At 54.7% G+C, this 103,804-nt stretch overlaps 26 protein-coding genes across 26 annotated transcripts; 11 read left to right on the top strand and 15 right to left on the bottom strand.

Annotated features, from left to right (window-relative positions):
• Nucleotides 1–707: 707 nt before the first annotated feature.
• UV8b_01279 (uncharacterized protein) lies at nt 708–2,714 on the top strand (the record flags this gene model as incomplete). Its single annotated transcript, XM_043138777.1, has 3 exons — nt 708–843; nt 1,055–2,247; nt 2,322–2,714. The coding sequence occupies 3 exons, from the start codon at nt 708–710 to the stop codon at nt 2,712–2,714; spliced, it is 1,722 nt and encodes a 573-aa protein (XP_042994711.1).
• Nucleotides 2,715–3,169: 455 nt separating this feature from the next.
• UV8b_01278 (uncharacterized protein) lies at nt 3,170–4,160 on the bottom strand (the record flags this gene model as incomplete). The annotated part of the gene is made up of 3 exons (XM_043138776.1): nt 3,170–3,249; nt 3,345–3,523; nt 3,586–4,160. 3 exons carry the CDS (start codon nt 4,158–4,160, stop codon nt 3,170–3,172), a joined length of 834 nt encoding a protein of 277 aa, XP_042994710.1.
• Nucleotides 4,161–10,378: 6,218 nt separating this feature from the next.
• Nucleotides 10,379–14,739, top strand: UV8b_01277 (uncharacterized protein; the record flags this gene model as incomplete). The annotated part of the gene is made up of 3 exons (XM_043138775.1): nt 10,379–11,020; nt 11,125–14,508; nt 14,581–14,739. The coding sequence occupies 3 exons, from the start codon at nt 10,379–10,381 to the stop codon at nt 14,737–14,739; spliced, it is 4,185 nt and encodes a 1,394-aa protein (XP_042994709.1).
• Nucleotides 14,740–16,051: 1,312 nt separating this feature from the next.
• Nucleotides 16,052–17,392, bottom strand: UV8b_01276 (uncharacterized protein; the record flags this gene model as incomplete). The annotated part of the gene is made up of 1 exon (XM_043138774.1): nt 16,052–17,392. The coding sequence occupies one exon, from the start codon at nt 17,390–17,392 to the stop codon at nt 16,052–16,054; it is 1,341 nt and encodes a 446-aa protein (XP_042994708.1).
• Nucleotides 17,393–17,816: 424 nt separating this feature from the next.
• UV8b_01275 (uncharacterized protein) lies at nt 17,817–19,105 on the top strand (the record flags this gene model as incomplete). The annotated part of the gene is made up of 3 exons (XM_043138773.1): nt 17,817–17,888; nt 18,003–18,571; nt 18,706–19,105. 3 exons carry the CDS (start codon nt 17,817–17,819, stop codon nt 19,103–19,105), a joined length of 1,041 nt encoding a protein of 346 aa, XP_042994707.1.
• Nucleotides 19,106–19,627: 522 nt separating this feature from the next.
• On the bottom strand, nt 19,628–20,931 carry UV8b_01274 (uncharacterized protein; the record flags this gene model as incomplete). The annotated part of the gene is made up of 3 exons (XM_043138772.1): nt 19,628–19,712; nt 19,834–20,534; nt 20,728–20,931. The coding sequence occupies 3 exons, from the start codon at nt 20,929–20,931 to the stop codon at nt 19,628–19,630; spliced, it is 990 nt and encodes a 329-aa protein (XP_042994706.1).
• Nucleotides 20,932–21,843: 912 nt separating this feature from the next.
• Nucleotides 21,844–23,436, top strand: UV8b_01273 (uncharacterized protein; the record flags this gene model as incomplete). Its single annotated transcript, XM_043138771.1, has 2 exons — nt 21,844–21,943; nt 22,076–23,436. The coding sequence occupies 2 exons, from the start codon at nt 21,844–21,846 to the stop codon at nt 23,434–23,436; spliced, it is 1,461 nt and encodes a 486-aa protein (XP_042994705.1).
• Nucleotides 23,437–26,446: 3,010 nt separating this feature from the next.
• On the top strand, nt 26,447–28,469 carry UV8b_01272 (uncharacterized protein; the record flags this gene model as incomplete). The annotated part of the gene is made up of 4 exons (XM_043138770.1): nt 26,447–26,486; nt 26,591–26,772; nt 26,856–27,269; nt 27,420–28,469. 4 exons carry the CDS (start codon nt 26,447–26,449, stop codon nt 28,467–28,469), a joined length of 1,686 nt encoding a protein of 561 aa, XP_042994704.1.
• An 830-nt stretch (nt 28,470–29,299) lies between these two features.
• UV8b_01271 (uncharacterized protein) lies at nt 29,300–32,795 on the bottom strand (the record flags this gene model as incomplete). The annotated part of the gene is made up of 5 exons (XM_043138769.1): nt 29,300–30,861; nt 30,946–31,440; nt 31,552–32,122; nt 32,198–32,592; nt 32,735–32,795. The coding sequence occupies 5 exons, from the start codon at nt 32,793–32,795 to the stop codon at nt 29,300–29,302; spliced, it is 3,084 nt and encodes a 1,027-aa protein (XP_042994703.1).
• Nucleotides 32,796–34,041: 1,246 nt separating this feature from the next.
• On the bottom strand, nt 34,042–35,491 carry UV8b_01270 (uncharacterized protein; the record flags this gene model as incomplete). Its single annotated transcript, XM_043138768.1, has 3 exons — nt 34,042–35,028; nt 35,101–35,312; nt 35,368–35,491. 3 exons carry the CDS (start codon nt 35,489–35,491, stop codon nt 34,042–34,044), a joined length of 1,323 nt encoding a protein of 440 aa, XP_042994702.1.
• A 2,971-nt stretch (nt 35,492–38,462) lies between these two features.
• UV8b_01269 (uncharacterized protein) lies at nt 38,463–41,160 on the top strand (the record flags this gene model as incomplete). Its single annotated transcript, XM_043138767.1, has 4 exons — nt 38,463–38,561; nt 38,633–39,019; nt 39,154–40,743; nt 40,849–41,160. The coding sequence occupies 4 exons, from the start codon at nt 38,463–38,465 to the stop codon at nt 41,158–41,160; spliced, it is 2,388 nt and encodes a 795-aa protein (XP_042994701.1).
• Nucleotides 41,161–42,135: 975 nt separating this feature from the next.
• On the bottom strand, nt 42,136–45,556 carry UV8b_01268 (uncharacterized protein; the record flags this gene model as incomplete). Its single annotated transcript, XM_043138766.1, has 2 exons — nt 42,136–44,784; nt 44,843–45,556. The coding sequence occupies 2 exons, from the start codon at nt 45,554–45,556 to the stop codon at nt 42,136–42,138; spliced, it is 3,363 nt and encodes a 1,120-aa protein (XP_042994700.1).
• Nucleotides 45,557–46,343: 787 nt separating this feature from the next.
• On the bottom strand, nt 46,344–48,835 carry UV8b_01267 (uncharacterized protein; the record flags this gene model as incomplete). Its single annotated transcript, XM_043138765.1, has 3 exons — nt 46,344–46,457; nt 46,525–47,688; nt 47,762–48,835. 3 exons carry the CDS (start codon nt 48,833–48,835, stop codon nt 46,344–46,346), a joined length of 2,352 nt encoding a protein of 783 aa, XP_042994699.1.
• A 603-nt stretch (nt 48,836–49,438) lies between these two features.
• On the bottom strand, nt 49,439–50,433 carry UV8b_01266 (uncharacterized protein; the record flags this gene model as incomplete). Its single annotated transcript, XM_043138764.1, has 2 exons — nt 49,439–49,757; nt 50,411–50,433. 2 exons carry the CDS (start codon nt 50,431–50,433, stop codon nt 49,439–49,441), a joined length of 342 nt encoding a protein of 113 aa, XP_042994698.1.
• An 872-nt stretch (nt 50,434–51,305) lies between these two features.
• Nucleotides 51,306–52,158, bottom strand: UV8b_01265 (uncharacterized protein; the record flags this gene model as incomplete). The annotated part of the gene is made up of 2 exons (XM_043138763.1): nt 51,306–51,383; nt 51,463–52,158. 2 exons carry the CDS (start codon nt 52,156–52,158, stop codon nt 51,306–51,308), a joined length of 774 nt encoding a protein of 257 aa, XP_042994697.1.
• Nucleotides 52,159–53,567: 1,409 nt separating this feature from the next.
• Nucleotides 53,568–56,126, top strand: UV8b_01264 (uncharacterized protein; the record flags this gene model as incomplete). The annotated part of the gene is made up of 3 exons (XM_043138762.1): nt 53,568–53,763; nt 53,835–55,913; nt 56,002–56,126. The coding sequence occupies 3 exons, from the start codon at nt 53,568–53,570 to the stop codon at nt 56,124–56,126; spliced, it is 2,400 nt and encodes a 799-aa protein (XP_042994696.1).
• Nucleotides 56,127–56,715: 589 nt separating this feature from the next.
• Nucleotides 56,716–58,536, bottom strand: UV8b_01263 (uncharacterized protein; the record flags this gene model as incomplete). Its single annotated transcript, XM_043138761.1, has 5 exons — nt 56,716–56,951; nt 57,005–57,068; nt 57,326–57,528; nt 57,734–58,004; nt 58,513–58,536. 5 exons carry the CDS (start codon nt 58,534–58,536, stop codon nt 56,716–56,718), a joined length of 798 nt encoding a protein of 265 aa, XP_042994695.1.
• Nucleotides 58,537–64,074: 5,538 nt separating this feature from the next.
• On the bottom strand, nt 64,075–66,072 carry UV8b_01262 (uncharacterized protein; the record flags this gene model as incomplete). The annotated part of the gene is made up of 3 exons (XM_043138760.1): nt 64,075–64,369; nt 64,531–65,752; nt 65,865–66,072. The coding sequence occupies 3 exons, from the start codon at nt 66,070–66,072 to the stop codon at nt 64,075–64,077; spliced, it is 1,725 nt and encodes a 574-aa protein (XP_042994694.1).
• A 1,233-nt stretch (nt 66,073–67,305) lies between these two features.
• On the top strand, nt 67,306–68,371 carry UV8b_01261 (uncharacterized protein; the record flags this gene model as incomplete). Its single annotated transcript, XM_043138759.1, has 2 exons — nt 67,306–67,801; nt 67,950–68,371. The coding sequence occupies 2 exons, from the start codon at nt 67,306–67,308 to the stop codon at nt 68,369–68,371; spliced, it is 918 nt and encodes a 305-aa protein (XP_042994693.1).
• Nucleotides 68,372–69,419: 1,048 nt separating this feature from the next.
• On the bottom strand, nt 69,420–69,632 carry UV8b_01260 (uncharacterized protein; the record flags this gene model as incomplete). The annotated part of the gene is made up of 1 exon (XM_043138758.1): nt 69,420–69,632. The coding sequence occupies one exon, from the start codon at nt 69,630–69,632 to the stop codon at nt 69,420–69,422; it is 213 nt and encodes a 70-aa protein (XP_042994692.1).
• A 309-nt stretch (nt 69,633–69,941) lies between these two features.
• UV8b_01259 (uncharacterized protein) lies at nt 69,942–75,688 on the top strand (the record flags this gene model as incomplete). Its single annotated transcript, XM_043138757.1, has 2 exons — nt 69,942–70,361; nt 70,433–75,688. The coding sequence occupies 2 exons, from the start codon at nt 69,942–69,944 to the stop codon at nt 75,686–75,688; spliced, it is 5,676 nt and encodes a 1,891-aa protein (XP_042994691.1).
• A 3,988-nt stretch (nt 75,689–79,676) lies between these two features.
• On the top strand, nt 79,677–81,777 carry UV8b_01258 (uncharacterized protein; the record flags this gene model as incomplete). Its single annotated transcript, XM_043138756.1, has 2 exons — nt 79,677–80,213; nt 80,296–81,777. 2 exons carry the CDS (start codon nt 79,677–79,679, stop codon nt 81,775–81,777), a joined length of 2,019 nt encoding a protein of 672 aa, XP_042994690.1.
• Nucleotides 81,778–82,806: 1,029 nt separating this feature from the next.
• On the bottom strand, nt 82,807–87,430 carry UV8b_01257 (uncharacterized protein; the record flags this gene model as incomplete). The annotated part of the gene is made up of 6 exons (XM_043138755.1): nt 82,807–85,178; nt 85,241–85,364; nt 85,459–86,102; nt 86,174–86,269; nt 86,636–86,848; nt 87,232–87,430. 6 exons carry the CDS (start codon nt 87,428–87,430, stop codon nt 82,807–82,809), a joined length of 3,648 nt encoding a protein of 1,215 aa, XP_042994689.1.
• Nucleotides 87,431–90,553: 3,123 nt separating this feature from the next.
• Nucleotides 90,554–91,851, bottom strand: UV8b_01256 (uncharacterized protein; the record flags this gene model as incomplete). Its single annotated transcript, XM_043138754.1, has 2 exons — nt 90,554–91,051; nt 91,138–91,851. The coding sequence occupies 2 exons, from the start codon at nt 91,849–91,851 to the stop codon at nt 90,554–90,556; spliced, it is 1,212 nt and encodes a 403-aa protein (XP_042994688.1).
• A 1,802-nt stretch (nt 91,852–93,653) lies between these two features.
• On the top strand, nt 93,654–96,220 carry UV8b_01255 (uncharacterized protein; the record flags this gene model as incomplete). The annotated part of the gene is made up of 3 exons (XM_043138753.1): nt 93,654–94,440; nt 94,511–94,907; nt 95,092–96,220. 3 exons carry the CDS (start codon nt 93,654–93,656, stop codon nt 96,218–96,220), a joined length of 2,313 nt encoding a protein of 770 aa, XP_042994687.1.
• Nucleotides 96,221–97,344: 1,124 nt separating this feature from the next.
• UV8b_01254 (uncharacterized protein) lies at nt 97,345–98,952 on the bottom strand (the record flags this gene model as incomplete). The annotated part of the gene is made up of 1 exon (XM_043138752.1): nt 97,345–98,952. One exon carries the CDS (start codon nt 98,950–98,952, stop codon nt 97,345–97,347), a length of 1,608 nt encoding a protein of 535 aa, XP_042994686.1.
• Between the last annotated feature and the right edge of the window lie 4,852 nt (nt 98,953–103,804).

Genomic DNA, 103,804 nt, shown 5'->3' with positions numbered 1-103,804 from the left:
TTCATCGTTGGCGGTTTGGGAAGAGCTGCGTTTAGGGGCGGCAAGTCGGATTTGGTGGGACTCGATTCGATGGAACTCCACTCAACGGGGGGGGGGGCTCGATCTGATGAAACTGCATTCGATGGAGCTGGAACTGCATTCAATCATCGTCCATCATCTGTAAAAAGCTGGACATGTCCAGGTCAATGCCGAAGCAAGGAAAGCTGAGCCTCTGCAAGTTGCGATGCACCCCACTGCAGCGATGCAACCAATCATTGGTGGCATCGCTATGTTGACGTTGATTGCTTGCATTATCATCGGTCGCCCCGCCCGCCCCGCCCGACCCGCCTGACCCACCCTGGACCGCCAAACCATCAACCATTGGCTGTCGCTTATCGTCTCTTGCCCCTCCCTGAAACCCAAACCGCTGCAAGGCTGTCGATAAAATCAATCGGGCTTGTCTGGAGTCTGCAACTCGGCATCCATCTCGTCTGCATTGTCTACCGGCAGTCCATAGCGGCAGAGCAATCCAATCGACATCGCCAACCCCTTTCTTCTCCTCCTAGAAAAACCCCAAAAGGAAACCTCGCCCTGGAATTGGATCCGTCCTGCCACTCCATGGCCGCCCTCGTCCGCAGCATGAGCTCTACCTCTCCTCAGCCTCAACTTGCCCACTTTACCGTCATTGCCGCCCTCGCTCCCGGCTGCTAACATCTGCTTTTGCCGGAATGGCTGATACCATCTGGGCTGTGCCTCTGGCCGTCACCGACTTCAACGTGGCCGTGGCGTTCCTGGGAGGCTTCATTTCGCTCTTTGGGCTGGTGTCGTATCTCTTGAAGGAAAATTACTACATGTCTGAAGCCCGTGAGTCCAAAGTTCCCCGGCAGTCTTGGCATGTTATCCTCGAGGATCCCGATCCCTTGGGTCGGGGTGCAGGGTCCAGGGTGCAGGGTCCAGGTTGCGAAGAAATGCAGGGGTCGAGATCAATCCCCGGGGGTCTCGCCCCTTCAACACCAATCTGTTTTGGGGCTGGCTTTAAGAAACGGCCTCCCACTGACCTGGAAACTTTTCCCAGTTATATCACTCTTGGTTGGTGCGGCTTTTGGGCCCCATGCGGCCGATTGGATCCGGCCTTTGTCGTACGCCGCTTGCTCCCGGGACGGCCTGACCGACGCCCAGTGCGACGATAGGCTCATGTCCATTACGCTCAACTTCTCCAGGCTCGTGCTTGGCGTTCAGCTGGTTCTGGCCGGCGTGCAACTGCCCAGCAAGTACCTCTGGACGCAGTTGAAGCCCCTGCTGCTCCTGGTCGGCCCCGGAATGGCCTGCATGTGGATGGCCACGAGCCTCCTCGTCTGGGGCCTCGCCGGGACGCCTACCTTTTTGCATGCTCTGGCTGTTGGAGCCTGCGTCACACCAACCGACCCTGTCCTGTCTGCCGTCATCGTAAAGGGCAAGTTCGCGGATCACAACATTCCCAAAGATCTGCAGGATCTCATCGTTGCCGAGTCGGGAATTAACGATGGTTTGGGGTATCCGTTCTTGTTTTTCGCCCTCTACCTCATCAAGTACATCGGCTCCGGGTCGACTGATGGAGGCGTAAAGGATGCGATGGGGCTGTGGTTCGCCCTTACGTGGGGGTACACCATTCTGATGAGCGTCGCCTACGGCGCCTTGGCAGGGTGGATTGCCAAGGAGTTGCTGCGTTTCGCCAAGGAGCGCAACTTTGTCGATCGCGAGAGCTTTCTCGTCTTTGCCATCGCCTTGGCCTTGTTCGTCTTGGGAACGTGCGGCATGCTCGGCACTGACGACGTTTTGGCCTGTTTCATAGCCGGCAACACGTTTACTTGGGACGATTGGTTCCGCATCCAGACCAAGGACGACTCCCTGCAGCCCACGGTCGACATGCTTCTCAACGTCAGCATATTCCTCTGGTACGGCGCATATCTTCCCTGGGAGGAATTTGCAGACAATGCCATTGTTCCGCTCCGCCGGCTGATACCCCTCGGCGTGTTGGTCCTCGTCCTGCGACGCCTGCCTTGGGTGTTTGGCATGCACAAAATGATACGCCAGATCGGCCAGGTCCGCCAGGCTATATTCGTGGGCTTCTTTGGCCCAATCGGCGTGTCTGCCATCTTCTACCTCCTTGTCAGCATCGACTTCATCAAAGCCCATTTGAGCGACCAAGACGGCGTTCCCAGAGCAGACGTCAAGGACTTGGCCCAGACCATCAAGGTCGTTGTCTGGTTCCTGACCGTTTGTAGTGTCGTGAGTCGTCGGCGAAACGCCTTGCCACAAAAAGAAACATGTTTTCGTCTCACGTGCTGATATATGCTCTTTAGGTGGTCCACGGACTGAGCATTCCACTCGGCAAGCTGGGATATCTCGCGCCGAGAATCCATCGCATTCTGAGCGAGAGTCTCAGCGACACTCTGAGCAATCCAAACTCTATCCACCGCCGTCGCAGGATTCCCGGGCTCGGCCGATTCTTATCAGCTTCCCCCGGAGATGCCGAGAACCTTGCGGCTCGTGTCCGCCGCGGCTCGGTGCCAATCACCCGCACGGGGGGTGGACTGGCGCCGTCAAAAATCAAATACGATGGTTCTGGCACGGCGCAGGCCCGGCGTGCAGGTTCTGATGACGCCAGGGCCGGAGGGCCCGGGACGTGGACGCCTGGTACAAGCGCGAGAAGAGAGATTGTGTTTATTGACCAAGTGGGAAGCGAAGTCGGCTGACACTGCCAACGGACAAGGCGGTGCTCCGTAGCATAGCTCGAATTCAGCTTTCGGCTTGCTGTCATTTCCGGTCGCCGCGATGGGGGCTTCAAGCGACGTCAGAGGGATGGAGAACGCGGGGATGGAGAACGCGACGATGGCCTGTAGGGTGCAAGTGGAGTGTGCCTGTGCGTTGCCTTGTCTTGCTTATTTATTCATACGGACAATTCGTCGCTGGAACTTGCTTGTGGAGATTGCGGCGTCATCTATTCGCTCAAACGCTGACCAATTTACCACTAAGAATTCCTCTTCATGCCTGATTTTGTCCGTCGTCAATACACTCGCTAAATCGTTACATGAGGCCAGGAAGGAGATACGGCCTGGATTTTCGCCAACGATTGCTGGTTGCACACGCCTGTACCGTCTCTCCTATAGATGACCCGATAACGCGTGAGGCCAGTTCTTCAGCTTCACCATCACAGCCATCTCTGCAGGCTCCACTCTTGAAGCGTGTATTCCACGGCCGGCTGCGTGGTGGTCAAACCTCGGATGTTTACTATCCGAAGCGTCGGGCGCGCCTGTCTGTGAACTCCTCGGGAGGTAGCGTTCACTTTTTGCCAAGTACCTAAGGTTCCTACCTACCTACCTAACCTTCAAAGGGATGCTGAATGGCTTCGATCTGTGCCTCCAGCCCGCGGTTGCGTATTTCCATCTTTGGCGCTGGCGCTGGCTGCGTTGCCAGATTCGTCTGCCGCGCTATGTGCTGTACAAATATTGGGGGTGCAGATGAGGGAGCCGAATCGATGGATAGTCGTCTTGGTGGACGACCCCTGGGCTCGCAATCACCGTCAGACTCGAATATGTCTCCATCGCCCCATGGAGGCATCATCACGGCGGCGCGTGCCACAGCTTGAAGTTCATCTGACTCGGGAAGTAGACGGGCTGCCTCCGTGCCCAAAGTACTGTCGGTAACTCGACAAGACGATGCCAGCCCAAGTCGTTTGCCGAGGTAGACCAGTAGCTCTGGAGATCTTGACGTTGTCGCATAACCATGCTGGGGGCAAATTTCCCATGAGGAAAGACGCTACGATTGAAGTCGGCGACAAGGTCGTATTGTGCTACTCCGGGCACGTGAAAGTAATAGTTTGGTTCTGTCAATGTTTCATCTGGCTCACAGTCGATCGAGGTGCCGGCAGATGACAAGGATAGGTAACCGTCATATCGGGAATCTGCCAGGACAGCGCAGGCCGTGTATGCCGTGGCCGTAGTGAATACCGCCCTCGTCCAGTGCTGCCTTGGAGATGAGGATATTATCACCGTCCGCATACGCCGGATGGCGAAAGCATATTTTGGGTACGTTGTCGGCTTGGCTGCCTGGTAAAGTTTCCGGATGAGCCGGTTCGCCGTAGCGGCTACGGATTGCGACTCGTCTCTTGAGTTGAGCCCATGTTCAAGTGATCGTGTCATCGCAGGCCGCTGTTTTAAAGGTCCTGAGAGGCGTAGGGAGAGCATGTAAACACGCAGTAGTGACGATACCCTTCGCACGCTTTCTTCTACACATAAGTGACCTCTTGACTTGGTTTAAGCTGGGAGTAATAATGCAAGGCGTTAGAGTCGCTTCCAAGGCTATCGCAGGAGTCAAAGTCGTAATATTGTGTGTATGTGTGGCGACGGTAGTGTAGATGTGAGAAGAAGTCAGAAAATAGAAAAACACATGCACCTTGCACGAAGAGTACAGCTACTAGTGCGTGTCTGGTTCGTTAATCCGCTACTGGGTGTTTATTTGTTCGTGTAGGGAGGGAGGTTCACCAGTGTTGATTTGATGATTTGAAAGTGCGAAGGTGCAGGCTTTACATCGGACCAGGGTTTTAGCCGATACAAAAACTCGTATTGAAGATATGTACCAGACATGAACAGAATATGAACAACCTAAGGTACCTACCTACCTACCTACCTACCTACCTACCTACCTACCTACCTACCTACCTACCTACCTAACTTGGGTAGTATAATGATACAAGTACCAGCACGTTCTGGATTTACAACGCTGCGAGGCGCTGTGAGGCCGCAGATTTGGCCACGGGCTTGTAAATAGGCCTCGTTGTGCCCTCGTCAATAGGTGGTTCAATTGAGCAGCGTTCAAGACGGAAGAATAACGCGTCATCTACAGCATTAACGCTCAAGATATCACTCATCGGCTCTATTATAGATGCTGAACTCACTAGAGTGATGGTCGAGCACCACTGCTCGGCCAAGCTAGCCATTTCCCAGCTCTAGCATCTTTCATTGATCTAATTGCTATAAGACCGGGATCGCGACTTGGTTTCCGCTTATAGACGCCCAAGATCTTCGAGGTCCAGGGGAAAAAATAAAAAAAAAAAGGAGTATCCATCAACTTATATCAGAGTTTCGGGTGCAGTGGCCGTATCGAGTCGCTGTGGACTAAATGGTTCTAGAATAACCGTGCGTATGCGTACTTTAATCACGTTTTGGAGCCTTTCGGCAGCGCCAAGTCATCATTTCTTCCGCAAAGCCGAGAGCTGCTCCTAATTGCTGCAAAGACTCTCCAGCTGGCCGATCGCGGCAAGGATCCGATTCGAGGATCCTCGCGCCTGCTGCATAGGCTGAAGGAAGTAAGACGAGCTCATAGTAAACAACTTCCGATGGCCAATACCCACGTTGTATCCAGCGCCGGACACGCAGGGGAAAAGAGCAAAGACCTTGGTTCGACGGACGACTCGACGCACGGAATTGCGGCCAAGGGGTGATGGGCAGGCGGACCGGGAGTTGCAGTTGATCAACAACTAAATGCCTTTGGAGAGGCGAATGACGGCTGGCAAGCGGCATTGCCTACTACGGTGCAATACAAGGGCCCGCGGCATAATATGGTAGAGTTTTATCAGTTTCGTGGCGTCAAGCTGCCGCTGGTAGAGATGGCATAAAGGCAATATTGTCGGTGCGCGTCTCGGTTGATCTGTCGGTGACGGGGTTTCGAGAACGGGGCTGCCATCGCCGGGAGATGACTGCCACTGTGCTTATCCAGGATGCCTGCATCCTTTCTGAGGATTGGCGGTGACCCTTGCCCTGCGGCCGGAGGCGGAGGCGGAGGCGGAGGCGGAGGCGGAAACTGAGAACGCGTCGTCGTCGGTGTCTGGCGTTTGCACGCGATGCTTCTTGGTGGTGGTTGGCCGGGCGGGAGCAGATGAGCAGATGGGCAGATGAGCAGAAGCAGCCGGTTGCATAGCCTCGGTCTCGCCTCTTGCTAAGCTGCTGGCTGGGCGTTCTCCGGTGTACGGTGATGGAGTATGCTCAGCTGTTAATGCGTAATTTGGCTACGGATTACAGGATCTGGGCTCAGTTGTCTCCCGCGTCTTGGAAGTTTGTTGCCAGGTTCTCCGCCCCCGCAACGTGCGCGAAGAAGGAGAACATTGAGGTGGCGGTGCGGCGGGGGTGCGCCACAAGCCCCGCCGGACGCCACTAGAAGGCAGGAATTAGCCATGAACGGCAACTGGCAACCCAGAAGAGGAGGTTGATTTTTCCTCTCATAATAGTAAGTATATAATTGCTGCACAGCACGGGCGGGCTGGGAGCTGGGAGCTGGGAGCTGCCAACTGTTCATGCATAGGAAGGTGATGGTTGTAAGCTGCTGCGGTTGGCGATGCTACGTCCCCGCCGTCCGCCGTCCGAGCTGCTTTCCGAGCCCGCTGCAGGGTCATCCGAATCAATCCAGCAAGCTGCAAGTCCGGATGCAAAGCTACCTCCTATGAAGAAGTCGAATAAAATCCGGAAATTAATGTTGGGGGACTTCCGATGCCGGCGCTTCCGTTTGTTACCCATCATGCTTGCCCTTTGGCAGTGGGCTCCATCACTCACTGCATTGCCACCCTTTTTTTTTTTTCTCCCTCCTTTTTATTTATTTATTTATTTATTTTATTTTCTTGTTCTCGTTGTGGGTTTGGGTTTGGGCTTGGGCTTGGGCTTGGGTTTGGGTGTGGGAATTGGCCGTCGTCAGCAGACGGACAATGTTTGCATGGATGATGGCGGCTTGCTTGGACTTGAGGCATCAGGAATCCAGGAGTCGGGAAAAAGCACGTCGCGCCCTGGCGCTGTTGTAGATGGCAGGTGGTAGCGACCACGACCACGGCAAGGAGCCCAGGCCGTGCGTGATAACGAGCCGCTCGACAAGGCTCCGGGGTTTCATCACAGACCACGACGCCAACCCTGTGGGCTCCGTACAAAAAGGCGAATATGGGTGCCTACGGCAGGCCATGGGCATGGCATGGAGCAAAGGTGGTGGGAGTGGGTACTTGGGGGTATTTAAGCTCTGTCGGTCCGAAAATGATTGACATTTTCTGTCGCAGGACTCGGGCAGAGGTTTATTGGTTTATTGGCAGACTGGCAGATTGGCGGCGGGCGGGTTGCATCCCGGGCCAAGGCTCCTGGGAAGGCATTAGCGGCTATTTTCAGATTCGATAGCGCTTGCGATTGCGTCCATCTGGTCAATTGCGTCAATTGGCTCAATTGGCCCACGCAGGGGTGCTGTGCGGTACGTAAGGTATGTACCGTACCACCAGGTACCGCGCAACTCCGTCGTGGTGGTCGATGATAACTCCGTACTGGCAGAGGGACGAGGGAGGGACGGCCTTATCTCTGATCAGCCCATTTCTCGAATCCGGCCTGCGTCTATTACGTGCCGGGGAGGAGACTCTGCAGGCATGGGGATTGGAATTATGCAGAGACGAGGCGGCATTCACCCTGTTTGAGCCGGCCCGTGCCGTTTGCTTTTGGCTCCGGAGGACGATGGTTCTTTCTGGGCACCAGACTTTGACCAGGTTTCTTCCACGATGCCATGCCGGTGCTCCGTAGTGGGTAGGTACATAGGTAGGTACTGGGTACTGGGTACTGGGTACCTCTCGGTGCGTGGAATTAGAAATGGCTTCGCTTCTGGTCGGGCACGTCAGGTGCCATGTCCAACCATGAGCAGAAAAGCCCTGCCTGGATTTGAATCCAGTTGCGCAGTGTGCTGCAAATGTCGCTGCTAGCCGTCATCAGCCCCAAGTGTCGTGCAGAGCATGATCTAATCTCGCACCGCAGACTTTTTTCCCCTTTTCCCTTGCGTTGTGCGGCTGCGGCTGCGGCAGCGTAGCGGCAGTGTAGGGGCAGTGTTCAAAGTTGTCAATAGCGGCAGCGTGGCCCGTCTGTTTCACCCCCCACAGGCTACATGGGCCCGCAGCCGGCCGTGGGTTATGTCTGGTAACGCACCTGATAAAATCAGGGTCTTGCTCGAGGCGCTGCTCCGCAGGTACTCCAGAGCCCGGACTCCGTCAATACCCTCCTTTGCAGCGAATGGCGCTAGCAAAGGGGCACCGAGGAGCAAGCAGCTACCTACCTACCCGGGAGGTACTCCGCACTTTGGCTGGAGAACGGAGGCACCAGACAGCTTCCACGTATTGATACGCGCTGCGCACGGACACCCGCTCAGCGGGCCACGAGTTGGAGTTGCGGGCTTCCATGTCCTAAGTCCTGCAGGACCTGCATTTGGCGTACGGTAAGTCACGGGAGAATGACGACGGGAAATGCAAAAGAAGCAGGGAAAATGATGTTTGCTGCCGCACATTCCGACCGGGTGGCTGGGGAGGGCAAGACAAGCGGCGGGCAAGACGGGCAAGACGTGCGACAGCCAGCTGCTCAACCAACAAGTAGTCGGCGGTTGTCGTGTTGTTGGCGGGGGAGGAGAAGGGGGAGGAGGAGGAGGAAGGAGGAGGGGGGAGTGGTGGTGTGGCGCGGTTGTTGGCGGCGGGCAAGTCCTGGGCTTCCTGGTGCGTCAGTTGTCTCCAGATCTGCAGGATAACGATCGTCACTGGTTCATAGGTGGGCCGGCTTCCGTTGTGCATAACACCCCCGCCGCTCCCATGCAGAACACAAATGAAAATCCGTGACCGGTCGTCCGAGGCCGTCCTGCCTTTCACGCACGGCTGGCACCTCTGCGCACCCGGCAACGAGACGAGACATCCAAGGGGAAGGCGGGAGGGGGGAGGGGGGAGGGGGCGGGTTTCCCAGCCATTGACTGCTTACCTACCTGCTGAAGTAATGGCAAGAGAATTTGCCCGAGGCAGTCTGTGGGGCTTCCCGGCACGGTGTGCTGGCGCCGCGACGAGCTGGCTATCCTATTTATGTCTAGTTGCACAGTGCCAGCCTAGGTCCACCACGCACGATGGCGCACTAGCCAACATGAGTAACGCCCCTGTCGCTGTCGCTCGTTTCAATATACCCTTCCGTTACTGGGTTTGGGTGGGTTTGCACTCTGGACTTCCTGTCTGGACAGAAGAATTGAAGGCCACAAGCGTAATAATCCCTTTACGTTGGGTCACCTGGGAAAAAAAGAGAGAGAGAGAAAAAAAAAAAGGGCCTCAGAACACTACATGTATGTTTCGTTTAGTCCTGTCCCCTTACCCTCTTACCCACCCTTTTCCCCAGCGCCGCCAAGCCAGTCTAGGCCTATAATGGGGCATCAGCACGCTGGAGTCAGAGCAGCCATCAGAGCGGGCCAGGTGCCGCCAACTGCCAATTCAATTCATAGAATCAAGCGGGTGGTGGTCTGGTGGTTCTCAGTGCTGTTTGGCAGCCTGGCTGGCCCGCTGGTGCTTTTTATCGCAAGTTGACGCTGGGGCCCTGTTTATGCGCGGCGCCTCTCTCTCTCTCTCTCTCTCTCTCTCCTTACTCGCTCACTCGCTCACTCGCTCTCTCGCTACCTCAGGCATCTACACCTACAACAAAGTACCTGGGTACATCTTCCAAACACTAACAGCGGACAGTGGCAAAGGCTTGACCTATCCAACCCACCTTTTTCCACCTTGTCCACCGCCTACCACCAAATCCGAACCCGCGGGAGGAGATTCGCTCAAGTTGGTCTCGTCCACCCATCCCTTCCCTTCCGTGGCCATTCAAGCAGGCCAACTTCACACCATCACTGCCTGGCTCGTTCCATCCCCCCCCCCTCCCCCCCCATTTTAGGTCCAGTCTTTGAACATTTTCCACGCCCTCTCCTGCTTCGTTGTCTGCCTCCTATGCAGCCCAGGGAGCCATAACCCGGTTTCTCACCTCCGCCTTGCGAAGCAGGTTTCCAACACCGTCGGTCCCTGAGAAAGAACACGTCAAGTCGCTTGTGGCGTTTTTCGACCGACTTTTTTGGCTTGCTTGAACCGACAACATTCAGACCGCGCCCGCTAAACTCCCCACGGAAATTGCTCGACTCTTACAATTCTTCGCTTCTCTTCGAATGACGACTACAATACCTGGTAAATATACAGTTTGGCCTCTTGTTGGTCTCGCCTCATGTTCATACATTCAACTGTTGTGTGATAACCTCCTCGGCGACGGAATTATTTGACCGCCTTGACACTCAATCGCCCGACCACCGCACTGATATATTCACACGAAGTTTGCCCAGTGCCGACATCTCTCTCAAACCGCTTGAACATTGTAACCCCCCCCCCCCCCCCCTTTTTTTTTTTTTTTTTTTCAAAAAGAAAAAAAAAGGAGACGTTTGAGGCGATTGCCTTTGGCTGGGCTTCGATTTATCGCTGGTGAACGACAGTCAGGCGAAACGCGCACGGCTTGGTCTGCTGGTCATGACATCTGGGGGAGGCACCGCCACTGGAGGCCCTTTAATAGCGGGAGCAGGAATGTCCAGCGGCGAGTTTCACGAATACTCCGGCGATGAGTTCGGCGCCTCCGGCCTCTTCGACTTGTCAAACAGCCCAGATACACTGCAGAGCTTGGAAGCCATTGGCACCACCGACCAGAAATCCTTTTTGAACCCCCAAGAGCTCACCACCACTGGCCCTTTCCCTGACTCACCCGACGGTTCATACCACGATTCGTCTTCTGACTCAGCCTCATCGTCCAAGAGAACACGCAGCTCGCACTCGTCCGAGACCCCAGCCACAACTCGTGACACCACCACTGACAACAGCGCCTCCATAAAGATGGATTGGGAAGACGCTGGCTTCACTGGCTTCCACGAAGATGACGGCACCTTTCCGTTCGGTCGCGAGGCTGATGCGTCCGCCATGGAACGGCTGTATGGCTTCGGCGAGCAAGACGATAGCTTTATGGACCGTTCCTTCGACTTTGAAAGCGCATCCGCAAGTCCTGATGCTCAACCCCCAGCCCAAACCAACACGACGTTGCCTGCCAAGCCAAGTCTTGAGGCAGATAAGTCGCAGAAGAAGACCACCCAGGCCAAAAAGTCTGGTCAAGGCAAGAAGCCCAGCCAAGCCAAGAAGACTAAACCGAAGCCAACGGGTCACAAAAAGCAGGGCTCGGTAAGATGAATCCTGTTCTCTCTCTCTCTCTCTGTCCTTTTTTTTCTTTTTCTTGATTCTTTTCTTCTATCTTGAGTAAAAGCGCTCATCAGTACAAACAACAGCAATTTTCCACACCTTCGAATGGAGTGGTGGCTCCTGCCTCACGAGAGGTCTCCCCCATGTCCGTCATAGTGGCGAGCCACACCTCTTCACCCGCTGGCGCCTTCTTCAGCTCTCCCTCTCCTCTTGGAAGTCAGATGAACGGAAACACCATCTGGTCGAGTCGAGTCGACGTCGCGGCCGCCACAGCACCTGAAGCCTTGCCCGCTCAGTCGCTTTTCGGCAATCAATTAGGGCAACATATATCTATGCCGCAACCGATCCCCCTTTACAACGACTGCAACAAGAACAACGCAGCCTACAACTTTACAGGGGGTTACGAATTGCAGATATTACCGACTCCCCTCAAGAGCCGTGTCGAGACGCAGATTCCCATCAAGATGACGCTGTCGCCTCTGCCTCCCGGTGTGACCAAGCTGCATTTGCCCGCTCATACCATTTCCAAACCGAAGCTTCTTGCCCGACCAAGCCCTGAGCGCGCCTCCGACACCCTTGAGCTTTACGTCAGCTTGGTTTGCACCAGCGCAATGGAGTCTGGAGATTTGAAGAGGAAGGCACTGGAAAGAGCCGCGAGCGTTCCGCAGGGTTACTTGCCGAATCTCGATGACGAGGCAAACGCGCCGCAAAACGGAGGAGACGTCCGCATCTGCAATGGCTGCATCACGAGAGAAAGAAAGCGAGCTGCGCGGAAGAAGATAAAGAAACCTGATGAGGAGAAGGTCTGGAGTCAGGATGAGGAACGGCGCATAATTGTCTTCAACACCCAGGAAGTCAAGGAATGGCAATCCCCCAGCGCTGTCAAGGGTGTCATTGGTCGCCATGACCCATTGGCCCCTTCACGCGCCATGCAGATTGACGCGCCCATGCGCATTGCGTGTTACTGCAGACATCACGGCGAGAAGATGGGATTCAACGTCATTTTCACAATCAAGGACTTCCAAGACCGCGTCATCGCGCAGGCCATGTCGAACCCAATCATGATCACAGACGACCACAAAACCCACCCGATGGCTCAAGTCACGACCCCTCAGGTATCAGAGGCTGTCACCTCAACCACCATACCGATTCACGTCCCACAAGCCATGGACATTGGCCACATGATGCCTGGCGCTCAAAACGGAGCATTTCAGGCTCCGCCAGCAAGCAGTGACAGCTCCACCACGCGCAGCGGACAGTCACCGTTCCAAAGCTCGGCTTCCGGAAAAACAACGCCGACGATGAGCAATGCCGCAGTGACGGGTCGGACCCTTTCCCGGCCTTCTTCGCCGAACCAAGGCGGTCCCGCCAAGAAGAGGAAGTCGAGCAGTTCGAGAGTACCCAACGGACTGACAATGACGAGGCTGGACACTTCACCACCTCCCGCTTCTCAGTCGGCATCATCGCGGATGTCTGCCGCAACGTCTCCCTTCTCCCCCAACCCAAGTCCGTTCCAGCAGCCAGACCAAGTCTTCGGAGCTGCCAACGGTCAACAAGTGTTTGCCAACGGGCCCCCAACCCCGGGCAGCACGGAACAGCAGCTTCCATTCTTCTCCACCCGCTCGGCAAGCATGGATAACCTTCCCTTGGCGCAGCTGTACTCTGCGCCGGCTTCAAGTCACCCGAGCCGTGCACCCAGTCCCAACGGGCTAAGAAACAACATTGCCAATGGGCTACAGAATCAGTTCACCCAGAGCCTGGCTGCAAACCTGTACTCTCTGCCTCTTGGCGTCAACCAGGCTCGAGCGCCGCCGGTCATGCACAAAATCATTCCCAACGAAGGGCCCAAAATCGGAGGCATAGAGGTCACCGTCTTGGGCGCGGCTTTCTTCCAGGGTCTGGAGGTATGGTTTGGCGAGCAAAAAGCCACCACTACGACGTACTGGGGAGACTCTTCGCTGGTTTGCTTGCTGCCGCCTTCGCCAGTCGCAGGCACTGTTGCAGTGACGTTCAAACACCACGGCGTCCCTGGTCCCCAGAACTTTTCCATGGGCAAGCAACCACCCACGTTCAAGTACATTGACGACAACGAAGATAAGCTCATTCGCACTGCGCTTTCCGTCCTCGGGCACAAAATGTCGGGACAGTTGGTGGACGTCAGCGATTTGGCACGCAGGATTCTGAATGATGGCAGTTCTACCTGGGCTGGCGGTGGTGGTCCTGGAGGACCTTCGCCCGGAGGTCCCATGTTCAACCATGCAACTGCTTCCCACGAGCATCTCGAGTCGCAACTCCTCAAGTGCCTGGATCTGATTGATCTCGATGATAGCACGCACAAGACACGTCTTGATCTCAAGAGGCCTACAGGACACACCATGCTTCATCTGGCTTGCTCACTTGGCTATCATCGATTCGTCGCTGCTCTGCTCGCTCGGGGTGCCAACCCAAATGTTCGCGATAAGGGAGGATTCACGGCTCTGCACATGGCTGCTATCCACAATCATCCGGAAATCGTGAGACGTCTGATGCTTGTTGGGGCTGACCCTACCATTCGCAGCCTATCTAGCCTTACAGCAGCCGACGTCGCGCAGTCGCGGGCAGTCTTGCGCGCCATCCGTCACTCAGAAAGGCATGTGCGGTCTCGAAGCGGCGGTTCTCTTCACAGTCGCACAACCAGCGCGACCTCTCTGCGATCATTATGGGAGCCAATCACCAGAACCCACACGCACGAGGAACCAATATATACCGATGCCAGCGAGGAAAGCCCCGAGTACACATCGGACGATTTGGAAGACGAAGATCCAGACGAGGACATGTATCTGACAATGCGACGAGCCAGTGTCATGAGAAGCGAGGAGGGCTCCATCGAGCTAGACAATGATGAGCCAAGCCAGGCCGGTGGCGGAATGGCATCGCCTACAACGGCATTAGCAGCAGCTCTTAAGGATCAGGTGCAGCAACAGCTCCATCAGTTTCAACAGTCAATGACTCTGCACCTGCAAAACTTTGCTCACTTCCCCCAGATGCCAGCCTTGCCCGGAATGGCAATGCTTCCCGACTATCAAGCCTATCTGCAGCGTGTACAACAGCTGATGCCAGGCATGTCTGGCCCTCGACCTGGATCTGGGGGTGCCTCCGGCGAGAATCAAGATATTTCATCGTATAAGAACAATGGTGGGGCGGCGCCTCCCCCTGCGTACGAAGACATCTTTCCGGAAAAGGATCTGGACAGGAAGGAAGAATCTGCCGTCCGGGCCGTGGCTGAGGCCGAGGCTGATATGAAGTGTGCCGCTTTGTACGACGAGGCCACGTCCAAGACGATGTCGCAAGAGGTCAAGGAAGACGCTCCTGAAGTGCTGAAGATTGGAGGCAAAAGTGCCATGACCCAGGAGCAAATGCAGCAGTTCCTGCGAGCGCGGGAAATCAAGCTGAAGAGTCTTGGTAGTGATTGGAACCTTTTCTTCATTTGGGTAAGTAGCGCTTGCGCTTGCGAGAGCCTCCATTCTTCCAGAAATGGCCTGCAGCTGGCTAACACGGTTTAGATTCCCCTTCTTCTGGTCATGATTTGCGCGATGCTGTACAGTTACTTTCCATCATTGTTTCCTTTCCTTTTGACGTCCATCCGCGCCGTAGTGCAGGCTGGTCAGAGCCGAGTGTCTCGGCTGATGCATAGCGCGGCAGACCTCGTCGTGCAAGCATAGCACGCATTGCAATGCCATGACGAATTGTGCTGCGTGTTTTCTCCAGACCCTGGAGAAGGTGCTTCCGAACAACAGGATGACGGCGAGATTTCAGTTTCAGCTTCCCAACACGGTTCGCTGTCTTGTGGCTTCCTTTTTCCTTGTCTTTTTTCTATTTTTACTTTTTCCTGTATTCTCCTTGATAACTTTTTTTCGGCTTGTCAAGCGGCCTCGTCGGTCAGCAGTGGAACATTCATTTTGCTCCTTTTTATGTTTGACAAGTGGTTATGCATGCTTTTGATTCAATGCAGGGGAGTGGGGGATGTAAATGGCGCTGCCTGGGGCCACGGACGACAACAACTGCGCGGATGCTTTTTTGGTTTGTTTTTTTCCGCTTATCCTTCTTTGCTCATGGAGGAGAAGAAGTCTCGACTCGAACAAGAAATAGATTTCACCGGCCATGAGCCAGCGAAGTATTGGCAAGGGTTAAGCCGGCGGAAAGTTCAACGTGCGCTCAGGTGTCTGTCGGGGGTTTTTCTGTCTTGACTTTTTTTTCCTCGATTTTTTTCCCTGCAAAAAAAAAAAAAAAAAGAAAAGAAAAAAAATTAGGAAGAACGAGATTCTTTTTCTCCGGGGGTTTATTTCTTGTCGAAGCGATGAGGATCTAACCTTTTTCTGTCTTGGGGGAAGCGGATTACTACTATAGGGCTTGATGGTTCCAAGAGCGGTATTTGGTAGATAGAACGGATGTCATGTCAGATCCTGGTTTGTGAGTCATCTTCTTGACCCAGGCAAGCAGGTGGTTAGTCAGGAGTTGATTGTTTACAGCAACTAAACTATTCATGGTTTCATTCACATGTGCAGGTCAGGCTTGTTGGAAGATGCATTCATTCATGTCGTGGGATTGAGGTTTCCACCTCATGACAGGTAGCCAAGGTAGCTATGCGCGCACCACCCCTTGATTCGGTGGTGGTATTTTGCTCGTGATTAACCGTAAGACAGACAGACAGACAGACCAAGGTAAACACCGAGAGGTCCATAAGTTGTCGCCAGGAGCCAGCTTGGCCTGGCCCGCCATGGGTGCCCCAGCTCAAGCATTACTGTTACGTTCTTTCATGGATCGCGTCCGATGGAACCGAACCGACTGCAGGTAAGGTTAGGTAGGCAAATGTGCCTAGCATTGTTGTGTCCCCAAAATAACGCCACGCCATGCCTTTGACCGAAATGCGTATATATATAGCAAGACAATGACATTCACCCGCCCTGCATGCAAGACGAGGAGAGGGGTAAAAGATCCGAGAGCGTACTGTTCGCATGATAAAGAGCAAAGAGACTACTTCTCCTTGGCCAGAACCATTTTCTCTCTCTCGCTCCTTCTCTTCTCAAACTGTTTCTTGGTATGTCTCCGCTCGTTCTCCTCTTTCCTCTTGATCGATTTGAGCTCCTGGGTCTTGATCTCCCCGGCTTTCTTGAGGACCTTGGGGATATGCCTGTGTCGCTTGATGCGCCGAATCTCGGGCATGTGACCGTACCGTTTTATCAAGGCCTCGTTATATTCGAGGGCCTGTCGCTGCCGGGAAGACTTGATGCCTTCGCTCTTGGCGGCGTTTGCTCTCCAGACGCGAATGTTGCCGTCGTCTGAGCCCGAGAGGATGTACCTGGCGTCGGGGGTCCACCTGGCCGCCATGACGCGCTGCATCCTCTTGGTGTGGTAGATGTCCCTCGAGTGCCCTCTGTCGCGGCTCCACAGGCGGACGGTGCGGTCCCACGAGGCAGAGACGAGCTCCTCGCCGGTGGGGGAAAACTCCACGTCCATGACGGCGGCCACGTGGTCTTTGAGAACGTTGAGGGCGCGATCCATCTTGCGCATGTCGAAGAGGTAGACGTTGTGGTCTTCGGAAGCGGCGGCGAAGTTGAAGGCTTCCATGGGCGACCACGCGATGCGGTTGCAGGCGAAGTGGAGGACGGTCTTGGTCACGGGGGTGGAGGTGCGCAAGTCGTAGACAACGATGGACCGGTCGTTGGAGCAGGACGCCAGGACAGAGGTCTCGACGTAGTTGAAAGCGACGTTGGTGATGGTGTCGACCGAGGTGGGCCATTTCAGGACCTCGGGGGCTGCTGTGTGCCGCTCGAGGTCGTAGATGGAGATGACGCTCGAGGCCGCGGCAAAGGCGTTTCTCGACCTGTGATGCGACAAGCTAGTGAATGCGCCGGCTCCGAGCCACGAGGAAATGGGCGCCGCTTCGGGCTGGGTGTTGTACGGGTCGAACAGCTTGACGGTTCGGTCCGCCGCGCAGGTCAGCAGCTTCTGGTCTCTGGTCCATTCCATGCCCTTGACGATGTTCTCGTGGGCGGTCGTGTTCCAGATGGAGTCGTCGCGGTCCGTCAGGTCCCAGACTTTGACGACGCCGTCGCCGCTCCCGCTGGCGAATCGCTCGAGGGAGTTGGGGTCCTTGGCGAGGGAGTAGACCCCGTCGACGTGGCCCCTGCCCAGCTGGCCGATGAAGGGTTTGGCGTGCATCCGTTCCAGCTTGACGGCATTGAGGGCCCGCTGATACTCTCGAGCCCGCTCGAACGGGTGCAGGGCAGAGTCGAGGTTGCGGGGGACCTTGGCGGCGTCGGAGCCGGCAGGTTGGTGGCTGGCCAGCGAGCGACTGAGGGCTTTGATCTTCATTTTGTTTTCCGGCGGCAACTCGCGAACCCGCGAAGCCGATTCGGAGGGAGGACGGGGGTTGCAAAGGCGGGCGATGCCAAATTTCCGGTGATGGGTTGAAGTTCTCTAAAGTTTGAGGGTGTGTAGTTATTTTTCTTGCTTATCGGTGCGACGTTATGCAGACCGATAAGGGCGCGGAACATCAGATTATCCGGGCGCAGGTGGGCGAGCCAACAATCGGCGCTTCGAGCATCTCTGTCTCAGGTCGCATTCACTCACACCTTTCGCATTCCAACTCACCCAAGAGCCAACTGCGGACTTGCTCTCGAACCCGAATTCACCAGTTTTACAGTCGCTTGTACTAGATTTCCGACTACCGCAGACGATTGAGCTTTCCATAAAAGCCCCGGCCCGCAGCTGCGGCCACGGAATCCCTCTTGCCAAGATGGACGGCATGAGCTATGACCCCATGGTGATGGATGGCGAACCCGAGCAGCCCCAGGTTACCATTTCAGCTGTACGGCGCCTGCCTCATGCGCGGCGAGCATTGTTTGAAGATTTCTTTTATTTCTTTCCTTCTTTTTTCAGCGACTGCGCTGACAAGGCCTCCCTGCTTCGGGGCTGCGTGTAGGCCGATACAACGCGCGTCGACTTTGCCCTCTCCAAGACAAACCTGTCGTTTGCCAACTCGATACGAAGAATAATCCAGGCCGAGGTGCCCACCATTGCCATCGACCTTGTGGAAGTAGAGGTCAACTCGTCTGTGCTCGCCGACGAGTTCATCGCCCACAGGCTCGGTCTCATCCCTCTCAATGCCAAGGGCGTCAACGAGCTCAACTACTCGCGAGACTGCGACTGCGAGCAGTACTGCGAGCAGTGCAGCGTGACCCTGACCCTGCACGCGAGGTGCACCAGCGACGAGATCATGAAGGTGTACGCCCGGGACCTGGTGGTCGACGGTCGCCACGCCAGCCCGGTTGGGTCGCCGGTCATCAACGACCCCGAGGGACTGGGGTGCCTCATCGCCAAGCTGCGCAAGGACCAGGAGCTGAAGCTGACCTGCATTGCGAAGAAGGGCATCGCAAAGGAGCACGCCAAGTGGATGCCCACGTCGGCCGTGGGATTCGAATACGACCCCCACAACAAGTTGCACCACTTGGATCTGTGGTTCGAGAACAACACCGACCCGAATAAGGAATGGTAAGTTTGTTTGGGCGCCCGGTGTTTTTTTTTTTTTTTTGTTTTTTTTGTTTTTCCTTTTCTTTTCTCTTGTTATAAAGAAACGACCTCAGTCTTTCTAACGTCTTCTTTTTCAACTTTCACGGGAACACAAGGCCCAAGAGCAAATACGCAGAGTGGGAAGAACCCCCGCAAGAAGGCGAGCCCTTCAACTACGACGCGGTTCCCGACCGGTTCTACTTTGAGGTGGAAACGTCGGGCAGCATGGAGCCGGACCAGATTGTCCAGGGGGGTATTCGCACCCTCCAGCAAAAGATTGGCGCGCTCTTGAAGGGCTTGGACCCCAAAAAGTACGGCGGCGAGGAAGCGGCGGAGTTTGACGGGCCCCGAAGTCCGGATATGAACTTGGATGGCGGCACCACGCCTTGGCAGGACGGAGGCTACACCACGCCCTACGGAGGAAACATGACTTCCTACGGAGGCAACAACACTGCGTACGGAGGCGGGTCGGGCACGTACGGCACGACACCCTACGGCCAGTCATCCTGGCAGTGAGGGGGGGGGCGGAGGGGGGGGAACGGCGTTTGCATAAATGGCATCATGACTTTGACTGGGAATGTGGAAAGATTTACACGCGGAACCATCTACGTAGTATCGCTTTGGGTCTGTACAGTATTACTGTTTCCCCCCTGTCACAGAAACAGGGAGAGGGCGGGGGGGGGGGGGCAATGTTGAGATGAACAAGTCGCTGGGTTCTTGTTCTTTTTTTGTGGTGCTGTGCACACATATTCTTTATACAAGCAAGTCCAGCCAGGGATAAAAGTTTCAAGTAAAAAAAGTCCATGCCCATGTCCATCCAATCGTCTATATCCGTTCGCGGTAACGGCAGAGGTACATGGCTCACAGCAGTAGCATTTCCCAGAACGCTCACTGCTGTTGAGTCTTTTTTTTCTGTTTTTTTTTTTTTTTTCCTCCTTTTTTTTCCGACGTCAAGTCGTCCACTTTGCATCCACCCAGATCTATAAAACGACGCCTTTATACAAAAAAGGTTTCCTCCCCCTCCTTTCAGTCTCCGGCTCACAGCTTCTTTTCATCGAGACCCTTGACATTTCTATATGCTTTGCGGTGCATCTCCAGAAAAACAAATGTGCAGATGGTGTGCCTGGGGGAAACAGGAGAGGGAGAATGTCAGTGGATTGTGCCAAAAAAAAAAAAGAAAAAAAAGAAAAAAAGAAAAAAAAAAGAAAAAACTTCCGCAACGGGCAAGAGATGGGTCGACTTACGGTCCTAGTCGCAGGAAGCTGGGTACCCAGCCTTTGAACATCCACCTCAGACCATCCGTCTTGTAAATGTCGCCTACGAGACGAATTATACCCTGCTTCTGCGTCGACGACATGACCCTCGTCTTGATCACGTCAATGGGGCTGGTGGCCGTCGCGGCAGCCAGCCCGGCCAGGAAGGATGCCGAGAAATGCGTCGTCAAGGTGTCTCCCAGCGGCGTGTAGTCAACCAGCAGCCGCTTGAAGGTGTCGTACGTGGCCAGTTGGCCGGCCGTCATTACCGCCGCGCGGCTGCTGTTGGGGAGCCAGCCTCGGAACCAGCTCAGGGGGCCTTCTTCCCGCGCCATGCGAACCATGCCGTCCACGGCGTTCTTGTAGTTCCGCCTCTCGCTTGCGGGGAGCGCAGCGTCGTGCTGCATGCGGACGTTGAGAACGTCGGCAAAGTTGCCGGCGATGCCGCCGAGGAAGCCGGACGTGACGGCCATGGCGGTCAGCACTGGGAAGCTGGGTTCGCGGCCGGATTTCGTGTAGCGCGACTTGATTTCTTCGTAGACGCCGAACCGCACGGTCGAGTAGGTGAGTTGGCGGAGAAGAGAGGCCGATATGCCGTTGTACAGCGCGAGCGGTCCGTCCGATTTGATGATGCGGACAAACGTGCCGCTCATGGACCTGGGCGCATCGCCTTTGCGCATCTGCAGTCGCACCTAGATGCCCACGCATGAGCAATCGTGCGATTTTTTTTTTTTTGATTTTTTTTTGATTTTTATTTATTTTTATTTTTTTTTGCCCCATGCTGCAATCCGGTGAGGGGGGGATGGAGCCGTACCTTGACTGAGGAGCGCGGACGGGGGAACCGGTCAGCAGGGGATGAAAGAGAATGAGGGCATATCTCGTCACGGCGGCGGAAAGGTTGGAAGGCATACCCAGATCCAGGGGATGCGTTACACAGGCAGCCATGCTGCTGGCGCTACCTCCAAACCAAAACGGGTACCGAACCGAAGGGCCCATCTTCTTCTTGCGCTGCTCGACCCTTTCCTCCCTGGTGAGTTTGCGAGCCGGCGCGGGCTTGGCCGGCTCTTGTTCACCCGCGGGGGCAACCATTGTCGGTTCGGGGGGGTGTATCTGAGCAGGACGAGGCAGGGGAGGCTATTGCTGCATTGCACGCAGGACGGCACGGTCTCGTCTTCCGGGGGGGTGGACTGACCCGTTGGACGCAGACGAGTTGGACGCAGACGAGAAAATCAATCGCAGGTCGTCGGGGGGGGGGGGATTGAGGATTTGCATTCGACATTGAGAACCAACCGGCTGCGGTTGAGAAAAAAAGCGGCGGCTCAACCGGTTTCTCGGCGTTGACATCGGCCGGCAGAAAAACTGGACCCAACGGCAGGCGGTGACGTAAGGTGGTCAGGAACGAGACAAGTTTGGTTGGCTGACTCGACGCGTGGATTTTGAATCCCCCGAGCCATCATCATCCATGGAAGGAAGTGGGTAAGCAGATGGGGTGCAGGACAGGACATGATCGGGCGTTGTCGTATCGGACGTGGCACCGGCTTCGCATCTACGGATTTCAGGCTAAAACCAGGACGTCCGTCACGTCGGAGTGCGTGAAAGCGGTTGTCGACTTCTCTACCAAGTTAGTAAAGATGGCCCATCGCAACCGCCAACGGCTGGGCTGACCTGACCCGGTGGCTTCTGGCCTGAAGTTTGTAACTTTGTAGCTTTTTGCGACACGCGTGGTCCAGGGTAGGGCAAGGGCTCCTGCCGGGGGGCCCCACCAGCTTTATTTATTGTCGGACCTCAGCTTCCTTCCCAAAAAAAAAAAAAAAAAAAAAAAAAAAAAAAGAGAAAAAAGAGAGACAGAGACAACCCCCCAAGCGCCCAGCAACTTGAACCTTTTGACGCTCGAGCTCGATACGGACCGACGAACTGTGGCAAACGGTGCCCTCCAATATTCTCGCGCGCAGGCAAGTTGTCATGCACACGCGGCGCTTTTAGCTCACAGGGTCGGTCACCATGTCGGGCAGCCTGTCCAGGTGCAGACGCCCAGCCTGCCGTCTCCAGATTCTCCTTTGGCGCCAGCCTCGCGCTGCTGCTCGATGCTTGTCCACCTCAGGTTTGTCGAGCCGTCGCCCCCATTACTGCCTTGTTTGCATGCCCGTACCCTAACGGCACTTTGACACTTTGTCGTTCCCCCCCCTTCTTTTTTTTGTTTTTTTTTTTTTTGTTTTTCCCCCCCCAATCACAGGCACTTGCTTCGCTGCCGGGGACTCAAAGGGCTCCCAGAGCTCCGTGTCGATTCGAGGCGGCAGCTACACCAAAGATGCCGCGTGGTTCAACATACCGGCCAACGTGCTGCATGCGACTTCGCGAAGCCTGCACCTGCAAAAGGACCATCCCGTGCACATTACTCGGCAAATCATCGAATCGCACTTCCCCCAACCTACCTACCGGTACTACAACGAGTACAGCCCCGTCGTGTCGACTCGCCAGAACTTTGACTCGCTGGGCTTTCCTGCCAACCATCCTGGCCGAGCCTTGTCTGACACGTACTACATCAATGCCACCACGCTCCTGCGGACGCACACGAGCGCCCATCAGGCAGACACGTTCCGGGCGAACCAGAGCGATGGCTACCTGATATCTGCCGACGTCTACCGGAGGGACGCCGTCGACCGCAGCCATTACCCCGTCTTCCACCAGATGGAGGGAAGCCGATCTTGGGACAGGACAAAGGTGCCCGACGGCGACGTAGCCGCCGCGGTGAGAGCCGACATGGAGAAGCTGCCCAAGCACGACGTCGAGGTGGAGGACCCCAACCCTCCGCATGACGAGGACCGCAACCCCCTGCAGGGCTGCCACTCTGCCGCGGAGGCGCAGGCCATTGGCGAGCATCTCAAGCGATCGCTGGAAGCCATGGTGGTCGACATCTTCTCCAGAGCCAAGGCGGCCGCCGCCAAGGATGACGCCGGTTTCGCCGACGAACCGCTGCGAATGCGCTGGGTGGAGGCGTACTTTCCCTTTACCAGCCCGTCGTGGGAGCTCGAGGTCTACTATGCCGGGGACTGGCTGGAGGTGCTGGGCTCGGGCGTGGTCAAGCAGACCATATGCAACAACGCGGGCGTGCCGAGCCGGCTGGGGTGGGCCTTTGGCCTTGGCCTCGACCGCATCGCCATGCTGCTGTTCAGGATCCCCGACATCCGGCTCTTCTGGTCACAGGACCGGCGGTTTCTGGCGCAGTTCCAAGGCGTGTCGGACCGACTGGAGACGCTGAAGCGGTTCGCGCCCTTTTCCAAGTATCCCCCGTGCCCCAAGGACGCGTCCTTTTGGCTCGCGCCGGCGTCGGCGTCGGCTGCCGGGGACAGCAGCACAAGGGGCAGCTTTCACGAAAACGACGTGATGGAAATCGTGCGCAGCGTGGCCGGGGACTGCGTGGAACACGTGGAGCTGATTGACGAATTCACGCACCCCGAGACGGGCAGGAGGAGCATGACGTACCGGATCGTGTATCGAAGTTTGGAGCGCACCTTGACCAACGAAGAGGCCAACGGGTTCCACGCGGCCGTGAGACGGGCTTTGGTGAAGAAGCTTGGAGTTGAACTGCGCTAGGGAGGCTGGGAGCAGGCTGTTTTCTTCTTGCTGTTCTTGTTCTTGTTCTTTTTGATCATCTCTTCTTCTTCTTCTTCTTCTTCTTCTTCTTCTTCCCCTTTTCCATCGTGGCGTTTCCGTTTCAGCAAAACCTGAAATAATCCCATCGACCATGGGGCCGAAATGAGACTACATATCAACCGACCTATGCCCCCCCCTAGTCATTCGACCCCCCCATAATAACTTAACAGACCTGACCAATGCTCTTTCCTAATATAGAGATACGCTAATAAATAGTAGTAGATCCTTTAATCTATAGTAGCCACTAGACTATAAAGTATCTTTATATATATTTTTCTATAGTGAGTGACTTCCCTTATATTTTTACTAGGCATCCCTACCTAAGAACCTAATATTAAAAGTAGATAAAGTACCTTTATATAGACTTTTGTATCGAAAGTGACTTCCTTTCTTTTATTAGGTAGGTAGGTACCTAGGTCCTTAGGTACTATACGTAGAAAAAGTACCTTTATATATATTTTTCTATATAAAGTGACTTCTTATATTTCTACTAAGTACCTAGGTACCTAGTATCTAGGTACTAGGGATAGAAAGAGAGGTTCCTTTATATATATATTTCTAAAGAAAGTGACTTCTTTAATATTCTTACTAGGTACCCCTTACGTAAGAACCTTATAAAACAGTGGAGAAAGTACTTCTCCCTATATATTTCTAAAGAAAGTGACTTCTTTAATTTCTTTTACTAGGTACCCCTACCTAAGAACCTAGTAAAATATCAGAGAAAGTACTTCTCCATATAGTTTTCTATACAAAGTGACCTGACCCACTATTCCCTAATAAACCAATTATATTAAGAGTATAGCCCACAGCAATGGTCAGGTCAGTTAAGTTATTATGGGGGAGTCGGATGACAAGGGGGGGACACAGGTCGGTTGACCTGTACCCTCGGCCGAAATAGTGGGTTTGTAGGAGGTTGATTTCTTCTAGCTTGTTGAACTAAAATTCTCCACTTTTCATACCCCTTCCATAACCCTTCCCAACAAACCCAGTGTAGCCATGGTCCAGTCCAGTCGCCAGTCCAGTCCAGTCCAGTCGCCAGTCCAGTCCAGTCCAGTCGCCAGTCCAGTCCAGTCCAGTCGCCAGTCCAGTCCAGTCCAGTCGCCAGTCCAGTCCAGTCCAGTCGCCAGTCCAGTCCAGTCCAGTCGCCAGTCCAGTCCAGTCCAGTCGCCAGTTCAGTCCAGTCGCCAGTCCAGTCCAGTCGCCAGTCCAGTCCAGTCGCCAGTCCAGCCCTGTCACCAGCCGTCAGTTATCCCGGCCCAACTCCCGCAGCCTATGCCGTAGCCTAGCCGCCTTTAGCCTAAAGCATTACCATAACCACCTGTTCCCGCAGAGGGGGCTGCGTCTTTGGGGCCAATTGGACACCGAGGCGGACAGGCCCGCAGCGCGCCGCTGATTGGCCATCTTTGCCTCCACCTGGACGATCCCCCCCCATTCCCCCCACGGCCCCCCCCACCAACCCCTCTCCTCCCCAACCGACAGTGGATCGCGTGGATTTCCCAGGCCTGGGGGAGCAGCGACGCGATGCGCGATAAACTCGCAGTACCTGCAGCTCCGCGGGGCATGTGCGTGCGCATGTGCGTGCGCATGTGCGTGTGCATGTGCGTGGTGCATATATACATGTGCATGTGCAAGATGCCATGAGCCCTGTCACCAACCTGTCATGGCCGCTGGCGACGCAGCGAATTCGCTTGCCACCTCCCCGCCGTGTTACCTCTCCTAAGCTGCCGAGTACAAGGCATTTGGGCCTGGCATCCTTTGGAATCGCGCCCAGACTTGCCGCCTTATTTTCTTTCCCCTTTTTATTTTTATTTCTATTTTTATCTTCTCTCCCCAATGCCGGGTCAGGGCCCAGAGTCAAGTGCCTCCCCACGATAACCAGACAATGACTAGCGCCCAAGCTCGCGCGCGCGCAGCCACCCTCCCCCCCCCCCCCTTTCCCACGCACTAATCGCATATAAGCCCCCCCAGGTTGTTTTCTTCTTGGCGACGGCGAGCCCTCCTCACCGAAGCCTCCAGCCCGGGTTTTCCAAGCACGGGAGAGGAGAGGGATCTTGCCGCTTTTTCTTGTGGGGCAGGCGGGGGGCTGTTGAAGGACGGCCTTGGCGTCGGCGGGTCCAGCGGCCGGGCCGGGGTTGGGGCCCGCTACATATCCGTAGTGGAGATTCCAGACAGTCAGTAGGTATGTTGTGTTGGCAGCTGTGCACAGCTGACTGCGGCTGCTGACTGGCACTGGCACTGGCACTGGCACTGGCACTGGCACTGGCACTGCTGCACTTGACTCTGCAACCCAGACTGCTGCGTAGAGTCAATGGGTGCGGCCCAATGAGGCAACCAGACGGGCATCTCGTTCCATCTCGCTCCATCTCGCTCCATCTCGATCCATCCAGTCTCGATCCAATCCCATGCCGTCCCTCGCTATGCCGCGCCGGCAGCCCAGCGCTCGGGGCTTCCCCTTTCGTCTCTGCCGCTGCCTGCATGCCTGCCAGCAAGTCTGGATGCCTGTCAAGAAGCCGTCTGGATGCCTGTCAAGAACCCGTTTGGATGCCTGTCAAGAACCCGTTTGGATGCCTGTCGGCACGGCTCTCGCCGTGGCTCTCGTCCAGGTTCCGCGATGCGAATCCCGCCCGGCCTCACGAGCTTGGCCTCGCCTATGAGGCGTTTTCCCCCGGTGCCACGAGCAAGCACATCCAAGATATGTTCCTCGACGGCCAGCACCAACGCACTCTGCAGTCCCCTCTCCCCGCGGCTTCTTCCCCTTCCTCTTCCTCTTCCTCTTCCTCCTCCTCCTCCTCCTCCTTCTTCTTCTTCTTCTTCTTCTTCTTCTTCTTCTTCTTCTTCTTCTTCTTCTTCTTTTCTTCTCCTTCTCTTCTTCTTCTTCTCTTCTTCTACTTCTTCCCGTTTCATCTTCGTTTCCCGCTTCATCTTGCTTTGCGTCATGGTCCTATAAAACATGGCTTGTCACGATTTGCCCCAGACAAACCATCGTAGCCGTGAGCACCTCTCCATTCTTCCTTCACTTGACACCCGCTTGGACTGCTTCACGGCTCGGGTCTTGGGCTTTCGGCTAACACGCCACGCGCCCTGCTTGCTGTAGCAGAGAAACGAGAGCCCGGCCCGGCAGACGCCCGCAAGCTCCGCGCTCCCCAAGCCGTCAACCACGGCCACGGCCTCGTCCCTGAAACCGCTGAAACCTCCTCCAGCACCTGCAGCCATGACGACCAAGCCCTCATCTCCTGGGGACCTGACGACCCCCAAAACCCGCACAACTGGTCCACCGTAAGCCGAAGCATCCCCCCCCCCCCCCCTGGTCATCGCAACCCCCAACAAGGCTGCTGAATCTTGAAATCTTGGCCAAACAGCCCAGAAAGGCCTTCGTGGTCGTCATAATCGTCCTCATGGTCTTCAACTCCAGCATGTCGTCTGCCCTTCCCAGCATGGCCATTCCCAGCATCACGGCCGAGCTGGGCGCCTCGTCCGCAGCCGCCGGTGTCCTGCCCATCAGCATGTTCCTCGTGGGCTACATTTTCGGCCCGCTCATCTGGGCGCCCCTTACAGAACACTACGGAAGGAGATGCTTGACCGTCCTCACCTTTGCCGCCTTTTCGCTCTTCACCATGGCGTGTGCCGTTGCCCCCAGCTGGCCGTCCTTCTTGGCCTTTAGGGTGCTCACCGGTCTTTTTGCCGGAGCGCCCATCGCCACCTCGGCGGGCATCATGGCCGACCTGTTCCCGGACCACACGACTAGAGGGCGCGTGTTGGCCATTTACATGAGTGTGAGTGTTTTGCGCCCAAAGTCCTCTGCCAAGTCTTCTCCCCCCCCCCTCTCCCTCTCGTTCTCTCTCCCCACGCTGCGCGACCTTCTTTTCTCCATTTCCCCGCTGACGAGGCCCAAACTCACGCAAATGAGTTGCATGTTCCGCTAGTCCATTCTATGGGGCCCTTTAATCGCCCCCGTCATATCAGGCTTCTCCGCCATCTCCATCGGCTGGCGCTGGACTTTCTGGATCGGCTTCATATTCGCCGCCGCATCCTTCTGCCTCGTGGCCTGGCTCCCCGAAACCTTTGCTCCAACTCTTCTTGCCCGGAGAGCCCAGAGGTTGCGCCGGCCAGCCCCCCCCTCTTGTCGCTTGCTTGCCCCCGGGGAGCTTCAGGAGAGGACCTTGGCACAGCTTCTCGCCAACGTCATCACCCGGCCCGTGCGCATGCTCGCCTCCGAGCTCATCGTCATAGCCACGTCCTTGTACGTGGCTCTCGTGTACGCCGTCTTCTACATGTCGTTCCAGGCCTTCCCCATCATCTTCCGCGGCCTGTACGGGCTCAGCCCCGCCGAAACGGGCCTGACCTACCTTCTCATCGGGGCCGGCGGCACGCTCAGCCTCCCCGTCGCCTGGTCCTGGGACATGGCCTTGGCGAAGGCCCAGAAGCGAGGATCCTGGTGGTCCGGACGCGAGGAATTCCGGCGACTCCCGCTGGCTTGCATGGGCGGCCCGCTCTTTGTCGTCTCCCTCCTTTGGCTGGGCTTCGGCGCCAAGACATCCGTGTCCTTTGTCGTGCCCATGCTGGCCGGCGTGCCCTTTGGCCTGGGCTTCATGCTGATATTCACGTCCATGCTCAACTACCTCACGGACGCCTACGAGACCTTTGCCGCCTCCGCCAACGCGGCTGCCTCGTGCTGTCGGTCCATCTTGGCAATGGTGCTGCCCCTGGCCACGACGCCCATGTTTCGGCAGCTTCGTGTTGCCGGCGCGTGCGCGCTCATTGCCGGGCTGAGCGCGCTGATGTGCGTCATTCCCTTCCTCTTCATCTGGAAGGGGCCCGGCATCAGGGAGAGATCCAGCTTTTGCATCGCCTTGAAGGAGCAGAAGGAAAAGACGCAGCAGACAAGACAGGACGCTCGACGGGCAAGCGCGGAAAGCGCGCGGGCTCGAGGACCGGGCAAGGGAACGGATGTGGTAATCATTGAAGTCGTTTAGCGGTTTTAGCTGCGGAAAAGAAGCCGCGAAATCTCTCGATGAACCATGTTGCTTTGGGAGATCCTCCGAGTATTGCATTGCACAAGCTCACCGCCCCCTGAGCCTGATCCTCCGGGGCAAAGATGGCAACAAGATAAAATAAGTAAATGAGTAAGTAAATAAATAAAGAGGAAAATGCCTTTGCACATTGTCAATTTCAGTAATGGATCAGACCAGAAGAACAGAAACACAGAAATCATCTCCAGTTTAACTACACTGCCAGAGTTGATTAGTCTCCTCAGCCGGGAGAATTTTTTTTTCGCCAAAACTCCTTCCTAAACAGTTGGCCTGTCATTTGCCTGTCATTTGCCTGCCATATTCCTTCCACTCGTCCATTTGGTATCATTGCTTCTAATGAGAAGAGAGAAATAAAAAAGAAAAACCGAAGAAGTAAAACGGAAAAGACAAGACAAGAAAAGAAAAGAAAAGAAAAGAAAAAGAAAAGAACAGAAATTACACCATGTCCGCTTCTGAAGCTTTGTATTCTATCCATGTCAAGAGCAAACCAGGCAACGGCCGGACAAAGCATGCACGACGTAGATTTTCCATCGTTTGCGCCGCGCGGGTAAAATGCTAATCCAAAATGTGGCAAAGCGCATCGTCATCATCTCGCAGCTAGTCAGTCATAATTCGTGCAGATAAGAAGACGCAGACCTTTTGACTGCTCCCCCCCCTTTTTTTCTTTCATTTTTTTTTAGTTTATTTCCCTTTTCGTGTCGGTAGAGGGACATGGGGAGGTGGGATGCCCCATGATCGAGTACGTATTGCAGTATTTGATTGCTGCGCCCTGTCTATGAGAGGCTCTGTGCTACGACGGCTTGAAGTCCCTCGAGGAGTCTTGCCTCGGTTGCATTGTCATTCTGCTCCTGTTGAGGGGGAGGGTCGTGCGGGGGCGTTTCTTGGGCAGGAGCTATTTGGGGCTGTTCTGAGGCCTGTTGCTGTTGCTGCTGCTGTTGCTGTTGTTGCTGCTGCTGCTGCTGCTGCTGCTGCTGTGTTTGTTGTGCAAGAGCGAGTAGGGGTATCGACTGGGAACATGAGGCGGGCTGGGCGGTTTGCACAGTTTGAGGTGCTGGAGGTGATTGAGCAGGAGAGGCCGACGCAGGGGCTTGTTGCGGGAGACTTGGTGCCGGCGATGCTGTCGGAGACGGAGGAGGAGGAGCCGCAGCAGGTGCCGCGCTCTTGTTGACGGATGCCGTCGTCGGTTGCTGTGGCTGTTGCGGTGGTGCCGGGAGATGAAGCTTTTGAGCCGGAGCCGGAGCCGTAGCTTGCCCATTTCCAGGTCCATCCCCATTTGTGGCTGCCGCTGCCGCTGCCGTTGCCGTTGCCGTTGTCGTGGTCGTTGTCGTGGTCGTGGTCGTGGTCGTGGTCGCTGGCTGTGACGCGGCCGGAGTCCGCAGTTGCTGTGGCTGCTGTTGACCCTGTGGCCGAGGAACTTGCGGCGGGAGTTGCACATGTGGCCTTTGATGCGCTTGAGCAACGGCATGGAGCAGATGCGCCGTGTTGGCTTGAACACCAGGCCGCATCTGCGACGCCGGAGTGGCGACTGGTCTCGAAAGGGAAGCCTGGGCGTTCTGGCCAACAACCCCCCCCTCGGCTTTCTGGGCGGAGCCGTGGTTGCGCGCGGAAGAAGCGGTTTGACCTGCTGCTGCTGCACCCGATGCACTCGCTGCACTCGCTGCACTCGCTGCACCCGCTGATTGCGCTGGAGTCGCAGCTCCAGTCCCGACGGCGCTCGCCGTGCTGGCCGATTGCCGGCCGTGGGGTGCGTGTTGCAGGCCGCCAGCCAAGGCCATGATGCCCTGCAGTTTGGCTTGGTCCTCTTCGGAATTGAGCCTCGCTCTCTCCTCGGCCTCCTTCCTTGCCGCCTGCGTTGGCGCTCTGGTCTTTAGCTCTCCAGTGACTGCCTGCAGGTAGTACGGCATTTCCGAGTTGGTCTTTAGGAAGAAGAGCTTCAGGTTCCTGGCCTTGTCCTTGAGCTGAACCTGCGTCCTGTCTCTGAGTATGTCGGAAATGGTGCCGTTTTGCCCAAAAAGCGTCAGGATCTGGCTCCAATGTGGCCCCTTGACCATGTCGAGACCAGCCATGAGCGCCTTCTCCTCTTCCTGTGTCCATGGCCGGCGCGTCGAATGCAGACCTTCTCGCCGGGTATGCGCTGATGATTTCGAAAGGGCGGCTTGCCGGGCCTTGTCGTACAGTATCGCGCTCGGGAAAGTCTGGTTGGGGGGCAAGTTCTCGCCGGGCGCTGGGGGCGGCACCGGTTCCGAAGGAGGCTGGCTATACGCGTAGTAAGGGTGCTGCGCTTGATGGTGCTGTAGTTGAGTTAGGTACGGCAATTGAGCTGCCATGCTCTCAGCTATTCAGGGGGCTGTTAGAATAGGCTTCATCAAGTACGGCAAAAACGCGTTTGTTTCACGTCAATGTTGGCAGCTGGGCTTACTGGTGCTGGTGGCGGCGGCGACTGTTGGTTGGTAAGGGACCGGTGACAGTCCGTGGAGAGTTGTTTTGACATAATTGGACGTGCTTTCGGCAACAAGAGCCTCCAGTTCTTTGTAGTCTGTCATGAGGTCTATTTTGCCGTTTGTCTGAGGCGCGGAGTTTTCTGCCGCCTCGTGTTCGGCGTCGCCATTCTGCGTTGACGCTTCTCCCCCTTCAACCGATCCTGTCGCTGCTGCTTCGTCCGTCAAGCCCGCTAGGGCGTTTTGAACCAGCCCGGAAGCCGTTCTTTCAAAGAACGAGGACAGGTCGTCCAGGTCGAGGTCCACGTTGCCCGGAGCTTCTGCTGCGTCAGACTCAGGTGCCACCTGGTCGTCATCAAGCTCTATTGAGACACCGAGTTTGTTGCCTAGGTCTGGCAGTGCTTTTAGCCTGCCCCTTGCGTGTTTCAAGAAAGTTCGAAGAAGGTCTTCTACAGGGCTTTTTTCTCTCAAGGCACCTACGGCGGAGAGAAGATGTCCGAGACGGAAAAAAAAAAATCAGTCACCTCATTTAGTCCCCCACGGCCCCCAACCACTTGACTTGCAAATGGAGTCTTGAAATCACGCACCTGGTTCGGATTGCTTTTCAATCTCCCCCTGTAGCGTCTCCTTCATCGTTTTTACAGAGGAAACAAAGCTCTGATCAGCCGAAGTGAGCACCCCTTCACCATGTTGTTCCTTGAGGGTGTTCTCCAGTCCTCGGGTCAAGACGTCCCCAAGCACATCCCTCGACGGCTCCCCCGGCTCATCCGGCTCCCCTTCGACTAGAAATTCAATGGCCCTCTGGGTTTTGATACCTAGATACAACTCGGTCATCCCGTGGGGTAGGTCCGATAACTGGCACTGAAATACCTCGAGGAAATTGTCGTCGGCGTCAGAGAGTGCTTGCGGCGATCCGTCGACCAGCCAAGAACCTAGCTGCGCCAGATTCGCGACCTCCACCAAGGCTCGGCGATGCGGATCTCTGAATTCAAGCTGGTCGGATGATAATATCGGTTCAGATGAGTATAGCTCACGGACATTGTGGAAAGAACTCTGCAGTTTACAGAATGCGTGCTTCTTGTCCGACTCTGAGCCCCGAACCAGTTTGATTGTATCGTCGAACGGCGGTTGCAACAGGATCAATAGGATGGATAACGCCTGAGAAACGGCGAAAACTGCTTAGCATCGTCGGGCCTGGGCACATTCTTTTCCCGGGGACATGTTGCTGCTTACAAGATTTCCGAGCGCATGTATGTTGACGTTTCGGATAAACTTTTGGGGCTCTAGAGAAAAGGCGGGTTGAGCCACTGGCGAATCTGGAAGCGGTGGAATCGCATCGACCTCCATCGGATCGGACGGCGTTTCTACGTCTGGGTTGACGTTGTCGCTGTTGCTCGAGAACTGGTCGATCAAGTCTTCGACGTTTGACAGCGCATTTTGCACGAGCAGGGCCAGACCATCCTCAAGAGATGCTTCTTCGGTTTCCGTCTCGGTTTTTGCTCGCTTGGCCTCTGAGGTTTCGCTCGTTGCGCTGATGTCATCAAACGGCCGTTTTGACGTAGGCTCTGGAGGAGGCGCAGAATAACGCCCTTCTAGCCCATCGGTTGGCTCGCTCTCTTGCTTGATGTCTGCCAAAACAGAAGGGTTAGAAACGCAAATGCATCTGCAGAATGCTCACTCAATTGAAAGGCCTGCTTCATCAATTGGGCGTGCGCAACAAGCTCCATGTCCGTAGAAGCGCGACGGGGAACGAGGGAAGGGAACAAGTACAAGGCCTACCAGGTGCCGACGTGGCGGCGCTGCCGGTAGCTGACGCCGGCTCAGCAGCCATGGTGGCAATGGTGTCGGAGGTCACAGTGAGGAATGCATGCGTCAGGGCGTCTGGAAGGGAGTGATTTCGAACGATTCACTTGATTCACTTGATTCACTTGTTCAGCTCGTCGTCCCTCTCGAACACTTGCAGAGAGATAGGTACTTGGATGCGGGCGGTGGAAGAAAATTTGCTGAGTCAGTCGTCTCGGGTGCCCTTATATCTTGCCCCAGAATTCTGCCGGTCCAGATACACAACAACCGTCAATTTTTGATTTTTCTTTTGATTTTTTTATCCACCTGCCAGGCGATGCTTTAAGGATGAGCAGAGCCCTTACAACAAAAATATTAGCAAGAGCACTAGACATCAATCGGGATAATCAAAATGTCGCCCCAACACCCCAATACGGACGTACTCGGTCCCGATCCCCTTTGCAACCAAGATATTGTGATTTCTTTCTTGTCAGTGCGACCTTGTCAGTCAAACCTTCTTGCTCAATGCCCAGGCCATGCATGTACGGTTACCTTAGGTACCTAGGTACTTTTGGAAAGGGTGCTTTCCTTCCTGCCAACCTTGATTCGTTGATGACGTAACGGACAAGCATTCCGTGCGCGGTCCTCATTCAGCCGAGGCGGAGCCATCACGTTCATTCTCCTTATCCCGGGCAGGCAGTCAAGACGAGCAGTTACCGAGACCGTGAAACAATGGACTGGCCATTTGTCTTGAGAGGTAAGTGGTGCCAGACTACTGCAGGATATCCAGGGGGTAGTGCTGGCCAAGAATGGCCTTGGCTGAAATAGCCAGCGTATCAAGGGCCGAAAATCTTGGGATGCACCGAGTCAGGCTAGGCTCTCTTCCTCCAGAACATGCATACAACATAGAGGTCGGTAGCTGGCACGGCCTATCTATACACACTACTGTTACCCTCACCTCACGGCGACAAACAGCAAATCAGTCCCACCATTTAGCTAAGCCGTCGTTCACATATAGTGTCAACTGGTTCCTACATTAGGTACCTAAGGTAGTTGTTGTTCATTCGGTACATGTATTAAGCCAAGATTCCATCACGTATAATAAGACCACATGGCCATTACAAAACAAACAAGACAAAACAACACATGCATGGGTAGGGCGGGCAACTCCTTCTAAGAGAACCGGGGTTGGTTATATTGATGAAAACCTGCCAAGTTGCAAAAAAAAACGCAGGTGCGGGAATACATATGGGTATCTGCATTATCTGTACATTGATGGCGGAAAGTCGTTCCTTTCATAGAAGAAGTGCAAAGCCGGCGACAATTGCGGCAGCGCTGACGCCTAGAACGGTAATGCTCTTGTCAACAGAAGCACCACTGTCACCATCTTTGCCAGTCTTGGTCCCGCTACCGGTTTCTGACGCTTTTGCTGTCGTGCGCGAAGCATCGCCTGTGGCACTAGCTTGAGTTGTAAAGGTCCCTGTCAGTGTTTCTCCAAGCGTAGGCAATACGACATTGCCATTAACCTGCCACCATCCACCTGCGGTAGAGGTAGGACACGGACGGGTAGAGATTTTCTTTACGTCGTAATCCTTCTTCGAGACACCCGTCGGGTGGATGCCGGCCCACTTCATCTTGAGGTTGTCAAAGTCAGGAATAACCGGTGTTGGTGTGCCTTTGCGGGCGAAACCATCAAAGACGTTCTCGCCCTGCTGTGACGCGTCGACCGGGGGACCATAGGAAATGAGTCCGTAATGGTTCTGTTCCTGGATCCATTCGTATATTATAGCGCCGCTCCAGTCACTGACCATGGGGCTGCTAAAGATTGCATCTTGGTCATCCCACAACCTCGGGCCTGGGACGTTGCAACCAGTCTCGCTAAAAAAGATTGGAACGGGAAAGTCCTTGGCATACTCTTCGAGTTTGTCGTAGCTAGACGTTTTGTAGCTACTTGGGTCGCACCACGAGTACGAGTTGAGGGCAAAAAAGTCGACAATTTCCGAGGAATTCCCACCACAGGTGAGATAGTCCTGCAGCATGGGGCGGAGCTGCACAATGTCGGCGGCAGAGTAACCGACGGGAATTTTGCGGTAACCCTTTCCATCACGGTAGGCCTTCAAATCGCGAGCGGCAGCCTTGAGGAAGGGTGCTGCGGGAGAGTCGTCCTTTTTGGCAATGTTCTCATTTCCGATGAAGAAACCAAGAACGTTGTCATAGGATTGGAAGGCATCCATAACTTTGCTGTACCTTTCATACTGAGTAGAGTTCCAGTAAAGTCCAGTCTACTAGTCGATTAGCGGGATGCGGTGGGTGGGTTGCTTGTTGGAACATGGCATTTTCCAGCAGCGACTCACAGCCTCAATATACGTGTCGAAGGTGTCCAGGTCCACCAGCAAGTAGATGCCGGCATCGTCCATTGCTTTCATGCAGCCGTCATGCTTGCCATCGTCGTCAACATGGTATACACGGATGGTGTTGACGCCAAGCTCCCTCATGAGAGAAAAGTCTCGCTTGCACTGCTCCGTGTCGACGAGGGGATCCTGGGGAACCAGTTGGTATGCAACGCCTGCCTAGCATTAGCAACACTCGATCGAGACGGGAATACCTGGTCATCGTCTCACCTTTGATGAAGAATTGCGACCCATCCTTGTTGAAAAATTTGTTTCCGTAAGCTTCCACTGGACTGAGGGCAGCACCAGAGGAAGCCAAGCCAAACATGGCCGCCCAAAAGCTTGGCGCATGCATGGTGTTGGCCCTTTAGAAGGAGGATTGATTCTCAATCTCAACCCGAGGCAAAAGAAGAGACAAGGAAGAATTGTATCTTGCACAGACTAAAATAGAAGCAATGGATCTCGGCCCAGAAATGTCGGAAGATGCACGTAAAGCAAAACGGGGAACTCAAACAGCCCGGCAACGGACCAGAGGTGGACCTTGAGCGAGAGCAATTGCAACCGGGGTCTAAATTCATTGAAATTCACGAGCGTCGTTGCAATGGTTTTCTCGTCGACCCTGGTATATTAAAAAAAAAAAAAGATGAAAGACCTAATTACCCGCATGAGACAGCGAGATCCGCAGCGCTGGCAGGGTTAGATCTGGAGCAAAATCTGAAAACCGAGAGAAAGAAAAGAGAGGATACGGTCGATAATCAGACCGCTACAGGAGCCATCCCTGGTTTATGGAAGGAAGAAAGGCGAAGGCGAGCAGAGCAGAATCTCACAAACAGAGCAGAAGCGGCACAGCACGCTCGATTCATGGTTCTCCATGCCCATGCTGCCTGCCCAAGGCGTGCCGTGCCATTGACTGACTGCCTGGGTAGGGAGTACCTTCTCCCTGGAGGTGGGCAGAGAGTAACGCGTTGAACGGGAAAGTCCACAATGCCCGTGTCATCTCTTATGGACAAGCCGGGAGGGGAGGGAGGCCCGGCCACAACCGGGCTGAACTGCCCGCAGCCGGACGAGTCGATGTGTGAGGGAATCACCAACCCTGCCTAGTGTTTAGCGCCTGGCACTTTGGGAAAGCCAGACAGGTACGTGGTGTGTGGTGGGTGGTGGGTGGTGGGTGGTGGGTGATGGGTGGTGGGTGATGGGTGAAAGGCACACAGTGCCATTCATGCAATATGCGATGCATGCAAGTGGTCAAATGCAGGAGATCTGACTGTACCAACCGGGGCAGTTGGCAGCCAAGGTGGTTTGCAACCAACGGCCCGGCCCCACAGGACTGTACCTAATGTACATACCTACGGGTGCTCTGTCTACGAGTACCTACCAGGTACCTACCTACCTTAGGTAGATACATAGGAACAAAGTGCCTTGCAGTTGGAAATCTGCGTCATTGTCGTCATGTCGTCATGTCGTCGATTATCCTATGGAGGAGTGCTTGTGCCTGGTGTTCATGCAACGCCACACGTATCGTATCGGATAGATGTTGTACTAACCCTGTACGGAGGGAGCATGGAGCCTACGAACATGGGAGCTTGCTTCACACGTTTCTTTCACACAATTCTGCCGTCTCCCTCCCATCTCGCTGTCTCACGCGCCAGAAACAGAGACGGCGATGAAGAGACTAGGAGGCAGGAAGCACCCCTACCTCGTAATCTTGAATTAATCCTTGGCCGCCGAATCAAGCCTCGGTTCCTCGCACAAGTGTTTCAGGATGGCATGAGTCTGCAAGACACCAGACAAGAGGCAGCAGCAGATAAAGCAAGTTTTTCGGAGGAACTTTACACACGAGTAGCGGCAGATGCGGCCCATGGCAGCAACTAGGCCCGAAACAGAAGGAGCCTGGTACTTACTCCCTCTCCTATCCGTACCTTTTGCAATCTTTCTCCTGGGCATGTAAAGGCGGAAAAGGGTAGGGTAGGGTTAGGGTTAGGGAAAAGAAATAAGACAGAAACCAGACACTTGCCAATTGCCAGGCGTTTCACATGCCGTCGTCAACGTACCGTACCGTCCTCTCGCTGCCGGCCAAACGAAAGATTTACCCCCGTTGGATCGAAAACATTGATACCGTGCTGATTCCGTGCTGATCCCGTGCCTCTCCGGAAATAGAGGGCGGAAAGCGACGAACCTCGATGCACCCGCCCGGTTCAACCAAGTTTGACGCATCACGAACAGAACTCTGCCGAGTACCCATGCATGAAGAGCGGCATCGCGCAGCTTGGTGCAACTTGCCCTACCTGCGTTCTCACCGAGCCCCCCAGACGCCATGCCATGTTTCATCTGGTCTCGCCAACAGCAGAGCCTTGTCCTCGAGCTGCCATCGCCCGAGCACAACTAGGACCGTTTCTTTGCCACTTGCTTGACCCTCTCAAACAGTCGCTGATGGCATCCTTGCCAAACATCAATTGTCGTCTGCATGTCCCCTGATGCCAAGGTTAGTAGTACTGTAGATGCCCAAGGCAGGTCAGGTCTCCTGTGGTTAGCCTTACAATCAAGCATAAAGGGTCAATCGAATCTACTCATCTGCACATGGCAAACCTTGCATGGAAGCAAGGATAGCAATCTAGTCCGTGTTTTTTTTTCCTTTTTTTTTTTTTCCCTCTCCGTACACTCACCAACAGCATAACATAACATTATCATGCAAGGTGCAGCGGCTTCACCGTGGTTGCCATGGGGCCGGTTACCAGATGTCGGATCAGGCTACCTACCTCCTAATGGTGTACGGAGTACTCGGTACTCGGTTCGGAGAGTCAGATTCACCTACTGGTTCCCGCAAGTAGAACTCGGGATAACGTTTTGAGTGACTAGACTCGTAGACCTGTTTCTTTCTTGTGGTCCGCCGTCCGCCGTCCGCCGTCTGCCGTCTGCCGTCCCCCACGCACGGCTAGAGTTGCCTGTAGTGGTGCTGTATGTAGTGCTGTGGACCGCCCGCTGGGCTGCTGGCGAGGGCGCTGACGAGGGCGCTGGGGAGGGCACCAGACACCAGTCCCCAGCCGACACCAGTCCATTGACACAACATGAACATACATAGCAGCAGCCCAGGCATTCCCGACCAGGCTGAAAGCATCAGACATTTCATGTTGACGCGCAGCGCAAATTCCCACCTCGCGCCCTGCCCTGCCCTGCCCTGCCCTGCCCTTCTCAAGTGCTGGCTTGTGATCATCTGATACAGCCACTCCCCCGGCCTTTGAGCCTGCCCTGGGTTTTCCTTCCTCTCCCCTCTCCGGTCTTTGCCCTCGCCCTCGCCCCTCGTCGTCTCCCAACTGCTTCCCGTTGCCATGGCTGCCCTGGGCGAGGACTTGCTCACCACCGTCAACAAGCTGCAGGATCTGGTCTTCAACACCATCGGCAGCGACTCTCTAGATCTGCCGCAGATTGTACGTAGCGGGCGGGCTGCCCGGCCGACCTCCGAACCCCGTCCACGGCTAATTTCCTCGACTCTCTCTAGGTCGTGGTCGGCTCGCAGTCGGCTGGCAAGTCGTCCGTCCTCGAAAACATCGTCGGCCGAGACTTCCTGCCCAGAGGAAGCGGAATTGTCACGCGACGACCCCTGATCCTCCAGCTCATCAACGTCCCCGAGGACGATTCCACCCCGGATCCGTCCCTCGATCCCTACAGGTCCCCCGCTGCTGCCCGAAGGTCCGAATGGGCCGAGTTCCATCACATCCCGAACCGACGCTTTACAGATTTTTCCGATGTCAAGCGCGAGATCGAAAACGAGACGGCCCGAGTTGCTGGTAGCAACAAGGGCATCAACAGGCAGCCCATCAACCTCAAGATTTACTCGCCCCACGTCTTGAACCTGACCTTGGTTGATTTGCCTGGGCTGACCAAGGTTGGTGTGGTTTTTTTTTTTTTTTTTTTTTTTTTTTTTTTTTTTTTTTTCCCTTTTCCAACTCTGAACGCGCATCTGTCGGTAGGCCCTAGGGCTTCAACTGGCCCAAACACTGACGGCAATTGAGTTGCTAGGTCCCAATCGGCGATCAGCCCACCGACATCGAAAAGCAGACAAGGAATTTGATCTCGGAATACATTGCGAAGCCCAACAGCCTCATTCTTGCCGTATCGCCCGCCAACGTAGACATTGTCAATTCAGAGGCATTGAAGCTTGCCCGGCATGTGGACGCTCTGGGAAGAAGAACCATCGGTGTCCTCACCAAGCTCGACCTCATGGATCACGGCACGAATGCGCTCGATATACTGTCGGGCCGTGTTTATCCATTGAAGCTTGGGTTCATTGGCGTCGTCAACCGGTCGCAACAGGACATCCAGGGCAACAAACCCATGGAGGAGGCTCTGCAGGCCGAGATGGACTTCTTCAAGCACCACCCGGCCTATCGCAACATATCCACCCGATGCGGCACCCATTTCCTCGCCAAGACGCTCAACTCTACTCTCATGTCGCACATCCGAGAACGGTTGCCCGATATCAAGGCTCGCCTGAACACGCTCATGGGCCAGACCCAGCAGGAGCTCGCTAGCTACGGCGACATGCACTTCAGTGGCAAGGAGCATCGTGGATCTCTCATCTTGCAGCAAATGACGCGTTTCGCCACCTCCTTCATCTCCTCCATCGATGGCACGTCGACAGAAATCTCTACCAAGGAGCTGTGTGGCGGTGCGCGCATCTATTACATTTTCAACTCGGTCTTTGGGAGCTCGCTGGAATCCATCGATCCCACATCAAACCTCTCGGCCCTGGATATCCGCACGGCGATTCGAAACTCGACTGGTCCTCGACCAAGCTTGTTCGTCCCCGAAATGGCCTTTGATCTGCTGGTCAAGCCGCAGATCAAGCTCTTGGAGATTCCTAGCCAGCGCTGCGTGGAGCTCGTTTACGAGGAGCTCATCAAGATTTGCCACACCTGCGGGTCTACCGAGCTCTCGCGCTACCCCAGGCTTCAGGCGAAGCTTATCGAGACGGTCTCGGACCTGCTGCGCGAGAGGCTGGGTCCTGCGTCAAGCTATGTCGAGTCGCTCATTTCGATCCAACGGGCCTATATAAACACCAACCATCCCAATTTCCTCGGCGCAGCTGCCGCCATGAGTAATGTCGTCAGCGCAAAGCAGGAACGCGAGCGGAAACGGCTGATACACGAGGAGCGCGAGCGTCGAGAGAAGCGTCGCCTCAAGGAGCTCAATGCCGACGGTGCGGAGCAAACCAAAGACGGCGAAGCGGCCGCCGACAAGGAAAACAGCCGCAAGCAAACTTCCAAGCCTGGTCGCAGCTTGTCACCCGCCATCCAGGAGACACCCCACGGCAGCCTGGCCCTCGCTGTCAACGGCATCCGTTCAAATTCTCCCTCACGCCTCAACGGCCAAGGCCTCGGAGGTGCCAGGGACACGTTCCTGAACTACTTCTTCGGTAAGGATGGCATCGCGCAGAATGCCGCTTCGCCCGGGAGCCCGGCAATGGCTGGTCGACACATCAGCCAACCCTCTGAACTCAGCATATCGCAATCCATCCGTCGAGAGGACAAGATGGCGCTACGGCCTGCCGCAACCTCGTCAGACGACTACGACCCCACGACGCGCAGTTACGGTTTGGCATCTCATCTTGTGAGTAGCTTCGCCACCCCTTTTCCCCCCTTTTCTCCCCCCCCCCCTTCCCCCCTTTTCGTCTGCACCGCCCACACCACAGCTTCCTCTAACCCGCATCGTCAGGGCGAGTCTAACGAACCCGCCATGACCGACCGCGAAGCCATGGAGACGGAGCTCATCAGAGCTCTCATCTCCTCGTACTTCAACATTGTTCGGGAGTCCATTGCCGACCAGGTACCCAAAGCCATTATGCATCTTCTCGTGAACCATTCCAAGGACGTCGTGCAGAACCGGCTAGTCAGTGAACTGTACAAAGAGAGCTTATTTGAGGAATTGCTGTACGAAGACGACGGCGTCAAGAAAGAGCGCCAGAAGTGCGAGAACCTCCTTCAGACGTACAGAGAAGCCGCCAAGATCATTGGCGAGGTTTTATAGACGGAAAGCAAAGTCCCATCAGCTGGGGAGCCCGAGCCCGATCATGGACTGTGCGGTTCTCTGTTTCCAAGTCATAATACTACCGCATACTGATTGGGGGGGGGGCGAACATGCTGGTTATTCGTGACGCGTGCTCGATACAGCTTAGAGCATAGAGAGAAGACGCACAAGGGGGATGAACGATTTGTACGCTATTGACGCTCGGACCGGTGTGACCAGGCCACCGGTCATAGATTTTTCCCTCACCTTTCTTCATCTTTCTTCGCTTTTTTTTTTTTTTTTTTTTTTTTTTTTTTTCGTAAGCTCTTGTCTCTTGTACACCATTGGGGGAGGGGAGGGGAGGAAAAAAAAAGTCAAGGAAGAGCGCGAGTCCCGCCGAGAATCATGGGAAACTGGCGTGGGACCAGCGGGGAATCCCTCATACATGCTGCAATGTGCCGTTGGAAAAGGAGGTCGGGCTTGTGACCAGCATTTGGTCCGCGGGGGGGAGAGGGGGATGTTTTACCTCTGCCATGTTGTTTCTTCTTTTCTCGCGTGCTCGTTTCCGACGCGGTGCTCGACTCACTTTGCAATATTTACTCCACATGAATAGGAAACTACGCACCGTTACAATGTAGGAAGATGGGTGTGTTTGCTATTATTCCATCTATCGTTTTTGCGCTATTGGTCCATCATTGTCCAGGTAAAGATGCCATCCTTGTCGAGTCAGACTTGAGCCTTGTTTCATCCAAGGGGTAGATAGGGTAGCGCATGCCACGGACGCGAGTACAATGACTGGATGAAGCTGGGTACCGGGGAGCAAAGAGCAAAGAAAGCCCAGAACTGAGAAAAAGGCAATGAATGGGAAACAAACAATGAGGATCCAAACACACGAAAAAGGGGAAAATACGGCTTCGCAAGATAGATGTGTCAACGAGGAAGCCTTGTTTACGTGAGCTCTCCTTGCCCTCGCCCAGCGGCTTTGCCGTGAGGAATTCAGCACCACCAGGGATGAGGGGCTGGGGTTCGAGGATCGTATTCCTCGTAGTCAGAGGCCAAGCGAGAGGAGGCCCTTGCGGGGGGTGGAAAGACGTCACTGGCCTGGTGGTTGTGCGCGGGGAACTGTTCATAATGTCTGTAGGCTTCTCGACGGCGGGGGTCGTAGTGGCCATGGAGAGCGACGCCGCCAACAGGTCTTCGTACGAGGTAATGACCGCGAGGGTCGGAAACTTGCCTCGTTTCAAAACCCTCTGCGGGCGGGAATGATTGGGCTTGATGGTTGGGATAGGCCGGATGGTCCCATGGCTGCGGTGGTTGGTATACAGGTTGGGGCCATGGACGGTCATGGTGACTGTACATGTCGCCGGGGCCCAGAGGGTACTGTCTCCCGACAAAAGTGTTCCTTTGATTTCCCGACGGATCAATGACGCCAGAGTTGGGAGGAATGTCGTGGCCACTGTTGCCGTGGTGCAGTTCTGGAATCCGTACCTTGCTTGGGAGAGATGCAGGTCGCGCACTGGTTTCGAACCCCTCTGCGTTGAGGCTCGGGGCAGTTGAACAGCCGATATATGAAGGTTCGGAGACTTCATTTGCCGGTGCAGAGCTGGGATGTCGTTGTCCTTCATGAGCTACTTGTCGAGAAATAGGAGCAACGTCCAGAGAGCAGGGTTCCTGCGCGCGAGCTTCGTTCCCAAATATCCATGGAAGAGCGGCGTGGATCAGGCCAGACAGTACTTTATCGTGGCGTATCAAGGCAGGCAGCTGCTTCATGGCCGGGTATTTCGGAAGCCAAATCATGTCTACACGCCAATCAAGCTGTTTTCCTGTTGGCTGCTTGGCTTGTCCGCCATGGTGTTTGTTGATGAAATGTTGAGAGAGCTTCAGAATGCCCATCTTCCTGTGTCGGGCAGCAGGGTTGCTTTCCCTGCAAGTCTTGCAGGATAAGCCGCCGACCGAGCGGAGCGGTATCAAGAGGTCTTGCCGTCTTAATCCCATCATGAAAACTTTCAACTGCCTGGCCTCGTCGCATTGCTGCTCGAGGCTCTTGGAAACATGATGGATAACGACACACAATTTGATGTCTTCATAGCCGCGTTGGAGAGAAACAAGAGAACCCATTTTGTCCCATACATCTCGGGCAACTCTGCTGACAAGGTCTTCCTGCGTTGCCAGCGGCCCAGACAGAACCGGCGGGTGTGAATAAAGCCCCTCTTGTTCGTGTGGGTGTGGTGATGAACAGGACGACTTGATAGGTGTAGCAGGCGGCCCAAAGCTTGCACTGTGGGAAATCGAGGCGGTTTGATTGCTGGGTTGACTGTACGTTCCAGCCTCGCGAAAGTGATGCGTACTGACTGAACGAGGGTCAGCGGGTGCTGAAGTCAGCGAGACCCTAGGCGCAGATTTGGGCTTGGTGTTGGTCGACTTCGGTGCTTTAGGCTTCGACCAAGATGAGGCGTGATCTCCTGGACGCGGATCAAATATTGAAAGCTGCGGCCACGCAGCTCTCCAGTTTACGACCACATTTCCGGCGCTCAACGTAGTTGTGTGTTTAGCAGCGTAGTGTTGCACCACGGATTTAAAGCCATACAACTTCGTTCCCTGACACTTGCTGCAGAGGAAGAGATCTTTTCGAAGGCACGCTACACGTGGCTCAATCTTGGCATCGAAGATCCACCTCATGTGTTCCAGGGTTAGTTTTTGCGCCCGAAGACCTCCTGGAGGTTTCCCGGCTGGTGCTTTTCCCAACGCCTTTCCCGAATTGACCTTTGGCGACGTCGCTGCGTAGAATCTCTTCCGTACGTAGAGCAAGACATCGGCGGCAAATTGTGGTGCCGTTTTCCCGGTCACTGCATCGCCATTCTTCCATTCGTCTCTGATAATTTCATCAGCGTAGGCAGATATCTCTGCTTTGAGCGGTCCTTGAGTCTCGCCCCTTTCGGCACCCGCCAGCTTACCGCTACCGGTTTCACAGCTTTGGGCATTTGACACCACCGCAGCTTCCACACGTGGTTGAAGGCCCACGAAATCTGCCTCTTTTTCTACCCTCTTGGGCTCCATGTTGGTATGCTGCCCATCTTTCGATTGACATGTAGACTGTAGCCGTTTGCTGCAACGCCGTGACTCAACAGTTTGCTGGGGGCTCGAATTGCGTGGTGTGGCCCTGTACAAGCTGCCTGTTGGTCCGTCAACATCTGCGAGGACGAGTTTGGACTTTTCCGAACCATTGCCGCCTTTCGGCAAGTTTCGAGGTTTCGCTACAAGTATCGGTTGGCCCCCATGCTGAGCCGAAACTGGCCTGTGCGATGAGGCTCCATGCCGAGCTTTTCGCATCCGGTTCACACCACCGGCGAAGTACCACTTCTCCCATCTAGAAGCATCACTGAGAAGACTTTTCCCGTCAGCCCCCAGCCCCTTGACCCACTCTTCTGCTACAGGAGACCCGAGGCCCTTGACCACTTCAAAGGCACTCTTCATTTTCTCCAAATGTTCATTCCAGAACACCTTGACAGGTTGGGTTTGAAATGGGTCCGATGCTGAAGACAGTAGATGCGGGGGAATGATACAGTTCTCTTGGGTAAGGAAAACCATTGGAAGTCCTGAAAGGAGGATAATTGGCATCGAAGATGCAAGGAAAATATCAAGCTCCTGCAACAATGTTTAGACAGGGTCGTACATTAAACACAACAAACGTGGAGAAACTTACCTGTACACTTCTTTCGAGCAGACATTGACCACACGAAACAATGAAGAAAGGAAAGACGACAGCAACGCCTTTGGGGCCTGGTCCTCGATTCGAACCAGCCCGCACATCATGCATGTCGGGTTGTTCGCTCAGGTTGCAGAATTGGCAAACCCGCGAACAGCAAATGCGCCACATTTCCAGCTCTGATCTGCCCTTGAGAGGTGCTGGCATCTCCGGCCAGTACCGACGCCGTGACGCTTGCCAGATAGCGTCGGGCCTCAAAGGAGGTAGAGCACAAGGGTCACCGGCAAGAGATTGAGACCCTGATCCGAACTTTGACGAGGGATCCAAGCAGCTGTTGAAGAGTTTGTTGACCGACAACAAGCAACCAAGGGTGAGAGGAGGAATGAAGGAGAAGATGTGATGCCAAATCTCCACTGGGAGACGTGACAACGCGCTTCCATCAGAGGCTCGAGAGGCAGCTACGGCGCCTTGGTTCTGCTCGTGCTGTTTGAATCGAACCCGCTTGGAGCGAGGAGGAGCATTTGCCAGAGCAGAGCCTGCGGGCTTCCTCTTCCGGTCAATCGCGTTCCGGGAGTGCTTTTGACCCTCGATCGTCGGTGCATCACACCGTGATGACTTCTTTTGATCGAGAGGGGGATTGCCCGTGGTCAGGGTATCCAACGAGCGTCCTTGCATCTGGAATGCTTGCACGTTGCTGGCATTTATCGCCATGTTCAGTTGCCACAAGGAAACGATCCTGGTGGGTAAGGTCGACGCTATGCAATGGCGAGTTTTTCTAAAGAGGAATCCAACATATGCGTTGGAGAAGACTGGTTAAGGTTTTTTTCTGCAGCTCGCGGAAGGCTTGCAGCAACGCAGCCAACGAGGACGGACGAATCAGTGAATTGCGTCAGTTGTTTACTCCGTATTAACATGGCAGTCGCGGCTCATTAGGCCCCGGTGTCACGTGACAAGGCCTAGAACCTATCCCAGGTAGCTACGGAGTACCTCAGACGAGATTGATTACTCCGGGCAGGGCCTGTGAGGATCGTCCCCTGTAATTTCCTACAAGAGCTCTCAAGAGCTTTCGTGGCTGCTTTGTGCCAACTTCGTAGGAATCAACAAATCAACAATTAACCTCCCCATTGAAACGGCTGAGCTGGGTGCTGCCCTGATCGGTCCCTCGGGGGGCAACGATGTGAGCCCTGCCCGTGAGAGAACCAGAACCAGGCTATTGTTTCATAAAAAGTAGATATCCAGCTGCACACTGATGGTCGCTGGCTGCCTTCATATCACCTTCAACCGAGACAGGGATGCTCATTCACCGAAAGCCGGTACAAACTTTTATTGGGCTTTGCTCCCATGGTAAGGCGCAAAAAGGGCTCGAACCTATGGGTGCAGGATAAGGAAAAACTATGGTTCGAAATTCGGAATGGAGTTGGTATGATTACAGATACAGCCGTATACGTCAGCATTATACGTTGAGAGTTCCAATTTTCCTTTCGTGCTTGCGCACCCATCACTGCGTATTCATCATATTCGCCTCTTGGTCTTTTACGTCACCATCCCCGTATATTTGAAAGCTTTGATCGGCACCCCAGTTGGCCAGTTGTGTGTAGTTTTCAAGCGCGCCCTGCCAGAACTGTCGTGTTAGCAGCCTTGCGACCAAAGGCCGAGGTTATGCAGGTCCAGCAGCTTACCCAGTCAAAGCTATTATTAAGATTCGGCTCGGTGTCGGTAAAGATGGATAAGGGCAACTGGGGGTTCATCCCCTCAGCAGTGCCCTCGCCAAAATTTGGGGCTGGGAGGCTGAACTCCATGCCCATGAAAGCGCTGCTGTTACTATTCATGAACGGGCTCAACTCTGTTTTGAAGTCGCCCAGTCCGCCAGTCGGGGCATGTGCTGGTTTCGGTGACAGCGTGGTCGGGTCGAGTGCTGCTGCACTTGATGCGAGTGTGACCATGGAATCGGCGACGAAATTGATGGATTCGGTGGACTTGCTGCTGTGAATTGGTTCCTTGAGCTTTTGAAGCATGATTTCCACCGTTTTCCACCCCTTGAAGGCCTCCATCGACCCATCTGCAAGGCTTTTCCAAATCATGGCTGCATCTTCCAGCGAGCTCATCATTTTGGCTCGCTGCTCAGGCGACCAACGGAATGCTCCCTCTGCATCGTCAGGCGGCCCAGATTGCTCGGCCAGGTTGTCATAGTGAAGGTCCAGAACGATAAGCATAGCTGGCAGAATAAATTCCCTGGTTGCGATAGAATTGACGTACCAAGCGACGGTCCGCAGTCGGCCATTGGCTTGGGATTCGCGGTGCAGGGTTTGCATATGTTCCATGGCTTGCAGGGACGCCTCGATTGCACTTCTTCTAGAGTGCGAATAACGAGGATTCTGCCGAGCTCTTGCCATGTACTTTCGGTGTAGGAGACACATGATCTTCTGATACAGAATGTCAAGGCTGAACTTTGCTACTATTGTCGGTACAGTGTCCCGCGAGCTGGCCAACGAGCCCAGTTTCAGATGCGGGGGCAATTCCTGCATAATCCGTCTCAACTTGGCGTCAAAGAGGATGATTTCATCATACGGAACACCTTTATACACTCTGCTGGTCGCCTGAAGAACATTCCCCAATTCATGACATAATCTTGCCTTTGCAATCATGTGTGAGACGGGGGTTGCGTCAGTACTTGGACGAGAAGGAGGTAATTCCTTGGTTTCAAGATTGAATTCGTCGTCGTAGATGTTGGTTGGGAGTTGAGTATCGCAGTCGTGATCGTAAATCATGCTAGGTAGCGATACTTGGTGAGAAAATGCAACATCTATCATGCGGACCACAGCCCAGGTTCGCCGTCTCATTTCCTAGTTACCGAGTCAGAGAAACGACTGCAGCTAAAGGCTTTGACATTTGTGTCTCCTTGTTTGGACAACGTACCGCTTGATATGGGGTGAGAGATGGAAACCATTTAGCATCTCTGTGATAGCCCATGCGAAAGGCTGTTCGAATAATCAATGACACTATCATCCACAGGCCGATATCAGCATCCCACCTGGTGGTATACTCGCCAAAAACGTAGAGCAACATCGTCTCTACAGTATATTCCACTGGCTTGGTATAGTCGCCTATCATCAGACACTGCACGGTCCGTAACCGATATTCGGCAGCAAGCTCCAGTGTATGGCCTTGCCACTCTGCAGGTTCGTCGCCAACTTTGTGATAGCTTAACATGGCAAGACAAAGTATCGAGTACAGCAGGCCTAGCCACATGATGGGTGTTTTCGACGGATCCTGCCAGTGATTTCGAAGCTGTTGCAAGAAGGTAGGGCTGTGGATGATGCCGACGGCGCTTTCCATGGAGTTGAAGTATCTGCTGCATAATGCAAGTACACTTGACTGGGGTGGGAGCTCTGCTCTAAGTTCTTCCTCGGAAGCAGGATGTGCGCCTAGCAGCAAGGTTGGCCCCCCCTTGGCCAAGGCGGGTTTTGATGACTTCACCTTTTCGTAGCTTGTCTCTAGCTCCTTCCTGTGACTGGTGAAATAGTTTTTGACCTCTGCAATATCGGAGAGGATCAAATGCCAGTGTTCCTGGCCAATATACATCGACTTGCCTTTCTCAGCATCGACCTTGAGAAAACCGATGGATTTGGCGAGATGATCATCCACATCGCTGTCGTCATCGGCCATGCTAGCTTCCCCATCACGAACTTGTTGCTGAGCTGAGGAGCCACTGCCTGCAACGGAGTGAGAAGTTGAAATACTGTTGCGGGCACCGTCCGTGTTCGCACTCGTGACGTTGTGCACTAATTGCAATACCAGGCCTTCGAGCCGGTCTATCCGGCTTTGCATGTCACCAGGGCTGGAATCGACTTGATTTTGGCTCTTCTTGCGTGACGAAGGTGCTGCATATGAGCAAGCCGTCGTGTCCGTGCCCTCGCGTTTGGTGCAGTTGCTACAGGGATGCTTCCGATCGCATTTTCTGTTTCTCCTAGTTAATAAAAAGCCGACCATTTGCTCACGATGGGCATGGGGTCTTACAGCCTAGCAGCATATTTGATTAGCCCGTGGACTCGGCAACGTAGTTGGATCAGACTGGCGACTCTACTCACTTCCTGGTTCTACATGGATAGCAGCTCAACGGGATCCGGTTCCGTTTCCGTGCAACCCGGAATTGCTCATCTGGAGACCGTCCTCCTGTGGAAGAATTCGCGGAAGGTGGTGTTGGTGTCATGGCAGCAAACTTGTGTCAACTGGATCTGGCATCAAGTCCGTCGCTGGGTAAGGTGGTACAGCTGCCGGATTCGAATACACCCGACTCCCGCCCGCGGTGCTTCGTTCCAAGATATTTAACGTCCTCTTTCCAACAATGAAGCGATTGCCAGGAATCGGGATGTAGCATTCGTTAGGAAATCAGATCCTCGCCGAAAGGATACCGGAACCAGAGTAGAGGAAATTAATGCGTAGTCTATTCAGTACTCAATCGCTAGCAACAGCAAACATTATCCCTCACTTGGATAGTTGGATATATTCCACATGCCAGGTTTCACGCCGAGCCTAATGGCGGATGTGCCGACCCTGTACTGTACGTTGATAAGTCTCCAATTCGTCCACAGACTAGGCGTTTCTGTCAAGCGGACATAGGAGATACAACGTCGCGCCGTGCCAGAAGGTTTGCCGAGCAAGATACAGAGTCCGAAGGCTTGGTGGTAGACACTTTTGCGAGGGTCCGCGTCTCAACCTCAAGTCCTTGACCCCCTCTACAGACAGCAATGTGCAGCGCCGGTGACTGAAAGGTGGAGAGATGGTCGAGATGACTTGTTTTACGTAGAGGGGTCGAAACTGACAAGGAGTCGATTGATGTGCTTCCACACAAAAGTAGCGGACAAGGTATAGGAGCTGGGGCAGAAGTAAAGTGAAGCCGTGGGGGGAATCCCTCGAAGACGAGTTCCCACGAAAGGCTCGCACACGAATAAAAGTGCACAGTTAACAGTTAACTATAGGATCAGCCTCGTGAAATTGCACAGCGGTCGAATTTCGATAGTGACCAAAATAATCCAGCAGCCAAAGGACTGTGCTGAAAGGGAAGTGGAAGATAAGATGACGGGTGGCATTGAAACCGACCAAGGCTTGAAAAGGTTTGGATTAGACGAGGTCAACGTCAGCTTTTAGTAAGTAAGGAGGTATCTAAGGTAGGGTATGTACGTACCTGTATGTACCTGTAGGTACCTAGCCTACCTAGGGGTACCTTAGGTACCTTAGGTAGGTACCTAACTTACCTCCTAAGACCTACCCTCGGAGGTATCCAGCACAGAGAGAGTAGAGTATCCGTACTTGCCAGGCTAAAGCGAGTATAGGGCCGAAAGCAGCCAGACCGTTCAGTGGCACCACCTCTGTAGACCCCCGCAAGGAAACAGAAGACTTGCATGTGTCCCTTGCAGGTCTACGATTGTGAGCACAAGAGTAAAGCCGTTACACCTGTCCCCCGCTTGGGAACATCACCAGGCGTATCGGTACAGACAGCCATGGATTTCATTCATGTATTGAACTGCCCATTGAATACCTAGCATCGCGAACAATTTCACTTACCCGCGATCAGCGACAACGGGCATGTGACAGAATCGGAGCTGTGACTCAGGTTGACAGTTAGCAGCCTTGATTGTGCTTGAGTTTGGCGCTAACGGCCAGCCACGAAAGCGCTATCCACTTGCCTCGTTGATTTGTAAGCGTCGTAACCTGGTGGCTTGGAAGTTTCTCCATCGCAAATCGTGACATGTCGGCTCTTCTGCTTCCTGGTATCCTTCCCTTTGACTGGATTCCGTTAGACCGGTCCGTCTGTCAGCTCTTGCACGAGTGCGTTTCTTCATCCTCTTGTTTTATGTGCATGTGCCCTTTTGATGCTGCTAGGAAAGAATAATACGACCTCCTCCCCATAAACAGTCAATGGTGATGATTCATACGCGCGTCATAAAACAGGCGGTGCCAACGTCTGGTGACCATATGCAACAAAATGCGAGGAATTGGGTTACCAACGGGTATAGTGTGAAATTACCGACTGCAGCATGTAGCACGCGATGCAAACATTCTTCAAATCAGCTTGCTTTAGGTAAGGTACCCAAGGTACTTTGCCAATTCTTGACTTGCATTGGCCATTGACCCAAAGTCCTCCTCTATTTACTCGCATTCGCATTCGCATTCGCACCGTCTTGCTTGCGATACACTGCCAAGCGATTCCATCACACATGATTCCTCAGCATGAATTGCCGCTTATGAAACTTCCTTTGCCACACCTCAAACGGCTAGCCTTGTGCCTAGCATCCTGTCGGGACTATAGATATGCATTTCCTAGGATTTTCAGGCAATGGGCGCCATTGTGCCCATTGTGAAAATATCGGTCCCGTTTGTGCCATGTAGTTTTGAAAAGCAGGAACCCCAAAAAGTGCCGCGACCAAGACATATACATGTACCTGATAGATTGATGTGTTCACGGCGCGGCATCGGCAGCTCCGCTGAGGCTGTACGGTTTGAGAAAGCTATCGTTGTTGCCAAGTTCTTCCTTGACCTAAAACGTTCCTTGTGAGCAATGTGAACCAGGTAGTAGAAAGTAGAAAGAAAGCAACAAGTCTCGCGATACGACTCACAATATCCAAGCCGCCAACGAGTTCACCGTCGACCCAAAGCTGAGGATAGGTTGGCCAGTCGGCAAACTCTTTCAGGCCTTGACGCACCTCGTCATCGGCCAAAATGTTGAAGAAGCCGTACTTGACGGAGTGCTCTCGCAAGATGCCGACGAGCTGTCGCGAAAATCCACACTGGGGTGAGCTAGGAGTTCCCTTCATGAAGAGCATGACTGGTGCCGCCTTGACAAGATGGCCCAGGCGCTTGAACAACTCCTCTTTCTGCTTCACGGGGTCGGCATTCGCCTCTCCCGCCTTGTCTTCCGCGATCGTCTGCTCTACGCCATTCGCCGCAACCGCTGTTGCAGGAACGTCTTTGAGGGCGTGTGTCTCGATAGCTGTGCGAACCTTGACCGCGCTGCTACCGCTGACCGTCTCAACGACCTGGCCGTTCCGGATCAGCACGAGGAAGGGAACAGCCGTCACGTCGTAAGCTTCGCTAATGTCACTGAGTTCTTCGGCGTTTACCGAAACCCATTTCGTGCCCAGAGGTTCTGTGACGGGGTATTCGGAAGCCAGGGTAGAAAGAACCGTGGCCATTTGCGCGCATGGCGCCGCCCACGGAGCATGGAACGACACGACCAGAAGAGCGGACGGAGGCAGCGAGCTCAGTGTCTCGTCCCATTGCGAGGGTGTGGTGATTTCTGTGATGGTCGACATGCTCAGCGACGCTGACAAAGCAAGCAAAACTGGCCCGGTGCGGGACGAAAGCTGATGTATTGATGAAGAGAAAACGTCAAGACGATGGATTGGGGACAGCCTAGTGATGCGGGAACGTTTCGAGCTTCCAACTTATGGCGGGGCAATTTTCTGACGGGTGGTATTGAAAGTTGCCCTCACGCAAACAGTTGACCTGATTATGTAATGCACATGTGCGGAGTACTGCGGGCTGGGGGGAAGGAGAGGGAGGGGGGGTAGGAGGGGGGGTAGGAGGGGGGAGGGGGGGGCTTGGTCCTGGCGCATGCTCTCTGCTCCCTCCAGTTTTTACTGGGGTGGGGGGTGGAGGGGGCGGACAAAAAAGTTGGGTCTTCAAAAAGTACTGACTGGGTAGACCAACTAGACCCTGATATTTATTTGCATGAGTTCATGAGTTCATCGGCATACTACATGTAAGAAGTCTCTCAAGCTCCTATGGTGATGCTGCTTGGTGTAATCGCTGCTTGGTGTAATCATGGGCGTTACAGGCTACATAGCGACGTAATTTCGCCATGACGATTGCAGGACCCGATACAGCACATGCACCAGCAGCTGATTACAAGGTAGGTACCTACCTAGGTAGGTAGAGGTAGGTAGGTGCATACATTTACCTACCTAGGTACCTACCTTTGTAGAGGGGAAAAGAGCGGTGCAAGCGACAGCCGCCACCACTACCACTGGCCACATCCCTATTTCCGTCAACTTGCGAAAAGAGACATACGATCAATGACCTGGGCCGGCCCCCCCCTTGGTGGATACCGCTGTGACCTGCGCGAGCCTCAATTGGGTTCATCGGGATGGGGAGTCGGGGGGGCTAGACGCAAGTTCTGATCAGAGCCCGTCTTGGTCTGGTTCTAGCTGGTGTCACCAGACCGTGTCGGCGCCGGTGGTCGGTGGTCCCCTTGGGCACGAATGGCATGCCTGCTGTCTGGTCCCAGCCACATCGCAGCCGACCAGACGTCTACCCTGTAACTCTGCCCCGCCTGACACCCCCAAGTAACGAACGTCAACGCCAACGTCGCCCTCTCTGAACCAGAATAGCTTAACCAGAACAGCCTACGAGCCCGTCGAACCCAGAGGTCGCAACACCAACCACCAGCTTCGTCCGACCTTCTCTAGCTTCCCTGTCGCGCCGCTGTACTCCTGCCGAGGCTACTCTGCGCCTTTCCCGGTTAGCCTCGTAGTCGATCGTCAAGTGAAACGGGCTGCTCTGCTCTGCTCTGCTCTGCTCTGCTCCTCATCGTCTCCAGCTTCCAAAACAGGGCCACGAGCTTTGCGGTACGGTCTTGAGGCAAACTTCATTGTTTCTCCTCGTTGTAGTACAATTCTTTGGTTCCAAACTTCGGCTTTCCGCCGTTCTTTCCCCTCCTACCATGGCCTCGTTGAATTTGTCCATCAATGGACCCTCGATAAAAAGCAGCTACAATGCAGTTGTCAACGGACCTTTACCAGCTATTGCCTCCGCCACATATGCCCAATGGGCCCTTTTTTCTGTGCAAGCCCCATTGCTGAATGCTTTCCAAGATGGCGGCTCTAAAGAGAGTATTCTCAAGGTCGAGAGTACTGGAGGTACGTACGCTCCTTGTGACTCCCCCCTCCTGGGCTCTTGCTTTGAGTGCTAACATGACTCCCCACGTTAGATGGTGAACTAGCTGATCTGATTGAAGACTTCAACGAGGGTCGGATTCAATTCGCATTTGTCAGAGTAAAAGATCCCAACACCGCTCTTCCCAAGAATGTGCTCATTGCCTGGTGCGGTGGTGGAGTCCCTGAACGCACGAAAGGCTATTTCACCAGCCATACGGCCACGGTAGCCAAAGTCCTCCACGGATACCACGTTCAGATCAACGCCCGCTCCGCTAACGACCTTGATCCGGAGGCCATCATGCAAAAGGTTGCCGATGCTTCCGGCGCTAAATACTCTGCTGGTGGCTCTGACGGCTTCGCGCGCACAGCACCTCCGCCTGTCAAGTCTAAGCCCGTATTTACCCCAACATCTTCGGGTAGCGGCAGAGTGATCGATCCTCTGATTGCTGCTCGGTCTCGGAGAGACGAAGCTGTCGACGAAGACGGGTGGGGTGCTGACGCCCCTCCCGTCACCAGAACTCAAGTCGAAAAGGTGGAATCTGCGTATAAGCCTGTCAAGGTGAATATGGCAGAGCTCACCAAGCAGAAACCCGAGCCATCCCGATTCAATACCACCAGCCGGGAGGCCGATGGAGCTACTGACGTCGTCAAGGGTGGTTATCAACCTGTAGGCAAAGTGGACATTGCTGCTATTCGAGCTGCCGCCGCAAAGAACAGCACGGATGACCGACCTACACCGGTAAAAGGAGCGTATGAACCAGTTGGGAAAGTTGATATCGCTGCCATAAAGGCTAGAGCTCAGAAGCCAGCTTTGGACAGACAAGAGGAAACCGCGGCAGACCCCAAACCATTTGCTGAGCGAGCTGCTTCCTTTTCTCAGCCTGCCCAGTCTGAGCGTATCACGGCGATGCCGAAGCCGAAGGTGGCCAACAAGTTTGGAGGCGCCTCTACGTTTACAGGTACCAAGGCGCCAACGCCAGGTGGGCTGGGCTTTGGAGCTCCTCCTGCTCCTGCTGCCGCTCCAGTAGGTGCTGCCAGCCGAACATTTGCAGACCAGAGTGGCAAAACTCCTGCGCAACTTTGGGCAGAGAAGAAAGCCCGCGAAAGGGGCTCAGACGTTGGCTCCGCCTCGTCATCTCCAGCAGCACCACCAGTCACGGCTCAGAAAAGTGGAGGAGAAGGCTGGAAGAGCGGATACACGGGGAAGTCGTGGGCGCCTGTGCAAGCGCCGGGTTATTCTCGCGAAGGCAACGTCGATGCGAACTCGCAACAGAATACTGGAGACTCTCAAAGAGGGGCCAATGAAGATGCCGCGGATGGTTCAGGGGGAGTATCTGCCCTCAAAGATCGCTTCAGGGATGCCTCGCTCATTGGCTCAGCACCGTCGGCGCCTTCCACTCGCTCCAACGCGGAGGATTTCTCGTCTCCCCCTCCCGTCCCGGCCAGCTCGCGTCCATCTGGCGGCTTCGCGCTACCGGGTCTTCCCAGCAGGCCCGCGCCAGCTGACGAAAGAGCAGAGGAAGGAGAGGCTGATTATTCCGCGTACGAGACCGCCGCCGAGCACCGCGAACCATCACCAATCCGAGTGGCTGCTCCAGTTGCCCACGCCCCTGAACCCGAGCCCGAAGCACGGCCGGAGCCGGTTCACGAGCCCGAGCCCGAGCCCGAGCCACCGCGACGAGCTTTGCCGCCTGTTTCAGCCGCTCCAGAGCCAGATCCTCCAGCTCCTGCAGCTGCCAGAGCGGCGCAGCCTGAGCGTGAGCCCGACCACGGAGCCGTGAGCCATGACGCGGCAGGTGGTCACCAAGCAATTGTCATGTACGACTATGAAAAGGCGGAGGACAACGAGATTGACCTAGTTGAAGGCCAGCATGTCACCAACATTGACATGGTAGACGAAGATTGGTGGATGGGGACGAATCACTTGGGAGAGACGGGCTTGTTCCCCAGCAACTACGTTGAACTTGCGAGCGAAGAAGTGGCTCACACGGCCACGGCTCCCGCTCCCGCTCCCGCTCCAGCTCCTACATCCTCTGCGCCCGAGTCCGCTTCTCGCAGTGGCCCGAGCGCGCCGGCGGTAGCAGGACCAACTGCTACTGCTCTTTATGACTACGAGGCTGCTGAAGATAACGGTACGTCGAGTACTCCCTTGATCAACCCACTGTAGTCTCGGGAGGGCCGACAAGCTGCCCTGACCATGCTAACATGAGTTGCCGACAGAACTCTCTTTCCCTGAAGACGCCAAAATCACCAACCTTGAATTTCCCGACGACGATTGGTGGTTTGGTCACTTTAATGGACAGGCAGGACTCTTCCCATCCAACTACGTGCAGTTGGATTCTTGATCGGGACAAAGTCGGTTGGGGGTGGGCAGTGCAGGTTGCTACATACTAGTGGCTCTCAACTACCCGACGCAGAAGCTAGTGAGAAATTACCTAGGCAGTAGTCTGAAAGGAAAAAAAAGTCTTTCGTCTTTGTTAAAAGCCGAATGATTGTCGGCAATGACATCTACCCTTTCCCATGATGATATTTCAGCTTAGTGGCTGGAGTACAAAAGGGCTAATGATCACATGCATACTTTTTGGAATCACCTATCCCCCCCCACACAAACCTGGGCAATTGTTTGCTAGAAAGGTAATGAATGAATGAATGGTTGTTGGGTCAGGAATGCCGCCATGGGAGCAAAATTGTCACAGATACATGGTAAACCAGCAGTGCAAACCGAGTCATGGAAAACAATCATTTTGGTGGTGATGAATCGCACTCTACTTCCATAGCCCAACCCTAGTGAAGAAAACATGACTGACCAAAAAAATTTATATGACCTCTCCGATCATCATGACCTGCTAAAACCATGTCACACAACGGAAAAAAAACACCATGGCGGAAATTCAGAGCAAGAATTCGAGAACTGAAATTATGTCTTCTTGTTGGCTAGTCTTTCGGCGCGAGTTTGAAGCTGTCATTTTCGTGGAGAAATCCCGCTCGTACGAAGAATACACTGCTCGGGTATTGGGATTCTATGGTATACTGTTGGGGTGAGATATGCGATATAAGGGATGCTTCGGTAGTGGACTGTTGAACAAGGTCCGTCCCGGGGGGAAGGCTGGATGTGAAGGAGTAAAAGTCGCCTGGCTGTGATGAATTCGGAGCGAGATGGCTTGCTGGCCCTTATCGAGCTGCTCGTGGCGAAAGTCTCCAGGGGCAGGTGATTGGATGTCACATTTTTTTTTTCTTGCCATTTTTGAACGTAATGAGCTTAAAGCAGGCATTCGCAGCAGTCGATGCTATTGAAGGTGATTAGCCAAACCAGGCCGCTTCCATAACTTTGGCAGGAGCGCAGCCAGGGTTGTATGGTATCCGCTCGGATGAAATTGAGCTAAAGACAATGGCGCCGAGCTCGGAATCGCAGATGAAGCTGTCCTGGCACCGCCGATTTACAAGCGAAAAGAAACGACAATAAAGAGAGCGGGGAGATGCCAAGTGCGTTTGTGCGGTTGGAATAGGCCACGCTCCTGGGATGACGCTATGGGATGAGACTTACCAGCACTCGCAGCCTTCTTCGACAGCACAGCAGCAGCAAAGGGCGGCAAGACAGGCCATCAAGCAGTTGTTGCTGCCACCACGTCGACCGCGAGAATCCTGAGGGGGGGGAGCTTGCTGATACTGCATGGGCTGCTGGCCCTGAGGGGGCCCGTAGTATTGACCTTGAGGAGGACCATACTGACCCTGGGGAGGGCCGTAGCTCTGATGATGGTCAAGTCAGTCTTTTGTGAGCAACGACGGGTTTTTGAGGGGCCAATTTGTTTTTTTCTTCTTTGCTGTGATTGAATGTTCTGGGTTGCTTCTTTTCTTTTCTTTTCTTTTCTTTTCTTTTCTTTTCTTTTCTTTTTGCTTGCTGATTGAGCATGGCGGAAGATGCAGTGACGGTGTGCTTTGGGTGTTGGCTTACGGGTTGCGGATGCTGGGGATAGCCACCCTGGTTGCCACCTTGGTAGTATTCTTGACTGGACATTGTTGGAATTGGGATCTGCTGGAACAAGCGACGAAGCGAGGCTATCCGACAGACGCCGCTGGTTGACGGGTAGGGTAGACGAGCGACGATGGAGGGAGTGTGCAATTACTTGTATGAAACGGGCACAGCGAGACCAGCAAGTCGAAGCAGGTACATAAGCAATGGGGCGAGAAGAGAGGGCAGGGCGCAGCTCGAGGAAAATAAAATGCTTCCGGGGGCTGGCTTGCTTTGTACTCCGTACGGAGTACTCCGTACAGCAACAGCTTGACGAGGTCTGGTGCAGGGCAAGGAGCGGAGCCCGAGATTTTACCACTGCTTTTACCACTGCGCGCGCACATGCAGCACAGCACAGCACAGTCAGTCGACCTCTGAGGGGAGGATTGCCCATGGCACGCACAAAACGGCTGGGGCCTGGCTCAGCCGGCCTGGTGCTCGGAATTAGTATTAGCGCCAGCCGCCGCCGGGTCGCTGGCTCGCTGGCCCCAGGAGCCTCGCTCGACTGGATGGTACCAGTCAGCCCTGTTGGCATGGTTACGGAGTACAGTACACCGCCATGGCGGGCACGGAAGCGCGGAAGCGCCCAGTGCGCGCTGGAGAGCCTGCCAGCCCCTAATCAGTACGGAGTACTCCGTATGTTGCCATCAAGGCCACATATATATGGTTGAGAGAAAGGGGGCGGCGAGGACGGGCGAGGGCCAAGCACTGGGAACACCCACCGGTGCGGTCTGGTGCGGTGCCATGGTGGGGCGGCTGAGGCTATAGAAGCTGCCTGGCCCGATCAGTCCAGTCGACAGCACTGTTGACCTGACGTTTGGTGGCTCAGCCCTCTGGGGGCGTCCAAGTGGGGTCGTCGTGAATCATCAGGCCCGACGTTCCTGAGGCGTACCTTTAGGCTTAGGGGAAGTAGGAGGTAGGGAGGCTGAAGATGGAGACGGCCCTGTTTGGCCTGCGTCATCCATGCGACGCAAAAACGTCCAGCCAAGGCTCTGCAGCGGCAAGAATACCTTCTTGTCTCGTGTGGCAGTGCTTTTCAGAGCCCTGCACATATTTTATTTCTAGTGTTGACTTGATGAGCATCACCGGGTGACGTTGCCCGCATGCAAGGTGCGCGCTGCGGCCAGCCCGTCAACGCGGATGAGATGAGCCGCGGATGGGGCTATTCGTTCGCACGACAGTTGTACAACAGTGACAAGGCGAGGTTTCGCAGCGATTTTATGTAAAAACTCTATTCAAGAGTATTTGGTAGTAAATTATGCTAGAAATACTGACGGACTGTTTGCAGTGTTCCGGATGAAACTGCAACGTTCCCTGTCAACTTGTCATGAAAGCTTCAATTCTGCAGTGGCCCAGGCACCACACCTACCAGGTACCTAGGTACCCAGGAAGGTTGGTAGGTGGGGTGCCTCAAGTAAGGTAAGGGATGTAGAGGTACCTCTACCCAAGGTCGGTCACCTTTTTATAGGACACTGTAGGGTACGAGGCAGTAACCACTAGGGCTGGTACATACTGTACCTCCTACCAGCAGCAGGAGTCGGATGGGTGCTGGTGCTTGACCAAGTAACGAACGCCCTGGGATGCCATCAAGCTGCTGCCACCTGCTAGATCCATCGACTAGATCCATCCTACCACCAGACTGCAGCCGGACCAGACCTATTTCCGACTTTGGATTCTCTCCAATCCACCCTCTTCTTCCACCCTCTTCTTCCACCCCTCCTTTCTGAGCTTCGGAAAGTCTCATCAACGCTCGGTGCAACACAACAACTAACACACTCGGGGCTTCCCTTTCCTCGTGGCGGCGCCACACTCATCGATGGGCACCCAAGCCCAGCGTGGAAGTCGATCAACCAACTCTTCATGCCATCACGGTCCATGCGCTGTCCATTACTATACGGAGTCCGGAGCACTCTGTTGCAATCCACGACTTGCTGCTGCTCTTACACAAAAACCATAAGGATAGACAGCTGGCTCTCCACTCCCGTCTCTCCACACCCGTAGATTGACCGCTTGTTGGGCCAGCCAATTTCTTCCAGTGACCAGTTGGCGGCAGCAGAACGAGCCATCGCCACGGGAAAAGAGGCGCAGTCGACTTGGTCAAATACTGCATGTACCCTTGCGCCTCTTGCTCTTGGATCCGTGCTTTACTTTGAGACCCATCTGGATTCTGGACTCTGGAGCAACCGACATGCCGAGTTTCCGGAACGTGGGCCTCGACGGCCTCGACTTGCCCGCAACTTGAATGAGGCAACCCATTGTGGCACAAGCTTTCAAGAGCCTCTTTGAGCCTCGACGTCACTGAATAGACCCACACACACAGCGAGATCCGTGGGGCCCTAGGAGAAAATAACGACCGGGTCGAAGCCTCTTTCGAAAGGGACAGCCACGCCCGTTCTTGGTGTTGCGGTTGAGTGAAGATCCGTCACGTTGCTGGCGGTGGTTTTGCCGGCGCAGCAATCATGCAGGTGACGGCTGGGTCTTTACTGCCGTGGTGGCAATGCTGACGACAACCCGTTACCTTTCGGCCCACAGCTGACTCTGCATCTGCCTCGTTTGGGTAGCAAGATCTTGGGCGCTGCCCTGCCCAGCGGCCCTGTTTCATGGGTTTAGGTTCCAGGTCGCTTCGCCGCTCGTCCGTGCTTCCGGCTTTGGGTTGGGATTGTCAAGGAAGTTACGAAGAAAGAAGCGCGCAGAGGCCACCTGAGAAGTCAATCTTTTCCGGACCTTGGTACGGACTCTCCGGAGTAGCGATTTGTTCCAAGGGATCGGCAACGTGGCGAAATGGTAAACTTTCCTGGCCGACACAGGAACATGTCAAGTTCCTACTGTCTTTTTGCCTTTTTTGCCTTTTTGTGCGAAGTTGAGCAACGGCGTCCGTTCTTTGGCCCCGTCCCCCTCCCTTCAAGAGGAACCCCAACAGGCCGCGGGGAAGCATCACGTTGAGTCTTGACTACGGAGTACTGCGTACGGAATACTTACAAGTTAGGATTCAGAAGTCGGCTTGAAAGCCCTCCCCCCCCCAGCCACTTGCAAAATACAGACCACAGAAGCGAGACAGACTGACGCGCAATATACCCTGTCGCCGCTTTGTTCGAAATGCAGCTGTGGCTGAATTGGGTCATGATCTTGCTAGGCAACCTTGTCGAGCCTCTTTTTTTTTTGTAGGACAGACACTTCCATGTCGGCAGAACGAAATGAAATTCCCGATGGCAAGAGTTCATGCGGGATTGAGCAAGATTGTGATTTAGGCATACTAAGCCACGAGTTCACACCACCATATTCAATCGGCTTGCTGGCTGGTAGACGGACTCTGTGCGGAGCATGGACATTTCGAGCCTTTGTTTGAAGTCGGCTCTATAGACACGCATGAGCAAGCCATGGACTGTTTGTGTGTGGTTCTCAAGTCAGCTTCCCATCCTTTGTTTTAGGCTGCTCGGGCTGCTGTGAACAACTGTTTGGATGTCGGTGCATCAATGCTTCTAGGAGCAAACAGAATGGCCGCTAGCGCCAGACCTTTCGTTCTCTTCGCAAGCCGCTGCTTCCGATGACAATTGCCCGGGACGAGGTGATTGCGCCCATGAAAAGGGCATCCTTCCGGCCATGGCACGAGCAGCCAATTCGATGGCAGCAGCTCCTCAGCAGAAGTCGACTGAAGCCAAAGTCGACGGAAGCCAAAGTCGAGTGCAAGATAGGGCTGCGCGATGCGTCCATTTGAAAGCCCCATCCTCCCCATACTGCGCCTACAAGACCCTGGGGAACTTGTCCACTGCACCATGCGTCTGCTTGGTGAGTGATTTTGGTGCGGGAAGCCCCTTTCTTTCCTCTCTCTCTCTCTTTTTCTCTTTCCTAATCAGAAGGTAATGAAATAGAATAGAGGCACGCTGCAGCTGCGGAAACAAAGAAAGGGCTCCTGGGTAAACTTGGCAATTTGGATTCTGTCTTACTGGACAGTGTAAGAATGTTTATTCAACGGCTGTTCAACTATCAGCTCATATCAACTTCCCGTGCGTCCGTTGTCGTTTGTTCATGCCACCATTTCTTGATTCACATGGAATCCATCTAAAGACTGGCGTGGCTCACTTCCGCATCTTGAAGATTGGTGAATGGCGAATTGCTTTACTTCAAGGCCGTTCCGTTGTTTTAAAAAGGGGGGGCCTTCGCTTGACATTTCGGTCGCCTTTGCTGCGCTGAACACTTGTTACCGTCTCCTGAGCCCTCTTTCTCATAATCGTTTCCTCGTAAAGACCTGGCAAAGTCTCGAGCTCAATCTTTATATTCTTTGCGAACCCAGTTTTACTTCAGCAGCCGTTCGAACAGTCAACATGGCAACTGCAGGTCCATCACTACAGGACGGCTGCCCAGTCAATGATGATAAAAGCCCAAACGCCGCCGTCCTCGACACTCCAACTGACATGCCGGATAAGGCACAGCCGAAGCATCTCTCCCAGGTCTCTGGGCTTCACGAAAATCTCGGGCTCGAACGACCCCACAAAGGCTGGAAAGCCGTCTTCAAAAGCATAGCCAGATGCGACCTGTGTAGCAGGCCAAGTCGCGGGGTCCTGCAAAAGTGCAAGCAATGCTGCCTGTCGGTATGCTTTGAGTGCAGCGAGAGCGGTGCCCTGAGCGCCAATAGGAAGCACAGCTTGCCTCACGCGACCGTTTCCTGGCATCCATACAAGCGCCATGCCAGGTGGTACGGAACCAAGCCACCGAGCGTGGGAGCCAGGGCTCTCTCCTCCACCGTGCCCGAGGTCAAGAGCGAGAGTGTTCCGAAGCGAGGCGGTGCCGCGACTGCTCCGTCCTTGATGCCGCAGCTTGGGCAACGCCGCGATGGCGGGACGCAGCCCCCGGCGCTGGGGCGTCAAGTTGACCGCGTCCAAGGCGGGGACGAGGTACGCATTGCGGCTAGCATTCTGGTGCAGATGGCCCGTTCCGGGGATAAGGGTGCAGCCGACAGCAGGTTGGCGGCCGCGGATGCAGAGACGGGCCCTCGTAACCGGAGACTCCATGCTGCGGGTGTGCAAGGCTATGGAATTCCTAGTCTCCACGTCCATGTCCATGGTGCATGGCCAGCGCAAGGCATCGCATCCCCGGGACAAGAAGTGGGATATGTCAGGCCTGAAGCCGGTGCTACAGGACCACGCGGCCATCGAAACTATTGCACCCACGATGCGGTCTGTCCTGGGAAGCACAGGCAGAATGCCAGGGCTGAGGCAGAAGCATCATATCCCATATTGACAAGCATCTGCCGCATCATTCATAACATGGCACCTCCGGGGCATGTCGAGCAAACTGCTAGCCAGGGGCGCCTTCGTCATCATCCATAGACCCATCATTGCACGGCCCAAGGGATTCCTTCTTTTTGTTTCCCCAAACACGCGTAACCAAATGCACGGACATGGAGCCGCTTCCGGAACAGCGTTCCACAACAAATCACAAAGAGCGTCCATCACGAAAACTGGCCTCGATACAATTGCACAGGACCAACAATGTCATCCATCATCACGGGTCGACCAGAAGAGAACGCAGCAGAAGCCAACGGTGAAAGAAGGGAAACCAGCCCACTTGGCTACAAGTCAGCCACATGAGGACCCGACGTCAAAGCACACAAACACACGAAAAGAAGACGACAAGAAAAACAAAAGAAGAAGAAAAAGAACCACTGTTTGCCGCGCCGCTGCGGTTGTGGTGGGCACGGGACATGATGCAGAGTAAACGTCAGGGCTCTGCTATTTGGCACTGCCGCTGTCAGAGACAAATCAGGAACGGGGTTGAGGATTCGTGTACGATTCTAGGCCGGATGGGCGGGATGCGGGGGAAAAGAGCACATGTTTGACGACGAGCACGGGAGATAGCGAGGCAGTCGAGCAGGGAGCAGACAAGACTCAAGATGAGCCATGCCACGCGAGGAACATGCTTCTTGTGAGCAGCCCACATCCCAGGTAGTTCCCCTTATTGATAGGTGAAGCTTGTCCATGTCGTCTAGCCATCTCCGCGCAGATACAGCCACTGGTGTACCACACACATACAACCTTTGTGGCTCACACAAGGAGGGAGGGAAAAGGAGGCTTTATTTGCCGCAGTTCGCTTGTAGCTTGAGCACACTGCTCTTTTGTCCTTGATCCTTGTCATTAAATCATGCATGTGCGCATTGCAGCCCTGGTAGTCAAGAGGTCTTGAATTGAAGACATGAGAAAATAAAGAAAAAACCAGTGATAGAGTGTGTGAAAGGAGGGGGAGAGGGCGGAAAACAGCCTCCCGACGGCGTCACATCATTCCAACGCCTACTCATTGTCCTCGCCCTTCTCCACTTCCTCCTGCTCATCTTCGTTGTCGTCGTCATCGTCAAAGCTGCCGGCAGGAACCTCGTATAGACGGAGGATGGACTTGTTGGGGTCCTTGACCAGGACAAACTTGCCTTCCTCGCGCTTCAGACACATGTCGGCGATGGTGCGAACAATACCCCAGCCATTGGAAAGGGACAGGTTCATTTGGTTGGCGAAATCGCGAGGCTTCCAGCCAACTACCCCGAGGATGACGTGCTTGTCGTTGGAACGAGGGTTGACACGGGACACGAAGCTACAAAGAAGAGGGGTTGACGTCAGTATAACTGCAGCAGAGAACAACTCGAGGTCATCAAAACCAAAGGGTTTTCTTTTTTTTTTTCTTCTTTTTTTTTTTTTGGATGTTCCCTCCCCTGCAAACTCGGTTGTCAAAGTTGTCATTGTTGATTTACGTACCCGAGCTTCATGATGTCGGACTTGGACAGGATGCTCTGGACTGTCCATCTGGCTAGCTTGCAGCTGTTGTTCTTCATCTCGGTAGCCACCACGGCACCACGCTGGGTGACGAGCTTACTTCTCCAGTCGAGGGCACCACCGCTACCCTGGGCTTTGCTGTCAAACTCGTTGAGGGCCCGGATGGTAACGAGCTGGTCTTCGCCGCCAACAGCACTCTTCTGAACGGCATCGACCTCGGTACGGACAACCAGGTACACCGGCTCCTCGTCGTTTGTGGAGAGGTCGAATCTCCTGTACTTGTATGCCTTGCTGGCCGGGGGGTCGGTATCTTCGGAGGAGTTGTAGAAAGGGTTGGCGTGGCTCATCTCCACCTTGGAGGTCTCGCTCTCGTTGACAACCTGGTTGGCAAAGTTGTGGTTGATGTAGGTGGCTTCCTCGGCAAGAGCATTAGGCTGGTTGACACCCTCTTTGCCGCCATCGGCAGCATCCAGAGGGGCATCCGCGGCGTTCTCGTTGACGGTGACCATGTCCAGGGTGGCGTTGTCTCGCTTGTCGAGGAAGATCTTGTTGCCCTGGCGCACAATGACAATGTCCCAGGGATAAACGGAACGAGGGGAGCACATGAGCATGGAAAGGATGCTGTCGGTGGCGAAGATGGTGGCCTCGTCTTTCTCGGCCAGCTCCTGGATGACTGGATCCGCGGACGTGGTGACGTTGTAGGCGGCACGGTCAATAGCCGTCAGCTTCTTCTCGGCACCTTTGACAGGCTGCTTGTCGAACGAGCGGTCGTAGTAGTAGAGGAAGCCGTAATCGTCAAGGTCCTCGCCGTCGTCCGCGTCCAGGTTCAGCTTCGCGAGTCTGTTGAAATCAATCTCTTCCAAGAGCTCCCAGTCGGCCTTGATGTTGACACTGGCGTCGCGGTTGCGGGTGGGCTTGTCGTAGTCCTTCCAGCCAAAGCGGCGACCTCTAGTGCCGGCGTTGGATCGGGCCCCTCGGTCGTAGCCCTGCCTTTGCCCTCCTACTCGCTGGAACTGGCCTCGGCCGCCACGAGCATCACCACGTCCGCCGCGCTGGCCACGTCCACCCCGGGTGAAGACGGCTCCTCGGCCGTATCGCGACTTGGTCGAGTCTCTGGTGTTGCTGACAATGGAGAAGGACGATTCGTCCTCGGCCGGGGGGGCGTTGAAGGAGACGGCATGACTGGCACCGTAGGCTTGTTGGTCTGCCAGAGGGGGGCAAAAAATAAAGCAAAAAAAAAAAAAAAAAGGGTTAGCAGGGGCCCAGGTTCCTTGCCAGATGAGCTTGTTTTTGTAAAATCAGTCCGCAGTCCGCACCTCTGTAGTTTCTGTTGTACTGGTTCCGGCCTCGATCGCGGTCTTTTCCCTCGGCGGTCCAGTCGGCCATCCGACTGAGTTTATCGCCTTTGGAGAATGGCGCATAGGGCACACCGTCCAAGGTGGTTTCCGAGGTCACGGAGGGGCCCCAACCGTCGCCGGCTGGGCAGCTGTCGCAAATCTTGAGGTAATCTAGAGAGTCGGCCATCGTTGCGGCTTGGGGCAGTTGTCGTCCGGACAATGGTCAAGGAGCAGAGCAAGCGCTGTTTCGGGCCTCTCGCGATGCAGGGAATTTGGCCCTCGACAAGTTGAGCAAAATTGTGGTGGGGTGGGGTGTGGGTCGCGGTGTTGCGCTGAAAACTTCAATGTTGGCGTCTGGTTGGCCCCACGTCGACAGCTGGCTGCCGTCTGCCAACCAGTTGCCGCCCACAAATCCCACAATTCAACCATCCCGACCGACTTCAATGTGCACAATAAATAACACCTACAGGATACTGTAGTCACGACGATTGGGGATCGAACACGCTTAAAATTTGACTGTCGAAATTCGAAGCAAAGACCTCTAGAATCTGTGACGATTCCATACTACCAGCGGGAGTTCCTCCGTCCCCATTTGGTTTCACAATGACGGAAAGACAAGCTGCACTTTGAATGAAAAAGAAAGAAAACCATCAAAAGATATCTTCTGTGCCTTTGGGTGAGGGCAGATTTGGTATCATCAGGCCGTGGTCCGCGACGAGACTGCAGCATAGCTCATGGGTTGTATCACGACCAGTGCAAATGACTCCCAAACTTTGGACCGCATCTATTTCCGCCGAATTGACTGTCTTCTGTTCCTTGTAAGAAGAGTAGCGGGATTCAACAATCCTTACCCACAAGGATGACTGCGGTACAATTGAGACCTCGAGGGATGAAAGCGGAGATTTCCTCCCTTCCCTCATCAGCATCCTGTTGAAAGGCTTCTCCGTTGCGGTCTCTGCCGTGGTGTCTCGTAGTTTCTCTAGTCCTGACTCCGGACAGAACATCCAGCAACCAAAGGTCTCGCTTTTCCATCCAGCAGCAAACCAAGGCTGATGTCGGGCCAGCAACCAACATACATCCTTACCTGTTCTAGGAAGGTATAAGGTATGCACATAAGGTACCTAGGTAGGTAGGTAGGTAGGTAGGTAAGGTAGTCCGTAGGTCAGCACTACTGCACTTCAGACCCCCGCGGCATCGGACCAGAGATTTCACGTGAAAGGGTGCTGTGGAGTGTGAACATTACAGATGCAAGCAAGATTGACGAGCCCGTCTTCACACGTCTTACTCAATTCTCAACACCATCGCAACTTGACGCGCCCCACCACTCCCTCCTTCAGCCAACCCCGCCAACCCCGTCAATACCGAGCAGTCCAGGACCTGAACACCACAACCGACCGACCGCATTTCTCAAGTGTATCCAATGGCTCGACACACCATGTCGCCCTGGACTCATCTGAGGGGCATCGTCATCACTCTCCCGTGGCTTCTGTATCTGCTGCTTGCAGATGTCCTGTTGTCCCTGCTTCTGCCACTGGCGATTTTCATGCCAAGGGCCGTGTATCGGGCTTCATCCAAGTTAGCAGAGTCTGTGTGGGCATGGATCCAGCTTATATTCGTCTCGGTCAACGGGGCTCACATGGAAACCTCTGGTGACTTGCTGCCCGAAGGTGAATCAGCCATTGTCGTTGCCAACCACGTCGCATGGTCCGACTTCTACATGATTCAGGCTCTGGCCCGACAGGCCAGCATGCTGGGATATTGCCGCTACTTTGCCAAAAGCCAGCTCAAGATGGTGCCGTTTTTAGGTTGGGGTCTCTGGGCCATGGGCATGCCCCTTGTCAGTCGAAACTGGCTCAAGGATAAAGCTGAGCTTGATCGTGTGTTTTCAGGCATAGTCAACGATGAATTCCCCACCTGTAAGTTTCCGGCCCTCAATCTTCCGGGCGGCGACAGGAGGCGGCTTTTCGCCATGCCATGCCATGCCATGCCATGCCATGTCATGCCATGCAATGCGCTGCGCTGCGATGCTCGGTCATCCTGGGTCCAACGACTGATGTCTTTTAGGGCTCGTTAGCTTTAGCGAAGCAACCCGGTACACAAAACAAAAGTTTCAAGAGTCGCAGGCTTGGTGCAAGAAGACTGACAAGACCCAACCTAAACATCTGCTCTACCCTCGCACCAAGGGTTTCATTGCCACGGTGCAATACCTTCGGAAAGCTTCCCACGTGAATGCTGTATACGACTTCACCATTGCATATCAGTGTAACGGCGTCTTTCAAGTAGCGCCATCCATGTGGGAGACGCTCAGTGTTCCCCAGCTGAGCCTCGCTTCGAGGTTCAAGTTTCACATTCATGCGAGACGATTCCCTCTCGAGTCTTTGCCGTACTCTGACGAAGACTTGGCACAGTGGCTCGAGCAGAGATGGATAGAAAAGGGAGATTGGTTGGAGTCTTGTAAGCAAGCCTGGGCCATTACCTCGTCATGATTTTTGCACCAGAGCCAGGAAGATGCATCAACTATGGCTGGGGAGGCCCTGGAAGAATCTCCGCGCTAAATAGCGATTTTTTTTCCCGCCCTCTCTTTCGAGGGGAGGTTGCGCTTGCACGGGCCGTCTCGGTGCGTTGCACATTCAGAATTCAGGTGTAAGACGCAGTGCAAACGGCTGGGATTACTGCAATCTACGGCAAACCTGCTTTAACTGCGGTATTCATTTAACTTTGAAGTTTGCTGTTTCTGAAAGATATTGGGGACAGCCTGAGGCCTCATCAACCATAGGTCGCTGAGCGATTTGGTGGGGTCGAGATCGGCAATTCAGAACAAGTCCAGAGTCCAGACCTCTAGACTCTAGGCTCCAGACCATGTCTGGCGCCATGGGCCCCAGGAATGGGTGGAAAGGTGAAAACCAGCTTGAAGAAGCCAATCACTACTTATGCACAGCTTCCCCTCAATTGAGGCAGTAACAAGAGATAGGCTCAGACTGCAACATCATGACCAAGCCCCGAAACATGGCCACTTCGCTGTGCAAGGTTATGTCAATCTTTTGCTTTAGGTTAAGAGATACCTAAGGGAGGTACCTAAGGGAGGTACCTAAGGGAGGTAACCTGAGGTACCCCTTGTCCCCGCTGTGCTCCGTACGGATACTTGCTTCCATGTACGGAGTCGAGCCCCCCCCCACAGTCAGCGTATAGGCCACAGTGCGGATCCAAGGACAGCAACAGGCATTTGCCCACGAGTAAAGGTTTGCAAACCCGACTTAAAAGGAGGACCAGAGAAAATGCAACGTAATGTAAATAGTGCCATAACGCACGCACATACAACCAACGTGATGGGCAGGAATCTGGCGCACTTATTGTGGTGTGAAGCCGAGCGTCGTGATTGGCTGGGAGGCTGGCTTCCCCGCTTAATGTGTCTTCAGAGGAAACGCGACTACGGACTACGGCGTATGGGGAAACAGTTCGCTGCTATCGACGACAAGTGAGCGTCAGTCCTCCTGATTTCTCAGGTCCTGCACCGCTTCTGGGGGCTGCGTCGACTCACCTTTCCCATGAAACTGCCGATACATCTTCATCAGAATCTGCCAATCGACCGCAGACCTTCAGCCTTTGAGCACCCGAGCGATCCCGGCCGCTCCCTTGCCCGTTTGCTCCTCCGAGGAACTGGGCATATCTACCAGACCGGCGTGGTCCCTCGTCCTCCTCCAATTCCGAATCCTTCCTCGGCCGAGTCATCTCCACAACCTGTGGCATTACGGCACTAGCAATTGCCAGTCATGCATCCGAGTCTCGCGGTGGAATAGTTCCGGCGTCTTTGCCAGACTTCCCAGCCCTCCCGGAGACAAGCACAGTACTCGTGTCCTCTTGCGTGCATCGGAACAACGCCGGCGTGCTTCTTTCGAGACGGCGATCTAGCTTCCCTGACACACGAAGCCGCATACCGCCATTTTACTCCACCCTGCTCATTCAATTTTTATTTTATCCAGGAACAACATGGACCCATCTCAAACGCCACTGCCTGTGCCGGTTGTTTCCTCCCTGAGGATTCAACAAGCAAGCCCCATGGAAAGAACTTTAAGCCAAGATATCCGAAACGAGCGTGAAGAGCTTCGAGAGGCAGCAGAACAGACTCTGAATGCCATTGTTGACCTCAACCTCGATGGATCCATTAGATGGGTCAGTCCATCGTGGACTGATGTCGTCGGCACTCCCTTCGACGAGATCAGTGGCAAGCCAATATCGGACCTCATTGTCAGCGAGAACAAGTGCATTTTTACGGATGTCATAGTTTCCATGAGAAAGGACGATTCGAAGAGTTATAGGATCCGGTTCACAGTTCAGCTAGGTCCCTTGTCCAAGTTGCGAGACGGATCGGAACCCGCAAGAGACCCACAATCACAGGCAGGATCCGAGCCCCAGACAGCTCATCTCGAGGCTCAAGGCATCATGGTGTACGACAGCACCTCGGGGGATGAGAGTCACGTAGGTTTACAGCATCATTTATTCTTGGATTGGATTCTTCTGGCTTGAGCGAGATACTAACTGAAAGACAGACGATGTGGATGCTTCGCCCGTGGACTGCCCCGCAGGAAATCCAAATAGACTTGCCGGATGTCATCGTAGACTCCCTGGGATCTGGTGCTGAGCTACTGGCCAGCTACCTCACAAGGCTCGCTGAAACTGGTGGCGACGAATCGGGGACCCGTGACCCGCCAGCATCCGTCCTGTGTCGCATATGCGAGCGATATATTTCTCCGTGGTGGTTTGAAAAGCACACCGACTTGTGTCTGCTAGAACACCGAGCAGAGATGGACGTTCAAATGGCCCAGGAGAACCTCGCTGAACATCGGCACGCCATTGTGAAAGTCCTCGATGCGCTGGAAGCACGGAAGGGCCGCTTAATGATTGGGGAGCAACAGACTGGAGGACCATTGGCAGAGTATAAAGGCATGCCCATTGGACCACCTCCATCCACTCAATCCTCTCCCGGTACGTCTTTGGCGCGGTCGCGTGAGCGAACTGGTGGTTTCGGGCATTCAAGGACGCGGTCGTTCGCTATTCGTCGACCCCAAGCTCGCATAGTGGAGTTGCTCATGGACCTCTGTGATACGGCCCTTGAGATCAGCACCCCAGCCATCAAAGAGACGTCACAACAAGATGAAGAAGAGCTTCGCACGCAGTCTCCACAGTCGGAGTCGAGGATATCGCAGGTTTTGCAGTGGCAGTCACCCTCTACCAATACCTTGGAACAAGAACAGGGCTTAGCTCTTCTATGTTCGGATACGGAAAAAGTGGCCCGGGCCAAAGTTGATGCTGTATTCCGCCATCGCAGAATCATCGAGTACTCTGAGCGCATACGCATCGAAATGGCTGTCCTTGTCCAAGATTGTATTGACGAGGCCATGAGAAAGGCCGCGAGGATAGCGGCTGGCCGGCTGAGTGACTCTACCGAGGATGAGACGGAAGAAGGGCCGCAGGAATGCCTGCCCGAAGGCAATGTTGAAGGCTGCCACGCGAATGAAGAGCATCGTGGCCGCTCAGTCGAGAATGCCTCGAAGCAGTCTGTTTCCGGTCCTTCGGCGTTGGCCGCTGCTTTGCGTCAAATGGATATTACCGGCTCAATCGTATCGCGCCGCGCGTCTCTAGTTGGATCGACTGGATCAAGCAGTCCCAAGGAATGCCCTACGCCGCGGTCTGCAGCAGATAACGGCTCCGTCTTGGTTGGCCATGCGCGTCACAACAGGCGAGGTTCGTCTCTTTTGTACGAAACTGAGCTCGCCGAGGGGCATGGTAGCTTCCGCTCATCCTCTGTGACTTCGCGCCACGCACCGAGAACAGAGTCCCCGATATCTGAGTTTGGCGATTTGAGACGAGCGGCCAGCACCCGACAACATAATCGAAAAAGTCTTGTCATCCCGGGGGCTTCCTCTCCTATGCGGCAAGAGTCTCCGTCTCGCTCTACGCAACCATCGTCGCCGCTCCGTGTCAAGCCAAAAGCTAACCCCTTCCCGGAGGGAGTGGCTTCTCCCGAAGCATCACCCATGTTCCCTACCAGCGAGTTCAGCTCGCCCGTTTCTCATCCAGTACGCCACCATAGAAGACAATCGTCGGCAGCCGTCTCAGACTTCATCATGCGAGCACCACCCTCGCCTCGCCTGAGTGCCAACCAAGCACCTCCCCAAGCTCGCGCCGCTCAGCCGTCAATCAAGGACTTTGAAATCATTAAGCCAATCAGTAAAGGTGCTTTCGGAAGCGTGTACTTGTCAAAGAAGAAATCCACGGGCGAATATTTTGCCATCAAAGTCCTGAAGAAGGCCGACATGGTCGCGAAAAACCAAGTTGGCAACGTCAAGGCTGAGCGAGCCATTATGATGTGGCAAGGGCAAAGCGACTTTGTCGCAAAGCTCTATTGGACGTTTTCCAGCAAGGACTATCTTTACCTGGTAATGGAATATCTTAATGGAGGCGACTGCGCCTCATTGATCAAAGTGCTTGGCGGCCTTCCAGAAGAATGGGTGAAGAAATATCTCGGTGAAGTTGTGCTAGGTGTCGAGCACCTACATGAAAGGGATATCATTCATCGTGATCTGAAACCCGACAATCTGCTCATTGATCAAAAAGGCCACTTGAAACTGACTGATTTCGGCCTGTCGCGCATGGGATTGGTTGGCAGACAAAAGCGCGCTCTGAATAGCGAGACAACGGATGCTACCCCGGATCTTCTTAAACACGGCCCTTTTTGCAGATCTACGTCCATACCATCGTCTAGATCAACTTCTCTCGATCTTCACGGTCCTTCCCAGTCACCGGGGGGGACCCCGATTATGACACCTGACACAGGAAACGTGGGTCAACCATCCTACTTCAGCCTTTCGACATTGTCGCCGGACAATCGTCGAGTATCCAGCAGTCATCGGAGCGACAGTGTGGGCAGCGAATCGCTGGCCCACTTGCTTGGCTCGTTCACGTTGACCGATTCCGAACCTGGATCACAACTTCTTGGCACTAAGATTCCACTGGAAGAAGAGGCAGTCATTCAAGGTTCTCCTGACATGATTGCAAGCCAGCCCAATATCAGAGCTAGCGTGGACGGGCACTTCCGATCGTCACTTCCGTCGTCCAACATGATGCCACCGCCGATGGCTCTGTTCGATCCTGAGGACACCAATCGACGGTTCGTGGGGACTCCCGACTACCTGGCTCCGGAGACCATCAAGGGAGACAAACAAGATGAGACAAGTGATTGGTGGTCTGTGGGATGTATCATGTTTGAATTCCTATACGGGTTCCCGCCTTTCCATGCTCCCGAAGCCGAACAGGTGTTCGAGAACATTCTGGCACGAAGAATACAGTGGCCTGATGAGGCCGACTGTGAGCCCATTTCAGACGAAGGAAAGGACCTTATCAACAAGCTCCTGTGCGTGGATCCAAAAGAACGATTAGGATCAAACCGGGACGAAAAGTTCCCATCGGGGGGCGAGGAGATTCGAAGTCATGCTTGGTTCGAAGGAATCAGCTGGGACACTCTGCTTGAAGATGAAGCACAGTTTGTGCCTCAACCGGAGAATCCCGAAGATACCGAATATTTCGATGCTAGAGGGGCGGTTTTGCAATCTTTTGCAGAGGAGATGGAAGACCAAATGTCTCCTCAATTATCAAGCGGAGGAACCGAGTATCCTGACCGACCACATGATGCTCTCTCTCGAGTGCGATCTCAAGTCAACTCGATGAATCGCAAGCTGATGCCGCTTCACATACCTCCCCACGTCCGAGAAATCAAGCCGAGGAGATTGAGCGAGCCAGTGGCGGCCGACGACTTCGGGTCGTTCACTTTCAAGAACCTCCCGGTGCTAGAAAAGGCGAACAAGGATGTCATTCAGAAGCTGCGTGCTGATGCGCTCGCCGCGCAAAACAAGCAGTCCTCCGTTAGTCCGGGAGGGGGTGGAAGCGTGACTTCGCCAGCACCGTCGCTGGATGGCAGCCCGGTACTGTCCACTCATCTGCATCGATCCATTTCCAACACCAAGGCAAGCAATAGGCCACAATCTCCGTCGGGGTACAGCCATTCCAATTCGTCCCCGAGCCGCATCTCTCAACCGTCCTCGCCGCTGCTGGTCTCCTTCGTTGCGGGGCAGGGAGCCGAAGGCAGACGGAAGGCCTCCAGCAATTCATCGAGCTTGTCGCATCAGTCCGGCGCAGCAGCGCAGCCTCACCCCGGCCTTGACGTGCCCAAGGTCCCGCCGTGCCTGACCAAGGCGATGACGACGATTGCTGCATCACCTATCAAGGGTCGTGGGTCGACACCGGCGCCGGTTGGCCCATCACCCCAGAAGCTGGCATCGACGCCACGGCATGGCAGCGGCTCCACAACGCGTTCCAGGTCGTTGACGGTAGGGTCCAGCGAAGCGAGCCCCATAGCGTGCGATGTTGTTCAGCACCACCGAAACCGCAGGAGTCAAGTTTTCGACATGTCCCCCTCATCCTCTGACAACGAGGGTGACAAGCACAATGCCCTGCTGCGCGTACAGCGTCGCAGGCAAAGCTCGCGGCGACTTTCGCAAATTGCTTTCGACAATGGCCCTAGCTTTCGGCCTCTGGACGTCTTGATCTGCGAGGATCATCCGGTGTCAAGGATGGTGATGGAGAAGCTGCTGGAAAAGCTCCGGTGCAGGACAATTAGCGTGGCAAACGGCTCCGAAGCCGTCCGGTACGCGATGAGCGAGATTCAGTTCGACGTCATCTTCCTGGAGTACAAACTGCCCCAAATCAGCGGAGCCGATGTGGCAAGAATGATACGAGAGACGAAGAACGCCAACTCCCACACCCCCATTGTGGCCATTACTGCGTACCTCAAGGAGCTGCAGGCGCCGCACTACTTTGACTCGTTGATCGAGAAACCCATCAGCTCGTCCAAGCTGACAGAGGCTCTGCGAAGTTTGTGTCAGTGGCAGCCTCCATCCCCAAGCCGCACGACGTCAGGTCCTCTGCCTTATTCCGCGCAGATGGGGGTCAGGAAGACGAACACGCGAGCAGAAGAAAGCCCGACGTCGGGCTCCTCTGCCTTTCCAGGGCGACAATCATCCGCCGTGGTGTCCAGCCGAGAGGATTCCATCACGTCCAGCATGTTTGGGGGCGATTCAGAGTCTTTGACCGCGGAGGATGTCCCCGTTGTTATCAGCCGGAAAGCAACGGGTGACTGCTGGGACGAAGGCGGTCTCGGCATCAGTGACGTAGATTTTCTTGCCGAGTCACCCAAGCCGATAATACCGTCTCTGCTGACGCAGCAGTCGGCCCCCGCACAGATGGAGCATCTTCGCGCAGGGGAACGAAATAGACCCCGCGGGGAAGGCGGCGAAAAGAAGAGTGCAGAAGGGACAGAGTCGGCGGATGACGAGGACGATGATTGCGGAGTCTCCAGAGGAAAGCACCGACGATGCAGCAGCAAGCCTTTGCAGGGCAAATCGGTGCTCCCCAGTTCGAAGCTGGGGATTGAGATGATGCGCGCTGATAGCCACGAAAGCGTTACGTTTGGGTCTGAAGGCACGCCCGAGACGGTCACGCACGTGGCTACAACACCTTCCCAAGAACTGGCCACTCCCATCCTGTCGGCGAGCAAGGCGACGGACAAGTCGGACCCCGGGCAAAGTCGCCAGGACACCCATGCTCACCCACTTTCCAGATGTGAGCAAGAACCGAGCGATGAACGGACTGGGCTGCCGGAGTGGGCGGATCTTACGCCTCGAGCACCGCCATGGAGCCGCCGCGCGGATGCTGAAGAGGAAGCAACACCACGTCCAGCTTGCAAATGAGGCCCGGGTGGCTCAGAGCTGCGCAAAGATTGTCATGATGTATACGGCGGAAGCAGATGAGGCAGAGTTTTTGGTCGGCCAACCTTTATTTGATATGTCTCACATGTGGTGGCTCGTTGCTGACCAATTCTATTCCGTTTCGCTTTTCTTTTTATTTGTTTTTGTTTCATTTGTGTATCAAAGGCCGCAGCGAGGCGTTGTATGGGCAGAATTGGGTTTATTCTCTCTCTCTCTCTCTATCTCTCTCTTTTTTTTTTTTTTCCTCTTTCGTTTCTATATTGTCTTCTACGCGACCCTTTACATGTATACATGACAGATCGACGAGGCAACTGTGTAGGTAGTGCAAGATGCAGGCAGATAGGTTTCAAGGGGGGGGGGGAGGGGGGGTACGTGGCGATCAACATGAGGCGCACGACAAGAGGAACTATTCTTAAGACGACCTAGCTGTTAATGTGTCTTGGGTTTTGCTACAGAGTTCTTTTCTAAAAAGAAAGTTCGGCAGTGTCCAGTCATAGTGAGGGTTGTGAAGAAGAAATAAGGGGTGCAACGTGCAATGCCGGGCGGGTGGTACTGAGCAGAAACAGCAAGCGAATACGCCCAAATAACTTCCAAGTCGGTTTGAGGACATGGTTTTCAGCACGAGGGCAAAACAAGGGGAAGGGACGAGAGTGTCCAGCTATTCTTGTCTTGTTGCAGGTTTCGACCGCTCGGCGTCTAAATGCGGCATCGGTAAACGTTCAGCGACCTTCGTAGGTGCCAAGGTTGCCTAAAAGGGAGAGAGAGGCAGGTCAGATCATGGCGGGTACCCTCGGCCTTGAGCCTTTTTTTTTTTTTTTTTTTTTTTTCAAAACCCCTCCCGGTAGGTTTGGGCGATGGATGGATGGATGGCACAGCGTCAGCTGTGGGGTCGCATCAGAAATAGAATGAGAAGAAGATGCGAATCCGTTTCCGTGTCAGCGTCGCAGCTGGCCCCGGGGGTCGGGGGTGTTCCTCGGCCGTCTGCGAGCCAGTCAGTTTTCGAAACGTAGGGTGCTGCCGATACTGCGGCGGCCAATTCCGTTTTCTTGTCCCCTGCAGCAAGGTAGCAGCAGGAGGGGCCGGTGAGGGCCTGTCTCGAGCGAAACAGTGGCGGCGGACACAAGCTTTTGTGGGGTGGCAATTGCTCGTATCAGGCAGGTATCAAGCGAGCAGAGAGAGAGGTCTAGAATCAGTTGTGATGTGGAGAGGATAGGCTTTCTGCAGATGTCTATCTGTACGAGGGGACTAACAACTGCCTTTTATTTATAAAAATATATATATATATATATAAATAAAAATAATAAAAATAAAAAGAGAAAGAGAGAGAGCGAGAGCGAGACAGAAGAATCGGAAGAGTGGCAAAAAGAGGTGCAGTGCAGGGCATGGTGGGTGCTCCGTGGACATGTCGAGAGGGAGCATCCGTCCAGATTTCTTTCCAGATTCCGTCAAATTGGTGCAAACGGGGTGTATTGTGCTCGTGCGGTGACTTGCCAGTTTCGGGGGGTGCCAAGTTGGCAGCCACCAGACCCAGACCCGTCGCTGCCTGGGCACGGGGCACGGAGCACGGAGCTCGGGGCACGGGGCACGGGGCACGGAAGCACGGAAGCACGGAAGCACGGAAGCAAAAGCTGTCTTGTCTGTCACGTCATGGTGGCTTGCGGAGATGCCCGGCGCCGAAGAGACAGGGCTGGGGGTGCCACGCTGCAGAGTTTTTTTTTTTTTTTTTTTTTTTTTTTTTTTTTTTTTTTTCCCTCTCTGCTCGGAAAGTCGACACGGAGCGTTTGGTGGCTTGGCATCTGGTGGTGCAGCAGCTGGCGAGGCGGCCTTTGCTCAGGCGCACGCGACCAACTGCCGTTTCCGAGTCAGGGTTGGGCTGACCATTTTTTTTGGAAAAAAAAAAAAAATCTCCTTTTTTTTATTTTATTTTTTTTATTTTGAAGAGGGGTCTCGAGACTCGCAGCAAAACAAGTGGCGCCTTCCCTTGGCGCCTTCCCCTCGGTGATTAGGGCGGCGAATGGCTGCAGGGCCCAAGTACATGGATGGGTACTTACATAGGTAGGTAGGTAGGTACTCACATACATGCATAAGGTAAGGTAGGAGGCAGGTAGGTACCTAGGTAGGTACATACATGTGGCGATCACGCACGCACCACCCTGCAGGCGTTGCGTTCGGTGACGGATGAGAGAAATCGAGGCGCTGGGCGCAAACTTGCATCGGGGCCTGTTGCTCCGGCTGGCCTGGTCTCTCATTGGCCCGCCACGTGCTCTATCCGTCCGACCCGAGGCGATTGATGAGAGCAGATGGACGGACGTCCGCGGCTCCACGAAACCGCAGGCCGCCCTGCCCCCTTTTCCAGTAGCGCGTACTATACGGAGCACGGGGTGCCCCTTTTTTCTTCTTCTTCTTCTTCTTCTTCCTTCGGTTCCTGTTTGAGAATTGGGGGTTCCAGTACGCGAGCGACCAGACAATTGCCGCAAAGCGCTCACCGGCCGGCCCGGGAAAAAAGGGACAAAAAAAAAAAAAAAAAAAAAAAAAAACGCGGCAATTTCGGCACAAGCGAGCGGGCTGCTCTTCCCCCCCCCCCCCCCCAGATTCCCATTCCCGGGTCCTCCTTCCCCCCCTGCTGCAGCCACCCAACACCCACCACCCACCACCCACCCTCCCTGATCAAAGTTCCAGGCGCCACCATCTGCACATCTGCTGCATCGAATCTATGGTGCGGACTTGCGGAGTACGGAAAACGCATACGCAAAGTTCTTTTTCCTCTTTTTTTTTTTTTTTTTTTCCTTCCCCGTCGGCGTCGGGTAGGGGTGGGAGAGAGGTAGGGTGGGAGAGAGGTAGGGTGGGAGAGAGGTAGGGCGGGAGGCAATGCAACAGCGCATGTGCTGGGCTTTCTATAAGCTGGCTTCGATCAATTGATTTGATCAATCAATTCCTCCAGCGGCTTGCTCCAGCGGAAGCGCCCCCCCCACCGCCCCCCCCCCTTCTCCCCCACCGAACCCTAATGGCCCCTAAACCCCTTCTGTGCTGTTCGTGAACACAGTCTCCGCTCCCTGCCACACAAAGCCCCGGAGCCCCGAAAGAAAAAAAAAAAAAAAAAAAAAAACGGAGAGAAAGAGAGAAAGAAAGAAAGAAAGAAAGAAAGAGACCAGGCCTCTGGGACCCCCGGAGCCATAGATTCCGGCACGGTGCCCGAGGGCGTCCTTTGACTGGCCCAAAAATCCTTGGGGGTTCCCCGTCAACGCTCAACCCCCCGTCGTCCCTTCTCGGGTCGCAGAAAGCGGATCGTGGGCTGCAGTCTGCAAAGCCGCAAGCTGCAGGCTGTGCCACCGCGTCCATCATCATGCTTTAAAAGAAGACGCGGTTTCACAAGAACAGAGTTCAGACTTCTCTTCAGGTTCTTTCCTCCCGCCTCCCCTCGACTGACTCTCTCTTGCGTGGCATTAGGCTCAGCTCGTCCCGCAGACGGGAAACCTTGTCCCTGTCTTGATGAAACCCGTGCGAGAATTTCTCAACCAACCTCGGTCGCACCTTCCTGCGTCACATCTGCTTTTCCCTTGTCCTCGTCTTCATCTTCATCTTGCAGACTCGCCTTGATCGCATCAGCTACCTGGTACCCAAGTTACTCGCCGGCAACACCCAAGTAAAAAGCAGTCGATACGATACATCCATCTGCCGCTCTTGCTGCAAAAAGGGAAAGAAAAAAAAAAAAAAAAAAAAAAAAAAAAAAAAAAAAAAAACACACACACACACACAGCTTCCCGTATCCCTCTATCCCTGGCCACTGCCTGGCTCTTTCGTTTATAGAATCCGGACGACCAACCCCCGTCTTCTTTTCGTCACCATCACCATCACCATCACCATCAATCAACTTGTCGAGCCCCATCCCGAGCCCGCATCCTGAGCCGCACCCCGAGCCAGTCGTCTTTCTGGGGCTTCTGCCGGCTTTCGTCACCCAAGACGCGATTCAATGGGCTTTGAATCTTCCGACTCCGATTCGGGGGCTTCCCAACGCCATCATCGTCCGCACGCCATCCCTGGTGAAATCCCCATTCCTCACGGACCTCCCGGTGATCACGACAGTGACGACTTCACTCTTCAGCATGCCACCGCGGACGAGCAGCGCATTTTCAGCCACGTCACCCGCCCCGATGACTCGTACACGTCAGAGGGCGTCTACTGGGCCGACTTGCCTTGGATGCAGCGCGTCAGGTTTGTTTCCCAAGTCGATGGACAGGCTGCCGCCAAAGAGCTAAGCACCATCGGTGCAATGATGAAGAAAGACCCTCTGTCTCCCATTTCGTGGTATTTCCGACACGCCGTCATCCCCGGTGCTGGTCTCGGCCTGGAAGGATACGTCCTCTTCTCCATTGGCAATCTGGAGCCGCTCTTTAAAAAGGTGTGGCCTGAATGCTGGGACAAGCATCAAGTCTGCAGCAAGAACTGGATTGCCAGCGTGACATATCTCGAAATCATTGGCATCATGGTCGGGCAAGTCTTTGTTGGTGTAGGTTTTTTTTTATTTTTTTTATTATATATATATCTATATATTTCTGTTTTCCCTCTTGCTGACTGGCTCTTTTTGGCAGGTCATCGGTGACTGGGTTGGCCGTCGATGGGGCCTGATCCAGGACGCCATCATCATGTTCATCGGTCTGCTCATGCTGACTGCTAGCTGGGGCCTGACTTTGCAAGGCTGGGTCATTTGCTATGCCTGCTCTCTCTTCTTCTACTCTCTTGGGGTTGGGGGAGAGTATCCCATTACCGCAACCTCGTCCCTGGAAAACGCCGTCACGGCCGGCAAGCTGTCTACCAAGGAAGACCGTCTCCACCGCGGCCGCCGCGTCACAATGGCCTTTCTCATGCAGGGTTGGGGCCAATTCGTCAACCAGGTTCTCCTGATCGTCCTTCTCGTCATCTTCAACAAGGGAACCGGCTCCCCGCCGTACAGCACGTCCGCAGCCCAGTATGCCTTCCGCCTGTCATTTGCCTTCCCTGCCATTGGCACCCTCTGGCTCGTCTACTACAGAACCTGGAAGATGCCCCACGCCTCCAAGCAGCTGGCCCAAGCCAAGAACCGAACCAACGTGACCGGATATGACGTGACTGCTCTCCGCTACTGCTTCAGCCACTTTGGCGGCCGCCTGCTTGCCACTGCCGGCACCTGGTTCTGCAACGACGTCTTCTTCTACGGCAACAAGCTGTTTCAGGGTCAGTTCATCAAGGTCATCTCCGACAACCCCGACTCCCTCATGACCAACTGGACCTGGAACCTGGTCAACATTACCGTGTCTCTGGCCGGATACTACCTCGCCTCTCTCCTCATCGACAACAAGCTCTACGGACGCAAGATGATGCAGCAGGTTGGCTTCTTCATGTGCTTCCTCATGTTTGTCATCCCGGCCTTCCGCTACAAGTACTTCAGCGGGCCCGAGGGCATCCACTCCTTCCAGGCCATGTACTTCTTGTCATCCTTCTTCAACCAGTTTGGGCCCAACTCCGTCACCTTCCTCATTGCCGGAGAAGTCTTCCCCACCCCCGTTCGCGCAACTGCTCACGGCTTCTCCGCCTGCCTGGGCAAGGCCGGCGCTCTCCTGGCCTCTGTCCTCTACAACTACATTGACGACCAGACCAAGTTTTATGTCGTTCCCTGGTTCGGCCTCGCCGGCATGTTCCTGACTTGGATGTTCCTCCCCGACACCACTGGACTGGACCTCAAGGAGCAGGAGCGCCGCTGGAGATATATTCGCGACGGCAAGGCCCAAGAGTACCACGGCGTAGCCGTCCACCCTCAGCACCTGAGCCTGTGGGAGCGCATTTGCGGACTGCACAAGACGTACGATCCAGAGGCCGACTGGAAGGCAAAGATTGCTGACATGCGCTCCGAGTGGGAGGCTGTCCAGGCGGCTCGTGGCCCCAAAGAGGCCGAGGGCGACGATGATCATGGCATGCCGGATGACGGCGAGTTTTCGAGCGAGATCCACGCCTACTTTAAGCGCTCCAGCCCCAAGAATCCTGCAAGCGCGCGCGGCGTCCTCGGCGAAAAGGCGCACGACGGTGAAGCAAGGTGAGCGGCGGGCCTCGCGAGTTTTTCCCCGGTTGGTGGTGGTTGTCATTTTTGTCTGGGCTCGGAGCACTTTTCTCTTTTCTGTCTCTCTGTTTTTTTTTTTTTTTCATTAAAAAATACTATCATTCTTAGAGGCGTTGTATGGGTTCAAAGACAAAAAGGTTTCCCCGAGGCATTTTTATGATTGGGAGTTTCACACTTGCACCCGTAGCCTGTTTCTTCCTTTTTCTTCTTCTTTTCTCATCTTTTTATTTTGGGTATTCTTGCCAAGCATGTGGATTTGCCTTGCCTTTTTTTTTTTTTTTTTTTTTTTCGCATCTTTCCCAACCAAGGTGCGGTGTGTTTAGTAGGCCGCGGGACGCCTCAGAACCAAAGAATCGCATCAGACGTTTGAATGCCCAACACGGCATCAGCCCAACCCAACATGACTTGTTTTGCCCGCGTCTTGACGCGTTTGATGTGACTGGCCGCGCGTTATCCAGCAGACGGATGGCTGCATCACGGCCTTGCTGCGGCGGTTGGTCATACGGCCCCCGGCCGAATCAGGGACCAGGTTTCTTCTCGGCGTCTCCTGCGCCCCTGAAAGGCTTTTGCCCTCTAACCCCTAGCCTTGTGTGGATGGATATAGGGGTTTGGAGCTCTCTGGGAGGTGAGGAGAAAGCTCGGAGAGAGAAGAAGGGCAAGGACATGAAGGAGGAGGTGAGGAGAAAGCTCGGAGAGAGAAGAAGGGCAAGGACATGAAGGAGGAGGAGAGGAGGAGAGGGGGGGGGGGGGGCAAATTGCTGGCACAACGTGGTCATAGCATGATAACTTGGTCCAACATGGTCCAAGAACAAGAAATAGATGGAAACTCTTCATTTGGCTTCTGTCGCTTCATACCTGTCGTACGCCTGGTAATCTTTGTCCTGATTTAAAAAACAAAAAAAAAAAAAAAGGGGGGGGGGGGGGGGAGGGTGGGGCACAAAGCACCCAAATTGCAAAGCTTTAAACAAAAAGAAAGAATCCCCCAACGAGAGCCCAAGCCCCTTGCTCCTCAAATGGCTCTGCTGGAGCCCTCTGCCTGCAATGGACTGACGGAGCCTCCCCGGTCGGAATGATGTCCTTGCGCTGCATCCGACGTCGAGACCGTCGTCGTGGGCACAATCACTCGGAGGACACATTCGTCCAGATGCTCGTAAAAGTCCTGCGCAGTGGCAAACCGGCCGCCGCAGATGGAGCAACACGCGCCGCCGCTGTGAGCGGCAGAGGAGCCGTGGCCGTCGAGGAGGTGGGCCAGGCTGTTGCTGCGATTGTTCGTCGGCGTTTGGTCGACGTTGTGTGCCGTGGCGAGGTGGCGCTTGAACACGTCCGCTCTGCCAAACACTTTTTCGTACGGCGATCCGGCACCAGGGCAGAACGGACAGACCATGGTGCCTCTGTAGTGCGTGAGGGCGTGACGGTTCTTGTCGTATTTCCGCGCGAAGCCTTTTGTGTGGTATTCGCACGTGGCAATGGGGCACTTCTCGGGACGCTCTTCCTGGTGCGTGAGCATGTGTGCCGCCAAGTCTTTGACGACTCTGCCACAGTCCGGGTGAGGGCACTGGCTGCGATTGTCCGCCGGGCGAGCCCCTGCCTGACTCGGTTGCGCCGAGCTTCCGCGACGCCATGGGTCATCTACAGGGGAAATGGCGTAGCCCCGTGATGACGATGACGCACTTGGTCGCTCGTGTAGGGCTCCGGGGCCGGAAACCGGGACTTCCATCGCCGAGTTGTCGCCATCGTCTTCGCCTCCGCTCAGGTACTCGGCCTGGGTTGGATCCACTGGCTTCCGCACCTCGCGCATCCAGTCCTTCAAGACGGACATGGACGGCCAATCCCCGCTGGCCTTGCCGCCGCGATGGGGGCTGAAATGAGCTCTCCGCAGATGCGCGGCGGCGTTGTAGTATGCGCCATACTGCTTCTGGGCCATGCACGCCTTGCAGCTCGACAGCGACACGACAGGCTTGAGAGAGGCGTCTCTTGCGCTTTCGGGCTCACAGCAGACCCAACGTCGTGCCAGGGCTGAATGCTTCGCGTCCGTGTGCCGCCTGAGCTCGTGCTCTCCTCGGAAGCCCTCGGGGTACTCGTTGCACTTGTCGCAATAAACTCGGCGCAGGGGGGTCCGCGAATAAGGGGTTCTGAATCTTGAGGGAGAATCGGGCATCTTCCACGAGCTTTCCAGTTGCCCTGGCCCTGGCCCTCTCCCCGGCCCTGCCGGCGCCTCCCCTACCGTATGTCTCCGACATCGCTCCGTTTCCTGCCCGCGTGAGGGACCCAGTTCAGATGTTCGACGGTGCAAAAGCGGCACATCGTCCTCAAAACCTGGCCTCCAGCTCGGTAAACCAGGAGATGTTTCCGGGGCAGGTTCTGAGCGGAGCTCTTCTCGGACGGGACGTAGAGCCGGTGTCGACGAGGGCTGCCACGTGAAACCATTCGGTTTGCGTTGGCGGAGGAAGCCATTGAACCCGAGATACTCGACGTAGCCATCACCGAGCCTGAGGAGAAAATCGGAACTGGACTCTATTCCTGCCGCGGCCCACATTTCTGTTCGGATGAGGCGGTTGATGCTGTAGTAGAGCGATGACTCGTCGTGCGTCAGATTGCCCTCCCATCCTTCGCCCAGCGGTGGGCCCGAGGAGCAGTACAGCTGCACCAAGGCTCGATATAAGCCATGCAGATTCTGGCCAGAGCTTCCGGTCGCAGCACGTAGCGATTGCTGAAAGCTTGAGCTCGGCGTCGCAGCTGGTGCCATGTCCAGTAGCAACGCGCATGTCGCGCTGAAGATGCACACCGAAAGAAAACCCGCCACAGCCTCTCTTGGTCGGTTCGTGGGATTCGAACAGCACGCCAGCTCAAATGATAGTAGAAATCGCACTAGGCATTCCTCAACCAGTCCAGCCTGTTCCTCCAAATCGAGGCCTTCTGGTAGATTCTGCTGGTTGAAGGTAGAGCCGATAGGAAAATTAGGGTCTGGGTGTAGAAGTGCGTAGAATATCGTCTCACGGAGGAGTAGTTTGGCATTGTACAACAGGGGAAAGGACGCTTCTTCGCTTTGCCTAGAGTCGCATAGTAATCGGGTAAGTCGAAGCAGCTGGAATATGTCGTAAGCCGTGTCCTGGGCGTGCCAACTGCTTGCAATGGCGGACAGCGACGGAGGTGCTTGACTAGGTAGATCGTGGTTGAATCCAGACATTCCGTCGTCAACATTGTGCTTCGAGTCAAGATATGCGGACCACCAAAAAGCATCGGTTTGGTCAAGGCTGGAGTTGACCATGCTCGTCAAGTGCTCGGGAAAGCAACATGCCGTCTGCAGATATTCGTTTATACCACGTCGATGCAATACTGGTGATGTGGTAGGGGTACGGGTCTGTCTTGGGGACATGGGGCCTGAACCTGACCGTTAGTTCCAGAATTCCGACGATAGCTATTATTGTGGAAGGAGCTTTTACGGGGCAGAATCATCTCTGCGAATGAAGTTAAAGGGCTGCGACAACAGCCAAGCACGGCCCAGTGTTCCTCCTTGCCAGTCGATGAGTTTGCCGAACAATATGAACACGGCCTACTGCTATCGCACTGAAAGGGGGGAGAGAGGGGGGGGGGGAGGGGGGGAAAGGTTAGCCATCTGGCTCAATGCAGTCCTTGCCATGTCATATCATTCGGCACGAACCTTCTTCTTGGCTATTTTACAGCGGAGACAAGGCTCAGAGTCGCGGAAAAGCTGAAGCTCGCCGATAGATTGCAGCCGGGGTTGACTCAGTCTGGATCTTTTTAATGGGGGCAGCTGGGGCTCAATCTCAGCATCAATAGAAGTTCTCCGTGCGGCTCGGGGACCGTAAGTCCCAAACAACGTATGATTCGTCGGGATGCCGTCCTTTTCCTTTGGAGTCATCGAAGGGCTCACTTCTGGCAATTGGGAGGACACGGGAAAGTTACCAGTCTGAACCGATGGCAACTGTATAGAGTGCTGTCGGTTGCGAATTATTGGAAGACACCGCTGTTCGGAAACTGCAGACAAAGAGGAAGCTGTTTCCGCGGAGAACCCCGAGTCCCGTTTCGCTGGTGATTGGTGAAGCAGACTGTGAGTGTCTCTCTGCTGATGGCTCGAAAACCCGTACACATAATGAGCGCATCGCTCGTCCCAGCATTTGATGGGCGGCATCCAGTTGGGCCTGAATATAGCTGTACGGCCCTGGCTTTCGCGACCAGAGCGCAGTATTGAATCGTGCAAGTCGATATGTTTCTCCACCCATGACGCAAAATCCAGGGGCGCTGACGAAAAGGATCTCTTTAAAGGCTCTATAACGTCAACGTCTACCCCGAGGATCAGTCCCCTGCGCAAGGCTGAGCTGCGTCGCGATTAGATCGGTCGATGAAAAACGAACCATGCTGTAAACAAACTGCTTCTAGGCATTCGCAACGATACTGGAGTGCTCTAGCTTCTTCCGCGCTCGATAAAACGGGTATCTTGGGCGCAAGATCTTTCCAATTTGGTGCCGAGCAAAGTGCCCGTAGTGTCAGCTTGAGGGACGAATGAAAAGCAATTCCTAATCACCCAACATGAAGCTGATGGTCCACTAAGAGCACGCACTCCGAAACTGATGGGGCTATAAGGGAAATAAATTGAAGGCCAAATACTCGTCAATCGGGCCATCAAAAAGGGAAAAAAAAAGGGAAAGTGTTTTTTTTTCTCTTTTTTTCTTTTTCGTTCTTTTTCGTTCTTTTTTCTTTAAATATAAAAGAAAGAGAGAGAGAATGGGAAAAGTGAAAGCGGAAACGGATATGGAAATGGAAATGGAATTTGAAAACCAAAGTCCCCGATGGATGGTACAACGCGACGTACGTACCGTGATGATGAACCAGATCCTCCAGAACTCGCAACTTGTGGCGCAACATATCCAGCTCAGCCGTCATATCAATGCCATGTTGGGCAGCGAGCAGCACGGAAAGCCTCGATTGTATATGGGCTTGCTGATCAAGCAACTGGCGGATGGCAACATCGAGGCTGGGCGCAAGTTCTGCGCCAGTGCCAGACATGGTAACGGCTTCATCCCCAAGGTCTAAAATACAGGCATAGTCACCTCGGGGGGAAGAGAGTATTGTAGTTGGTGGTTTCGACTTGGGGATTTCCTTGCCCACTTTGTGGACCAAGTGGCCGTCACTGACCACCTGAGCAGCAGATAACCGCCTTCGTTTTCTTTTCTTCTCTTTCTTTTTCCTTCTTTTCCTTTTTTTTTACCCCCTCGTCGTGATGAGAGGTCAGGGATCGACCCAGGTCTTGGTCTTTCAAGTTGGCGTCAAAAAGGGAAGAAGAGGATGACTATTCAGCGCTCAGGAACAGAAGCAAAGTGTGAGCGACGGCTGGTTTGTTCCATGGCTCTGGCTCAGGCTTGCAGGGGAGACGAGATGCAAAAACACAGAGTACCTGATTTCTTTACCATACCACATGCTACTCCGGGGCTGAGTCTCGTCACGACGAGTGACGTAGGGATCCGTGCCAGAGGGAATAGACTAGTATGGATGAGATTTGTGTCCAGGGACCCAGAGTATGTGAAGCGGATTGAGTAGTCGTGCGTTTCTCTCTCTGTTGGTACGTGGGGGTGTGTGTCTGCGTGAAGGAAGTCTTGATTTGCTTGTTGCATTTCAGAACTCGAGATATTCCGACTTGGGAGGTAGGTTAGGTAGGTAGTAGGTAGGCTCACTGGTTGCAATGTGCTGCCTGCGCTAACGTGCAATCACGGTATATGGTGGCAAACGCAGCCGATCCGGCTCTTCCGACTTTCTTTCTTTCTTTTTTCTCTTTTTTTTTTTTTTTTTGCCTAAATTAATCACTCCCTCACTCCTGTCCTGCCCGCCTGTTGAGGGAGTGAGGGGTGTGTGTGCGAGTGTGCGCGTGTGCGTTCGACATGGAATAAGCAGAAAGCAGAAAGGGGGGGGGGGGAGGGCGAGAAGGGATAGCTTGATCATTGCACATTGATTGCTCAGAGCTGCTACAGGCAGGGCGAGCTGGGAAACTGGGGTGAGCACTGAGCAGAGCAGCATGGACATGGACATGGATATCCACTCGAAAGTGATTGAGCGACGCATGCCCATTGGGAACCCTACCTTGTCATGGATTGACGGACATGGGTGAACAACATAACATGCTGGTCTTGAATCAAACCATGGACCACGCACGGGATGCAGCAAAAGCCAAGGGTGGGGAGGGGGCCTGGGGGGAAGAAGGAATCGCCAAAGTCGGGGAAAAGATGTGGAAGGGGCTGGGCTGGGGGGAGCCGCGCCAAGCCGCGCCATTGCACATTCAATCATTGCAGGTTCGAGACAAGTGGGGCCAGGCACGTAAGAGCGGTACTTTATCCCGCCCATTGGCCAGCTGTCGAGTTACTGCCTGCCGACAACCCAAGTCCAGAACGCCAGACCACTTATCCGTACAGTGCACGCGGAACAAGGTCGACTCCCATGTGACTGCGTGCTACATTAGGAGCCTTCTAGGTAGGTACCTACCTACCCACCTAACCTAAGGTATGGAGTACATGCGGAGCACTCAGCAGACCCGCACCACAGCCCCAACTCCAACTGCCTTCCTCAACAGCCAGCGGGAGGGCCCGGCAAGGAAGGTGCGTCGGCTCGTACCTACCAAGGTTTCTGTCGAAACAACATGGCAGGTTGGGTAGGTACCTAAGGTAGGGTACATGCCCGTTATCCAGGCGAAACGGCGGGAAAGCCCAGCCCAGAGCAGCAGGCTCAAGCCCTGCCACGAGCTTACATGCAAGCTTGAGCTCCAGTCAGCAGCACCATCCCGACCTTCAGTTGTTCGCCATCGGCCCCGGTCCTTTGCCGCCTCCTCCGCCGGGACGCAGGTTCATCACACCAGAGGCTGAGTCCTGACTGGGCGTCTGCATCGTTGGTCCGTACGGCGGAGATGCACATGCATGTTCTGTATCGGACGATAGTGTACTCCGTACGGACTGGCTTGTATTCTTTGTACTCCGTACTCGGGCACCAGACGAGCTAAAATATCGCTCACCAACATGTCGCGCGCTTTCATCTCTCAGACGCCAACATTGTTACCGGGTAATTTGCCCTCTAGGCACCCACCCGCACCTTGGTGTACTTATCCTGTCTGTAAAAGTACATGTACACACCTTGATAGGAGCGAGGCCCCTGTTTATGCAAGGCGGGGTGGGTTGGGTTGGGGGGGGGATCTGTTGCCTTGATGATTTTTAGACGTGGTTATCCGTGCCCCATCCGTCTGCAAAAGCATGGGAAGGGAAGCCGAAGGGAAGTCGATAAGAGGTACCTAACCTACCTCCTAGCCCAAGGTAAGGTGCCGTGGGTAGGTACGGAGTAGTCAGCAGTGAGCAACTGCCCAAGGAATATTCAATACGGAGTGCATCTGGTAGGGATCATGGTACATGTAAGGATCATCAGTTGGCGTTTCCAGATACCTGCTCAAGACATAATAGTCAAGTCTGGTAACATGCCATGCCGTCTGGTGGTAACTAAGAGGCCTACGGAGTAGTCCGTACTGCAGCAAGCTTCCTAGGGCGACACCAGGGTACGGAGTACTCACTCCGTACACGTGGGTGGGGAAATTAACCACCACCTGGGCAGTTGAGCAGACCAGACCCCAGCGCCGCTTTCGCCCCCCCCCCCCCCCCCCCCAGGCCTGTTTTCTCCCGTGCCTCCAGCTTGACCGCCTGGTGCCATCACTGCATGCATGCATCACGGCCGATGCTCGAGTGGAAAACCCACCGTGCGTTCTGGCTCTTTCTGCCCGTGCCGGGGAAACACGCGAAGGGACGGACGGAATGGAATGGTCTCGAATGGCCCCCGTGTTGAGAACGAGACAACCGCAGCAAACCTGGCCTTTTTCGCTCTTCCCTCTCTTGCCTCGCAGCCTCCCACCCAGCAGCAGTGGCGGCCGCCTCACGAGCATCGAGGAGACTGTCTTGCCGCGGGTTTCAGACTTCGAGACGAGTTTCGATTCAGATATGCAACTGCTCTGCCACCGGGAAGGTCATGTCATCCCTGCCCTGGGCGGAGAGAATGTTCCCTCCTGCTATTCCTTGTCAGGCCCTGAGCACTCGGATTCCCATCACGGCCAGATATCTCTTCGAACAAGCAAGCTCGCTCTGGCCGGCCGACGTTTTCTCAACTGCCATGTCGAGTTGCTACAACCCTCCATATGCCGCCAACGACAAAATAACAATCCACTGTAGGACAGGCACCCATGTCATCGTCCACCGGTTGCGGAGTCTAATAGATGTGCACGTCATGTTGAATGGGCCAGCCTTTTGCCTGGCAGGGCTATTCCTCCATCCTACGTGTAATGTATGCGGTTGAGCTAAATATGTCTGTCTTCTGCCTTGCAACGAACCCCATCGAGTTACTCTTGCGGCTCTCACTCGGAACCCATCGCTGCGCTTGTCCTGACCTTGGGGGTATGTATACCTGGACCCGTGTAACTGACACCCCTGGCTTTGAGTCTTGCATCTTGCGTCGACGTTGTGTACTTTTTCTTGCCTTTTTCCTGATACCGAAGGCGGGCAGGGCAATGCGGTATTCGTTCATCCTCGGCCAGAGGCTCCTCCTTGGTCTGACGCTTTTGAAATTACCAGCAGTTTATGAATTGAGATTCTATGCCTTTGACAACAACCCCTGCCCACTCATTGGCTTCTTTGAAAGCCCCCTTCTCCACCGCTTTTCTTTCTTTTCTTTCTTTTCTGTTCGTTTCTTTTTTCATGTGTGTGCGTGCGTTTGAATCACTCATCGCTTGCCCAACGCCTTTCTCGTAGCGAAGGTTCCTTTCCAGAGGCTGCACGGCTGCCGTCGACTTCACTTTTGTAAGCCCAGTATTCTCCTAGCCGTTCCTCGGCATAGGAGGCGTAGTCGAAATCGATGTGTGAGATTGTTGCCTGAATCAGGGACCAGATACCCCAGAAGAAGCCTGGAACACCACGGAAAAGATCCACTTCGTCCATCAACTTGCGGGTTTCCGCTTCCTCGTCCATCATGTCACCCGACAGTTTGGCATACGTGCTGATGTACTCGCGGATGAAGGCAAGGCGCTGAGGATGGGTAGGAATGGCGGAGTAGTCGCAGTTATAGCCCACCCATTCGGCAAAATGATTGGCAATGTCAAATGCCACTGGCGATGGCGTTCCGTATTCGTAGTCGATAAAGCTAACGGAGGGCTCCGCCTCGTTGTCACGGTGAATGATGACATTGGCACAAAGAAGATCGCAGTGGGCAAAGACGAGCTGTCGCATTCGCATGTTGGTTAGCAGGTTTCTTCTTCAACATTGTTCGTGTGAGCTGGTTCAGGGAATGGTCTCGGGCAACATACCCCGTCGTGTCCCAAGCCAGGTCGCTGGCCCAGGCGTTCAATCAACTCCCCCAGCTCCTTCTGTAACAGGGCCTTTCTCTCGCGGCGCGGTTCGGTGTCTGTGGGCAACGCCAAGATCCACTTCTGCATCGTCGTCCACACAGTTGGGATGGGTTTTCCCGCCGCGGCCTTGGCTATGAGGGCATCGTTGGAGCTGTCGCCGTTGCAAGAACCTTTTCGGCGGAGCGAAGAGTCGGGAATGCAAGGCACGGTGGCGTGCCACTGAGCGAGCCTTCGCGCAATGGCTCTGAGAATGGGGGGATCGGCGAGGTCCTTTGGCTGAGCAACTGCGCCGGGGATGAAGCGGTAGAGCATGCCGTTGCCGAAGCGAGCAAGGAGCTGGGGGGCTAGATTGTAATGCATGAGCAGTTCGTGATTTGCGGCTTCGCGTTCACGGTCGATCAGGACATCGGTACCGTTTCCGTAGGCACGGAGCAAGACGGCTTCGCGTTCCATGTCGGCTTTGGATAGACCTGGACGGCGATTGACAGCCTTGAGCAGAGTATTGGTGATTCCGTCGGTGAACCGGACGAAGTCGACATGGGCCTCGTCTTTGGCCCATTCAGGCAGGAGCGTGAGGATCAGCCTGATGGCAGAGCGTTGGGAGTCGCTGTTGTCGTAGCTTAGGGGAATGAAGCGGACGTCGCCATGTTCGGCAGGGGCGGCAGGCGACATGACTATGAAAGGGATGGATGGTCAGGGGGCGACAGCCAAGCAGCCGTCAACCAGCAGAACGACAAGGGGATGCAGAGGATAAAGAGAGGTGTGTGACCTATGGCTGTAAACGGCGTCGAAAGCGGTGCAGGGATTTTTTCCCGGGGCGGAGAGGGGGGAGCGGGGGAAGTTGGGGAAGTTGAGGAAGTTGAGGAAGTTGAGGAAGTTGAGGCTGTGGAGGCTGTTGCTTCGACGGAGGTCTATGGTCCTGGATTGGCCGAGGGTGCTCAAAGACGCTGCTTCGGGACAGAATTCCAGTTTTGCGCAGATCAAACAAGACTGGGGATCGGGGGCGTATTGGCAGTGATTAATGACGTCAGTTCCTCGCAATGAAGGGGACGGGTCTGCTGCGGTCACCAGGAACCAGACAAGTAAAAAAGGAGTGAAGTTGCAGAAGCTCACACGACCTGTTGCCCTTCCCAGGAGGGAGGGTTTAAGAGGGCATTGGGCGGCGGGCCAAGCCAGAGAGGGAATGGGGAATGGCCAATGGCCGTGCCATGTGAAAGCCCGCAGCTGCACTGCTGCAGGCCTGGGCTTGGATGAGCAAACTAGGTCCCGACATTAGGTACACCAAGGTACCTCACAGGTAGGAGGCATGTTAGGGAAGAATAAGGTACCAAGCTGCCCGCCCCTTGGCTTCTTTGGTACTTGCAGTCAAAAGGGGGGGAAGCGGGGGCTTCCATTCTCATGTTGGGTCAACGTCCCAGCTCATTTAGATCCCCACGGGCATTAGTAGGTTGGATTAGTAGGAGGTAGGTAATTGCCTCTTCTTATCGGCAAAAGGCAGTATTCTGTCTTTGCGCTGATAGCAGCATAATCATACATGCGGCTGCCATTGAAACCGTCTGGTCCCGTCGAATCATGGTGGTGGTGACAGGTGACCAATGAAGCGAGCACTGCGCATCGATGCTGCCCAACCTACCTATGTACCTCAGGTACTAAAGCGAAACGCAAGCGCACCAGCATCAGCTATAAGTGATGCTACATGGCACCGGCAAGTTGGCAGTGCCCCTTGCTCGTTTTGGCCAGACATACTGCGCAAAGACGCAAAGCCCATTCATTTGTTGTTGTTGATGTCAGTCTGCGTTGTGGCGCAGCAGCGCAGCGGTCAACGCCCGCAAATCAGCCCTCAAGCTGGCACCTGCGCCCCTCCTCCGCCCCTCCTCTGGGCGTTTCCCTAGAGTTTCCCTACTCGTCCTCTCTTTCGGCCACGGTTTGGCCGAAAGTTGGGCCACCGTGGGACACGACGTCTGTGTTGACGAGGGCTGCAGAGGCGGATCGGATCGGCTCTGGGGAACCAGCTTGGCGAGCCGTGCGTGGCCGACTGAACCCAACATAGGTAGGTAGGTCCAGGTCCAGCTTATTATAAAAGATGAACCAGTTAGCTGCACAGTATGGGCGAATGTGATGGTACTGTGGTGCCACTGTGGTGCCACTTGTGTGTTCCAACTCGGCCGGCTGGCCACCCTCGGTCACGTGATGACGCGTCGATGGCTGCACCGTCAAGTTTGAACCCCTTCATTGCCTTTTTCTAAATCCCGGCGTGCCAAGCCATCGCTGGAAATGCAGGAAATGCAGTGGGCATTCCATACATTCACAGATGCACAAGAAACCCACCACCATCAAGCGGGCAGTCCATGGGCACCGGCCATGACCCGGCTCAAGTCCGCAAGCCCGGCTCCCAACGGCGCAGCCTCAGCTCTTCGTCTCCCCATTCATACAGCAAAGCAAAGCTGAAGCTTCCCTGAAGCTTCCGGAACGCCATGCCGTCCATTACCAGCGAAAAGTTTCTTGCTGTGGCTCTGGTCATCAACAGGTCGCGCGACGGACCGGCCTTTGTTTTCCACTACCCGCCCGATGTACAGCCCGTCACAAATCATCCGAAACAAACCACTGACGCCACCGCGACCGGCGCGGAGGAGGATATCCTGCTTGAGCGGCTGTCTCAGCCCCTGGGTCGAGATGCTGCCGTCGCCAACGGAGCCAGCAAGCATCGTCACCATGATGATCACCTCATGACCGAGGCTGGCTCCCAGGTGGTTCCGTGGGAGAGTGTGGCTGGTTTCCCCACACGAGATCTGGCCAGCATCCTCACACCAGCTCGTTCATATCACAAGAAGCTCTTCCAGCTGTCGCTCGATCCCATGCACTGCATCTCCTACCCGATCCATGTTCCAGTGGACGGCAAGTGGAAGAGGAACAAAAAGTCCAGCAGGTCAAAACCGGCCAGACAAGCCGAGGAGCAACCAGCGCCGCCATCCGAGACGGAGCCTCCCCCGTCGTCAGTCGTGACGTCCCCGGAACCGCCAAAGGACAAGGATGGGAAAAGGGACGAAGCAGACGAAGAAAAGCGCAGTCCAATGACAATGTTCAACCTGGTGTTCATCCTGAACCCGAACAAGAGCGAGGATAAAGAGCTCGTAGACTCTCTGTACCACAACGTCGTCAAGAAAGTCAACAAGGCCTACAAGTACAGCCAGCAGCACTCCGAGTTTGTCTGGAAGGAATCCAAGCGCATATTGCTCGCCAAGGACAGAGCGCGTGAAGACGGTAAGCGTGCTTCCACAAAGGCTTTGCCGATCCGTGACCACCGCGCTTTCTGACTCGTACGGTTTCCAAGAAACAAACATGAGTGTCTTGTGGAAGGAGTTGTTGCAGACCTACTCTCTAGCGGCGTCCGTCCACGATATCTACGAAGCCGTCTCCCGGAACAAGATTGCCACGCTTCACCTCGACACCCCGGCAGGCGTATTGACCCCATCAGTGCAGATTCCAGCTCCCTTCTTCGTCTCCGACATACCGCCACAGCACAACCACAACCAGCGTGGTCTCTGGCTCACCACGGCCAACTCGTTCCTAAGTCACGAGCAGCTTGATGACCCCGAGTTTCTGGACAAGAATTTTGCTCTGCTACTTCTCGACGATGAGAAGAAAATCATAGCCGAGCTGCGCGCCGACAGGGACCCTACAACGGTATCAATGATTGAGTTTGCCAGGCTAGCCAAGCCAACCGTGTCGTATGTCGGCCTCGCTCCCTTTCTTCTTCTTGCATCCCTGTGAAACGCCCCCCCCCCCCCCCCCCCCGTTTGCGACCCAAGCCAAACTCCCAAGAGCACACACGCACAGTCAAAAGAAGAAGGAGGGAAAACCTTTCCACGCCAAAAAAAAAAAGAGAAAGACGAGGGCTAACGTCACGGGCAGGTTCTACCAGGTCGGGCAAAGCGACGTCCTGACAGCCAGCCAAGTCCGTAAATACGCGCAACACTTCATCTTTTGGCGACGAGCCATGGCCATTCCACCCCTGCACGCTAGAGACGTCTACATCGTTTCGCCAAACTGCAACCTCTCTCGCCTGCCGCAAGCCACGGCCGAATGGCAACGAGCGTTCCCCTTGGCCCCTCCCTTGCCCAACTTTCTCTCGGAGCTATCCTACGCCCCGCGACCGTTCAAGACGTTTTGCCCCAGCAAACCCCATCGGCCGCTGTACTTGCGCATGCTAGCGTGGCTTCTGCGAGGCGGGTGGGTGACGCAGCTCTGCACGTTTGCCTACGTCGTCGTGTGGCCCGAGATCCTGTACGAGGTCGAGTACGAGATGGAGGCCGAGGAACTTGCCGCGGCGGCAGACGAAGCACGCCGCCAACATGACGGCGTCGTGTCCCAAAACGGCAGCAACACCTCTCCCGCTCGCCAGACTGCTCAGGACGGAGCAGCAAAGGGACGCGACGGATCTCCCAATTCCGCAGTCCCAGCCCCAGCCCCAGCCCCAGCCCCAGCCCCGTCCCCAGCGCAAACGGGGGATCCGGCATCAGGGCTGACCCCCAACGTCAAGGGCGAGCCTAGCCCCAGATCGCCCGCTCCACCTTCCGCAACCACGGCCACGACGGCCACGGCCACGGCCACGGCCACAACCACGGCCACGACCACAACCACATCTACGGTCGAGCACGTCGCCGAGATGGCTCGCCTCGAACGCATAGCCCTAAAGGCACACCGCGAGGCAGCCGACAAGGCCACCGCCCACGCCCGCAAACCCGCCCCCGTAGCCACCCTCCACCCCGCCGTCAACGACGCCGCCCATCTCGCCGGCCTGACCCCCCACATCATCCTCGATGCGAAAAAAGCCACGGGCAAGGAGTCGCGATACCTGTCCGCGATAGCGCATCGCTTCCAGGACGGCAAGGTTCGAAACGCGTGGCAGCTCATGTCCAAGTACTTCAACGGCCAGTGCGCGCTCGAGAGGATCGCCTTGCAGGAAAAACTGAAGCGCAAGGAGGCTTGGACCCTGCTGACGTCCATGAGTGAGTTCTTGCTGTGTACAAGGCACTGGTGAACACGGGACGGGTGCGGTCGGTTACCACGACCGTCACTCGATGTGCGTGTCAAGAGCAGACTTTCTTGACTCGAGTCCAGAATGTACGCGAAGCCTGGTGGGATTTTTTTTTTCTCTTTTTATTTTATTTTTTTTCAAATAAATTTAGCCATTTCCCAGCCATCTTCTATCTATCTTGTGGCAATAAGGGACAGCAAGTTCGATCATAAACCGCAAAGGGAAAAAAAAAAAAAAAAAAAAAAAAAAAAAAAAAAAAAAAAAGAGAGAGAGAAAGAACACAAAATCATGGGTGTATGTGGGGGCGGCCAAGGAAGGCTCATAGGAACAGTGGCCGATGTATTGCAAGTGTTAAAAAGAGACAGCTACTAAATTATAATTCTACGGCCAAAGTAAGCCCGGCAGAATATGAACCGCAGACCTCCCGTCGCAAATTCGAAATCCCAGGCCCCACAGGGCAGAATGAAAACCCCCCAAAGAACCAGAGAAAAGAAAAGGAAAAAAAGGAAAAAAAGAAAAGGGCGAGGGTGGCCTTGATCACAAGAGCCGACCGTGGTATCGGAAAGAAAGCATAGCAAAGCTTGGAATAACTGGGGAAATACCCAACAGGAAAAAAAAAAAAAAAAAAAAAAAGATAAGACAAGACAACCCCAATTTTGCATGCAATAATAAACTGCATGAAAAAAGTCATCATTTAATATAGCAAAGCAGGAACCGATAGGGGGGAAAGCAACAGAGATTCAAGCGCACACAAGCTGCAGCAAGCAAAGCAATCCTCCACTATATGATGCAAGTACATTACCCTTTATATAGACCATAGCTCTCGTAAAGACACCGCAGTTCGATTCGAATGGGTCGCGTCACCAATCATGATGTTGTGGATACATGCCAGTCACCCTCAACGCCTCCAAATGGGAAATGGACCCGCCCAAAGCATTTCCTGATAGTGTTGAAAGTGATAGAATCCCGAGCCTGGATATAGAAAACACGATAAAACCGACCGACGCTTCATGCAAGCAGGCACAGGAAACAGTGCCAGAGACAGTTGAAACCACGCACGCAACGCCAATACAGCGAAGCCACGCTGCCGGGAAAAAGAAACAAAACAAGTAGTAAAACGTATGACGTTAGTTGAGCTCCATGTCGTACTCATCCTCTTCCTTGAACTTGAGAGAAGCGTGGCCGCTGCCGTCATCATCCGGGTCATTCCAAAAATGAGCAGTGTCATTGATGTCTCTCGCCATACCGACTGGGTTGCCGTTTTCCTCTGGGGTGATACCGATGGCATCGAGGTTGGCAGCCAGACTCGTCACGGAATCGCCACGGTAATCAGTGTGGGTAGGCACCCGGAGACCCGATCCTGCAGTGCGTGAGTAGGAGAGATTACCGGCTTCACTCTTGGAAATGGCCTCCATCAGCTCAGTTTGCATACGGCGTTCGTCATCCGTGAGCTCAAAAGGGAAGTGGCCACCCAACTCGGCAATGGTATTCATCAGTTCCTCCTGCTGTTGAAGTTTGAGGTGCAGCATCCACATCAAGTCGCGAGTCCAGCTGACGGCGCCGTTTAAAATGTCTCCTTTGTTGGGCCCCTTATCCTTTTCCTCGATTGGGAGACCGGTGGTGATGTTACCAGCGTTGCTACCGGCAGCTCGACGGGCACCAGGACCAGCCAGGCTGGATGTGGCCTGACCGGGGCTAGACATGCCCGTCAGAGTCGGGGACAGTGGCGTTCCGTTCTGAATCAACTTGCGGATCTTCTCGTCTTCCAACCGGTGTGAAGGAACTAGTTTGCTAAGATCTTGGATCCTTTCGTTGATATTGTCGCGGCGTCGACGCTCGACAAGATTATGCGACTCGCGGCGTCGCTTGCGCTTCATCTCCTGAGACGACACGGCGCCTGGAGCGACGCCCAGCTTGGCGGGCATCGAGGTGCCTCCCTTGAGCATGACTTCATTGATGGGCATCATGCCTTGCTGCATGGGCGAGGAGAAGCCAGAATTGTAAGACGCAGGGATACTTCCGCTGGGAGTGTTGCCCCACTGTGCTGAGGGAGATTTCTCGTGGCTGCCCGACGGTCGCATGGACTGCGGTCCAAACCCGGATGAATCCTGGGAGCCGATAGGGATCCCGTGAATGCTATTGGTCTTGGGCGTCATTGGGCTGCGAGCGGCGGATGGTTTCTGTTGCATCTGCTGGGACATACGGGCTCTGGCCTTGAGATAATGATTGTCATTACCATCCGCACCCATATCGCCTGCGGTTAATGGGGAGCCCGAGTACGACATTGGTGATTGCAGCGAGCCGCCCAGAGAGTGGTTATTTTGCATCTGACGAAACTGAGCGGTGAAGCCAGCAGCATAGGGGCTTTGGATTGGATCGCCATCGGGAGTTTGGGAGAAGCCGTTTATCTGGCTTGGATCAATTTGCAAGCCAGAGCCTCGTTGCGACGCGAAGGGGCCTTGGTTGAAACCTATATTCATGCCTCCATAGTCTTGACCTTGGCCGTGGAAACCCGGCTGGCCATCTGAGGGCGACGCGAGTCCATCTAGAAGTTCATCGTCGCCAAAAACAGCATTGCCACTGGAAAAGCCGTTTGGGGCATTGCTTGAAGCTGAGTTGAAGTTGTTGCCGTTGGAGAAGGAGGGAGAGTATCCACCATTCATGGCGAGGTCGTTTGGATCGATATTGCCTCCATTAGGGGCAGAGGCAAAATGGCCGTATCCGTGTTGGGCCATCGTATATAAGTTGAGCTTCTGAAGCTCGACAGATGTTAGAGAAGCCAGCTTTGCGAAATACAAAGGGGGGATTGACGGCACCGTCAAAACGATTTCGTATAGGCCGATGCGACACAGCTGCCCGGTTGCCGATCACGGGTGGGGAAAAAGATGTGTCAACAGTCAATTCAAGGACGGCCAGGCCACTCTGGAATACAAAAACCAGCGTGCTACTGGTCTGGATGATTAGCTTGGCTTTGATTTCGGGAGAAAAAAATATGACCAAGAAGAAGAGGGAGAAGAAGAAGGTCCGAAGCCTGAAAGAAGTGAGCAGGAAGAGAGAAACCAATTTCTGCGACAGAATAACAGTGAAGACGTCGTTGCTAAAGGACTCGTGTGTCGGAGGTGTCGGACAAGACTGGTTGCAGGTTGGGGAGGGGCAACGTCAGTGGGTATCGCTGGCAATTGCGAAAGACTCACCCAGAGATGGTTAATGCTGGCGCAGTGTTGTAGGAGAATGATGGCGGACTCTATCTAATCTCCATCTAAACCAGGAGTGTCAGGATGAATTAAGAGTTGTTGAGGCGTTGTTGAGGTTGACAGCCGCAGCGGCCTTCAACCAAGGGAGGTTCGTTATAAGAGGGAGTCGCGACGCCAGGAGAGGAGTCGCCAGGTATTTGATTTTCCGGGCCAGCAAAGTGGCTTGTGAGAAGAATGGATGGAAAGGTGGATGGGCCGTCTGAATAGCAGGGCGGTGGTGGATGGGCGACTAAGAAGCAAGACGGGCAGAAAGACCTGCCTGGCCTGGCGCTCCTTGGTTTCTGCTTGGTCTGTTCAATCGTCTGAGTGTATCCTGGCTAGGCTGCAGGCGGTGTCAGGACAGGACAGGGCAGTTCACAGCCACTCGCTTGTTTGTTGGGTCGGCTTGATAGTCCTAGATCGAGTAGGGCGTTTTTGACAGAAGTGGAAGTTGAAGATGGTGTGAGAGGTGAAGGTCGTTTCATGCTGTCGGACTTGGTTAGCTAGGCTGTTTGCTCGAAAGGCGAAGCCAAGAAAATAGCGAGTAACTAATAAAGGTGGGGGGGAGGACGGCGCGGTGATAAGTAGGAAGGAATAAATAGCAGGCAAAAAGTGAGTGGCTAGGTACCTAGGTAGCCAGAAGGGCCATTAGGGAATTCCTGGAGCAGGTTGGTGGGGGGAGGAGGGGGGGTGTGGGGGGTGGGGGGTTGGGGGGTGTGCGGACGAGGGCCCAGAAAGGGGGGGTTCGTTCCCCCTCGCCGTAAAGACCAGTTGACTACTACTACTGCTGTTTTCCCAGTAGCAACAGGCAAGTGGGGGAAGGGCCGCTTTGGAACCAACCAGACTGATTCAGGCTTCCCAGCTCAGTTGGTCGGCAGTGCCGTGGCAGGGGCGGCGGATTGGGCTGCCACTCAGCAGCGCCAGAAGCCCTGGAGGCGGAGAAGCGTGCGCGCCAGAAGCCGCACAACTTGGGTCGGGCAATGCTCACTTACCACGCGAGGCAAGAGAAATACAGGGCGAGAGCGACCCGAGCTGGCAGATATTGATGCTTGAATAGGTACCTAAGGTAGCTTGGGTAAGGCAGGTACCTACATGTACCTACCAAGTCGTCATTAGTGGTGGGAGATGACTGTGGAGCTTCTGTTAGTGCGCCAAGGCATCCAAACGGCGGAGATACAGATGCGTACCAGTTGGTTGACCTTTATCAAGGATTCGGTTTGGTTTCCGATTCAGTCTTGAGCTGTGCTTGTACTGACTGTACTTGTGTGAGCAGGTACACCTGCAGGCGCCGTCGTCACAACGGATTCGTCTTGCCTCTCTCAAGTATGTTGCCAAAATCCCGCCAGGGCGTTGCTAATGTGTCTTGATCAGGAAACCCGCAAGGTTTTTCATTCAGCTTTCCACACACACACACACACACACACACACACACACACACACAAGGATAGGTAGATTCAGCTGGTGATGGCTGCCGAAATCGAGGCAAAATAAAGCGGGGTTGGCGATGAATTCCGTCTGCCCCAGTCGCGCCAGATGGGCAGTGAACAACTATGGTGAGTCAAATGACATGCAACTGAGTTGGACGGCAGTGCGTTGTGTCGAGCCAGGCATGAGCAAAGCTGTTCAACCCTGGCCTAACGGGCCGGTGTCGTTTCTCGTCGCGGAAGTTGGACCAACCAGAACGGGGATAAACCGTCAGGTCTGGCCTGTGCCCTACAACACAAGAACGAGCCCCTAGGGTATTCGGTACTCGGTAGATTCAAGACTTGACTTGCTTCAGCTAGGTGCGGGTCGAACACGGACGCAACGTGGCGGACTAGAGTAGTGACTCGACTTTGGAGCCGGAAAATATTAACAGCTGTCGATCGGAAGAGCCGTCGTCGGTACAGACGTTTACCAGGTACCCAAGGAATTCAGGTGGGTAAGGGGTACCTGTCTCGATAGTTGCTTGAGGAGGAGAGAAGTCGATGTGGACGAGTGCGGCAATTAGGTGTCGGGAATGTTTTGGCTATTGACAAGGCGCGCTTGCGTATGTGATATGTGCGACCGACGGGGGCCGCCGGGTCCGTCCGAGAGATGGAGAGAGGAGAGAGGTGAGGGGAGAGAGAGAGGAGAGAGGAGAGAGGAGAGAGGAGAGAGGAGAGAGGAGAGAGGAGAGAGCTTGTTGTGGGAAAAGTCGTATTTTGATTCTTCTTGTTTCTTCCCTCTTTCGGGCTGCCGCCTTTCCTTCTCTTCTACAAGAGCAGAGGGGAGGGCTCGAGTCGAATCCCAGGGGGTTTGGGTCATCTTATAGTCCCAGCCTGCTGCTGGGCAGGCAATGAATGAATGAATGAATGGATGGTTGATCGCTCGCTCCTGCCCTCTCTGTTTGCCAGTGCTCTCTTTCCTCCTGTCTCCGTGCCAGCCAGATTTCCCCCCTTTCCGTCCTCACCGAACGGCCAAACCCGTGCTGGCGTTCACAGAACCAGATTTCTCCATATAGCCATCCATCCTGGACCATAGCAATGCACCCTCTTGGACGAGCTAAAACACGGTCTTTTCGATAAATGTACGGTATGAGGTCGTCCCGCCACATTGTCGTCTGACTACTCCTAACCCACCCATGTGGTGGCATTCCTAGCGCCCGAGTGCCTCCATAGGGCAACCCATTGTCGAATGGCACCCTTCTTTTTCCTAGTTTGAACACTCTGACCTTGGAACAAGTAGACACACGATGGACGTTTGTTTAGACACGCTCCCTCATACAACATACAACGGACGCGCGCACAGAAGGGGATGCGCACACACACACACACGCACACACACACACATGCTCCCTTCGCATCGCACCGTACCGCACCGTACCGCACTGCACCGCACCGCACCGCACCGCAACGGAGACTCTTGTCAGTGTCTCTCTTACCGTCACCCTCTCCCTCTCCCTCTTCCTCTCCCTCTCCCTCCTTTCCACAGGCAGCACCACGCAGCACCACGCAGCACCACGCAGCACCACGCAGCACCACCCGCACAAGCACACGCACAGGCACACGCACCACACGCACGCTCGCGCTGCAGCATTGACTGTGGCTGTGGCTGCGAAGATTTGAGGAGGGGGAGGCGGGTGTGTTCGCAGGCTGGTCGTGCGTGACTCTGGATCAAGACACCCAGCCACAGCCTCTGCAACTCGACGTCGGCGTTATCATCAGGCTGCATGATTGCATCGGTGATTTGCTCCCGGTCATGCGTGGTTGGTGTAGTCCTGAGACCACCTTACGGACCTGGCCACGCGGCCATGTAGGGCATCGCTCAAAGTGGTCAGCCTCTCATTCCAGTTGATGGCAGTTTTATCATCCACGCTACTCGTCGTGACCCAACATGCCCATTTATCCTGTACCTGCGTTGCTTTGGCTGTTGAAGTCGCTAGCTCGATGGGCCGCATGTCTAGCTGTCTTGCCCACAATGCGGCCCGTCAATTTTCTTCTTCCTCTTCTTTTTTTTTTTCCTTTTCTCTTTTTTGTCGGGGGTTTTTTTTTTTTTTTGCCACGACTGGTGGTGCATTCGCTCCGTCATCTGCGGGTGTGTGCATGCATGGGTCCAAGCAATGCTGGGAGCAGACGGTGTTCCAACAGTAGTACTCCGTGGCCAGGTCATCTTCTTGATAATAGTTTCGCCTCGCGCCATGACCATTCAGGCGGCAGCAATACAGGGTGGTTATCGTCATGATGGGCATGTCCGCCTGTGACAATTATTGAGCCAAGATGGCATGCCCAGGTTTGCCGGATGCAGTTAATGTCGTCACTAGCGCACCTTTGCCGTCACCCCGTGTTGCCACCCACGTTCCCATGTTCGCATTCCGGTAAGCCTTTTGACAAGGAAAAACAAAAAGAATATCATCCCGAGGCGCAGAATAGGCCGGGACAAGGTCAGGATGGAAGGAGAGCTGTCGTCGTGCAGCTGGTCGTGCAGCTGGTCGTGCAGCTCGTCGTGCATGCAGCCGCAGTTCCTGTATGCCAGTGATGCATATTTCCGCCAAAGGTCGCCAGCCATGAAGCCACGGCTAATCTGGACGCCTGCATAGATCAGGAACCGGGCAGAGCCGTCTCCTATCAAGAAGGACCAAGCGATACTAGACTGTATGGAAGAATGGCCCCATGGGAACGACGAACGACGAACGACGAACGACTGGTCAAGGTCCAGATCACACCAGACTTGAGGTGCTAGATACAGAGAGAGAGACCTGCGCGATGCCGCAGTGCCGCAGTGCCGCAGTGCCGCAGTGGGGCACCCGCCCCTGCCCTCTCCCCGGCCTGTTGCCAATGCCTTCAATGTTGCGTACTCCGTACAGAGTGCTCCGTTCGAACTTCGGAGCAGGTGG

This window comes from Ustilaginoidea virens, chromosome 1, assembly GCF_000687475.1.
Source record: "Ustilaginoidea virens chromosome 1, complete sequence".
NCBI classification, from domain to species: domain Eukaryota; kingdom Fungi; phylum Ascomycota; class Sordariomycetes; order Hypocreales; family Clavicipitaceae; genus Ustilaginoidea; species Ustilaginoidea virens.
Note: the sequence above shows the minus strand (reverse complement) of the source record. Positions and strands in the feature narration are given on the sequence as shown.